General features: G+C 54.6%; 11 protein-coding genes and 1 non-coding gene across 21 annotated transcripts in view; 7 read left to right on the top strand and 5 right to left on the bottom strand.

Annotated features, from left to right (window-relative positions):
* LOC144935932 (collectin-10-like) overlaps positions 1–4,502 on the bottom strand; it is a 10,508-nt gene extending 6,006 nt beyond the window's left edge. For 2 of the 3 annotated variants that reach the window (XM_078862823.1, XM_078862824.1), the window contains exons 1-6: positions 4,367–4,502; positions 2,318–2,459; positions 1,161–1,232; positions 956–1,027; positions 803–856; positions 254–349 (exon numbers count right to left, since the gene is read on the bottom strand). In XM_078862823.1, the coding sequence (XP_078718949.1) occupies positions 254–349; positions 803–856; positions 956–1,027; positions 1,161–1,232; positions 2,318–2,438 (415 nt within the window). In that variant the 5' untranslated portion in view covers positions 2,439–2,459; positions 4,367–4,502. Of the gene's footprint in view, positions 1–253; positions 350–802; positions 857–955; positions 1,028–1,160; positions 1,233–2,317; positions 2,460–3,474; positions 3,553–4,366 lie in introns of all 3 variants that reach the window. The other variant, XM_078862825.1, reaches the window with a different exon arrangement.
* A 4,001-nt stretch (positions 4,503–8,503) lies between these two features.
* LOC144935782 (ALK and LTK ligand 1-like) lies at positions 8,504–10,366 on the bottom strand. The gene is made up of 6 exons (XM_078862524.1): positions 10,333–10,366; positions 9,949–10,055; positions 9,693–9,795; positions 9,545–9,610; positions 9,214–9,294; positions 8,504–8,571 (listed from the first exon to the last, which is right to left on the bottom strand). Exons 1-6 carry the CDS (start codon positions 10,364–10,366, stop codon positions 8,504–8,506), a joined length of 459 nt encoding a protein of 152 aa, XP_078718650.1.
* A 4,698-nt stretch (positions 10,367–15,064) lies between these two features.
* LOC144935929 (RB1-inducible coiled-coil protein 1-like) lies at positions 15,065–30,004 on the bottom strand. Of its 3 annotated transcripts, none has more exons than XM_078862818.1 (22): positions 29,870–30,004; positions 28,518–28,661; positions 27,773–27,899; positions 27,385–27,555; positions 26,802–27,004; positions 25,680–26,214; positions 24,694–24,867; positions 24,027–24,211; positions 23,217–23,403; positions 22,994–23,075; positions 22,810–22,874; positions 22,206–22,309; positions 21,871–21,973; positions 19,651–21,776; positions 19,300–19,456; positions 18,558–18,666; positions 17,811–18,094; positions 17,569–17,598; positions 17,365–17,423; positions 17,111–17,238; positions 16,192–16,262; positions 15,065–15,532 (listed from the first exon to the last, which is right to left on the bottom strand). In XM_078862818.1, exons 2-22 carry the CDS (start codon positions 28,586–28,588, stop codon positions 15,455–15,457), a joined length of 5,049 nt encoding a protein of 1,682 aa, XP_078718944.1. In that variant the 5' UTR covers positions 28,589–28,661; positions 29,870–30,004; the 3' UTR covers positions 15,065–15,454. The 3 variants fall into 3 exon arrangements, with proteins under 3 accessions (XP_078718944.1, XP_078718946.1, XP_078718945.1); XM_078862820.1 differs by having other exon boundaries at positions 24,694–24,864; XM_078862819.1 differs by having other exon boundaries at positions 29,877–29,983.
* Positions 30,005–30,072: 68 nt separating this feature from the next.
* On the top strand, positions 30,073–34,998 carry LOC144935930 (ribonuclease H1-like). 2 transcript variants are annotated; one of them, XM_078862822.1, is made up of 7 exons: positions 30,073–30,441; positions 30,523–30,731; positions 30,854–30,953; positions 31,262–31,316; positions 31,564–31,648; positions 32,212–32,336; positions 32,467–34,998. In XM_078862822.1, the coding sequence occupies exons 1-7, from the start codon at positions 30,341–30,343 to the stop codon at positions 32,761–32,763; spliced, it is 972 nt and encodes a 323-aa protein (XP_078718948.1). In that variant the 5' UTR covers positions 30,073–30,340; the 3' UTR covers positions 32,764–34,998. The 2 variants fall into 2 exon arrangements, with proteins under 2 accessions (XP_078718948.1, XP_078718947.1); XM_078862821.1 differs by having other exon boundaries at positions 31,262–31,337.
* Positions 34,999–38,354: 3,356 nt separating this feature from the next.
* On the top strand, positions 38,355–46,175 carry LOC144935926 (protein-L-isoaspartate O-methyltransferase domain-containing protein 1-like). Of its 3 annotated transcripts, none has more exons than XR_013637370.1 (7): positions 38,355–38,465; positions 40,609–41,157; positions 41,483–41,585; positions 42,492–42,663; positions 43,211–43,338; positions 43,812–43,938; positions 44,431–44,564. XR_013637370.1 is itself a non-coding variant. In XM_078862815.1 (7 exons), the coding sequence occupies exons 2-7, from the start codon at positions 40,851–40,853 to the stop codon at positions 44,912–44,914; spliced, it is 1,311 nt and encodes a 436-aa protein (XP_078718941.1). In that variant the 5' UTR covers positions 38,355–38,465; positions 40,609–40,850; the 3' UTR covers positions 44,915–46,175. The 3 variants fall into 3 exon arrangements, 2 of the variants coding, with proteins under 2 accessions (XP_078718941.1, XP_078718942.1); XM_078862815.1 differs by having other exon boundaries at positions 43,211–43,328; positions 44,431–46,175; XM_078862816.1 differs by having other exon boundaries at positions 38,361–38,516; positions 43,211–43,328; positions 44,431–46,175.
* A 557-nt stretch (positions 46,176–46,732) lies between these two features.
* TRNAE-CUC (transfer RNA glutamic acid (anticodon CUC)) lies at positions 46,733–46,804 on the top strand. The gene has a single exon. It is a non-coding gene; the product is annotated as a tRNA-Glu (tRNA).
* Positions 46,805–48,611: 1,807 nt separating this feature from the next.
* On the top strand, positions 48,612–54,014 carry SLC25A32 (solute carrier family 25 member 32). The gene is made up of 7 exons (XM_078862817.1): positions 48,612–49,209; positions 49,411–49,561; positions 50,202–50,287; positions 51,103–51,263; positions 51,822–51,935; positions 52,400–52,545; positions 52,913–54,014. Exons 1-7 carry the CDS (start codon positions 49,014–49,016, stop codon positions 53,037–53,039), a joined length of 981 nt encoding a protein of 326 aa, XP_078718943.1. The 5' UTR covers positions 48,612–49,013; the 3' UTR covers positions 53,040–54,014.
* A 1,300-nt stretch (positions 54,015–55,314) lies between these two features.
* TRAPPC9 (trafficking protein particle complex subunit 9) lies at positions 55,315–73,266 on the top strand. 2 transcript variants are annotated; one of them, XM_078862811.1, is made up of 23 exons: positions 55,315–55,505; positions 56,070–56,684; positions 58,932–59,077; positions 59,625–59,753; positions 60,201–60,227; positions 60,667–60,788; positions 61,301–61,426; positions 62,609–62,822; positions 63,263–63,406; positions 63,786–63,912; positions 64,081–64,235; positions 64,761–64,846; positions 65,391–65,517; positions 66,331–66,523; positions 67,325–67,491; positions 67,835–67,984; positions 68,172–68,299; positions 68,954–69,096; positions 69,195–69,305; positions 69,811–69,958; positions 70,708–70,798; positions 71,148–71,374; positions 71,706–73,266. In XM_078862811.1, the coding sequence occupies exons 2-23, from the start codon at positions 56,071–56,073 to the stop codon at positions 71,874–71,876; spliced, it is 3,546 nt and encodes a 1,181-aa protein (XP_078718937.1). In that variant the 5' UTR covers positions 55,315–55,505; position 56,070; the 3' UTR covers positions 71,877–73,266. The 2 variants fall into 2 exon arrangements, with proteins under 2 accessions (XP_078718937.1, XP_078718936.1); XM_078862810.1 differs by lacking the exons at positions 71,148–71,374; positions 71,706–73,266 and having other exon boundaries at positions 67,325–67,398; positions 69,811–70,766.
* Positions 73,267–75,296: 2,030 nt separating this feature from the next.
* On the bottom strand, positions 75,297–88,599 carry LOC144935925 (sialin-like). The gene is made up of 12 exons (XM_078862814.1): positions 88,476–88,599; positions 82,983–83,194; positions 82,285–82,362; positions 81,973–82,128; positions 80,360–80,447; positions 80,179–80,265; positions 78,834–78,961; positions 77,455–77,616; positions 77,030–77,162; positions 76,738–76,885; positions 75,795–75,885; positions 75,297–75,707 (listed from the first exon to the last, which is right to left on the bottom strand). The coding sequence occupies exons 1-12, from the start codon at positions 88,579–88,581 to the stop codon at positions 75,501–75,503; spliced, it is 1,596 nt and encodes a 531-aa protein (XP_078718940.1). The 5' UTR covers positions 88,582–88,599; the 3' UTR covers positions 75,297–75,500.
* Positions 88,600–89,165: 566 nt separating this feature from the next.
* LOC144935924 (sialin-like) lies at positions 89,166–99,639 on the bottom strand. The gene is made up of 12 exons (XM_078862812.1): positions 99,440–99,639; positions 95,416–95,621; positions 95,171–95,248; positions 94,746–94,901; positions 94,486–94,573; positions 94,243–94,329; positions 93,526–93,650; positions 92,446–92,604; positions 91,415–91,547; positions 90,669–90,816; positions 89,805–89,895; positions 89,166–89,381 (listed from the first exon to the last, which is right to left on the bottom strand). The coding sequence occupies exons 1-12, from the start codon at positions 99,564–99,566 to the stop codon at positions 89,166–89,168; spliced, it is 1,614 nt and encodes a 537-aa protein (XP_078718938.1). The 5' UTR covers positions 99,567–99,639.
* Positions 99,640–101,005: 1,366 nt separating this feature from the next.
* Positions 101,006–118,813, top strand: ENOSF1 (enolase superfamily member 1). 2 transcript variants are annotated; one of them, XM_078862808.1, is made up of 16 exons: positions 101,006–101,942; positions 103,485–103,593; positions 104,141–104,256; positions 104,608–104,694; positions 105,680–105,706; positions 106,232–106,304; positions 107,107–107,145; positions 108,300–108,382; positions 108,809–108,843; positions 109,338–109,425; positions 109,609–109,743; positions 110,082–110,123; positions 110,673–110,802; positions 111,506–111,605; positions 112,660–112,741; positions 117,379–118,812. In XM_078862808.1, the coding sequence occupies exons 1-16, from the start codon at positions 101,856–101,858 to the stop codon at positions 117,511–117,513; spliced, it is 1,368 nt and encodes a 455-aa protein (XP_078718934.1). In that variant the 5' UTR covers positions 101,006–101,855; the 3' UTR covers positions 117,514–118,812. The 2 variants fall into 2 exon arrangements, with proteins under 2 accessions (XP_078718934.1, XP_078718935.1); XM_078862809.1 differs by having other exon boundaries at positions 101,512–101,942; positions 104,608–104,769; positions 117,379–118,813.
* A 647-nt stretch (positions 118,814–119,460) lies between these two features.
* USP14 (ubiquitin specific peptidase 14) lies at positions 119,461–135,906 on the top strand. Its single transcript, XM_078862807.1, has 16 exons — positions 119,461–119,564; positions 121,468–121,613; positions 122,722–122,754; positions 124,043–124,147; positions 126,179–126,282; positions 127,640–127,698; positions 129,028–129,158; positions 129,545–129,625; positions 129,938–130,011; positions 130,737–130,851; positions 132,652–132,717; positions 132,863–132,955; positions 133,185–133,316; positions 133,534–133,600; positions 134,717–134,824; positions 135,715–135,906. Exons 1-16 carry the CDS (start codon positions 119,549–119,551, stop codon positions 135,867–135,869), a joined length of 1,485 nt encoding a protein of 494 aa, XP_078718933.1. The 5' UTR covers positions 119,461–119,548; the 3' UTR covers positions 135,870–135,906.
* Positions 135,907–136,418: the final 512 nt, after the last annotated feature.

Genomic DNA, 136,418 nt, shown 5'->3' with positions numbered 1-136,418 from the left:
GAGGGATGACACAGAAAGAGAAGTGCTGTAATCTGCAGCGGGGTGAGTGTGTACAGTGTGGATGAGATTAAACAATCTAGAAAACCGATTCTTGAACGTGGATGGAGGAATCATCACGCAAGAGCTGTAGTGCCCTGGGTACAAAGCCACCTAAATCTGGCACCGTCAGCGTAGGAATTGTGAACACGACAGAGGGGAGAAAGGAACAGAGTTCCTGTCCGTGACTCGGGGTCGCATGGGGTCGCGCCCTCACCGGTCTTGAGGAAGGAGACCTCCTCGCGTAGGCGAGTCACCACGATGTCCATCTCTCCGATGAGAACACGCATGCGGCTGCAGTTACACGGTAAGCCTGCAACAACACCAGCGCAGGGAGACACCGGCACGGATGTGAGGACGTACACAACACCAGCATGCAGACATGCGCACAATTGAACAAGAACGCGGACTAGGGAATTCACAAATATATGAGCACACGCAAACAAGCACCGGGAACACAGACATGGCCATGGAGGTGAGCCTGCAGACACGGGTAAACACACAGACGCACGCAAAAGCAGTCTTAGAGTCAAAGGCAGGGACCCACGAAGCCAAGCCGAGGCTAAAAGCCTTCAGCCCTCAGCTGTTTAGGTGGAGACCAGTGTGAAGGCTCGTCATGAAGTGTGACATCACTAGATGATGTCACACATTGTGTAATGAGGCGTGAAGGCGAGCGCATGACATATGACGTCATCAACTTGGTCGATAAGGCATATTATTTATTATTTAAATGTTGTTGGTGGCCTCATCCCACCCACCACCTCACCTTGCTGCCCTTTAGGCCCGGGGGGTCCATTGTCACCCTTGCTGCCCCTCTCGCCTGGCACGACACACGACACACACACACATGCGCGCAATGAGCCTCGTCAGCGCGACCCAAGTGTGCAGCGTGGGTGCGCATGGCGCGAGCACGTGATACCTTTGGTTCCTATGGGCCCAATCTTGCCTGGCCGTCCCTGATCCCCCTTGCATCCCTTATCTCCTGGCAGGCCTGCACAGTGCGGTCAGGGAGTGAGTAGAGACAGAAAATACACTGAAGAGGGATATGGGACGAAATGCCCATCACTCCTTGATGTGGCGCCCTGTGATGAGCTGTGGTGTCCGAGATGTGATGTATCGGCTACCTTTCTCTCCAGGTGGGCCCAGCTTTCCAGGCCTTCCGGGCACACCACGGTCTCCCTGCACACCGACCTCACCTGCACAAGACAGGGCACGAGGCTAGCACTCGCACAGTGCTCCTTGCTACTTAAACAACCATCATTCAATGCAAGGTCGTAGCCATGGAGTCAACATTGGGGGGGACCAAATCTTCCAGGGTGTCTGGGGGTCCCAACCCAGAAAAATATCTACATTTGAAAACTCATTTCCTGCCTAAAATATTAAAAAATTCACTAACACATGGGATGGACCTTTTATTTGATTTTTACAATGTCTCAGTGTATTGTATTACATTGCTCTGTTTTTACTTTTTAACCATTTCTTGTTTCATTGTATGTAATGGCAGAGATTAGGGATTAATAAAGTACAACCATTACCACAATCATATGATTCTAGATTTGAAGCTTTCGTGACTGCAAGGATTCATATTCTTAGGTTTTTTCGGTAAAGTCACGTAGGTAAAAAATTTAAATTAATAAAAGTAAAATAAAATAAAAAAATTTTTTACCTACGTGACTTTACCGAAAAAAACCTAAGAACACAATCATATACACAGCAATCTATGCATTGATTTATATGAAGACAAGTCCAGATATGTGGCCAATGTTTAGCAAATTGTTGTTTTTATTTACGTAACATAGCAATTTTTTATAGCAATATTTTGGGGGATTTATTTAGCATATTTGATATATATTATAATTACGGCCTTGATTCGATGCATTTGCTGTTACACGATCATGGCATGGACACGAGCCGTCAGGCCTGGGGTAGAATTGGAACTATTCAGCACTATTTGTGGAGCATTCAACATCTACAGGAAGGATGCTGCTGCACCTTTCCCTCGACTTCACCATCACTTTGAAATACAATTTGGGATGTGGTGGCCCAAGACAGTGGCATCGCGTGCTTGGCGTGGGCCTTGATGCAAATCCACGAATGAGGCCACCTTGTCCATCTGCCACCCCTCCTTGTAGCCCGTCGCAAAGCCCCATCAGGCCTTGGTGCAGGTGCACCGCCTGCACACTCCGTCGCTATGCCACTGGCCAAAGTGACACTTTGGGTCTCTCACGTTTAACTTGGTGCTCGTCGGTGCCGCGTGCCCCACACGTCACAAGGGCCTTACCTTTCGCGCCGGGAAGGATCACGTGACTGGCGCACGCCTCCATGATTGGCCGATTCAGTGTTGCTGTGCAGCACGTGCTCGAGAGCAACACGAGGAGCGGCGCAAGGAGGCTCCAGGCCATGGCACGTGACGTGAGGAAGCGCTGGTGGGGCGGGGGACAGGTGAGATGGGCGGGGGCGGTGGTCTCCGCGTGGACACGCCCACCACCGCCGACCATCAACCAATCACGAGGCAGACGCCTGTCACTCACGAGCCAGACGCGATCGTCAGTCACGCGCGCGCACACTTGGGCACACGTGTGTAGTAGTGCACATACACGTGTAGTAGTACACACACGTGTAGTAGCACACACGTGTGTAGTAGTGCACACACGTGTAGTAGTACACACACGTGTAGTAGTGCACACACACGTGTAGTAGTACACACACGTGTAGTAGTGCACACACGTGTAGTAGTGCACACACGTGTAGTAGTAGTGACCACGTGTAGGAGTACACACACGTGTAGTAGCACACACACGTGTAGTAGTACACACACGTGTGTAGTAGTACACACGTGTGTGTAGTAGTGCACACACGTGTAGTAGCACACACGTGTGTAGTAGTACACACACGTGTAGTAGTACACATACGTGTGTAGTAGTGCACACACGTGTAGTAGTGCACACACGTGTAGTAGTGCACACACGTGTGTAGTAGCGCACACACGTGTGTAGTAGTACACACGTGTAGTAGTACACACACGTGTGTGTAGTAGTACACACACGTGTGTGTAGTAGCACACACGTGTAGTAGTAGTACACACGTGTGTAGTAGTACACACACGTGTAGTAGTACACACACGTGTAGTAGTGAACACGTGTGTAGTAGTGAACACGTGTGTAGTACACACACGTGTGTAGTAGTGCACACACGTGTGTAGTAGTACACACACGTGTAGTAGTACACACACGTGTAGTAGTGAACACGTGTGTAGTAGTGAACACGTGTGTAGTAGCACACACACGTGTAGTAGTACACACACGTGTGTAGTAGTGCACACGTGTAGTAGTACACACACGTGTAGTAGTGAACACGTGTAGTAGTAGTGCACACGTGTGTAGTACGGATTTGCGTGCTCTTGTGTAGGGTGGACATGTGTGGGGTGCACGTGTGTACCTAGCCTGGCACAGGCGCCTTAGGGACGTCACCGCCACTTGGTTGTTGCTGTGAGAGGCGAGGCGGAGCCGGCAGGACCTGAGAGCAACAATGTGGGCGAGCGAACCTCAAAAGTCGCTTCTCGAGTCAAAAGTGGAACTCGACGACTCACAAAGTCGTGGACTGACCGGGCTCCTGACCGCAGCAGGGGTCGCTAAGAATGTCTCGTGTCGTCGGCCAAGACGCCGCGAGATTCGTCGCTCGTCCATTTGATACAAAAACACGCGTCGTGAGGGGAACCTACAAATTCGATAACCTGCGGCAACAGCTCGGAGTGGAGGATGTTGACCCCCCGGGGTCGTGCCAACCCACGCCGCCGCTCGCCACCGTCTCAGCCTGACGGGAAGCTGCGGGGACCCCACCTCGTGGTGCTTCTCGTGGCGCACCACGTCTCGCTATGGCCGTGGCGAGTATCAGCCACGTGCCGCTTACTCCACTTTCATTGCGAGCGCGAAGTGAAGCCCTGCTCAGCGCAGCAGGCCACGGCACAACTGCAGCGCATCCCACTTGTCAACTCGCATTCCTCCGCTCTCTCGCGACTCACACGGCGCTCGCCTGAACTAGAGCTCATCATTCCTCGTGGCTCCATGCTGTCACCTCAACTACATTTGGCTCTTAAGCCACCTTCATCTCACTCGAAGTCATCTCGCCATACCGTTCTGCAGCTCACCTGAATGTCACCTCGCATGGATTTCATGATTCTTACTTGAACCTCATCTGTAGACATCGCACCATTCGGATCTTCTCAACTTTATCATCGCACATGGAGCTCATCTCACACAGCCGTCATCGTACACGGACTCAACTCGCGTAAACCTCATCCAAGCTGGACTTCATCTCACACGGATCTCACCTCACGTGGCTCTTCTCTCGAGTAGAGCAGCACCGGTGTCGCCTGGTGGTGGCGACACGCGAACTGCAGCTTCTGATCCTCGTGTCTCTCCCCGTGTCTCTCCTCGTGTCTCTCTCGTGTCTCTCTCGTGTCTCTCCTCGTGTCTCTCCTCGTGTCTCTCTCGTGTCTCTCCTCGTGTCTCTCTCGTGTCTCTCTCGTGTCTCTCCCCGCGTCTCTCCTCGTGTCTCTCTCGCGTCTCTCCTCGTGTCTCTCCTCCTCGTGTCTCTCCTCGTGTCTCTCTCGTGTCTCTCCTCGTGTCTCTCTCGTGTCTCTCCCCGCGTCTCTCCTCGTTTCTCTCCCCGCGTCTCTCTCGTGTCTCTCCCCGTGTCTCTCCCCGTGTCTCTCGTGTCTCTCCCCGCGTCTCTCCCCGTGGCTCTCTCCGCGTCTCTCCCTGCGTATCTCTTCGTGTCTCTCCTCGTGTCTCTCCTCCTCGTGTCTCTCCTCGTGTCTCTCCCCGCGTCTCTCCTCCTGTCTCTCCCCGCGTTTTCTCGTGTCTCTCCTCGTGTCTCTCCCCGTGTCTCTCCTCGTGTCTCTCCCCGCGTCTCTCCTCGTGTCTCTCCCCGCGTCTCTCCTCGTGTGTCTCCCCGCGTCTTCTCGTGTCTCTCCTCGTGTCTCTCCCCGCGTCTCCCCGCGTCTCTCCCTGCGTCTTCTCGTGTCTCTCCCCGCGTCTCTCCTCGCGTCTCTCCTCCTCGTGTCTCTCTCCGTGTCTCTTCTCGTGTCTCTCCCCGCGTCTCTCCTCGCGTCTCTCCTCGTGTCTCTCCCCGCGTCTCCCCGCGTCTCTTCACGCGTCTCTCTCAGTGTCTCTCCTCGTGTCTCTCCCCGCGTCTCTCCTCGCGTCTCTCCTCCTCGTGTCTCTCCTCGCGTCTCTCCCCGCGTCTTCTCGCGTCTCTTCACGCGTCTCTCTCCGTGTCTCTTCTCGTGTCTCTCCTCGTGTCTCTCCCCGCGTCTCTCCTCGTGTCTCTCCCCGCGTCTCCCCGCGTCTCTCCCCGCGTCTCTCCTCCTGTCTCTCCACGTGTCTCTCCCCGCGTCTCTCCTCCTGTCTCTCCACGTGTCTCTCCCCGCGTCTCTCCTCCTGTCTCTCCACGTGTCTCTCCTCCTGTCTCTCCACGTGTCTCTCCACGTGTCTCTCCCCGAGTCTCTCCTCCTGTCTCTCCCCGCGTCTCTCCTCCTGTCTCTCCTCCTGTCTCTCCACGTGTCTCTCCCCGCGTCTCTCCTCCTGTCTCTCCACGTGTCTCTCCCCGAGTCTCTTCTCCTGTCTCTCCACGTGTCTCTCCCCGAGTCTCTCCCCGCGTCTCTCCTCCTGTTTCTCCACGTGTCTCTCCCCGAGTCTCTCCCCGCGTCTCTCCTCCTGTCTCTCCACGTGTCTCTCCACGTGTCTCTCCCCGAGTCTCTCCTCCTGTCTCTCCACGTGTCTCTCCCCGCGTCTCTCCTCCTGTCTCTCCACGTGTCTCTCCACGTGTCTCTTCCCGAGTCTCTCCTCCTGTCTCTCCAAGTGTCTCTCCCCGAGTCTCTCCCCGCGTCTCTCCTCCTGTCTCTCCACGTGTCTCTCCCCGCGTCTCTCCTCCTGTCTCTCCAAGTGTCTCTCCCCGAGTCTCTCCCCGCGTCTCTCCTCCTGTCTCTCCACGTGTCTCTCCCCGCGTCTCTCCTCCTGTCTCTCCAAGTGTCTCTCCCCGAGTCTCTCCCCGCGTCTCTCCTCCTGTCTCTCCACGTGTCTCTCCCCGAGTCTCTCCTCCTGTCTCTCCACGTGTCTCTCCCCGCGTCTCTCCTCCTGTCTCTCCACGTGTCTCTCCCCGCGTCTCTCCTCCTGTCTCTCCACGTGTCTCTCCCCGAGTCTCTCCTCCTGTCTCTCCACGTGTCTCTCCCCGCGTCTCTCCTCCTGTCTCTCCAAGTGTCTCTCCCCGAGTCTCTCCCCGCGTCTCTCCTCCTGTCTCTCCACGTGTCTCTCCCCGCGTCTCTCCTCCTGTCTCTCCAAGTGTCTCTCCCCGAGTCTCTCCCCGCGTCTCTCCTCCTGTCTCTCCACGTGTCTCTCCCCGAGTCTCTCCTCCTGTCTCTCCACGTGTCTCTCCCCGCGTCTCTCCTCCTGTCTCTCCACGTGTCTCTCCCCGCGTCTCTCCTCCTGTCTCTCCACGTGTCTCTCCCCGAGTCTCTCCTCCTGTCTCTCCACGTGTCTCTCCCCGCGTCTCTCCTCCTGTCTCTCCAAGTGTCTCTCCCCGAGTCTCTCCCCGCGTCTCTCCTCCTGTCTCTCCACGTGTCTCTCCCCGCGTCTCTCCTCCTGTCTCTCCACGTGTCTCTCCCCGCGTCTCTCCCCGCGTCTTCTCGCCACCCAGGGAGGGCGCCGCGCTTCTTTGCGCTGTTTACACGAGCACGGGGCGCGCCTCGTTTGTCACGATCTGGCGGCGTGGGCGGCGGCCGCACTGCCTCGACCTCCCCCGCCGAGTCCGGGGGTCCGGGCTGGTCTGGCGCGGGGCCCGTGCTGAATTCGCGTTGGTGATGGCAGTAGTGGGGGGAGGCGGCAGCAGCAGCTGGGTCGTGTAAAGCGGCGATGGAGGTCGCGTCTGGCGCTCAGCTTTGTTTATCTCAATAGTCTCTGCGATGCAGCGGCGCTGATGTTCCCAACATGCCGCGTGGGGGTGGCGCGCGCGCGTTCTGCTCCATGTTTACCAATCGCCCCTCCGTTCCCAAGCTAGCACGCACTGTGACACTGCACATCCGGCTGTTTGAGTTCGTGACTCCTTTTCCCTTCTCAGTAGCGATTCGAACCAGAACGAGCCGTGGCTTTGGGGCGAGGCAGCTTCCAAACGAAAGGAGCTACACGGAGAGAGGGAGCCTGGCCGTGGTGGGGGCTGCTCTCCATTGTCGGGATTGCGGGGGTTGGAGGGGTCACGCGGGCCAGCCACGGATCGGTGCAATCCGCCGTGATGGGTCTCGTGCCGCTTTATTGAAGCCGCGGGCACCGCGCCCAGCTCGATCGCCCCTCGACGAAGCGGCGGTGGCGCGGTAGGGGGTCGCCTGGGGTCCACGTGCCCCGAGTGCGAACCACGCGGGGACCCGCGGGCGGTGGGGGCTGTTCCGGGAGTCCCGGGGAAACCGGAGCTCGAGGGCAGCACCGAGGATCCTCAACCGAGAAGTGCGTCCCGAGATCCCCAAATCCGCGGATTACGCGACGCAGCTGTGGCCGAGCAAGGCCGCTCCATCTCCCACTAAAGTATCCCCCCCTACCCCATAACAGAGTCCAGTTTTGTGGGTCCGCGACCCCCCAGTCGGACCAGAGACACAGTGGGACCCGGGGGTTTTAGTGTTAGGTGCGCGTGGCTCCACGTGGGACTTGGCCCAACCGGGATGGGCGAGAGACGAAGGCAGCACAGTAGTCGTCCTGGCCGCACGTTTCGGCTGTAGCCGCGGGGGAGCTCATCCAAAGAAGACCATCGATGACCACCACCACGGACGCCTTCACTGGGCAGAGCGTGCGGCATGAACGTCTCCGCAGTGCGGGGGGCCCTGCTGCTGGCCCCCCACTGGAAGCTGCGTGCTCCCGGATCGTTAAGCCTCCTCCTCCTCGCGAGACAGGCGTAGCGGGGGCGGGCGATGGGGGCGGGGCGGTGGCGCTAAGAGGATTAGCGGGATGCGGGGAGGAGGCGAGGCGCGAGCCAGGGGAAGAGGGGTAGAGTGAGCGCAAGAGACGGGGCGAGAGGGAGAGGGGAGAGGGTCCGGGGGAGGTGGAGGAGATCATTGGGGAGGTGAGATGATGGTGAGGCTTGGGATCACGGGGTCAGAGGTGACGTTAAGTTTTGCTCACGGTTCAGAAGGTCGTGCCGTGGGTCATGTGGTCCGGGTTACAGATTCAGGGTCACGGATTAAAATCTCGCCGCAGCTGCCGCCAGCGCGATAATCTCCGCTCAGGGAGGGATGAACCCCCCAGGTCTGATGCCGCCTCCTTCTCACTCCTCAAAGTCCCACATCTCCTCATCCTCGTGTCCCTGTATCCCCCGCTCTCCCGTGGAGCCGAGGTAGATTCTAACAGCTCAAGTCCGGATACACGGTCCGTGCGGGAATTTCTCCTGGTTCCTGGTTCCGGTCCCAGTCCCGGGTTGCGCTCCGCTAGCCCCGCACCGCGCAGGGCGGGCTGGAGGCCAGGCGCGTGAGAAGACGCGCACAGCGTCTGTAGTCTGCGGGCCGGGGTTAGGGTGGGGGTCACGCATATCAGCGCGACGCAGCTCCACCGCCCAGCTCCACACTCCCAGCTCCACCTCCAAGCTCCACCTCCCTGCTCCACCCTGCAGCTCCACTCTCCCAGCTCCACCTCCAAGCTGCACCTCACAGCTCCACTCTCCCAGCCCCACCTCCAAGCTCCACCTCCCAGCTACACCTCCAAGCTCCACTCTCCCAGCCCCACCTCCAAGCTCCACTCTCCCAGCTCCACCTCCAAGCTCCACCTCACAGCTCCACCTCACAGCTTCACACTTCCAGCTCCACTCTCCCAGCTCCACCTCCCAGCTACACCTCCAAGTTCCACTCTCCCAGCCCCACCTCCAAGCTCCACCTCCCAGCTACACCTCCAAGCTCCACTCTCCCAGCTCGACCTCCAAGCTCCACCTCACAGCTCCACTCTCGCAGCTCCACCTCCAAGCTCCACCCTCCCAACTCCACTTCACAGCTATACGCTTTCAAATCCACCTACCGGCTCCACCCTCCCAGCTCCACCTCTCAGCTCCACCCTCCCAGGGGCATGCCAATCCCGACTGGGTGCATCAGATTGGTGTTGGGTCCCCATGGGATCGCTGTGGGGTCCCTGTAGAGGGGTCACTCACACGCGGGGTCTCCGCACTCCCGGGATCCGTGTAGAATCCTCTGGAAGTAGCGTGCGCACTCGGGCGAGAAGCGAAGGGGACCTTGTGGATGGGGGGGGGGGGGTACGAGGAAGGGGAGCGCAGCAGGGGAGATAGAAGGAGAGATCGGGAGAGGAGGGTATAGGGGATTGAGTGTGGAGATGTGGGCGGGGCGGATGGGGGGAGGGAGGGCATTTTTGGGACAATTAACTCATTGGCAACGTTATGACCCTAACAGGTGCGATTGAAGAGTGTGCTCCCTCTGACAGGTGCGCTCACCTGTAAGGAACAAGGGAAGGTGAGGTGTGCTCACCTGTCAGGTGTTTGAGAAACTTGACCTTTGCTCCACGTCGCGTGCCGGGGTCACGCGCCACCAGCTCTACAAGGGGTCACAACACAACTTTTACCTGTGTGTGCGCGCATGCGTGTGTGTACGTGCGCGTGTGCACGTGCGTGTGTACCTCGCGACCCGTCTCCAAAGCGCGGGCGGTCGTGATCTGCCCCGTGGAGATGGAGCGTGTCCAGGATGAGCTCCAGCAACGCGGTTCCGCCGTGCCCCGCCGCCTGCGCGCGAAAGCCCAACGCGGGGTCCCAGGAGCGGCCCCCCACTCCCGTCGCTCTTCTCGGGCTCCCCTTTATACCCAAACCCCCCATTTTCCCAGGGGCCCCCACTTCCCCCAGACCTCTAACTACAGCCACCCCTCCAGGGACCCCCACTCTCGCCGGGCCCCCCACTCCTCCCACCCCCCCCGGCCCCCCCAGTGTCGCCTGTAGGGTGAAGGCGAGACCCACGAGGAGGTGGAGGCACACAGCCTCCATGAGACCTGTGGGAGACACCGCGAGCTCACAACCGCACACAACCACAGTCACACAACCACACAACCACAGTCACACAACCACAATTGCCACCACAGTGGCAACCACAACCACAGTGACAACCACCCAGCCATCCACACACCCACCACCAACTTCGCTACCATCGCCACTATCTCCCGCACGCACACCCACCATCAACCTCGCACCCACAAACCATTCTTATCCACACCCACCACCACCTCCCTCACCTGCCCCCACTGCCCTGAAATATCTCAAATCCCTCACCGCACGTCACCGCCCGACCCAGAGTCCGGGCCATTAAGTCGCTGGGTCGGAACTGCTGCGGCCAACGACACGACGGATTGAAGCCACGGTCCCATTCACATCAGCAGGTGAGGTCCAGACGTGCACCAGGTGGGATCCCCGCGTGCACCAGGTTAAGGTCCCAGCGCGCACCAGGCAAGTCCCGCGCGTCACGCTCTGCGCTGGGGACGCGTGGGGGATTAACGCTGTGGGGGGGGGGGGCGGTAGAGGGATGATGAGGAGTGGGGGTTGGGGTGGCGGGAGTGAGCGTAGGGGGAGTGAGATGGAGGTCGCGCGCTGAGGGTGAAATTCGAGAGCAGAGGAGGAGACATGAGGTGCGAGGGGCGTGTTTGAGTGCGCGCCATTCCATGTGCAGTGAGTTCAACTGAGTCGCGGACGTACTCTTTCGAGGCAACACATTTATTGATACCAACACAAAGGGGAAACTGCCCCTTTACCAGATAACAACCTATGGTGGTGGACCACCAGGCTGACTACACAGTGGTGGTGGACCACCAGGCTAACTACACTACACTGGGAGTAGCTCTTCTCGGACGTAGAGCGTAGAGCGTCGAGTCTTCAGGATAACTACAGCAGCCGGTCCCTCTCGGGGACCCGGCTTATATCCTCCGCGGCGGGGCTGGCTCCGCCCTTAGCCACGCCCACCTTCGAGAACCCTCGAGCAGGATCTCGGCCCTGACACGTGACCACCCCTAGCCCCCACCTGGGGGCCCTGTGTAGACTTTACTGGTCACGTGTCCTTCGGGGTCAACCAGAGTGCCATGGCCCTTGGTAACCCCATTCCCATGGCCAGCACTCTCACACCCGATCCTGTAGGGGTCGGCACTGCACACAGAGCGTGGTGCCCTCCAGCAGCACTCCGAGTCAGCGCTCACCGAGCCCCTCTAGGGCCGGTACTGCACCCACATCCGAGTGGTGCCCGCGATGTCGCTACGTCGCATGCCGGTGCCTCTCTCGGGCCGGCATTACACAATGACACCCGCGATGTCACTCCACATGTTTGCGAAGCCTGTGTCAGACACGCAACCGAGATGTGAATCCATCTCAAGGGATTTTCCAGGTGAAGTATTTTTCTATTAAAATAGCCGAGACCAGATATTTAACTTGCCGGCACCACTTGACGTCACTTTATGGGTTCCAATTTATTCATGTGGCCAATAACAGTGAATTATACCTTTATATATGTTGAACTTCTTTCGCACCGTATTTAGCTAACAGTGCTAATCGGAGGTGCGATAAGCACTTGTCATGAGTGGGGTAATCGAGCAATTGCCTCTTATCGGCTGTGTGAACAAATCGGTATGGCTCATGTTGCGCTTCCTCACAGTACCGATTTATGTTCTGGTCCGTGACCTATAAGCGGCAAAGCCACCCTGTGGGGTGACCTTACTGACAGGGGGCAGGGGGTGGCAATAACAAACTCAACTGGGGAGGCGGGCTCAGCTCCCCACCATGAAGGAGTCGGGCAAATCAGGGGCCGGGGACTTACGGCACCGTGGGTCAAATATTATCCGCAAAATAATTTAATACGGTCCACGACCACAGGACGTCATGCCACTTTGGACCCGCAAAGGGAATCTATTCATCACTAAATCTTAGCCGCACTTGCTGGGCACTAGAGGCGACTATTTTCCGCCTGGCGAGGATGTGGAACCTCAGTTACCTGCCGCCCTTTAAGTGATTATGAGCGTACGGTTATAGCGTCATCAGTTTCGTGTCAACCAAAGAGAGAGGCCGGGGGTGAGGAGTGTGGGTAAAATGCGGTGGAGCAAATGGGGGAGGGGGTCAGGTGCAGTGGAAGGGATACAGACGTAGCCACCAATTTGACAAGACTGCACTACGGTACTGCACACTTCTCAAAATTGAACAAGTCTCTGTGGGGGCCGTTGGCCCCCGGGGTCCCTCCCGCCTGCATCCCCTATTTCGTTGTCGTTACCCCACCTCCCTATTTCCCGCTACGGTTTCGCCGGCATTCGAACGCGACGCCCCTACTGTTACAGCCTCGCGCCGCGCTCCCACGCTGCAAGCATACGTGCGCACAGCATCATCAATCAAATGCCACACTCCCCCCTCTTTACACCGCTACGTACAGCTCTCGCACACTGCGAGCGTGTGCCCATCTATAGCCCTGTGCGGCACGTTACCAACGCGCATCCGTATCCGACACGTAACGAACGTATGCGCACTCACGCACACAGCTCTGCGCGGCACTCACTCAACACTGACCACTCACGTTACGATCGCGCACCTGTATTATACACGTCGTGAACGTGCGCGCACACGCACATACAGCTCCACACGCGATACCCACTCTTGCGCCGCTCTGCGCCGCGCTGGCCGCTCACGTTATGATCGCGCACCTGGGGTACGCCGATTACGCACGCCGCGAGCTTACGCATACACAGTACCACACGCGTTCACACTTATAACACGAGATCACACGAGGCCACGATCAGCTATTAATGATTTATTATCCGCTACCTGGAACTAGATGTTAAATCAGTGAGTCGACGAGGCTGGCCTACGCTGATACCTCTATACCTATTCCCGATTTATCTGCTATGATTCTAATTCACCTTCTTACTCACTGTTAAGTGTCCACGGCGGTCCGCTGATCCTTGTGCTAACAGCGCACCTCGGTGCGTCGCACGGACGTCCGGGTCGCTGGCTGGAGCTGCGTCTGGTCGCCTGGCGCTGGAGTCCAACCCGATTTCCCCTTTGCGCTCCCCATTTATCCTCCCTACCTCAAAGGGAATGCGGCTCTGGACAATAGGCTCGCGACCCTCTGGCACGCGCACCGCGGTTCCGGGCGCTTTTGATATGCTACTTAATGCTCAACCTGCGCGGCGCAAATTCCAATCAATCCCTTTCTCACGCAGGCCCCCCCATTATCGCAGTTTATGCGGCGGCGTCCGTCACAAAGGTGCGCCGTGGGAATTTGTGCACGGCTCCCCGCGTGACCCCGCTCTCCCGATTACTCATACTAACAGCCTTATCCTTTAACTCCTCTAACAATGGTGCCTGCGTGCCCGAGCGTAATTATGCCGTCCCTCCGCTCCCTGTGCAGGGGGTGCCTGATTATGCAATTCAGATGCGCTGCGTGTTTTCTAATGATGCTCCTCCATCACAATGCTTATTCCCTCTGCCTGCCCCGTCGATACTTGCGTGTGTGGGGTGTGTGGGATGCGTTTCACCCGCAGTGGCCGAGTGGCCCCTCGCTGCGACCTTGCAATCTTAAGGCCGGTCGCAGCGCCGCGGTGCAAGGTAGCGTCGGGGGAGGTCGTCCAATTCCCTGGTCGCCGGAAACCGTGAAAGTTTAATCCCGGTAAGGGCTTCTCAGATAAAAACCGGTCGGCCAGGTGACCTCCCCTCGGAGCTCTATGGGGGGGGGGGGGGGAAATGCGTGCGGGTGTGTTCATGTGAGGTGAGGTGGACGCGGGGTCGGCTCCGTCGCTTGGTGGTGGCGAGGTCGGAGATGGGGCGCCTGCTGAACGGCTTCGTGGCGGCGGCATGACATCTCCGTCATCTCCACGTTCAATATCACCATGTCACAATCACCATGACCTTTTTCGTTATTGCCATCATCACCCTCGTCACCATTCTCGTGACCACCATCGCTACCCCGTTCATCGTGGCAGTGTTGATCTCGCCGTCACGTGACACCAGGGTTCACCCACACGAGCGTCGCTCCACTGTTGCGTCTGGAGATGTTGAGCACCCTCAAAGATTCAACACTTCACACGTACGAGCTCCAGCCCATGCGCTCTATCTCGGAGGCTTAATTTTTATCACATCCCGAACGCGCTATCGGCCTTGCGTCGTCACATTCCTTTTGGAACTCTCGCAGAACAGCGCAACCCTTCATGTTGGAGAATGTCCCACGGAACCGGATATCACAGAGCAACCTTCGAGATCCATTCAAGTGGCCTCCGGTCTACACAGAATAGTGGACAGGACTTAGAACCCACTCTGCGTACTAGTCGGGTTCATTGTTTAACCAGGTGAGAACCCGGGAGACCGGGATAGTCGCAACAGTGACCTGGGTCACCAAAATAGAACAAAACACAGCACTGAAGCAAGAGTGAGGTGTGAATGACATGGCTGTCCTACTGATACTCTTTGGTTGCTTCGGTAAAGCCACGTAGGTAGAAAAATAATAGATCACGACATTTCGATCGCAACACAAGCGACCATGATCAGGTGGAACAAACACAGGAGGAGAACTGCTGACTCCGTGCCATGGGGAACAGGAACCCACCGTCTCCTGCTGTATCTGTCCCAACTGATGACGGTCGCTCGTGTTGCGATCGAAACGTCGTGATCTATGATTTATCTACCTACGTGACTTTACCGAAAGAACCAAAGAGTATGGATTCCTGCAGTCACGAAAGCTTCATATCAAGATTGTCATACTGATATTTCATTCTTAGAGCTGGAACTTAACCAAATTAAGTGCAGACACAAATCATGTAATGCGATGGGTGTATTGAGCAGTCATCGGTGACAAGACTGCTACTATCAATTCACTGCATCTGAGGATCCGGTTTCATCACAGGCAGCCGCCTGGATTCAAACCCAGGCTCTCAGCGGTGCCGGCTCTGTGTTCTAACTCCTGAGCCGTCCAGCCACCTCATCTCAGAAGCTCCTGCCCAGAAGGTTGAAGTACCGCACACAACGCACAGTTGGAGTCGCACACAGCTGCCGAGTGGCGCGTGGACATCGCCGGCAGGCTCCTTTATTGGAATTCATGTACTTACATTGGGGTCGGGTAAAATGGGCATTTACAGGTGATAGGAAAGGGGGGGGGGCGCACGCCTTTAAATCCTAACGGGGCGCCCTTAGCAGCTCGTACTAGGGTCACTATGAGCAATATTAGTATTATCGGTACGATGGTGATATTCAACATCACTGTGGAGGGTGCGAGCTCCACACAGTCTGTGCAAACGTCTACATTGAGCCACGAGGGTATGGGAGGCCTAGGCTCGGAGGCTTGAGGGGGCCCCAACAGCATGGAGGGTTGGGGGGCTCCAGGGAGGAGCCTGCCTCGGAGGCCCGATGGCCCTGGGAGTCGCAGGAAGCTGTGTCACACGGTTGTTCCCCATGGCACGGCCTTCACGCGGTAGAACTTGGTTCCCAGAGGGACCCGGAACCTGTTGTGGGCCTATGAGCACACACAAAAGACAAATTCCCCCCCATATCGCCTCAAGAGAATGTTGGGGCAAGCGCTGTTAGTGAGCACACGAGGCGGTGGGTGGCCAGCACCACGGGGCCGATTTTGTCTCCCGAGTGGCAATGTTTACACATCGCACCAGGTACTCATTTGAGGGTGGGTCAACAAAGGGAAGGCCCAGGACCCAGCTTAGATTATTGTCACTGGTGTTGGCCGCGAACAGGTATCAAACTTGGGTAGTGGGGTTCGAAGCACGGCATGCTAAACACTGCACCACTGCTCCCCACACGTGAACACACAAGCACACGCACGTACACATAGACGCACACAAACAAGCACGCAATCACAAATACCTCCTGTGTCGGGTATACAGGCTGTTGGAGAAAAGCACCATTAGCAAACACCTATGAAGCCGGCATGGCGCAAGAGGGGGTGGTGTGTGTATTATTGATAGACAGTGTGATGGTGTGTCTGTGTGCATAACAGTGTGCGCACGTGATTATGTTTTTGTGATGGTGTGTGTTATGGTGTAATTGCACATGCTGTGACTGTTGACATAATGCTGTGTGATGGCGTGTATGATTGATGGTATGTCTTAGTCTGACGGCGTGTGTGGAGTGGCTGAATGTGGGTTGACATCCACCACACACCTTCTTTGCCTGGCAGTATTCCTTTTCCACCAGCTTTCCCAGAACCCACGGCTTCCTTACCTCGCCCGGAGCTGCACATACACACACACCATGAGGGCAGGGGGTGGTTTGAAGTCACGGCAAGGTTACACCTCCATGGCCCAGGGTGGCGCAGTGGTAACACTCGTGCCTCACAGCAAAAAGAAACTGGATTCGAATCCCGATTTGGGAAGATTTCTGTATGGAGGTTGTATGTTCTCTGTTTTGCGTGGGTTTCCTCAGGGATCGCTGGTTTCCTTCTATCGCTAAAACAACCCAAGATAACTGGAATTGGCCAAACATTTCCACGTAAAAAAATACCTTCAAAATGACTCAATTGGGATTACACGTAGCAACATCATCCCCTACTGCGACAACTTGGCAGGACCCTCCTGAAAAAGAGTCTTGAGACTCAGCGAGGGTTTCCTGGGTAAACAGGCATCATAATAAGAACAACACAAGATTAATGAGACGCAGTCCAGAGAGCCAAACGTTCCCACTTGATTCCCGAACTACTTAGCCACGAGAGCAGCTCGAGCAAGCTCGGGTACACGGGAGTTGGCGGGGACTGGGCCACATGGTCATCGACCACTTGAATGCATTTCCCAAAGTGGAACTTTCGCTAGCTTTCTTAGTTAAGGCAGGAGAAGTGACGGGGGTTAAGGTCGCAGGGACATGAGACAGCGATGGATGGGAAGGCCTACAAATTAAATGGAGAAAAACATTTAACACGATTGTTTTTTTCATGCATTCCTTAGTGCCGAGACCATGGACTCGCAATGCTTGAGAATGCGGATTAATCGCAGGCTATGGAGACCGAATCCAGGATCTCAACGGTGCCGGCTTGATGCTCTGACCCCCGAGTGACCAAGAGAAGCTGGCTGTTTGTGGGTGCATTCACCTGCAGCGAGGCCAAGCAGGTCCAGGCAGTCGGCGTGCAAGAAGCACAGCGTGGGCCCCACAGTGAACAGCACGTAGTTGTCGTAGCGCTCGTCCAATACCACCAGCACCACATCTCCAACCTGGAACCTGCATGTGGACAGCACGCGCCAACTCAGTGCCCGTGTCATGTTGCGAGGTCGCGTCGAACATGGTGCAGCAGTGCGGCGGCGGCGTCTGCCTCGGTGGAGCAGAGCGCCTGAGAGCCATACTCACTCTCGGATTGAAATTTTGTCCGAGTGACGAGGCGAAGCTGCTGACAAACTCTGAGACATCTGTGAGGGCCGGGAAGGGGGGATGATAGGCGACAGAGACAGATGCAACTCAGTGCCAGAGTAAGAAGCACCGTGGAGCACATTCACCCGATTTCACTCCATGAAGAGCACATGGCCCGAGGTTGTTCAGTGCCAGCACACTCACCATTTTCTCCGGGGCGGCACCATCCTCCTCCTGCAAGCAAGAGAGAATGCACCGTTAACCGAGCTCAGCAGTGGTTGTTATTAAGGCACCGCTCAATTAAATGATGGCCTGGAAAAATTAAGGCCGTATATACGTATGTTTAACTTATTTCGCACTTTACGTAGCCAACCATGCTAATCAGAGATACGGGGGAAGGACAAAAAATGAGACGCAAAAACCAGTTCACATTTGCCCCACGTCACCTTCTCGCCGTGAACTCCGGGCGTCACCTCGACTTTCTCCTCCTCCGAGCCGAAGGACTGCACCCGCTCACCCTGCTCGCAAGGCTCCAAGGCCCTGGTCACCGGGATGGGGGGCGCCGTGCCTGTGGCTGCCTCCGGAGCCGGGGGGTGGGCAGGGACCACGGTCGTCTCAGACGAGGTCCCCGGCTGCTCGGCCGGGCCATGCAGCTTTGCCAGCGTCTCCTCCAACAACTTCTTCTCCTCGAGCAACGCGGCACGGTCGGAGGACAGCCTCCGGATGAGGTCTGGGGACACGCACGGCCAACGCACGCACAGATCAACATATGTGTGTGACCCCAGCGGTCGCACGTTCACCGCTTGTTGCAGAGGTTTGTGTTTCGAAACTGGCAGGCTGCCCTGATTAATACTGCAGTGTGTATCAACAATTAAATTCTACGCGCAGCCTGTTTTACGGTGGCCATTAAAGTTCTGTTACGTCAACTGCAGATCAGACCCGGTGTCGGCGTCATGGTCCAAATTTGGCAAAGTTCAGAAACTACTTGCAATTACTTAATTGGGTCATGTTATAAATGTAGCAATGGTCGCCCACCCCACCCCCAAGAAACCCACAACTGCAAAAACTTAGCAGGACCTGCTTGAAATAGGGTCTCGAGACTCAGCAAGACTTTCCTGGGAAAACCAGCAACATAGTGAAAGAATAATGATGTACGTCGCAGAGCAGCGCGTGCGGCGTGTGCACGCGGTTACCCCGGTCGTCCCTCTGCTGGGCCTCCAGCGTTGCGAGCCGACCCTGGAGCTCGGCGAGCGTGTGGTGGTGGCGCCGCTTCTCCTGGGCCAGGACACTGTTGAAGCTCGTCTGCGCAGACACACAAGTACGACCGCGAGGGCCGAGAAGATTAGTTGATTGTTATTATTATTATTACACGGTTTACAAAGAAAACCTTAGAGTCTCAAGACTTTGAAAGTGTACGCAGTAGTGGGCAATGTTTGCCTCTGCAATCCCAAATGAGCGATTTGCATTTAGATGTTTTAGCCAAGAGAGAAAACCGGGGTACCTGGAGGAAACTCGTGCAGAACAGGGGTTGAGCGTACAAACTATACGCAGAAAGGCACCGGAGTCGGAACTTGAACCCAGGCATTCTTGTTGTGAGGCACGAGTGTCACCACTGTGCCACCATGCCGATTAAGTCCATTCACCGACTAAATTTTGGAATGTTTCGGTTTTTCTAGTCCCTTTAAAAATGGTGCCTTCCCCAACAACCTGCTTCCTGAAGGCAGAAAACCCCCTACATGTCATGCCCAGCGAAAAGCAGCTCATGATGCTGGTGAGATCATCGAGCCAAGTGCATCACCTCCTAGCTCTATTCACCAGGGTGTGATGGGCACCGGTCTGAGTGGAGAGCGGGGAGAGGGAGCGCTGTGGAAGTGGGGAGAGTGCGGAGAGCGAGCGCTTTGTGAGTGGGGAGAGAGAGTATTGTGCGAGTAGCACCTGGTGCTGAGCCTCCAGCTGGGCCCTCATTAACCCCAGCGCCTCCTTCATCTCCTGCTCCAGACTTTCCCGCATGGGGTCCAGCGTAGCTGGGGTGCCAGACACTGGAGGGGTCCCAGCAGCAGGGTCTCCAGAAGAACTCGCGAGCTCCACGTCCCTGCCAACCGGGCACACGCAATAAAGTATATTTGGTATTTATGCAATTCAAGTAAGCTCAAGGTGGGCAAGATGGAGGGAGTTGGAGCCAAGGACATGCCATTGGGCACGCACTCAAAGGCACATACGCAAGCACGTAGGGGGTGGCGAATGAGGGGCCGGGTTGGAGAGCATCTGGCCGAGGGCATTGCTCACCCAGCACAGGGAACGGGCAGTTCAGCCGTCGCCATCTTGGGCAACATCTCCGGGTCGTCTGGGAGGCTCTGAGCAGGGGGTGGCACGGGGCCACCATCCTCCTCTTGCCCTGCATCCTCGCTGCCTTCCTCACCCCCCTCCACCTCACACTTGGTGTCTCCCTGCTCACCTCCCCGTTGCCCCTCAAGTGTCCCACACTCCTCGGCCGTCTCGCACTCTCGTTCCGTACCAGCTGCCCCGGGTGCGGCGTCCAGAGAGGGTGGCGACTCTTCCGGGCTGCCTGTCCCTGGGCTCGGTTCTGGAGCATCCGTCAGCGACCGCTGCTGCTGCTGCTCCACGGCCTCCAGCTGCAAGGTGGCGTCCGCCAGCGCGCGCTGCGTGCGCTCCAGCTCCGCCTCCATGATCTGTGCCCTCTCTGCCATCTGCCTCTGCAGCGTCTCCGTCTCACGCAAACTGCGAGCGCTTGCTTCCCGCAACTTCTCGCACAACGCCCGTTCCGTCTCCACGCGTTCTTCCCGGGCCTGCACCAGCGCCGCCTCCAGCTCCTCCTGGCGCCGCTGCCCCTCCTCCTCCAGCTCACGTCGCGTCTCGGCCTCCCGCTCGAGTCGGCCGCGGGTCGCCTCCGCGTCTCGCTGGGCGCCGGCGAGCACCTCCGTGAGCCGCCGCGTCTCCTCCACCAGCGCCTCGCGCCGCTCCTCCTCGCACCGCAGCTGCTCGTAGAGCTGGGTGCGGTCGGCGTCGGCGCGGCGCGCCAGCTCGCGACACCTCTCATCGTACTCGTCGCGCAACGCCTCCAGGGCGCGCCGCTGCTCCTCCGCCTCGCCACTCTGCGATGCCAGCTCTAGCTGCAGGCAGCAGCGCTGGTGCTGTAGCTCCCCCACGTCGGCGCGCAGGCGCTCCGCCTCGTCCGTCAGGCCCTGCTCCCGGGACCTCCCCGCCGCTTCCCCCTCGGCCAGTGTGTCCCTCTCCAGTCGCAGGCCCTCCAGCTCGGCGGCCGAGGAGCGTAGGCGCCGCTCCAGCGAGTCGGCCCTCTCCGACGATTCTCGGAGCCGCTCCTGGGCCTCCTCGTCCGCACGGCGCCGCTCCTCCAGCTCGCGGAGCCGAGCCTCCTCGCAGTCGACACGGGCTCGGCGCGCCTCCTCCTCCTCGGCCTCCGCGCACTCCCTCAGCCGGGCCACGTCGCGGCTCAGGGCAGCCAACGCGGCCGCGCCATCTTCCCTCCCGTGTGCCGCCGCGGCCCTCAGACGGGCCAGGTCGCCGGCGAGCGCGGCCAGGCCGGCACGAGCGGCCAGCAGGCCCTGGCGGTGGGCCTCGACGGTGCGGCGTAGTGCGGCCGCTTCCGAGGCCGAGTCGTGAAGGCGCTTGCTGTCGATGGCGTTGATGACGGAGGCGTAGAGCGACTCCATCATCTCGGGGCTCTGTGGGTCGCTCAGCAGGGCCCCAGGGGAGATGGCGGCGCTGCCCTCCCCCACCACATCCCTCAACTGCCCCACCTCCCTCACGGCCTCCACCTCCCTGGCCCCCCCCAACTCTCTGACCCTTCCAAAAGCTTCACCCGCTTCGGTCAACTCCCCCACCTCTGCCACGCCCCTCACCTCTCCTCCTCTCACCTCCCTCAATTCCCTCGCTTCTACCACCTCCCCCATGGCCGACACGAAATCGGCGCTCCCGCTCGTGAGCAGCGAGTCGAGGGCGGGCGCCGGTGGTGCCGCCGGCGCGATCTCGCGTCGCCCCAGCTCGCTGAGCGGGCAGGGAGGCTCGGCCTGGAGGCTGCCCAGGGATCCCAGCGGCTCGGGTGGCTCGGGGGGGGCCGTCACGGCGGGGTCCGACACGAGGAGGCCCGCGGCGGACGGCACCGACTCGAAGCCGTAATCCTCGAGGGAGGCGGCCTCTGCCTCCTGCAGCAGCGGGGGGGCGCCGGGGGACGGTGGCTCCCCGAGGCCCCCCCCCACCTCCTCCGTCGCCAGCGCCCCTGGTGGGCCGGCACACCCTCTCGGCGCTGCCTCCTCCGCGACCGGAGCCCACGAGTCCGACGCCGGTGCGGCCTTGCGCGCTGAGGGCGCCGGATCTCGATCGTCGCTCGCCAAGCCTGGAAGGACGAGCCCCTCCACAGGACCTGGTGACACCTGCAGCAGCGGCAGCAAAAGACATGCGGTGAGTGACGCCGGAGTGAGTGACGCGGAGTGAATGACGCCGGGGTGAGTGACGCCGGAGTGACACCTGGGCGAGTGAGTGTGCAGGTGAAGGGCGAAGGAGTCCCTCTTCTCCACCCCAAGGCGCGATGGGATGGGACGAAGACACCGCTAACTCCATTCCAGGCAGCCTGCACACATACGCAACAGCATACACACGGGTGTGTCCGCATTAATGCACATTCATGCGCTCACATGCTCAGACACAGGCGTGGACACTCGCACACAACCGCGCACACACGACTGTATTCGCACAGACATGCACGCCACTCAATCTGGCCTTCATAGGTGCTCGCCAACAGCAACTGCCCCAACAGATTACGAATGCCACCCGGGAGACCTTTGTCTGTGCACGCTGTGTACCTGAGATAGGGCTGCACCTCGTCGGGACACCGCGACTGCAGGAGGCGCAGGTCGTCCAGCGAGATGGACGGCAGATCCGAATCGAACGCACGCGGGTCGCTCGTCTGAAACAACCGCGCACAGCCACGCACTACAACGCCGGCGCCGGGTTGCGGTGTAGGGATAGGGGCTGGTGAGGGTGGTACGAGTGTAGGGATTGGTCCTGTGAGGTGGAGCGTTATAATATGGCAGGTTTAGTGCGCGGTTAAGTTTATTGGTATAAGTTGACTTTGTTTAACGAAGAGACCAGGATGAGTCTCATTTGCAAGCATGACATGAGTCAAGTGGTGCACATTGTGGTAGGTATGTATGTTGAACTTCTTTCGTACAGTACGTAGCCAAATGTGCTAATCAGAGGTGCGAGGGACGTGCATAGCTCCAGGGGCTTCCTAATGAGTGTAGTGCGTGTCCATGTGTATAGTGTGGGGAGCGGGAGTTCAACGGTTAGCGTACTGCGCTACAAACCCGGCGACCCGGGTTCGTTTCCCGATCACGTCCAAAACCAGTGACGAATATCTAAACCGGCCCTGGGTCTCCCATAAGTGCGGTAGGCTGCCACACTCACACAGAAGGAGGATGGAGGCCATGACTGGAGGCCACGGAAGAGGCGGTCACGCAGGAAGGAGCTCCCTGAGGACAGAGGCACGGAGGGGGGATCCACGCATCAGCAACAAACATGACCATCAGAGTGCGACGTGGAGCCGTCGCGTGGACGAGTGGCACATGGTGGTACGCGGTGACACTCTTACCAAACACGCGTCCAAAGCTCTCCCGCTTGGCTCGCTCGGCCTCGTACACCTGCCTGCCCTCTGCCACCAGCGCGCTGGCCCACTGCCCGGAGGCACACAGTATACGAAGGGGGTGGGAGGGGGAGAGGCGCAGGTGAGCACACAAGAAAGCCAGCCCACTGCCCTCATCCATCGGCTGTGTGCGGGAGCGAGCTATTCTGCTCGGTGGAAAGCTCCTTCTTACCTGGGAGTAGTGAGCGGCGAAGGTGCGCCTGCGCACCACTTCGGAGATGGCCAGGCAGTAGAGGCGCGGCGCCGCCGAGAGTTGGGCCACCACGCGCATGCGCCCCTCCAGCCCCCGCAGGACGTGCCACAGCACGGCCAGACGCTCGCTGTGCTGGTCCAGGTGGTGCATCATGAGGTAGCACCACCTGGGTAAAGACAGGGGTGAATGAAACCACGCACCTGGCTCGGCTCTTTCACTGGCTTCACCCATGAAGCACGACATCACAACTTTATAACGAGAGGCCCAGCCAACTGCCGACACCACGGCCCAGAGCGCTGGCCGCCAAGGTCGTCGCGCCAATACCACAATACGTTGTACGGAAACACAGCAAACACGCTCGCTAAAATGGTGTAACGTGGCATCAAGAAACATCGCAACAAATCTTTAGATAACAATTAATCATCATCCATGATCAATATACTTTTGGATGAATGCCTCCCCAAGCCAATAATACCTATGGTCCTGACCCAGACAAAGCTGCTGGGGACTGGGGGCCATGGTTTACATGCGTCGGTCATGACGAGGGGGCGGGTTGACCATACTTCACCACGCCTGTCAGTGCGGGTTGGTGAAAGGACCACGTATTTGTCTCACCTCTCATCGCGTATCCGACTGCTATGGGTGCTTCTATCCGGTGCGACTACTCTGAAGTACACGGCACTCAAGCATCTTCGCCCCGCACGGCAGTACTCCGTTGAAGGTAACATTGCACACTGCGATTATTGTTGCTCATTTTATTTAACCCTGGCCCTGCTGCTGGGTGCTCACCGGAAGCGCACGTGCAGGTTGTCGGTCAGCTGCTGCTTGGCCAGCACGCACGTCTGCCTGGTGTCGAGCAGCTTCTTGTGGTTGCCCAGCATGATGAGCAGCTGGTTGGCATGGCTCACACACAGGTCTGGCAGAACCGACGGGTCGTTCAGGTTCTCCGCCCGCTTCTGGTTTGCCAGGAAGCCCTGCCCACCGAACCACACCAGCCACACCGCTCCATGACACGACGCTCTCTGTTCTTGCACCGCCGGATCTTATTCACCCACGCGATGCGCCGTGGTGGCACGAGGCTCCGCAAGGCTCCACATTGTCAGTAGGGAACGGCGCATGGTCACTCGGCTATATCAGATGTTGGGGGCTACTTCGCTAAGATCCCCTAACCCAGTGGTTCCCAACCTGTTGTCTCCAAGCAAGTGGGGGAGTCATCTCACGGAACTGTTGCCGATGCTACGATTTTATTGACAAACCAAATTTTTTTTCTGGATATTTGGCTGTGAAAATGTTTTAAGCATAGCAGTGGTCCACGGGTCCAGAAAGGTTGGGCAACCACTGCACCAATCCATATCCAGATGTGTGCCCTGTGATTATGAGTGCTCTGAAACACGAAGGTGTGTTCTGGAGTGTCTCGGTATACTCGTGAGCGCTCGCGAGCGCTCGGATGCATCACCTGAGCGAGCTCGCCCTGCTCCGACACGAGGGTGCGGCAGGTCGCCAGCACCTGGTCCAGCGCATAGAGCCGCTCCTCCAGCCCCTTGATGGCACGCATCGGGGGGTTGTCAGCCTTGGCCAGCACCTCGCGGCACTCCTGCAGGAACGGCTCAACCACCGCCGGCTCCAGCTGCTGGGGCCCACACACGCTCGATGATCGCTTAGCCAAACCGCTCGCGTGTGTACGCGCACACGCACGGGGTGCACGTGTGAAAGTATACAGTGTGCACTATGCCTCTGCTTTTGTTTTTCAATTTATTTTCTTTCTTCGTGACTTTACCGAAAGAACCAAAGAGTAATTCCTGCAGTCACGAAAGCTTCAAATCAAGTAAGAATCAAAGTGTGTATGCATTAGCTCTCTCTGCTTCTTTTCATCTGTAAATGGGGGACAGCACAATAACTCTAATAAGGATGATGCAATATCAATGACACGTTAATCGAGTTGTGTTGCTATATGGAACTTACTTGAGAGAGAAAAACGCTTACATTGATCGAAGGATTGCTCAAAACCTAGTGACAAAAACCAGTGCTAAGAGAGACCCGCCTAAGCATCCCAGCCCTTCTCAGTGGACCTTCTTAAGAGCCTTGCTACAGAATTACTTGACACACACATTTTAAGTATGACAGGTTTCTTTGCAGTCATTGGGTACTGTGTTGAGACTATGAACTCGCTTTACTTGACAATCCGGCTTAGTCAGGGGTGGCTGAAACCTGCATGCCAACCCAGAATCTCAGGGATGCCGGCTCAAGTGCACTGAAGCGGCCATTCAAAGCCCAGTGAGCACCCAATATATTGCTAGTTCAGCCTGTTTGTGTATGTGTGCGTGCATGCAATTCAATTGATGGCCATAACTGTATCTGTGTCAGTATCCATCTCTGTGTCAGTGCCTTCGTCTCTGCCTGTGCCTCTGTGTCCGTGTCTACAGAGGAGGCCGTGCGGCTCACCCTGTGCACCGAGTCAAGGCACTTCTTCACCAGGGTCTCCACGTCGTTGGGCCGGTCCTGCACGTTCACCCAGTCCAGCAGGGTCACGTTGAACGGCTCCTGGGTGCTGGTGGTGGGCCCCGCCGCACTGTCCTCGCTCGCCGTATCGGGCCCCGCCCTGCCGTCAGCACCGGCGGGCGACTCGATCGCGATGTCCGTCGACGCTCCATCACGGGCGCGAGGAAAGGTCTCGCTCTCGGTGGCACCACTCAACCCGGCGCCGGCCGGATACCCCCCTGCCTCCCCATGGGCGCCGTTGTCCCAGCCGGTCTCCTCTGCTCCGAGCTGCTTCTGCCGGCGTTGAATAGGCGTTGCTTTCCCTGGCATCAGCGCTGGCGCCGCGGGAGCCGAATCCGAGCCGAGGGAGCTGAAGGAAGCGAGCTGGGAGCTGTCGTCGGCGGCAGTGGCTCCCCGCTGGGACCCATCGCGGGACATGCTCACTGTAAGTGACTGCAGCAGCGGGATCTGCGCCATCACTGACACAGCGCTGCCCAGCCTGTGCCACATCACTTCGTCAGGGCACGCCAAGGCACACCACTACAGGTGATGCCAATTCTGACGCACAATTCGCGAACTCGCTCCAGTTCATCATCGAAAAGCCGTGGCTGAATTATTTGTGTTTTTTTATGTACACGTTGGTTTATTAGCTGCTTCTCATGGGTGACTCAAAAAATGGCAGAAAGTAAAATTATTGAATAAAAAATAACATCAGATGACATTCCGCCTGTCTTGATTCCCATTCTACATCTGCAATAAAGAAGGTTCAATATCCATATTTTTTACATTGTCTGTGTTGTTGTATGGGCTACACCTCCCCATTACATCCAACACATTAGTGTTTAATGACATGGCAGGCCCAGCGACTGGAAGGGGGGAGTACGGAGAAAGAGAGCAGGTTGGGGGGTTGAGAGTCAAGGAAGCTGGAAGAGTGGGATCTGAGAGAGGCGTGAGAACTGGGAGAAAGAGGAGCCAAAACAGAGGGGGGGGGGGTTTGATCAGGATAGCAGGGACAGCTGGAAGGCAATGGATCTGGAAGGATGTGGGCAGAAGGAGTTGGGAGTTTGGGGGGAGTTGGGGCCTCACGCGTTGAGCTGCTCTGTGATGGAGTCGCGGGCGGTGGAGAAGGTGGCGTAGGCGCTGGAAAATCCGTGCAGCAGCGTGGCGTATCCGCTCATGCAGTCGTCCAGGTTGGCCATGATGGCCGCCCAGCCCTGGTGCTGCAGATGCTCGTCGTGCACCAGCGTGCGGCAGTACTCACTCAGCCGCTCCGCAAACTCTTGCATCTCCTGTGCGGGTGTGTGCACGTGCGTGTGGAGAAGCGTGTCGGTGAGCATAAATGTTTCCGGATGTGTTCATGCGTGTGTGTTGATGGGTGGGCAGCGGTAATGGAGCGGTGAGCACACTGCGCTATGAACCCGGAGACCAGAGTTCAATTTCCGCTCATGATCAATAAAGTGACAAATATCTGAACCGGTTTCGGGCCCTCCCCTAGGTTGATCCAGCCTCCAAGGAGTACCTAGTGCAATGTGTAAACATCGCTAGGCAGTCGGGCGTGGTGTTGGTCACCCACCACATCATGTGTCGTTCCGGCCTTCAGAGGTGCTGGCTAACAGCACTTGCCCCAACAGTCTGTGTAGATGAGTGCGCATTCACAGATGGCTCTCACCGCCGCAAGCTGTGAGCGCGAGGCCACGGTGTTGAGCACAGGTGGCATCATGAGCGACTCTTCCACACGCAGTGCCATCTCCGTCTCTGCCGGAAACACGCAGCGTGGCACTGCCGGCGCCTTGTCCCGTACGATCATCTCCTTGCTGAACAGGAAGATGGGGTTTGTGTCCTGTACACACGGGGACACGACGAGACACCAATTCAACTTGGCGATTTTGTCGCTAGATCTGATGACCTTTTGGGTGTCCTTGGCAACAATGTTCTAGGGAAGCACATTCTGCGGCTTTGGGAGCGATTCCGGCAAAGCATTGAGAATCCAATTACTCAAGGGATAGGATCTCTTCCCCCACCATGACCGGTGCAGGAGGAGACGTGGCCCCACTCACCGTTCCGGCGCAATAGCTGCAGACGCGGCGCTCCAAGGCCATACACTCGCCGCCATTCACCACGAGCACCTGGTGCTGCACCCCAATGCGGTGCTTTGCAGCAATGGCACTCTTCAGCTCGGCAACGCTGCCGGGAAAACACGTGCCCTGGTAAACATCCTCCACCACGAAAACCACGCACCGCAATGCTGCTCAATCCCAAACTGTGCAAACGCCTTCTTCTTTAACTCTGAACAATTATTGCCACTATACAATGCACAACTTCAGTCTAAGTCGTAATCCTGCTGTAATATCTGTGGTGGAGCACCCAGTTCCTACCTCATTGCACTTCTTAGTATTCAACATAAGGCAGTCACAGTGATTGAAATTCCAGCACTCGCTCACTGGCGGTCAGTCGCCTCCTCATCACCCTTCTATCGCTACTATCATAGTTACTGTTTCCGTGAACTTCACCCGTTAATTCCTACACCCATGTTGGAGACTGTCTCCCAGACTGACTGTTTTGTTTCATCCATACTGTGTTCAACTACCATACTCCCTTATCTTTCTGCTTCTTCCCTCGCACTGCACGAATTAGCAATTTCCTCCCCCCATCCAAGCGGTTATAGTAACCTTGGTCAACAAGAAGCTTAACGTTTTGGCCCTTTTCTCGGCAAACGTGAGAATCAAAACCCCATAAATTTAAAGCAGTGAGGGCGTTGCCGGGCGGCAGTAGCGATATGTCGCAGTTCCGCCTTCTCCTTACCTCTGCACGGCGAGCTCCGTGTCGAATGTGAGCGTGGTGCCCGTGTTCACCAGGAACACGTACAGCTTCATGGCTCTGGGTTCCTCGAGCCGCTCACCACTCACCGTGGCCGCCACTCACCATCGACCACCGAACAGACACCCCCTGCCAGGGAAAGGGTGACACGCACTTGTTTGAGGTGCTGCACAGCTTTGCCCTTGGCGAATGCGCTGCTGCCGCTCACGCGTCACGAGTCTTGGCTGCCCCATGTTGTTGTTTTGGTCGTGAGCCGGCGCTTCCGTCACAGCGTGACGGAAGCCTCGCCTCACCGAGTCTGGCGACCCCGAGCTCCCTGGCGGTAGTTATCTAACTGGGACCGCCCTCTACACCTGGGAGGGAGGAGGGAAATGAGAGAGACGCTGACGCATACCGAGTCACCGAGTCCTGCCGCGTTGCCTGAGGTGGGGGGGGGGGATTCCATTGTTTCCCGAAAATCGAGAGCTGCACCTGGCGGAACACCGAGTGAAATAGCTCAACTCCACAGACCATAGCAAGAGGGAGCTAAAGAGACAGAGAGGATGAGCGGGAGAGAACTAAAGAGAAGAGCGAGATAAAGATACGCGATCGAGGCAGAGCTGTATGTAACACGGCGGGCCGACGCCTGCACCACAACACGCCCGGGGCGCTCGGGTTCGCGGGCATCATGTCGCACGAAACAACAAACAAGTCGCTCCAACAATATCCCCGCGACTGTCCATCCCAGACACCGCCCAACCCTGCCTACCGGGACGAACCCACACCCCAACCCCCGCCGCCCTTGACAACCGACACGGCCCTCACCGTGACACTGGGAACCCCCCCCCCCCAGCTCGCTCACGCCCCGATGCCACCGAATGTCGCGGCCGTGACTCGCACTGCAGCCGCCCGCCGCGTTCTTCTCGCGTCGCGGTGAGCGACACGGGGCCCTGCCCCCCCCCCCCCCGCGCCCCTCGTGCGGCAGCTCAGGGCCGCGGTGTCCTCGCCCCGCGCGGCGAAGGGGGTGAAGAGGGAAGCGGCCGGGACCGGGGCGGACACCGGCTGAAGACCAAGTGGCTGTCGCCTCCTGGAGGAGCTCGGAGAGCGGAGCGGCTACCAGACACCCCATAACCCCATAACCCCATGCCCTTCTCAACCCCTCTCATGCCGAAATCTAACCCCGGCACGCCGAGACCCGTGACGCCGGGGGAACCTCGAGGAGGCCCGGACTACGCCTGGGTCTCGCCTAGCGGCCCCGCCGGGAAGGGGAACCCTCACACGGGGGGCGTCTTCCCGGCGCCCCCCCCCTGCCCGCTAACGGCGCTCGCGCTACGACGGCGAGAGGCGGCGCCACTCACTCAGGGCTCAGGGCTGCTGCTGCTGCGGAGGCGGCCGAGGCGGGACGAGGTCACGGGTCCCCGTGGGCCCCGCGGTGCCCGCGACTCCCGCGGATCCGTGATCCCCGCGCCCGGGGGAGGCGGACGTGGCGGAAGTGACGGAGAGCCGGAAGTGCGTGACCCTTCAACCCCTTCCCAGACTGCAGCGCGCGGCCCCGGGCCGGCAGCGCGTGGAGGAGGAGGGTTCGGGGGTCGTCGTCTGGCTTAGCGCGTGGAGGCGACCGCGTGGGGCATCCCCGGCGGCACCCGGGAAGATATAAACCTCCTCGGGCATCCTGGGCCCGCGCAGTGAGGGGGCTGGGAGTCGTGGGAAGCCCAGGGCGGAGGGCACAGGGGTCACCCGGGACACTCGGGGAATTTGGGACCTCCCGAACAACTCGGGTCACTCGGGGAGGGAGTCCTGAGCCGTGGGTCCTGACCCTGTCCCGGACCATGCTGCGGACGCCACGCGGCCTGCTGCTGCTCGTGAGAGCGGAGAGGCGCGGCTACTACGCGGTACGCATCGGCAGGAGCCCCGGGCTCTACGCGACATGGTGAGGCCCCTCATCGCACCGCGGACGCCGGCCACTGGGACCTGTACCACACCCGCTAAGGAGCCTCTCGTGTCCTGTCAGGGACGAATGCAGGACCCAAGTGGAGGGGTTCCCGGGAGCCGACTTCCGCAAGTTTCTGTGCGAGGGAACCGCCCACGCCTACCTCGCCCAGGGGCGCGGGGACGACGGCGCAGCCGCCGAGAGGCCGCCGCGGTCGCGACGGCGGCGGTGTGAAGACGAGGAGCAGCCCGCGGGGCGCGGGGATCAACCACCGCGCTACACTTACGTGGGTGCGTCCTTCATCCTGACATTAGGGCGATGAAGACGACAGCGACGAACGGGTGTTGACAGCGACGAGGATGGGCGCACAGCGACGGAGCTGACAGCGCGGGGTTTGTGTGCTCGCCCGCAGGCGGCGTCCCGGTCGTCTTCACCGATGGATGCTGCATCTCCAATGGGCGCCAGGCGGCGCGCGCGGGACTGGGAGTCTTTTGGGGCACCAACAACTCCCTGTGAGTTCGCTGTCTCAGAGACCCCCCCTCCCTGAGACCATTCTCTATCCTGAAGACCCCAATTCATGAGACCCCTTCCCTATGGCTGAAACCCGTCCCCTCTGCCTGTTGAGGAAGTTGCTTTTCATCGCATTTCCCCAGTTTTACACCGCCCTGTTACAACAGGAGTGTGATGAGGAAACCCCATTGTGGTTGCATTGAGCTTGCGCATTAACATGTACGGTCCGTTCGACAATACCACTACACTTTTCAAGTGGACATGTTTTCACAGGTGCGTCTCTGTGTGTGTTTGGTATCCGTATGTGTAGAAACCTGAGTGAGCGACTGGTTGGCCGACAAACAAACCAGCGCGCCGAGATCATGGTAAATAAAAAACAGAATATGGTAAATACCTGACATGACTTCTCCCTCTGTCATGACTCGATATTTTACTTTAGAGCAGTTTTTTTAAACGATATTTTCCATTGATACACGCAAATTGAGCCGCAACGTATTGTTGTATGCACGGAACATCCAGAGAAACGGAGCTGAGGTTGTTTTTATCAAGTTGATTGTTTTTTGGCTTACGTTCTTTAATGTTCATGTCACCTGTGCTGATTGGTGATCATAGGCAGCGTGCCGTGCAGTGCAGCAGGCGAGCGAGCAGGGGCTCCGAAAGCTGATTGTGTGCACGGACAGCATGTTCATCGTCAACGGTGATTGAACAGCAATAGACATGAGCGGACAGATGTGGACACGAGTGTACAGGGCAACATGCTGTCCGTTTCGTCTCATCCACGCCACGTTCAGCCACCGCACTGCGAGTCACAATACTGCTGCACTTTGGAATTCCTTCCCATCGTCTCTTTCCCCAAGCTCGTATAATTTTGCTCAATTCAAGAAACGTGTTAACTCTTATCTTTTACAACTTTAATAATGCTATTTGGTGTTGGCTATTGGACATTTTGTGGTTTTCGGCCTGAGCTCAGAAATTGCAAAATAAAAGCCGGTTCTGGTGTCACACGCAATGGACGTGTCATTAGCCATACCCCTGGCCTTGCTTAGCTCGGATGTCTTGTGAGACCAGCATATTGTGGTTCGGTTCCAGCTTGGCACAGCAAATATCCGGTGGAAACCAGCCCATACTGTGGAGTTCCTGAACTGGCTCGGATTTAGCAGTGGCAAAGGGGTATGATTGACTGCAGCACTATTTTTCGGAGCGGCTGTATTCTGCCGCTTCTCTGTCGTGACGCTGCCTCCTCCATGTGTCTGTGCACAGGGATGGGTTCCTGGGTGCACACGTGGAAGCGCAGTGGCTGGCGCCAAGGCTCGGGCTCGCTGGTGGTTAACAGGGCCGACTTCGCCCTGCTCGACGACTTGTGCAGCGACATGGACATCACATGGGTGAGGCCGCCACGCGCTTCTCCCCCACACCACTATGCTTCCGCAAAACCAAGAGTCGGTCCGGAATTCCCCCGTTCAGCGAGGTGACGCTGATACGGGCTGATGTGATGTGTTACTTCTGCGCCTGCAGGTGCATGTGCAGGGCCACTCTGGAAACCTGGGAAATGAGCACGCAGACCAACTGGCCAAGGAGGGAGCAGACAAGGTCCCCCTCCCCGGAGCCAAGCCACCCCCAGATCCGGTCGCGACCGCCGTGGAGCCTCCAGACCTGGGCCAGCCCAGCGCCGTGGGTCAGAGGGTCGACCCAGAAGATGTGGACTGTGCCTCACAAGCAGACCTGGCTGCCAAGGTGGACTCTTCAGAGCCAGAGGAAATTCGCCAAACGAACCTCAAAAAGTCAATAGATGTCGCCAGCTGGACCTTATAAAATCATAAAATACGTCACTTGAAATTGTACCAATTCTTGTGTATAATAAATGTATCCAGGATGTTTAATGCTGACCTGGAATGCTCCAACAACCACAGCAAGCGGTATATTGCATGTGGTGTGCCATTGCGGACAGAATATTTTCTAGGCCACTGACCTGTACAGACCCAGCATAAAGTAAGCTCTGGTTTAAGGGGTGTGGTAATTGGTGTGATAATTGACATGCCATATTCATGTATGTGAGCAAGAGTTCAGAGCAAGGGCTCTGCCTTAGAGAGGAGCAGGTATTTTACGCTGCACCCCACACCTGTTGTGCAACACTATGCAGCCAAGGGCTATTGTGGCACAGATTTATAAAAATTAATTCTAGATTTGAAGTTTTCGTGACTGCAAGGATTCATACTCTTTGGTTTTTTAGGTAAAGTCACGTAGGTGAAAAATTAAAATAAATAACTTAGCGGTGTGCTTTCGCTAAGTTGTCCCCACCTGAAGAAGGACACTTGTGTTGCACCCGAAACGTCGTGATTTAATTTATTTAACTTCCCAAACCTACCAGGCTGGGAGGTGGCAAGTAAAACGCAGTACAGCAAATGGGTTTGTGAACCCATCTTGGTGGACATTTGATCATTATCCCCTCATCAGCGAGGAGTTTTGTCAGGTACGCTGGTTTTCTCCCACATGCAAGACATTTAAAAAAAAATTGCTAAATGTCTCAAAGCATGAACCTCCTGGAAAAGTATTGACGCTTTTCAGATTAATTGGGAGCTGTTGTTATATTTGACGAATTGTGTACTTTGGTGGATTGTCAAAGCGGACAATTGTTCTTGCGATGACAAAGCATAGTTATGTATAATTGTACTGAAATTTATATGCTTTGTGGAGAAGTCTTGCCTGTACCATGAGCCAACCCATCATCTTTGTTTAACAGGCCGCATTCTGTTGATGACACTTAAAAAGTCTAAACTGTTACCATCTGCTTGAACAAATGCTGCTGGAAAACACTGGTCCACAAATCCTATAGGCTGGTGTTGTCACGTGTTATTTTGTTGTTGTGGTAAAGGAGAGTATTACTCTTTTACTGCACATTTTCTCAAGTTGCACATACTAAATTATGTTCATGGTCAACATCAAAAAGCTTAACACGTAGGCTTTTGCGACCATTATTATTCATAATAATGGTTTTTGGGTTAGATCGTGTTATTTATAAATGTGTCGCAACCCTCCACCACCCGACATTGCCAATCAGTAAAAAAGTAGTCACGTTGACAAATGACAAATAGTTCACCTGCTCATGATTGGGTTAAATAATGACGTCACGCTGCTGCTTCACTATTCTGGCAAATTGCCCTTGGCTGCATAGTGTTGCACAAATTGTAAATGTTGTGGATTCACTCTTCAGCACACCGGTGGGCTATAGTCGTGAACGATTTGTCTTTTGTCAACGTGACACATTTTTTACTCATTGGCCGTGTCGGGTGGTGGAGGGTTGCGACACATAAATGACGCAATATAACCAAAAACCTTTATTATTAACCAAAAACCTTTATTATTAATCAAAAAGCTTGCAGAAAGTTCCTGGGGATGTGACGCTGGGACCCTTTGGACATCAACGCAAGCCCAGGTCCATTCTACCGTAGAATATTGCGCTACGCCCATCTCTCACGCCGCGTTTGTTGACGCGCATCAACGCTGCACTGCGTGTGGTGAGTGGCTCTCTAAAGCTACACTGCTGCAGTGGCTGCCAGTACTTGCGATCATCCCACCAACAAACGTCTCACATGATGATTTAACACTTAGCATTAGATATTGTAACATCCAGATCTCCCTCTGTATGTTGACATTTGATCTCCACCACTGTCCCATCTGAAATTGAAACACCTATTTTCGACACGCCTCAACAACAACATATGGAAGAAGGTGTGGGGATATTTCCTCCATAATTGAAAGATCAAGGACTCGCCAAACTGCGAATGTGGTGAGGTGCAAACCATCGGGTGTATATATATCACTGACGACTGCCCAATTCAACACCTGTACTATGGTGGAACAAGAAATTCCTCAGCTATCACGGATGCCGTGGAACGGCTTATTAAAAATGCAAACGCATTTCATATCGTGTCAGTTGCCGTGGTTTGGCTGGTAAAGCACATCTCTGATTCCTGTTTCTTTTCAACTCGCCTTTTGCCCGTCTAAGGACGGGTGTATTGCAGTAAATCTGAAACTTGCAAGCGAAAAGCAGACTGCGACGTGATATTCATTGCATTAATGCGTGTGAAATTTGTAAGGGCGCGGTGACACAGACCTATTTCATTTTAAGGTTAATATCCCTTGTTCATCAAGACGTCCTTTTGCTTTGATGTCTCAACAGCGTCACGGAGACCGTGTGACGTGAGGGTTCTGCCTTTGTCGTGAGGGCTGTGAGTTGACGCCGAGGAGGGGGGAGGAGGTGCCTCGCCCCCCATGTGGAGTGACGTCAGCCACTAATTATTATGAATGTGGGGGGGGGGTGTCCATTTGGAGGACGTCATTTTATGATTATTATTCATGAGGGGGGCTGTTCGATGTGGAGTGACGTCACGAGCGTTATCGACAGACATTCCTGGGTGATTATCTTCGGTATATCACTCACCCTTGTCTGGAAGAGTAAAAGGGTCTTTATTACTCGAGTCTATATTAACGCAATACGTCCTGTAATGCTGCTGAAGGTAAATACCGTGGTGGTCTGATGTGTTCAAACCATCATTCTCTGTTGCCCCCAGAGTCTGACAGAACTCACTTCCCCCAGCTCTGCGGGCAGTCGACTTCCTGCCCCTGTTCAATCCCAGGTTCAAGACGTTTTTATTCAGCGTTTCGAGCTGTAGTCACATATATGTGTTTTATAAATCCACGTGTTTTGTAGAGGTGATATGATAGTCATGGTGTAGTAGGAATACTAGACTTGCAATGTGATTATCTTCTGTTGGTAAAAAAACGTGGGGATGTTAATGATGGTGTTGGTAATAGTGTGAGTAGTGATGTTAGTGATGGTGTTGGTAATAGTGCGAGTGGTGATGTTAGTGATGGTGTTGGTAATGGTGCGAGTGGTGATGTTGGTGATGTTAGTGATTGGTGTTGGTGGTGATGAAAGTGGTGGAGGCAATGATGTAAGTGACAGTGATGTGCACGATGTCGTGGGTGGTGGTATCGGTAACTGGTGATGTGGGTGGTGGTATCGGTAACTGGTGATGTGGGTGGTTGTATCGGTAACTGGTGATGTGGGTGGTGGTATCGGTAACTGGTGATGTTGGTGGTGGTATCGGTAACTGGTGATGTGGGTGGTGGTATCGGTAACTGGTGATGTGGGTGGTTGTATCGGTAACTGGTGATGTGGGTGGTTGTATCGGTAACTGGTGATGTGGGTGGTGGTATCGGTAACTGGTGATGTTGGTGGTGGTATCGGTAACTGGTGATGTGGGTGGTGGTATCGGTAACTGGTGATGTGGGTGGTTGTATCGGTAACTGGTGATGTGGGTGGTGGTATCGGTAACTGGTGATGTGGGTGGTGGTATCGGTAACTGGTGATGTGGGTGGTGATATCGGTAAGTGGTGATGTTGGTGGTGGTATCGGTAACTGGTGATGTGGGTGGTGGTATCGGTAAGTGGTGATGTGGGTGGTTGTATCGGTAACTGGTGATGTGGGTGGTGGTATCGGTAACTGGTGATGTGGGTGGTGGTATCGGTAAGTGGTGATGTTGGTGGTGGTATCGGTAACTGGTGATGTGGGTGGTGGTATCGGTAAGTGGTGATGTTGGTGGTGATATCGGTAAGTGGTGATGTTGGTGGTGGTATCGGTAACTGGTGATGTGGGTGGTGGTATCGGTAAGTGGTGATGTTGGTGGTGGTATCGGTAAGTGGTGATGTGGGTGGTGGTATCGGTAAGTGGTGATGTTGGTGGTGGTATCGGTAACTGGTGATGTGGGTGGTGGTATCGGTAAGTGGTGATGTTGGTGGTGGTATCGGTAACTGGTGATGTGGGTGGTGGTGTCGGTAACTGGTGATGTTGGTGGTGGTATCGGTAAGTGGTGATGTTGGTGGTGGTATCGGTAACTGGTGATGTGGGTGGTGGTATCGGTAAGTGGTGATGTTGGTGGTGGTATCGGTAACTGGTGATGTGGGTGGTGGTATCGGTAACTGGTGATGTGGGTGGTGATGTTGTGGGTGATGTTGGTGGTGGTATCGGTAAGTGGTGATGTTGTGGGTGATGGTGGTGATGTTGTGGGTGATGCTGGTGATGTTGGTGGTGGTATCGGTAAGTGGTGATGTGGGTGGTGGTATCGGTAAGTGGTGATGTTGGTGGTGGTATCGGTAACTGGTGATGTGGGTGGTGGTATCGGTAAGTGGTGATGTTGGTGGTGGTATCGGTAAGTGGTGATGTTGGTGGTGGTATCGGTAACTGGTGATGTGGGTGGTGGTATCGGTAAGTGGTGATGTTGGTGGTGGTATCGGTAACTGGTGATGTGGGTGGTGGTATCAGTAAGTGGTGATGTTGGTGGTGGTATCGGTAACTGGTGATGTGGGTGGTGGTATCGGTAAGTGGTGATGTTGGTGGTGGTATCGGTAACTGGTGATGTGGGTGGTGGTATCGGTAAGTGGTGATGTTGGTGGTGGTATCGGTAACTGGTGATGTGGGTGGTTGTATCGGTAAGTGGTGATGTTGGTGGTGGTATCGGTAAGTGGTGATGTTGGTGGTGGTATCGGTAACTGGTGATGTGGGTGGTGGTATCGGTAAGTGGTGATGTTGGTGGTGGTATCGGTAACTGGTGATGTGGGTGGTGGTATCGGTAAGTGGTGATGTTGTGGGTGATGCTGGTGATGTTGGTAGTGGTATCGGTAAGTGGTGATGTTGTGGGTGATGGTGGTGATGTTGTGGGTGATGCTGGTGATGTTGGTGGTGGTATCGGTAAGTGGTGATGTTGTGGGTGATGCTGGTGGTGATTGAGTGTTGGTGCTAACAGTGATGTCGTGGTGGTGTGAATGATGGTGTTAGTGATGACAGTAATGCGAGCGGTGATGTCGTGTGATACTAGAAGTGATTCTGAGCGTTGATGTTGGTATGAGTTGTGTTGGTGGCGTGACTGATGTTAGTGATGTCTGTGATTTTGAAAGTGATGGTGTTATTGATTATAGTGATTAAGGATATGTGAGTGGTGGTGGTGCTGATAATGGTCATGTGAGTGATGATGAAAGTGGTTGCGAGTGGTGGTGTTGATGAGAGTGGTGGTGTTGTGAGTGATGGTGAGAGTGGTGGTGTGAGTGAGTGGTGGTGTTGATAGTGGTGGTGGTGTTGTAAGTGAGAGTGGTGGTGGTGTGAGTGAGTGGTGGTGGTGTTATGAGTGGTGGTGGTGGTGAGTGTGGTGGTGGTGGTGGTGTTGGTGAGTGTGGTGGTGGTGAGAGTGGTGGTGGTGTTGTTGATGGTGGTGGTGGTGTTGTTGATGGTGGTGGTGGTGGTGTTGATGGTGGTGGTGTGAATGAGTGGTGGTGGTGTGAATGAGTGGTGGTGGTGTTGTTGATGGTGGTGGTGAGAGTGGTGGTGTTGTTGATGGTGGTGACACGCCGTGACGTGGTGGTGACGTCACGGCGTCCCGTGTTCGTGTTGACACGAGAGCCGGGCCCGAGCTGCGCGTCCTTCCTCGCCGCCTCCGCCGCCGCGTGCGACACCCACGGTGAGTGGGGGGCGAGGAGTGGTGAGGAGTGCTGGTGGTGAGGTGTCGGTGGTGAGTGCTTTCATCGGGGTGACATGAGCACTGGGGGGGAATAGAGATAGCGAATGTGAGGGATCTGGGTTAATGAGATGAAAGTGAGGGAATGGTGAGGGGTGAGTGGTGAGGGCGAGTTATGGGCGAGGGTACAAGAAGCGAGGGGGTTGCGGGTGATGGACGAAATGGCGGAGCGGCCCGAGATTTGCGCCCTTTGCGAGAGGGACACGGGGACCCCGTGAGCCCAGGACGGGGACCCTGGCGATTCCAGCGAGCTCGGGGTCGCAGCCTCTGCTTGAGTTTAGACAAACTGCAGCAACTCACGATGCCTGTGATTAAGAGCTTCCAACAATAAGATGAACAACACTACTGTACAGAGTACCTGCTGTAACGACACCCTTGTAACAATAGCAGGTTGTGACGTTACTACAACTGCAGCTTTATACACCTGGCGAAAGCGTAACGCAAACAAGCACACGGACATCGCTTTAGAAAGCGATGCATTCGCAACGATGACAATAGCAACACGGGGCCAGCTCGTGATGTCCCAGCTGGGATGTTCTTGAGGGGTTCGTGGGAGACGGGGACGAGGGTTGTGGCTCAGCTCTGAGGGTTCGGGAATTGTGGATATCGCTAGGACTGGGCTGGGGAAGGGGTAGGAGTGGGACAGGGTTATGGTTCGGCCACAGTGTTCGTGTACGGAGGTGAGGGTTGTCGTGTTGATGTCTCGGACGGCCAGAGCTCCACCAGGGCGACATGGCTGGGAGTTGTTGTTCGGGCTCCATTGTGGTGTCGCTTGGGGTAGCCAGTTCGACGGGCTCGGCCTGCGTCTCACCACCAGCTGCGACGCTGCTGTAATTATTATTGTTATATCTACGTAGTTTATTCCAGTAGTGCCATTGTTATGTTGCAGGAGGCGCTCCGGCCGCATTGTTTCTGTGGTGGTGGTGGTGGTGGCGGTGTTGTTGTTGTTGTGGGGGAGGGGATGTTGGGCTCATTGCTGCCTCGCGCTTCTATTGGCTGCGTGCCCCCCAACGTCGATGATGACGTCACCAGTTGCCAGCTGATCGGTGCGCGCGCTGCATCATTCCCTGCCCCCCAAGGGGGCAGTTTAACGAGGGGCATTCCTAAAGGGGCATTGCTAACCAAGGGACATTGTTAACCAGGGGGCAATACTAATGAAGGGGCATTGCTAGCCAGGGGGCATTACCAATGAAGGGGTATTGCAAGCTAGCGGGGATTACTAATTAAGGGTATTTGCAAGCCAGAGGGCATTACGAATGAAGGGGCATTGTTAGCCATGGGGCATCACTAATGAAGGGGCATTGCTAGTCAAGGTGTATTACTTATGAAGGGGCATTACTAACCGTGGGGCATTACTAACAAGGGCGCATTTCGAATGAGAGAGCAGCACCACACATCCAGGGCATTGCAATTTTGGGGCATTGCTCGGAACATAAAATTTATTTTGGAGCCTTACCATGCCCCAGGGGGCATTACCTATGAAGGGACCTTTTCGTGGCCTTTTCTGCCCACCCCCCACCCAGAGGTGGCGTCCCTGTGCAGGGTTAGGCTCTCCGCGGGGGGTGGAGAGGGTGGGGGGCCTCGATGGAGGCCGTGCTGTATTTGTTATTGTCTGGGCCGCGCTGTCGCGGGCTAAATATAGATGCAGCAGCAGCAGCTCCATGTCGGCACTGGGAAGTGGGGCAAGTGGTAGTGACCGGCGCTGCTCGCGGTGTGGTGTTAACCTCATCCCTCACATCAGATACCATCGTCACAACGGGTAGCAGCTACTCCTGTGTGTGCACACTTGGCCGGCCGGGTTTTAGAAAATGGATTCGCCTGGAGTCTGGCTCCATCTCGGGCTCCATCTCGGGCTCTGGCTGGCAGTTTCTGAACTGCGGTGCCGTGCGGCGACACGTGGACCATGGAGCTTCCGTGTGAACAGCTGTGCGCCTCTGCCGTCCGGCTCTATCTGCCGCCACACCCGCGTTGCCATTTTGCGTCTCTGTGCTGTCACTGCCGGCAGCGGACCTCGCTGAGTGCTGTTCCCCATGGGTGCTGCTGAAACCGGCTCGGACTAACCCACCGCCTAATCCTCTTTTCTCAGATCAACGTCCGGTTAAGATCAATTCCATTACCAGGTCGGCGGACCCCCGCGCCAGCCATCATCGTCATCGTTGGGGCAGCCCGGTTGGACATGAGCGCCGGTTAAGAGGTGCAGCTGGTGTCTGTGGCTGCGTCGTTGAGGGCCCCCTCACCAGTCTACACGCACAGCTCGCGCCAGCCTCAAGTTTAAGCCAACGAATTCGGGTCGGCTCCGCTAATCTTGAAAACATCAGAGCGGTCGCGATGGGTGGAGCGGTGAGCGCGGGCGAGGACAACGACGACCTGATCGACAACCTGAAGGAGGCATCGTACATCCGCTCCGAGGAGGTGGAGAGGGCCTTCCGTGCCGTGGACCGCGCCCAGTACTACCTGGAGGAGTTCCGCGACAGTGCATATCGTGACCTCGCCTGGAAGCACGGCAACATCCACCTGTCGGCCCCATGCATCTATTCTGAGGTCATGGAGGCACTGAAGCTGCGGCGTGGGCTATCCTTCCTTAACCTGGGCAGCGGCACAGGCTACCTGAGCACCATGGTTGGGCTCATGTTGGGTGCGTGTCCCCTCTGCCATTTCTTACACCTGTATGCAAACACACCAAACCAGAGATTCATTTCAGGCGGTTCTGTGCAGGTCTGTGGCCCAGAAAATTATGCATCTATCACGCCACATCCAGTATACATCTCACTATGGCTTCAGCTACTACTCGTCATGTGCCACCTATTCCAGTCTCCTGGCGACAACGAGAAATTAAGCCGAGGGTATATGTATGTATGCGTATACACGTTGCTTCACAAACACTATATTTTTCATTTCCAGTGTAATTTAATCATTGATTGTGTGCATTGTTGGGTATGTCTGCATCTGCGTCTGGGCAGGTCCATTTGGTGTGAACCACGGCGTGGAGCTGCACGGGGACGTGGTGGAGTACGCACGTGAGAAACTCGATGCCTTCATCAAGACAAGCGACGCCTTTGACAGGCGAGGGTCTCCTGTCCCGCCTCTGACACATGGGGCATAGGGCAGCTCCCACTCTCACTTGGGGACACGGCATTGGGGGGCGGGGGTGCTGGAAGGTGGCGATACCTCATGCCGAGTCAATTGCAGTCAAAGAAATTTAAAATATCTTTAATCGTAGAAGTACATCAATCCACAAAAACACTACAATAAAAATGCCAAATCAAATGGCAAAGTTACGGCAAACTTATATTGCTATTCTCGTGAAATTGATATTGTAATGTGAAAAACTTGTTTCTAACAACATTAGATGGGGACAGTTAGCAGCGGTGTCCTGTCTACACATGTGTCCATAACTGTGTGTGCGAGTATTCGTGCATTTATGTGTAATTGTTTATGCGTGTGTATGTGTGTTCGTGTGAGTGTTGTGTTTTGTGTTGTGCCAGCTTTGGATTGTGTGAGGAGCTCACAGATCCTTGAAAGATCTTGACAAAGTCCTCATCGGTGAGCTCCTCCGGTAGGCGAGGGTTATGTATCCCGCTTGCTCAGCCACCGTGTGCTCAAGCAGCTTCTGTTGGGTCTAATGGAGAGCACCAAACGGACACAGCATGTGCTAGACAACAGATGGTCTGATGTGGTACAGGAGGATGTGGAGCTGAGTGAATTTGCCTATGACCAGTAACAGTGCAGTCAACATTGGCCTCTGTGAAGGAGGCACGTGAAGGATGCTACTCGGCAGTTGGAGGCAGTCGCTCTCCAACCACAATGGAGGGCAAGGAGTGTAGCACCAGGCGACTAAAACACAGCAAGATGGCACAGTGGGGGGTGCAGGTTGTGCATCTGCCAATCATCTCAGTCAGTCAACTTATATAACACCTGGGTCTGTCGATGTGTTCGTGTCTGCGCGTGCATGTTTCTCTGCATATGTAGGTTTGAGCTGTGTGAGCCACGCTTCGTGGTCGGGAACTGCCTGGAGATGCGCGTGGAGAGCGTGCAGTACGACCGTGTGTATTGCGGCGCTGGCGTGCAGAAGGACCACGAAAACTTCATGAAGAACCTGGTGCGCGTTGGGGGCATCCTCGTCATGCCCATGGAGGACCAGGTGCCACGCTAACGCTCGCAAAGACGGATATCCCCCGGATAGCACACACAGGCCCTTGGGACAAGTGCTGTTAGCAAGCACCTTAGAAAGCCGGCACGGCGCATAAGAGGGTGGTGTGGCCACCACCACGTCTGGCTGCTTTTGTCTCCCCAGTACTGAAGTTAGCACACTGCACCAGGTACTCGTTTATGCCGAATCGATGTAGGGGAGGCCCATGGCCGGTATCAATCACCACTGATGTTAATCGTGGTAAGGAATTGAACCCAGTTTTCAAAGTTCGCAACAGAGTATGTTAACCACTGTACCCCAGCTCCACACACAAATAACAACAGCTGCCATTTGTCACTAAGTTCCAGCCCAGGTGTACATTAAGGCTACACGATGTGTCACTGGACTGGTCCAGGTGTTATGGGTTGACTGACTGAGATGATTGGCCAGTGTACTACCTGTGCCGCCCACTCTGCCAACTATCACAAATTCACTGACAAGCGACTGCACGGTGTACTCAAGCTGTGCATGGCACCTGCGTACCCACCTGCGCATGCAGCTGACACAGATCACACGGACAGGACAGAACGCGTGGGACGTGAAGAACATTCTGGCCGTGTCCTTCGCTTCGCTGGTGCTGCCCGGAACAACGCGCACGGACGGCGGCATCTGCCTGCGTGAGGATGTGTATGCATACACCTAATCCGCCCAGGTGGCTCTGCGGGAGAGTGCGCGGATCGCAACAGGATGGTTGGGGTGTTGACCCCTCAGCTCTCCAAGGTCGATAAAAAAGCACCACCGAGTGGAAGTCAACAGTGGTTCTCCAATCGATATACTTGCCCCTGCCATAGCAATGTGGAATTTACACCACTGGTGGCTGGAAACAGAAGATGAGTACCCCCTCATTGCTAATTTGAGCAGGAAATCACTTTGACTTGTGTGTTCACACCTGTGTGTACACTCTTACCATTGACGATTATCTAAACTGGTCCTAGGCCTCCCCTAGGTCGACTCAGGCTTAAATGAGTACCTGGCGTGGTGTGTAAACATCGCACTGGAGAGAATGTGGTGCTGGCCACCCACCCCCTTGTCGTTAACAGCACTTGCCCAAATGGGCTGTAAAGGCTATATGGGGGATCTTGTTGTTGTCTTGTGTGCAGCTCTCCTGGAGGTGCGCTCTCTGCAAGATCTGGCCCGTCTCGCTATCCGGCACACGCTGCGAGAGCTCATTAATGCCGAGACGGGAGGTCAGGGCTTCTACTCGAGCCCTCGGCCCCCCAAGCCAAGGTGCCCTCGCTCACTCACATGCACAGACACGTTTGGCCAACACCAGTGATGCTTATCTGAAGCAGTTCTGGGCCTCTATTAGGTCGACTCGGCCTCAAATACCTGGTGTGATGTGTAAACATTGCTGCTAGGGAGACAAAATCGGCCAGGCATGATGCTGGCCACCGACCCCTCACGTGCCGTGATGGCTTTCATAAGTGCTCACTAATAGCACTTGCCCCAACAGTCCACTTACGGCTATGCGGGGGATCTTTGCCTTTGCTTTGTTCAAGGGGTTCAGATGATGCATTTGCTCGGCCGCAACGCATCTGATGATCTAGGTTCAATTCTCGACCTTAAACAACGTCACGACGACGTGTGATCGCTCGTATCTCCCAGGGCTTAGCAGCACGTGCCCCTAACAGCCTCCAAGAGTGTGCAGGGGACCTGTATCTCTGCTCTGTGGTGCGTGCGTCCTGCGTGCGTGCGCTTCGTGTGCGCTGTCGTGTACAGACGTAAGCGCCGTCGTCCCCGTGGCCGTCGCATCAACACGTTTGTGTTCGTGGGGAACCAGCTGCTGCCGCACCACTTCGACTCGGACTATGAGAGCGACGAAGCCCGTGCGGAGGAGGGGGGGGGCGGCGGGGGCACCGGCGACGGCGCCAGGGATGCGTGCGAGGGCGCCGACCCCGACGCGGATGACGCGGATCCTGATGCCGTTGACCGCGACGCGGTCCCGGTGCTCGCGGAAGACGGCGCCGCCGCGTCGGCCGTGGTGGCCACGCCCAAGGGATGCGGCGGCGGCAACAGCACGGGCACCAACTGCGTGGGTGGCGCACACAGCACCAGCTCCAGCAGCTGCAGCAGCGCTAGCGGCGCTGCGGGTGGGCGGCCGACGGGGGAGGAGCCCGAGCGCAACTTCCTGCGCGAGCGTGTGCTGGCGCTGCCCCTGCCTGAGGCCCTCAAGGCGTTCCTGCTCTACTTCCGTGATAAGTGACGGCCTCCTGAAGGAGGAGGCGTGAAGCGTCGCAAAGCGCTCTCGATTTGACGACCGCGAAGATAACATTTCACCGAACTGCCGGCCCCGCACGGCGCTTGGCGCTTGTCACAGGACACGCGCTCAGGGAATTCTTAAAAATGCCCCTCGAGACGAGCGTCTGAGTCTGCTGCTGCTGCTGCCGCCGGGACCCTCGGCTTCCTCCAGGGAGCGACCCCCTCCTCCCTCGCGCCGCAGGCCTGGGCTCCACTCTTCCTCGGTGTTGCTTGTGGAGCACCGGACCGCTTGTAGGGTTTTAGGGCAACATCTAGCCTCTACTAAATCGCTGACCTGTACTTCATGGAGCAAGTAGTCTGTTCTGACCGCTTAGAGTGTGTAGAGAGTCACTTTTTCCACCCAAGTGTTTATGTGATGACTTAAGCAGAGTGGGTCCGGTAGCATTGCCTCTGTCAAACGAGGAGAAAACCCCGTGGGCTTGCACCGATCCACTTTTGACGCTGTACATGAGTTGTAAATAGTGTTTAAGATAAAACGTAAGAAAAAAAGTCTAAAATAAATCATGTTAGCCTTGTATCGCAATATTATACCGTTTTGAAAGGCTGAGCTGTGCGTCTCGTGTCCCTGGGCTGTGTGACTCCCACAGGGCTGCGAGGGGGTTGAGGGTCAGGGTGAGGTGACTGCTGCTCGCCACTCTTTGCTCGCTCCGAGCGGGGAGGTGTGCGGGCAGCCACTGCGGTCGGTGAGCACTTTAGCACACGCGACGGCGGGTCCACTCGAAATCGACGAGGCCGCGAGGACCCAGCGGTGCCACAGCCCCTCTGCTCGGGAACGCTGCTGGGGATGGCAGGGGGGGGCACGGTGGCGCCGTGGACGCGGGGCCCTGCGCAGCGAGCGCCACTCCCTCCCTGTAGGCAATTAGAGCAGCGCACGTCGTCATTGTTCGTTTTTTTATTATTAATGTAGGGATGCATGTGTTTTTAACTTTTCATGAAACACAATGTCAGCCGATTTGTAGCCGATTTTCAGTGGAGAGCAGTGGTAAGGGTCACAGAGTTTGGTGATGTGGGAGCTGAGGTTTTTGCAGAAAAAATTTCAATGGAATGGAATTTCGTTGAATCCCGGATGCGGAGAGAAGTCTGAGTCTTAGCGCTGGCGCGAGGGTGCCAGGACAGATGGGTGGCGGCGCGTGTAGAGATGTTCCTCGATGTGCGTCACGGAGTCATGTAGATAAACGCAATCATCAATAAAAATGAGAATCAAAGTTGTGTCGAGTCTACTGATGCTTGGCACGACGCGGGGGAGGGGCGGGGGACCTGGTTGTGTGCGCTCTCGCCTCCACGCTTTGGAACAAGCGTCTGCTCTGGGTAGCAGTGCACTGCTACGAGAGTGAGGTCCTTTCTTTCCCCACGTTCACTTAACACAACGATTGGTGCTGGGATGGGCCTTGCAACACCAAATGCCCCTACGCCCCACCAAAGTGTTCTCCAAGGCGATGGATCGCAGAACAACTTGACTGCCCTCCCTGAATCCGAGAGAGTCTGAAGCCAGTCCTGACCAGGCTGAGACCATGTGTCATTCTAAGCAGCTGCCTAAATTCAAACCCAGCTCGGAGCTCACATGGCGTGAGTCAATCACTCACCTCAGAAACCGTTGTGCTATAAACAAGGACCTTTTGCAAAATGTATCTCATTTAAAATCCGCGTTATTGGCAAATGTATGACGTTCTTTGTTCCAAAATTTGCTTAATCGCCACAATTTGCAATGTTTGTACCCTTTTCTGATATGTCAATAATTCATGCAGTGGCGTTCACATCGCGCTCCCTGGTGGTCTAGTGGTTAGGATTCGGCGCTCTCACCGCCGCGGCCCGGGTTCGATTCCCGGTCAGGGAACATGTTTTTATTTTTTATTATTATTTTAAGTTTCATTGAAAGATGAATGGCTATTTCATATCTGAAATGCATAGTGAATTATCGCATCATTCGTGGCGATTTGTATCAAGTAATATGCGTCGTTTGTTGCCACGGTCACTTGCGCTGCCCTTCGAATGAAACGCGGACTCCGTCATGGGGGTAGCGGCGTGCGGTCGCGCAGGTCCCCGAGTGCCCGGCAGAGGGCGCGGGTGGCACAGAGGGGCACGGCACAGAGGGCCACACAGAGGGCCTCGCCACAGAGGGCCTCACAGAGGGGCACGGCACAGAGGGGCACACAGAGGGGCACGGCACAGAGGGCCACACAGAGGGGCAAGGCACAGAGGGCCTCACAGAGGGCCTCACAGAGGGGCAAGGCACAGAGGGCCACACAGAGGGGCACACAGAGGGTCACACAGAGGGCAGTGCCGGCCCGAGCCTCTTGGGGGCCCTAAGCAGAATTTGATTTGGGGGCCCCCCTCCCACCACGCAGACTCATCTGTGCTAGAAGATTATTGACACAAATGTCACACTATAATGTTATAGCGAATATTATAAACGAATACAGTGAGGTTATGTATTAATAAAAAATAAAAACAACACTTAAAATACTTCACTCTTTTATTAAAAAAAAACGATTCGGGGGCCCCCTGGTGGCCAGGGGGCCCCAAGCAGCCGCTTAGTTCGCTTATGCCTCGGGCCGGCCCTGACAGAGGGCCTCACAGAGGGCCACACAGAGGGCCTCACAGAGGGCCTCACAGAGGGCCACACAGAGGGCCTCACAGAGGGCCTCACAGAGGGCCACACAGAGGGCCTCACAGAGGGCCTCACAGAGGGCCACACAGAGGGCCACACAGAGGGCCTCACAGAGGGGCAACGGGCGGAAGATTCGGCGCTCTCACCGCCGCGTCCTGGATGCTGTTCCCGGTAAGGGAACACTTTCTTTTACTCTTCATCTTTAGTGTGCTACGTGATAACAAAGTGTCACCGCTTTTGAAATTATAAACCAAAAGACTCGTGCCCTGACCGGGGATTGAACCCGGGACGTGGCGGTGAGAGCGCCGAATCCTCCCCACGAGGCCGGCAGCAGCAGCAGGCAGCGGGGTGGTGGTGGGGGGTGGTGGTGGGTGGTGGTGTTGGTGGGGGGGGTGGTGTTGGTGGGGGGGGTGGTGTTGGTGGGGGGGGGGTGGTGTTGGTGGGGGGGGTGGTGTTGGTGGGGGGGGGGGTGGTGTTGGTGGGGGGGGTGGTGTTGGTGGGGGGGGTGGTGTTGGTGGGGGGGGTGGTGTTGGTGGGGGGGGTGGTGGTGGTGGTCCCCTCCACGTGTCCGGCCGACCCGCATCACCACCAGACTTCACCATCTACTGCTGGGTGAAGGCTCCACGGGCTGTCGCCCTCTCTCTGGGTCCCCCCGCGATGATTCCACAGTCTCTGCCTCGAGATGATGCCACTGCTCCATCTCCACGTCGGGCTGCCTCTCGATCGGCGCTCTCACCGCCGCGCCCCGGGTTCGATTCCCGGTCAGGAAACACTTTTTTGTTTGACTAAACCTGTTAAATATTTACTTTGAGAAGAAATGTAAACGTTCCTATTATTAACAAAAACCCCGTATTCACTGTGTTCATGTAAAGTTATAGACTTCGTTTATAATTTATAGCGATACATTGACGATTGCTACCGCTCATAGCTCAAGGTTTCCTCTTGTACCGTACGGTATTCAAATGTTGCCATTCGATTAATTATTGATCACTTGGGGGGAGGGGGCGGGGGGTCATTGGAGCCCCGGAACTATTTCTCTGCTGCGCGTTTCCTGGGGCCGCGGTCCGAGGGATCCGGGTAGGACGCGTGGTCGAGATTCCTCGTGACAGCAGCGACAGCGCGGGTCGAGATTCGGCTCCTGCGACTCTCTCTCTGATCGCGACTCTCTCTATCGCGACTCTCTCTCTGATCGCGACTCTCTCTCTCTGATCGCGACTCTCTCTCTCTGATCGCGACTCTCTCTGATCAGCTGCCGAATCCCGCATCTCGGGCGTTGCTTTGCGCGTCTTCCCCCCCCGCCTCTCCCATCGTCGCCTATGTCCCCACTCGCTCAGCCGCTGCGCTGTCCTCCGGGCTGGCCCTGGTCTCCTCTCGGCGTTCTCTGAGCTGACGCTCTCGCAGCGCTCCGCTCGCACTTCGCTCTCCAGCAGACCCCATGGCTCCCGTGGATCCCGTGGCTCCCGTGGCTCCGCCGCGGGGCGCGGGGCCCGAGGGGCTCCTGGAGGCCCCGGGCGCGCTGCGCCGCGTGCTGGAGCTCGTCCGCCTGGAGAACCTGGTGGCCGGGGTGAGCGGCGGGGTCCTCTCCACCGTGGCCCTGCACCCTCTCGACCTCGCCAAGATTCGCCTCGCTGGTGCGCTGCGGCGGGGCACGGACCGGGAGCGCGTCAGGGACGGGGTCGGACTGGGGGTGCCCGCACACGCTGCGCCGTCCGCGGTGGTGGAAGCTGATTTGAGGTCGCGGGTCCGGAGCTCGCGACCTCGCTCTCCTCCCCGGCGCGTTTGATGTCCCCGTGTATCCGTGCCTCCCGATCTCTCCCCCCCCCCCCCCCCAGTGAGCGATGGGCTGGCGGGGCGGCCTCGCTACACGGGGCTGGCGCACTGCCTGCGCAGCGTGTGGACGCGGGAGGGGGTCCGAGGCCTCTACCAGGGGGTCACCCCCAACATGTGGGGCGCCGGCGCCTCGTGGGGTCTCTACTTCTTCTTGTGAGCGGCAGGCAGCGCGCCCCTGGCTCGTCTGCCCCACGCCAGTGCAAGCCAGGGCCTAGAGAGTTTCGACATTATAGTCCGGGGTGGTAGTAGTAGTAATAATGATGATGATGACATTACCCAGGAAAACCTCGCGAAAAACAATGAATATTTTTGGAGAGAATCTTGCATTGGGGTTTGTCATGAATTTACAAGTAGTTTTACATGTGAGAGAAAACCCCGCCCCACTGATTAGCACCGTCGACTACGTACGGTGCGAAATAAGTTCCACATACAATCCCCCACGCACATGAGAGGGTAACGCTCAATGCTCCAAAGCGCTGGGTTAAATCCACTCTTGTGACCACTTCCGGTGGTGGCGGGTTTTAACAACACATTTACGCGATCTAACCCAAAAAAACCTATTATGGATGATATTGGTTGCAAAAGCCTACGTCTTAAACTCACTTCGAAGTGTTAGGGCCTCTGCTAAGATAATCAACCACAGAACTGGCACACTGAGACGTGGTGAATGCGTCGTGCCCTCGGCTGTAGTCGATGTTGCGAATGTGCAGTCGTGTAACTGGAAGAAGCCTTCCAGACGGTAGCGGTGTTCGCCATATCTATTTGTGTGACTGCCGCATTGCTTTATCCACAGCTACAACGCCATCAAGGCGCACAAGCAGGAGGGCACGGAGGGGCCGCTCAGCGCCGGGCAGCACCTCGTCTCTGCTGCACAAGCAGGTACCATCCCACTGTACCAGCAGGTACCATCCCACTGTACCAGCAGGTACCATCCCACTGTACCAGCAGGTACCATCCCACTGTACCAGCAGGTACCATCCCTCTGTACCAGCAGGTACCATCCCACTGTACCAGCAGGTACCATCCCACTATACCAGCAGGTACCATCCCACTGTACCAGCAGGTACCATCCCACTATACCAGCAGGTACCATCCCACTGTACCAGCAGGTACCATCCCACTGTACCAGCAGGTACCATCCCACTGTACCAGCAGGTACCATCCCACTATACCAGCAGGTACCATCCCACTATACCAGCAGGTACCATCCCACTGTACCAGCAGGTACCATCCCTCTGTACCAGCAGGTACCATCCCACTGTACCAGCAGGTACCATCCCACTATACGAGCAGGTACCATCCCTCTGTACCAGCAGGTACCATCCCACTGTACCAGCAGGTACCATCCCACTGTACCAGCAGGTACCATCCCACTGTACCAGCAGGTACCATGCCACTGTACCAGCAGGTACCATCCCTCTGTACCAGCAGGTACCATCCCACTGTACCAGCAGGTACCATCCCACTGTACAAGCAGGTACCATCCCACTGCATGTTCCACTACCTGCCGAATGCAGTCATCCTGTCGGAGATTGAACCTAGACCTAGGGTCATTTACAATTATAATATTCAACTGACAATACCGTACAGTTTTAGATCTAATTATAATTGACCTGAGCTAGGTGTGATCTGAGGCGTGTGAGCGTCTGGTGTCTCGATGTCTGTGTCCTCGTGCGCTTGTGCGGTGTGGGTAGGTGCCATGACGCTGTGCGTGACGAACCCCGTGTGGGTGGTGAAGACGCGACTGGTGCTGCAGTACGAAGCGGGCGGTGGCACGGTGCCCCGGCGCTATCGCGGCATGGTGCATGCGCTCGTGCTCATCGCACGTGAGGAGGGAGTACGAGGCCTCTACCGGGTGAGGGGAGCGCTGGCAGACACTACCAAGTGAAGGGGGTGCCACCATTACAGGGTGATCTACCAGAGGGCATTACCAAGTGATTTGAGTGATAGTAGCCACGACTAAGTTGATGATGTATCAGTGGAAGCTGAATTAAACCACTAGAGCAGGATGATCTTTGAGGGGGCTCAACCAGGAGTTACAGGGCTGTAGGGCGACCATTGTGCAGTATTGCCAACTCAACGATTTTATCGCTAGAGATACACTTTTTTAGGATTCCCGTGTGACAAAGCGTTGTCAAAACGATTCACGACAAATATAGCGACCTTCACTGCACACAAAATGATGCATATGTAGGAGTGATTCCAAGTTTATAATAAAGTTCCTGTCTCGGTTAACTAGTGACATTTTGAGGTTAGTTTTGGTGACTGCTTTAAGGAGTAGACAACACTGCTGTGGTTATGTTAGCAGGCACGTTATTGCTGGACTCCAATATTTAGAGGTCAATTAACAACAGCTCAGACCATTGTAAATGTGCGGCCATGGCTGTCTCGTGTCTGTTGTCACGTGGAGCAGGGATTTGTGCCGGGCCTAATTGGCACGTCTCACGGAGCGCTGCAGTTCATGGCGTATGAAGAGCTCAAGTCTGGCTACAACGTTCGCCGGGGACGGCCTCCCGCCGCCAAGCTGGTGACGCTGGCTAGCAACACTATTCTGCACGCACACATTCTCTTCTCCCACATCACCGACACTCCAAACTTTTGTGTGCAATATATCGACCTACCATGTAGTTGTAATCGTAATTTGGTCTATTTGATAAAAAAAAAACAATACAGTATGTATTCAAAAAGAACATGAAGTGGTGCACAAATACATAAAAATGTTGCCTTTAAAAAGTGCGTGGTTGTCTTCTTAATTTGGGCCATTGACTGAAGTGTTAGCCAACAAACATGTGTTTTGTTATAAGGCAGGGTTAATTATGAAGTGAAGAGAATTTATCCGTGTGTCTCGACACCGCTTAAGTGAAACCCCGCAACATTGGGCCATAGCTCCATCTTCCCCTTTGCGCACAGGGATAGTCCGTGTCAGGGGTCGCTTCCTGAACCTGAACGGGTGTCCCCCTCTCTCTCACCCCCCCCCGCCCCTACCGCTAGGAGACGATGGAGTACCTAGGCATGGCGGCACTCTCCAAGCTGTTTGCCGTATCGGCCACGTACCCATACCAGGTGGTCCGGGCACGCCTGCAGGACCAGCACACGCACTACCGTGGCGTGTGGGATGTTGTGAGTCGGGCGTACAGGTGCGTGGGCCACGGAACACGAAAAACGGGTGGGCACAGCCACCTCCAGAGACACTTAACAGTGTTGTGGGAAAGCATGGTGTGCATTGTGGTATGGTACTGTGTGGTAATGTGTCCAGTGTCGTATGTATGGTATTGTATGTATGTTGAACTTCTTTGTATGTTGGGGTATTTTTTAAAGCGTTGTATCATGCCGTGTATTATGGCTTGTGGCATTGGACTGCGTGGCATGGTATGGTATGTTGTGGGATGGTCTCGTTTTGGTTGTTTTGTGTTACTTTGTAACTTGGTGTAAAATGTGTGCAATGGTGGGTGTTTAAAATTGGTATTGTATGCTCTGTGGTACATATGGTGTGGTGCTTTATAGAAACGAGGGGATGCTGGGATTCTACAAAGGGATTGTGCCCAACCTCCTGCGTGTCACCCCCGCGTGCTGCATCACCTTTGTTGTCTTCGAAAACGTCTCCAGCTTCCTGTCGACAATGCGGCACTGAGACCTCACCACCGGCCTCGGGGCCTTTGAGCCGTGGGCGGCTGGTACTGGACCGCCCACGAGACTGCAGCGTCGTCACTGGCCAGAGTGGGTGCCACACGAGGTCTCGGGAATGTGTGGCAGCCACAAGACCGGCACGAGACCGACGTGAACAGAGAGTTGAGCGGCGCTGCCTACTTCTAGCTTGCGCTGCTGGTGGGGGACGCTCGCTGTAGGGCGCAATGCCTTTTGAGGCTAGTCGAGCAAGGTGGAAATTATCGCTGAAACGCACAACTCAAGATTGTCTGGGGTTGATATTTTTTGTATCCTTTACCTCCCTACGCCTGTGATGAACCCAATCAACTCGCCAAACTAAGGCACTTTTCAGCTGTAATTTTTGGCAGTGGTGTGTTGGCTGCTATTTTCGTGTATGTTGTGATGTAGCAATTGGTGGCTGATGGTTGCGGCCTTGTGTGGTGCAAGGGTACTTCAAAGTGAGTCCTGATAGCACAACCTCGAGAGAGAGAGAGAGCACATGCCCATTGTGTGACTGAGTGCAAAGGGCTGTGCAGCTATCCTGCGACACATGCTGCTGCACCCCAGCCACTGAGCTGACAGCCATCGACTCAGTACAATTCTATTTAACCTATTTTGTAATTATAATTGAACATTTTAGCGCACTTGGCTTCCATCAATAAGTATATTTTAAATATCTTTGTAAATCACCCTTAATTTATCTTTGACTTAAGAATGTGTGCGGACTCGTAACTGCCCGTATTAATTTCAGGGCGATGTGAAAGTGATCGAAAAAGCCCTTTCACGTATCGGCGGTGGAGGGGAATGATTCTAAACACTAAAGCTGGACACTCTTGGTCCTGAAGATTGCTGTTGTCATACACAAAGGATGTATGCAGAAGCGTCTGATCTGTAGACGCGCCTTCTACGTCAATGCCGAGTTGTGTGCTCGCGTGTTTTGGTAATAAACGTGGAATTGCCGACCCGGCACACGCGGTGTTTGTTCATCGTTGACCCCTGACCCTGCGTGCTTGGCTCCTGGTAAACGGGGGTTTGTGAACTGGCACGGAGCGTGGAGAGAGCGTGGCGTGCGTACTGAGAGTGCGAACATTTTTCCCAGGAGGGCATCTTTGATGAAGTTGCTCAGTATGAGAAGCAAATTGAGGGGAGTGTTTGGATTTCCAAGACAGGTCGAGGGTGGAGAGCGCAGTAGGAGCCACCGGAGTCCTGGGGTCTCTGAACGCCGCTGAGAGAGTGCGAGCGGAGACGTTCTCTGAGTATGGGGAGAATGACGTAAAGAAGAGTGAAGTGGCCTTGGCCAGCACATTACTAGAAGGGATGAGGATAGCCGGTGACGGAACTAAAACGTCGTTCATAATCGAGGTTTTTGGGTGAGATCGCGTTAATGTGTTGTTAAAACCCGCCACCACCCGACACAGCCAACTAGTAAGGGTTGTCACGTAAACAACGTGGCCAATTCGTCACTAGTACAGCACAGCGGTGTGTTGGAGAGCCAAGCCACAACATTTACAATCTGAGTACGACGTTTCACCAGTAATTACAACTAGCTTCATCAGGCGACAGACGGATTTGTGAAGAAGTCTTAACTGTTTCGTTCCTTAGAGGCGTAGATGTGTTGATCACCCTTCTGCGCTCTTGCACAATGATGGGGGGGGGGTAAAATTACTGAGGCAACGTGCAATATGCATGTGCATTATGCTGTCGCCTGATGAAGCTAGTTGTAATTACTGGCGAAACGTAGTCTGTAAATGTTGTGGCTTGGCTCTCCAACACACCGGTGGTGCTGTACTCGTGACGAATTGGTCACGTGCTGTTTACGTGACAACCCTTACTAGTTGGCTGTGTCGGGTGGTGGCGGGTTTTAACGACACATTTATATACTTACGCGATCTAACCCAAAAAACATCTTATGGATGAAATTGGTCGCGAAAGCGAACGTGTTAAACTAAAACGTCGTTGTAGCCATAGAACGAAACGCGCCCAGGAGGTCCTTTCTTTGCAGAGTTAGAGCGACGACTCCAGCTCTGTATATCGTTACAGCGCATGAGTGTGCAGGGTGGAGGAACCCCTCTAGCAGTGGACAGAGCACGACTGCTGGCGATGACCGGCACGTGACGTGCACGTGGAGCTCGTCGCGTTTCCTGCATCCGCTAGGCCACGCCCACCGCTCCCGCAGCAGCCAATCGGAACCGCGCGAGCGCGAGTCACGTGCGGCGCGGAGGACCAATGGTTGCGGCGCGCGCGGGCTGCGGGACCGTGGGGTGGCGTCGTCGGTGACGTCACTTGCCATGGCGGCCTGAGCGAGGAGCGACGCTCGGAGACGCCGCGGGAGCCGAGCCGGGGGGGACCGCGAGCCGAGCGAGAGCGCCTCCACCTCTCGCAGCCCTCGCAGCCCTCGGCGGCCGCAGTCGCCTCCTCGGCGCAACGCCGCCGCCCCGCGCTTCTCTCCTCGGTGCGAGAGCGGCTCGCGAGGCCCCGCGCACGTCACCGCCGTGGTGCTAGTGTTGTTGCCCGGGGAGGCGGCGCCTAACCCGGGGAGGCGAGCACGCCAAGGGGGGTGGCCGAGCGGGGCGTGGGGGTAACGGCGAGCGCGGTGCGAGGAGTGAGCAGGGGGAGCGAGGAGGAGGAGGGAGGGGAGAGGCGTCGGGGTTGAGGATAACGGGGAGGGCAGGTTGGGAAGAGCGGGAATGGACTGGGGCGGTGGGGAGACCGGGGAACCGGGCGACATCACCGCGTCTGACGTCGGGAGCGAGTGGCTGTGAGGAGGTCGCGAGTCGCCTTTGGGGTTGGAGGCTCTTTGCCGTCGTTGGGGCTCCGCCTCTGCGGCGCGGAGTGTCTCCGTTACCCCCCCACCCCTCCACCAAGGCCCGGCTTGCCAGCCTCGAGCAATGGAGCCCGTCAGGCCACGGGGCTTTCAGCCGCGTTCCCCTCTCTGCGCCCTCTCCATGTGTCACCCCCCGCGCCCTCGCCCTGTGTAACCCCCCGCCCTGTTCCCGTCGCCCTGTGTGGTTGCAAGGATGGTGCGGCGCGGCGCGCGGGCGGCAGGCATGAGCGTGCCCGACTACACGCAGGCGGCCGAGGAGCACCAGAGCCTGCTGGTGCTGGTGCAGCCCGTGGGAGTGCTGTCCGAGGACGCGTTCCAGCGCGTCTTCGACCGCGTGGCCGCGCTCACCCAGGTGGGCGCGCGCGACTCGAGCCGCGCGGTGTGCGTGCGCTACCGCCGGCACTACCCGCCCGACAACAACCACTGGGGGGACTTCCAGACGCACCGCAAGGTGGTGGGGCTCATCGGGGTGGCGGAGTGCGCGTCCGCGCAGCGATGGCCGCACACCTTCGAGAGCTTCGAGCAGCTGCGCGCCGTGCACGCGCACTCGCTCTTCGACTCGCGCCTGCTGGTGCTCGGCATCAGCGGAGATGCGGCCGAGCAGCCGCGCTCCGACGTGGTGTTCTACCGTGACGCGGACTCGTGCGACGGCCTGGAGGCCCGCGTGGAGGAGTTCGTGGGGTCCCTCTTCATCGTGCTCGAGTCCAAGCGGCTCGACCGCGCCAGCGAGAAGTCCGGTGACAAGATCCCGCTGCTGTGCGTGCCCTTTGAGAAGAAGGACTTCGTGGGGCTGGACACGGAGAGCAGGTGGGCGGTGATGCGAGAGTGGCCACGACTCGTGCGCATTGTGCGGCGCAGCCCTGGCTGCTCTTGGGTGTGTCGGTCAACTGGGCTCTTTGGAATGCTTGTGGGCAGACTTGCCCCATTACTATCCAACTTTGGTCACGAGGGAGGTCTTGTTGAACCAGTGCATCAGCCAGCTCTGGCATGTTGAAACAATGATTGTTGACTATCGTGGCTCTTCTCAAGTTCACTACAGCCGGTCTGGATGAATACAGATTGTGTACTGCGTAAAAAAGTTGTGTCATGAGAGCGTTTAATTAAAATTGTAGCCCAAGCACAGCCCACTGAACTCTGCGTGTGGAGTCATGTCAAGTTACTGGCCACTAATTGCGAGTCATTATTGAAAAACTTGTTCAAGTCTCTTGTTTAATTATTCACCTCCGTGTGTTTATAGAGCATCACATTGCACGTATATTGGTACTGGCTGTGCGTCTCGTGGCTGGTCTGGCATATGTTAACTTTTGAACCCGCTTTGGGTTCCAACATTAAGTCTCGTGTGACTGATGTGTAGGTGAGGTCGCGCTGTTAGCCAGGATCACGGCGTATCTGTTCTACTCTGCTCTTGGTTGGGCACTAACTATTTGAGCCAAGGGATGCAGTGACTGTTGACATTTCCAGAGCAGTGTTGCCAAGTCCTTCAATTGGAAAGTCGCCAAACAAACCTCATTAGTCGCTAGATAGATCTCTAAGGTAATAATATATTTTTTTATAGAAAACTAAACAAGTATGAATCATACGTTAACTGATACAGGATCTCAAATACCACCTGGAATCGCTTTTAAATTTGTTTCTTGTCCTCATGTCGGAAAGTCGCTGTTTGTTGCACGTCGCTTTGACAATTTTTTGCTACTAAGGATATCCAAAAAGTCAGGAGATCTCTTGAAAAAATTTCTAAGATGGCAACACTTGTTTAACCACAAAGCTCGATAGCAATCAGTGACCACATCGCCTGTCCCCCCCACCCCGCTCATCAGCAAGCACTCGCGTGTGCGAGCGTCACTGTCAATGGCGTGGGTTAAAGGGTGCACTCATCAGCCACCCGATTACATTTTAATCGGCTCCGTCAGCGTGAGCGGCTTTGCCAGTAACTGGTGACTGATTGCAGCGCGACGTCGTGCATCGTGCCATGAAGGTGTACTTTGGCACAGACTTGACCACGCGTCTTCACAAGTAAGGTTGGGTAGCTTCTGGAGGTTATTGGTTCCATGCGGTGGCCTCATTTGCATTCTTTGACAACAGTTCCCTGTTATGGCTGTGCACAATGCCCCTGTGTTTATAAACGTGTTGGAGTGTAAATAGTGTGTGTTTATATGTCCCCGGTATCGGGAGCGGTGGCTCAGTGATCAGTGCACTGCGCTACAAACTTGACGACTTGGGTTTGATTCCCGCTCACGGCCAACACCAGTGACGATTATTTGAATCATCCCTGGACCTCCACTAGATCGACTCAGCCTCAAATGAATACCTGGTTCAGTGTGTAAACATCGCTAGTAGGGAGACAAAGACGGCCGGACGTGTTGCTGGCCACCCACTTCCTCGTGTGCCGTGCCAGCCTTCATAGGCGCTCAATAACAGCACTTGCTCCAACAGTCTGTTAAGGCTACACGGGGGATCTTTGTCTGACGTGAAGCTCACGGTGCTCACCTGGGTCAATGAGCAGCTGCTGTGGAAGGTTTGTCGTGAAGCTTACGACCTAATTTCCCTGAAGACACCAAATGTGTCAGATCTCGATAGCCTCGCAGGCTTTGAGCCTGGTTTGTTTTTGGATGGGAGACTATTTTGAGCTGCAAAATGCCAGGAAGATGACAATACAAGTTAAGTATTATTTAATCTATTTGTGCAGAGTTTTTGGTTTTATCCTCGAGTGGCGTTTCTCCAATTATCCTTGTTTTCTTCCACAAACCAAACACTCGTTAATGTAATTATTAAATAATTCGTTTGTGGCTAGATTAATAATTTTCTGAAGAACTGAAGGGAATGATTTTAAGCCAATGTGTATTCTGTTAAGCTTTCAGTCATAGGGATATGTAGACCGAGTAACATTCATCGCAATCTTTGCCCGTCAGAGCAAAGGGTCTGGTTTCATGACGCGGCACAGTGTGTGGCACGACCTTCGTGCCGGCCAGCAAAACGCAGGAGCATTCATCTCCAACGCGTTGGCGGTAAGAGCGTCTTGGCTGTACCATTTCACTGCGTGGTGCTCACTTTCAGGAATTACCGCAAGCGCTGTCAGGGCCGCATGCGCAAGCATGTGGGTGACCTGAGCTTGCAAGCCGGTATGCTGCAGGACGCCCTCGTCAACTACCACATCGCCGTGGAGACGCTGCGCTCCATCAACGACTTCCTCTGGCTCGGGGGTGAGACTGCTCCCCGCCACGGGCACAGCACCCGCCGCACCCTGGCCACACCGCACCCTCCCCCGTGCCTCACAGCGTGCGGCTTGCAATACGCGTGGCATATACCGCGTGTGGCCACGTTGCATGTGGCAGGGTTTAAAAGTTGGCGGTGTGTGGACCATCTGTGGCCTATGAAGCCTCTTGGAAAGATTCGGCTAGCCAAAACATAAAGACAGGTAGAGATGAGAGAGTTGGAGAGAAGAGACACAGATTAGTGTTCACATATACAGGTGTAGCAATGTCAGGTGGCCTGCCACCACACGCTACTTTCATTACGTGACTTGGAAAATAGAATTGAACCCTGGTGATTGACATTTACCATTTCCATCCTGTATCATGTGCAGCCTGTGTTCTGTATCACATGTACGGTGTGCCATCTATGGGCTGTATCACTAACAATGTGTGTAATATGTAGCCCACGAGTGTCCTGCATGTAATCGCGCTGCGCGCGCTCGATAATTAATGTGCCGTCTGCATTCCGTTCTGCCCCCGTTTGCGCCGCACGCAGCGGCCCTGGAGGGCCTGTGCGCCGCCTCTGTCATCTACCACTACCCCAACGGCACGGGGCCCAAGCCGGCCCCTCGCAAAACCTCGGGGGCTCTGGCTCCACCAGACGGAGACCGCAAGCAGCGGTCAGGTATGTGCTAAGCTGTGAGAGCCCAAGGGTCACATGGGCGGTTGGTCAGATGCGGTTTCTGAGGGTTGTCAATGTCCAGGAGTTGTTGGCCGATTTGATCTGGACACCAGCTCTGTGTCTTTAGTGTTTGGACTTGGTTCAGCTCGAGCTATGGGTGTCTGTATTTCTGTCATGTGGAGGTTGCAGGTGTGTGTGCGCTGTGGCTGTATTATGGTTGTGCTGTGTGTGTGCTATGTATGTGTGTGTGTGATGCGTCTTTGTGCTGTACTTTGTCAGTATGGCCTGTGTATCTATGCTGTCTTTTGTCTGTACTATATAACTGTCTGTGTCAATGCTATCTATTTGTTGTGTGTGTGCCGTTTCTCAATGCTGTGTCTGCTCCCCCTTGCGTCTCCACTGCCTCTTTCCCTTTCCATTAATGCCGCCACTGCTCTGCGTGTGTCATAGGTGCTCAAGAGCTGCTCATTGACCCAGGTGAGCACCGTCGGCGCTGTATTGCACCGAGCTGGAAACCGTTTGTTGATTTTCACGCGAGGTTCCTGCTGCACGTGTTGTTCTGGATGTTTCCCTCCGGCTTCGCTGGTGCCACTGTTTCCCCGTGTCTCCCCGCTCCAGTTTCTCCATGTTTAACTCACCACGGCCTGCACCCTCCCTGCATGTATGTGCGTGTGGATTTGTGCTGTGTGTACGTGCGCATGGCCGTGCGTGCTTGCAACCAATGCCATGTAACCCACCTGCCTGCACAACCCCGCTTGGCCTAGCACGACTGCTGGCCCGTCCACCCTTACCCCCACCACTCCCCCCCTTACCCCCACCACTCCCCCCCCCTTACCCCCACCACTCACCACTGTAACTTCCCCCACCGGCCGCACCTCCTTCGCGTAACTCGCGCTTGTTTGTTGCTGTGGAACAGGAACACTGACGAGTAACGGGTTGAGCGCTGATCCCAGCACGGAGATTGGCCGAACAAAGAACTGCCTGAGCCCGGACGAGATTGTGGAGCGATACCGCGAGGCCATCAGCTTCTACGGGAAGGTGCGAGCGCTGTACCACGCAAGGGCGCGTTGCGAACACCGTGTGGGTGTGGACATCAGCACTGAGTTGTGCGGTCACTTGTGAGGACCAGAGCTTGCACCATTTGTCGATGAAGTTTATTCATCAAGAAAAGTTTGTAATCAACTACTTCCTTAAGTAGTTGATTACTTGGACCTCTTTAAGAATGATGACCACCCCGAACATTCTGCCTCCGGAAGGCGGGAACCCCCTACAAGTCGGGTCCAGTGTGACGCGTTTAATGATGCTGATGACGTTTCCCAGCCCCGCCCATCACTTCTTGTCCAATGGCACACTTGAGAGCAGAGACGAATCTTTATTTGACCTTTTGCCTGTCACTCGATTAGCCGAGTAATTAACCGATAAACAGTACATTGATATCCTAATTAAGCCGATAGTATAGTTGCGTTGTCAAGCATATGCACATCCCGGCCCTGCTGCTCCACCGCCAGCCCTGCGAACCGCCAAGTCGCCTCTCGTGTGCTCGTGTGTAGTTCAAGTTGGCGAGCGTGGTGGAGCTGGAGGCGTGCATCAAGGTGGTGCGCGTTCTTGCACTGCAAAAGAAGCGCATCGAGGCCTCGGACTTCCTGCAGAACGCGGTGTACATCCACACCGGGGTGGTGAGCCTTGCCGCTCGCGCCGGCCAAGAACTCGGTGCACCCACAACCCCAGCGCAGCAGCGACAGCTGGAGTGCGGCCTCGGCCGTACCCGCACTCTCTCTTGCACATCATACGCGCGTCCAATTGTGTTTGTGTTACATGCAAATGATAGGCGAATGCAGAGTTCTTCAGCTATGTTTTCTGACGGACCGAATTATAACACTTTAACCCCTGAAATTGATTCTGGGGTCTGTATACTACATATTATTTAAACCCCTCTATGAATAGTTTAACTCCCAGCCAGTTTGGATCATATTTTTTTCTTATACCCTGAATTATATTGGGAGTCAACAAATGAGTCTTGTGATTTAATGTTGCCAAAAGCCAATGGCAAACAACGTTGTAAAATCCTTGGGCAGGTGCCTCTATATAGTAAGAAGTTCATATTCTTTGATTTTTTCGGTAAAGTCACATAGACAGAAAAATAATAATAAAGTGGATACAAATAAAAACCATAAAATAGAAATGAAGTCAAGACTTGGACTCTACCTAGTCTACTTGTGGAGGGGAGAGTATTGCCCCCTGGCATGCGTGGGCTGTTCCAGGTGCTCCCGATTTCGTCTCTCATGTAATCACTAATTGGCTGATAACTTCTTACGATATTTTGACGTAAAACTTTCGTGACTGCAGGAATTAATATTCTTTGGTTCTTTCGATAAAGTCACGTAGATAGAAAAATAATAATAGAGTGAATAAAAATAATACATTTTAAATCACGACGTTTCGATCGCAACACAAACGGTCGTCATCAGGAAAAGGGGGTTATAGCCTCTAAAGGCAAACTGTTTATAAAGTTTTAAAATATTTAGATAATTTTGGTGTTATAAATGTCGAAGTGATGGGCCACTTTGTTGAGCTATCATTAGTGGCCAGGTCGCTTCTGAAAAACAAGTTAATACCTCAGTCAGCTTTGCCTGGTAGAATGGGGATGGTTTCGTTTTATTTGTAAGTTTTTGAGTGATTTGTTTACCTTTCTTGTACTTTGCTCTATCATCAAGTTGTTGTACTGTTTGTTGTTGTAACGTTCTTACCCGCCCCCCTACTGGACATCTGTAAAAAAAAAGAGCTTTATAGCTCATCGGATTCCTCCAGAATGAATAATAATTCTAATTCTGAAAATACTCTTGTCTCACACTGAGCAGTCGGAGGAGGAGCGGATCCAGCGGTTTGCGGCGCTCGCTGACCTCTACGACCTCATCGGCTTCCGCCGTAAGGCGTCGTTCTTCAAACGCGTGGCGGCCATGCAGTGCGTTGGGCCGCACGTGGCCGAGCCGGGCTGGAAGGCGTGCTACCGCCTGCTGCTGGACACTCTGCCTGGATACAGCCTCTCGCTCGACCCCAGCCACTACAACCAGGGTCAGCGAGCACGCAGGGGTAGCCGCGCTGCCACCGCCGCGTCAGCACCTGGCCGCGCGGCCTCATGGTGCAGTTGTGCCAACGTGCGATCCGCCTACGGTGCGATGTGTAAACGCCGTTCACTGGGAAGACCGAGGCAGCTAGACGTGTTACTGGCCACACCACCTGCTCGTGAGCTGTGGTGACCGATTGGCGCTCACTAACGGCACTTGCTTCAACAGTTTGTTTAAGACATTATGGGGAATCCTTGTCTTTGTTCCAGTGTGCACATGCACCAATTTTGGTGTGCGTTTGTACATTCGGTTTCGTAATTGTTCTCGCGTACATGATTGTGCACGTGTTAAAATGTATACCAGCGTGTAGGTGCGTTCCTACGTGTCTGTGTGTATTGGAGTGCGTGTCTGTACCAATGTTTACGCGCATTACTACGTTTGTTGTAGGTCTGCACCAGGGGTGGCCGGCCGTGCAGCTGCGTGTCCTGCACGAGTTGGTGTACGCGTCCCGCCGCATGGGAAACCCAGCGCTGGGCGTGCGGCACATGTCCTTCCTGCTGCACACCATGCTGGACTTCTTGTCTGAGCAGGGTACATCCACACACCCTGCCAACACTGAACCCTCATCCCAACCTCCACACACCCCTCCAATACCTTACCATCATTGTACCCTCCCTATACCCCACAACATCCATGTCTTAACACCTCACCCAGTGCAGCCCTAACCCGAAAACCAACACTTCTCCTCCCTCACATTCAGGTGTCAACGTTCAGTGCGACCACTAATCCCACCTCACACACCTTACTCTGCCTCTCTCTCACACACACACACACACGCACTCGAGCATGAATTACGAATCTACCCCTCGCACACACGGACGACATGCACCCCTAACCCCACCTCGTCCCCATGCGTGAAGGTTGCCCCTCATCTGTGACTGCGCTGCTCTGCCCGTGTGTGCGAGTGTAGAGAAAAAGGAGGTGAGCCAGGTGCTGGAGACGTATACAGCGCGTTGCCCTGGCCACACCGCCACCATCGATGTGTGGGAGGGTCTCGCCATCCCCGCCGTGCCGTTCACACGGCTGCCCATTGTCCGGTAGCGTCCAAATGCGCCACACACGGACACGCGCACAAAGACTGACACACGCACGCACTGGCTGTCATATGGAGACGTGCAAACAGCACTTAGACTTCCAAGCTGTGATGGCTACAGGGAATGTGTGTGTACACGTGTGTGTACACGTGTGTGTACGTGTCCGTACAGATCCCTGAAGCCTCTGAACCTGCCTCTGACCCTGCGCCCAGAGAGGCTGAAGGGGCGCGAGGGGCACGGCACCCCCGTCAAGAGCAGCCCCTTCATCTACTCCCCCATCGTGAGCCACACGCGGCGCGACCCCAACGACAACCCCAACAAGATTGGTACAGGCACACACACACACACATGTATACACACACATCTACATACATACACACCTGCATAAATATGCACATACAAGACATTGATCCAATTATAGCCTTACCAGACTTTTGAGGCAAGTGCTGTTAGCGAGCACCTATGAAGGTCGGCACGAAACATGAGAGGGGGTGGGTCGGTAGCACCACTCCTGTCCGCCTTTTTTCCCCAAGTGCCAATGTTTACACACCGCACTAGGTACTCATTTAATGCTGAGTAGACCTGGGAGAGGCCCAGGACCAGTTCAGACAATCACAACTGGTGTTGGCCGTGAGTGGGAAGGGAACTTGCTGAGCTGGGTTCATAGCACAGTACGTTAACCGCTGCAATACCACTCCCCATTATACACGCACGTACATATGCACACACTCGGACGCACAACAAAGATGCAAGAATACGTACACACGCACATCGTATGGAGAATCAGTTGTAGACATTTGGATGCTGACGGCTACCTTCATGCCCCACTTGTTGCATGTTGTGCGCGACAGATTTCCAGTGGGTGCAGGGGGACGTGTGTGAGGTGCAGCTCAAGGTCTACAACCCCATGCCATTCGAGCTGCGCGTGGAGAATGTGGTGCGGAAGCCTCCCCCCACGCACCCCCAGCCTCTACCGTGGCTCGGCTCCCCACCCCACAGCCAGCACCCACCAGCCCCGGACTCGTACTCCTCCACAGCCCTCCCACCGTGCTCCTGCACTCCCAACCACCTCCATTCAATCCCATCCCTCCACAGCCACCCACAGGAGTGCTGGCGTGTTCAGTTCTCCGCTGAGCTTCGTAGCGTTGATACTAAGGAGCACGGCGTACACGTGTGTGTGTGGGCAGTGTATTGCACTAAGAACTTGGCTAGCAGAGTTCGATTCCTGCTCTATACCAATGATGGTGACGAATATCTGAACTGATCCTGGGCCTCCTCTAGGTCAACTCAGTCTTTAATGAGTACCTAGTGCAGTGTGTAGCATTGGAGAGACGAATGTGGCCAAGTGTGCTGCTGGCCACTCACCCCCTCGTGCACACACACGAGAGTGCGTGTGCAACATAAGCCCACACACAGTCTAAATAGGGGATCTTTGTATACGAGTGTGTATGTATACAAGCACGTGTGTGTGTTTGCTGTAGGCCCTGCTAACGTCTGGAGTTGAGTTCGAGTCCCTCCCTGCAGCTCTGTCTCTGCCAGCAGAGTCCGGCCTCTACCCCGTCACCCTGGTCGGGGTGCCGAAGGCAACCGGCCAGATCACCATCCAGGGTGACCCAACCACAACACACGCTTAACTCAACGCTCCTCAGTACACGCTCAACGCACATGCTTACCGTAATACACACACATCACATGCTTACCACAACACACTCCACTACACACACCTCAATGCACAACATAGCAACACATGCTCATCACAATACACTGCAGTACACAAAGCGCAACGTGCACAACAACACGTACATCATAATATGCATTCCTTAACACACATGCTGCTATGGATTCATATCAGCAGATTTTAAGATGTAATTTTTGATTTGTTAGCCACTCAATTGTCTGTTCAGATGCAGAGTGGATCTCGCCCGTTCCTCCTTTAAAGGTGTGAAGACAGCAGCAGCTGCTTAGAATGTGGTCGATCGTTTGGAATTCGTGGCCTGACTCGCAGACCGCCGAATCTTCGATGCGACATTTGCGCATCAGGTGGCCGCCGCATCGGCCATGCCCGGTCCCGATTTGGTTGATGGTCGACCGTTGGCGGCGTGAAAGGTTGAAACCTGCGGGAGGGTGGACGGTAGTAGGGTCCTGTACGAGATGTTTGTTTTTGACGTCGGCCGCAGTCCAGACTCGCTTCCATCTCTCGCCTTCATCTGCATCTGTGGCGCGGAGTGAGGCTGCTGCTGCGATCCAGAAAGGGTGGCGTGATGTTGGGCGAACAGGCGGCGCTGTCCATTTCCCTAGAGGAGATGCAGCTCTAGATGGAGGAGGTATCACCCAGAAAAACTGTGGAGTAAAACGCAGTGCGGAGTGAACTCTGGTGAAGCGCGGTTCTCTGCCTCATCGTTGCTGCGTGGTACTGCGCAGGCTACGAGACTACGGTGTTCGGGGTGCGGTCGCGCTGCGAGGTGGCTGACCTGGCGCTGGGCGCCGCCGCCTCGCCAGGAGATGGCGTCGGGGCAGAGGAGCCGGCGACGAAGGGGCAATCCACCGCGGGCGCCTACGAGGTTGTGGTGGTGCCAGCTCTGCCGCTCCTACAGATCTCCACGTCGTTGTCACGGTAAGAAGCCGCTCGTGACCCCGCGGTGACCCCACACCCACCTTCGGGGTTCTCTCCTTTCAGACTTCCTAGAGAAGGCACAGTCCCACCGTGTTGGGCTTCATTTCTCACTGGTTATTTTCTGAGTCATTGGTAGACTGGAGTAGGTGGAACGGAATTAGTAACCACAGCTTTAGCGACAAGTATATTGGATGTGGTGTGCTCGATCCAGTCGTGTTGCATGTTTATATGATCACAGATACTTGAACAGGAAACGGTCAGGACGGTGTGTGAGAGTGAGCATGGTCTTCTCTGTGTGGCCGTGTGTGATTGTGTGTATGGTTGAAAGTCGAGCTGAATGCTTTGGACTTGTGGTTACAAGAGAGGAGAACCACACGGGAAGAATAAAGGTGATGAACTTGGGAGCGCCAGGGCGGAGACCTGAGAAACCGGCATAGAAAGAGGTGGATTGAAGAGGTGACCTGGGATATAAAGAAATGGAGTGAATGTGGAGATGATAGCCTAGGACACACTTTCGTCGAGAAAGGAGGACCAGGAAGGCAGAGCCCACATGAGTGACGGTAATGCCAGGAAAGAACCAAGAATATGAATCCCTGCAGTCACGAAAGCTTTAAATCGAAATTTAAGACTAAGTAGTTCAGTTTATGAGTTTGGCTGTGTGTGTGGTGCCGTTTGTGTACGTACGAGTGATTGTGACAGCCACGCGTGTGGTTGTCTTCGCGAGTGTGGCTTTGTGAATCTTTGCGTGCGATTTCGTGACCGTGATTTTGCCGTTGCGATTTTCGTGGCCGCGCGCTACAGGTCGGCCAGCTCCCTGAGCCCGACGGCAGGGGAGGAGGCGGCCGCGGGCAGCGTGTGCGTGCGCGCGTACAATGGTGAGCCGCTCTCCGTCACCGTGCGCATTCGCAACATCGGCAAGGTCGCCGCTGAGACCCTGGAGCTGCAGCTCACGCCGGCGCAAAGCAGAGGCACGTCCGGCACACGATCCCCACCGATCCACAATGCCCCCCCCGATCCACAATGCCCCCCCCGATCCCTGGCCTCCAATGCAGGGATTGATGGGGAAACACGAGAGACCCGTAGTCGCGTGTATTTGTGCCTGGTCGCTGTTGTGTGCTCTGCTTGTGGTGGGCATGGTGTTGCGGTTGTGTGTAGTCCTGTGGTTGTTTTTGTGTGTGTGCTTGCTGCGGTTGTTTGTGTGAGCATGTGTTTATTGTTCTGTGGTTGCGTGCGCATGCTCTAGTTATATGCTGTGTTTGTGTGTCCAGTGCTTTGGTTTGATACTGTGGTGCTGTGATTGTGCGTGTACAGGTGACAGTGTCTGCGACCTGCTCACCTGGGAGCCTCAGGAGGTGCTCTCCCAGCTACCTCTCGCCCCTGGCGCTGTGGCAACGCTCACCCTGCACCTGCACTCCCAGCTCGACTTCCCCTCCGAGGGCTTCCTGATGGAGCTCCACGACGGTGAGCGAGCACCCTTTTGGAGCTCCGTCTGTCGGTACATGGGAGTGGGCGCGAGGCGCAGGGCAGGGAAGCTACGTGCTCTCGCTCGAGTCCATCAAGCCTCCCCACGTCTCCGTACTGTTGCGTGTCGCTGCGTCCGCGTTTGCCCGTGTGAACGCGTTTCCCCGTGCCGGCTGCGCATGTGTAGACACGGTGACAGTGACGGGGACCCCATTCGCTAGCCCCGCGCGGCAACTGATGAAACCGCGTCTGGAAATGCGAACACCAGGAGGGACACCGCCCGACCACAAGCACAGCGGTGCCGGCAGGCTCAGGGTACGTGCGGATGTGTGCATTTGTTTGCATTTGTGTGCATGTGTGTGCGTGTGCGTCCGTGTGCGTGTGCCTGTGCATCTCCGCATGCACTGCTGCAGTGTTGCCAGCTGCTTAAAACAGAAAGTCCCTGAAACTTTTATACAGCATCACTCGTAAGTTTGCTCGATAGACTTTGGAAGGTCATCGAAAACGTAATTTGACAATTTACTTTGTGGTACACATATTGACCTGATCGAGGAGTCTTAATACACACACCTAGAAAATCGCTCTTCAGTCTGCATCATGTCTTCTTCTCAAAGTGGCTAGATTTGTCACGAGTCCCTTGACAAGATGTTGTCACCAATGAAACCAAAAAAGTTGCAAAGTTTGCAAAACCGGAGCTTCAATACTCGCTGATTGGATCGCATGACAATCGTTGCCAGACGTCATCAGCATTATCAGCCGCATCACGCTGGGTGGGGCTTCTATGGGGTTTTCCCACGTTCGGGAGGCAACATGTCGTGTGGCTCCTGATATTAAAAGGAGCCCGAGTCATGGGCCGCATGCAAAGTAGTCGATCGCAGCGACGCCGCGCTGCCGGTCCTTCCGGCAGCAAGTGAGCAGCGCCATGCCGGGTAGAGGAGTGACGCGGGTGGCGGTGCGCTTGACCCGCAGACGCTGGAGGGGACGCTGGCAGTGCGCTACACCGGCGGGGCGGGCGGCGTGGCCGGGTACTACCGCCGGGTGACGCTAGGTGTGCGCGTGGAGGTGGAGCCCTCGGTGGTGTTTGCAAGGATCGGCTCCCTGCCCGCCACCAGGTAAGCGATTGGTCACGGCGCGGCGGCCTTGGTGGCGTTATTTTGATGACGGTGGTGCATGCGGTGGCGGCGGCCCTGACGCACGACTGTTGCTGCAGCTCGCGGCGGTGCCACCTCCTGCTGGACGTGCTCAACACCACGGACATGGAGATGCTCCTCAGTTCCCGCGGCAACCAAGACCTGGTGCTGCACTCGCACGAACTGAAGCGGTACACCCCGTGTTGGGTCGTGTGTGCTCCGTGCTCCACCCTGCGTGTAATGTGTGCTCCATATGGCACACTCCACCCCGCACCCTGCCTGCTCTGTGCCGCACATAGCACGCGAGGTCACGCTTCTCTGATTCGTAGCTTATTATCAATTCTTATGCTCCACATGCGTGCATAAAATTCTGCATGTGGGAATCGATTATTATTCAGCATGCAATTGATTCATGGAAACCCTGCAGGTACTACAGATTCTCATACTCTACAAGGGAAAAACAGAGGAACAGTTCTTGAATTGTGATCCTGAATCATGTCAGTTATTTTCATTGTGGGGTAGCTTTTTACCGCACGCTCCGAACCCCGCGTGCACTCTGATGCCCACGCTTGCCCGTGAGCAGGAGCTCCGTATAAACATCGGCACTGGAGCGACGGAGGCCGCGGGTGCAGTGCCTGGGCAGTGCGTGTACGGGTTCCAAGGGGGATCTGTATCGTTGCCGTGTCTATATTGCAGCGTGGCCGTGCAGGTGGATAAGCTTCAGTGGGAGGAGCCTCCAGACCCGAGGGACTCCCCGGTCTGCATCCTGGGTCCTGAGCGACCGGCACAGTCCCCGGTTGAGTGCCAAGAGATCAACCAAAAACTTGACATCCGGTGGAAACTCATATCCTTCCCTTTTACCGGCAGGGTGGGGCCGGGAGAGGCTAGGCCAGGCCGGGTGAGGCCAGGCCGGCTTGGCTCGTGTGGCATTGAGCGCTGGGTTAGGGCTTAATTTCTCACCGAATATTTAACGGGTTGCCGGTAGACTGAGTCGGTGGCAGTTCACCATTAGCCACAGCTTTTGTGAGAAGTATACTCGATGTGGTGTGCAGGCTGCAGAAATATTTTCGGGCTAACAAATTAACTTGCTTATTCACTTAAATTCACTCTTTTATTCCATCATATTCATTCATAACAATGCACAGACATTTACTGACATTTACTCATTCCCACACTACAGTACGTCACGACAGCCCCTGTGCCAGATTAGATGCACTTTAAAGTCGTTGAATGAAATGTGGAAGGCTTGGGAGTAGTTCACAGGGTTGAATAGCTGACTTGCACCATCTATGCTCCCGACATCGTCATCCTCCACCATTCGTTGTTGCTCCCCAATAGCGCACTTCACGAGCCTTATCTGCAGAGGCCGATTGTACATTTGCACACACAAAGACAAAGCCTATTAACAGACTGTTGGGGCAATTGCTTTTAGCGAGCACCTATGAAGGCTGGCACGAGACACAAGGGGGTGGGAGGCCAGCACCAGGTCCGGCCGACAGTACACGCGCATTGTGTGTACACGCGCATTGTACTGTACGCACGGCCGTGGCCTCCTTGAGCGCGGAGTTTCCTCCTTGACTCAGCGGCGCTCACCTGTCTAGCGGGCGCGAGGGCGAGGCAAGCGTGGAGACGGTGCTGAGCACGGCCGTGCTGGAGCACCTGCGCCTTGCTCCACTGCAGTGGGGTGGGTGGCACCAGTACACACACGGGTCTATACACAGGTGGACACACACACAGGTTAAGACATCAACTTTGGTGAACATGCACAGGTGTATGCGCACGCACACATGCAGGTGGATACAAACGCACAGGACTAGACATGGTACACACGCACACGGGTGTACGCATAGACACAGAGGCACACAAACAGGTGTATAGAAACACACAAGAGTGAGCGTATACACTTCATTGTTGTGATGGGGCTGCGATGATAGCAGTGGTGGAAACGTGTGAGCATGCGCTGGCGGGGAGGTGGTGCGTTTACGGTAGTTGTGATGGAAATGGGTGTTGTGGTGGTGGTGCGATGATGGCAGTGGTGGAGATGTGCGAGCAAGTGTGCGTGGGCGGAGAGATCGTGCACTGCCTCGTGGGAGAGCCGGCTCCATTCACCGTGATGCTCACCAACCACTCGTGCTGCGACGTGGGCCTCTTCACCATGAGCGTGGAGCCGTGCCGGGACCTTCACAATGGCGAGACGGAGACGGCCGGCATAGCTCACGAGGTCGCCTTCGTGGGCTCCACCTCGACCCTCGTTGGCACGGTGAGATCACTCGCTGGATCACTCGCTGGATCACTCGCTTCCTCGCCCACCCATGTATCCACGCACTCGTTCGCCAGTTCTCCCTTAGACTTGCTGTCCTGCTCACTCTCTCTCTCATTCACTCAGAGCTGCTCAATCCCTCGTTCACTTTTTCGCTCCTTCACCCATATGCTCCCGACTCGCTTGCGCCTTCTCTCGCCCACTCACTCAATAAGCCACTCGCTCACCCACTTGCTTTGTCGCTCGCTCAAGTCTGTACCACTCGCAGATCTGCTACCTTTCGCGCTGCGTGTCACGGGGCGTTTATTTCAGCATCGTCTCGCACCCGCAGGTGAGCCCCGGTGGGAGCTACTCCTTCTCCTGCTCGCCGCTCTTCCTCTTCCCCGGAGACTATTTCCTTGAAATCAAACTCCAAGAGAGCGGGGGCAGCACCCTGCCGCCGGCGTGGCTCTGCCCCCCGCGAGTGCACGTCAGCGCCACCGTGCCGTGCTCCCTGCCCTGAATCTCACGCCCCGCCACCCGGCCGGCGGGTTGACGCCGGCAGGCGGCGCCGCCGCGGTTACGTCTCGTCCACGACACCGAGACCGCGCCAGGACCCAGCCACTCTCGCCGGCGTCCTTGAGCACCGAGGGTGACGCGGACAACGTGGGGGTCGGGGGGGAGGGCTTCAGCAAGCGCCGGGCCGGCCTGGCACGAGGAAGCCACGAGCCGCCGTGTCCGCCGCTGCAGCGGCTGCGAGACGAGACGAGGGGTGAAGAGGGAGGCCGCTCGGTGTCGCTGTCCCCCACCTGCCCTCCGACCCCCACGCCTTGCCCACTCCATCCCGCCCACCCCATCGTCTGCCCCATCACCCACCCCCCCTGCATAATGAGTCGAGTCAGGGCCTGACCGTGCCCCTCCTCGTCGCGTTGCTTTTATTCCCGAGTCTCCGTGTCGGCCGATCCGTGCGGTGGCCAGGACTGCCGGACTCCCGGCGTGAAATCGCACTGCTGGGACGTTGGGGGCGTCGGTGGTAACCACGTGTCGGTTTCTGATCGGCACCAGTGCACCAGTGCTGGCCGGCGCCGATATGCCGCCAACGTGACCCGTGTCAGTATGCGCACGGGCGTCCTCATCGGTACCCTATGCCAGCGTCTGGCCCTGCCGGGGTGTCGGTGTGGCCGGCGGCGAGGCGGCTGGCCTTGGAGTGACGGCAGGACCTCCTGCCCGACTGCTGCGCCCGCCTTCGTCGCAAGCTTGAAGCTGCTCATTATATCCCGGTCGTCATCATCATCGTCCTCATCATCGTAAATACCTTCGTCTCGCTTCACACATGGTTGTATATTTTGGCGAGGCTGTGAGAGGCGGTCTCTGTGTGTCTGGGCCAGGTGGCTCTGTGCCCCACTCACGCACACCGAGAAACAGACACTGGGACACAGCGACTTACGCTGACACTGCTTGACTCGCAGACACAGCCATCTGTAGACGCCACGACAGACCAGACACAGCGACAGATACCGTGATGCAGATCACGCAAAGACAGTGGCATACACATCATCACTGGGTTGACAATTAAAAGCAGCAGTTACTCCATGCGGAAAATTAATTAATTAAGTCTTGAATGTGGTCTAATTTTAAGTGTCCTATCAACGTTTCAAACGCACAGACACGAGACTACACACAGGCACGAGACTACACACAGACATGAGGCTACACACAGACACAACACCACACAGACATGACACGACAGAGACATTACGATACAGGCACCTGGACACGGCTTCAGGTCCCGTGGGGAGATGGGGGAAGTCTGGTGGGTCTCATCCTGGATCAGGAATGCGCGCTCCTGTAAATAATAAAAACTACAACGAAGCAAAATAAACTGCCTCCTTTTGCGGCATGAAAGTCCTCGGAGGGCAGCCAAAATCCGCAGGAGTTTTCCGTCTCGTGTTGTGCAGCAAAGAAAGAGAAACGAGACACAGCGTTTGCGAGGACGGGGGTTTAATTTCTGCATTCGCGATTCTGACTCGGTTGGATTCGGAACGTGTTCACAGCTCAAGACATTTTTGTTTTAGCCTTGCAAACCCTACTGGCGGAGAAGGAGACCAGGATAATTGATCTCCATGGGTACACAACGCACACCGTATACACGGGGAGTACACGCATGCACACAGTATACACGGGGAGTACACGCATGCACACAGTATACAAGGGGAGTACACGCATGCACACCGTATACACGGGGAGTACACGCATGCACACAGTATACACGGGGAGTACACGCACGCACACAGTATACACGGGGAGTACACGCACGCATACCGTATACAAGGGGAGTACACGCATGCACACAGTATACACGGGGAGTACACGCATGCACACAGTATACACGGGGAGTACACGCATGCACACAGTATACACGGGGAGTACACGCACGCACACAGTATACACGGAGTACACGCACACATACCGTATACAAGGGGAGTACACGCATGCACACAGTATACACGGGGAGTACACGCATGCACACAGTATACGGGGAGTACACGCACGCACACAGTATACACGGGGAGTACACGCATGCACACTGTATACACGGGGAGTACACGCATGCACACAGTATACACGGGGAGTACACGCACGCACACAGTATACACGGAGTACACGCACACATACCGTATACACGGGGAGTACACGCACGCACACAGTATACACGGGGAGTACACGCACGCACACAGTATATACGGGGAGTACACGCACGCACACAGTATACACGGGGAGTACACGCACGCACACCGTATACACGGGGAGTACACGCACGCACACAGTATACACGGGGAGTACACGCACGCACACAGTATATACGGGGAGTACACGCACGCACACAGTATACACGGGGAGTACACGCACGCACACCGTATACACGGGGAGTACACGCACGCACACAGTATACACGGGGAGTACACGCACGCACACAGTATACACGGGGAGTACACACATACACCATATACACGGGGAGTACACAGTGCGTATTGCCATGCGAGTTTGTTGAGCTTTCTGTTGTATGTTCATTCGTATGCTTTGTCTTGTTCAGATCTATGCTATGGATGCAGTCATGACAAGGACTGGGGTAGTGTTAAGGTTAAAAAATAGTGCATCAGGATTTGGGTCCGCGGTCAGTAGAGTCTACTGACCGCAGACCCAAATCCTGATGCACTTGTTTAACCTTAACACTACCCCAGTCCTTGTCATGACTGCATCCATAGCATAGATCTGAACAATGAACGTTACCCATACACAGCCATCAACTAGACGGTGATCAAACCATAATACAATCACCTAAAACCCATAACCTTTAACACTGACCATCGTTCTTGCTGTAATGCTAGCCATCGCCATAACCAAATAATTTCATATGCTCAGTCTAATCATAGTCCCCATCTTCCCCGACTTACAACCCTACCAATATCCCTTCGTCGAGCCCTATCCTTTGACAATACCACGAACCCCAGTCCTGGCCCGTGGCCCGAGCCCCAACTCTGCCACATGAAAGTCCTGGGAGGGTTGTGAGCAGTGCAGTTAAGGAGGGATCGAGTGAATTCTGAGTGGATAATAAATCAATAATGTGAGTTTCTGCTCGAGGCTGCTCGCTGAGCCCCTGGCGAGCAGTAGCTCGCACGGGGATGGGGCTCCGTTCCATCCCCGTGTCGCACGAATCCCACATCAGACGAGGCTGGAGAAGCCTCGGGGACAGCTGCTCGTGATTTAAACTCGCACGTTTGCTGCCAATGCGGAGGCCATCAGGTTAGCGGCAGCACTGTCCACCGCTGAGAGATGGCCGTGGGCGATGATGGATTGATGCTGGTTGGTCGTGGTTTTGGTGGATGTATGTAATGGTTGATGGCCACAGAAGCTGCTTGATTCTGATTGATAGTGGGTGTTGTCTGGTGGCTGTGGTTGCTGGTTGATGGTGGTTGTGCATGTTGTGGATACTGGCTGTGGATGGTGGTTGGGGCCGAACCGCGCGTGTGCAGTGGGGAAATAATATACCGCAAGCGGGTGAGAGTAACTCTGCCGTCCATCCCGGAGAGACCGGTGGAACCCGGGGGGAAGGGGGGGGGGGTCTCTCCGGCAGCCCCTGGGCCCATTACGACGTGACTGGAGGGTCCAGCCCCTTGATGGTCAGACTGGTCTCGGTGAGAAAGGAGACCCCTGGGGAGGCCCCCACCTCGGGCTCCGCTTCCCAAGCCCAGCTCTGCTGCTCCCCTGATCCAAATGCCACGTAGAAGAGCGCTCCGAACAAGCTGATTGCGGCCGAGAGGTAGAACACCACCTGCCACTCCATCAGCGTGTTCTGCACACCACGAGCACGCGACGTTACCGTGTGTCCGTAACGGAAGAACGTTACCGTGACGGGGCTGTGTTGGTCTGTGGTTCCTACGTGTTCGGTCAGGTAGCCGGTGGCCACGGGCGCCAGGAAGCCCGGGAGGTTGCTGATGGTGTTGGAGATTCCCAGCAGCACCGCGGCGTACCTGCGATGGCATCCGACAATTATCTCTTGGTGATTCATCACAAAGATCCCCCGTGTAGCCTGAGCAGACTTTTGAGGCAAGTCCTCTTAGCGAGCACCTATGAAGGGCGGAGCTACACTCGTTGGCCAGCACCACACCCAAGCCGGCTGTGGTGGTGGACGTGGTATCTATCGGTAGTTGTGGTCCGATGAGGATAGATAAACTTGCCAAGGTGGAGGAAGCAATCCCAAAATGTAGAGGCTTTTAAACAGGGCCCTACTTTAATAATAATACAAGCTTTCAATGCATTTCCTCTGGTAATATTAATAAGATAAACACATTCTAGGTACCAATGTGGGGGGCAATTTATCACCACCACCTTCCCCCCTCGAGATCAGCCACAGTTGTGGCTGTGTGGTTGGGATTGTCGTGGTAGCTGTAGTTGAAGTGTTGGCTTGGTTGTGGTGCAGGCCTGCAGCCAGGCACTGTGGAGGCGAGGATTGGTGGATCGCGTAAATTTCGCTAACCTCCCTTCCCGTGCGTGTTGACGAGCCGTGCCCTGGTTCGCCAAGAAACGGCAGTACAGCAAATGTGGACTCCACCTCTCCCGTCTGCACGGGATGCAGTTTCCCTCTCGCACACGTGGGGTTTTTTCTAGATTCTCCGTTTTCTTCCGATAAATAAACGTTAATTAATTGACCGAAACCCCCTTAATACCGCACTGTATATGGAGGGCAAATTGCTGGCGCCGGCTCACTGCGTGGCTGCCTTCCCGCTCGCCTGTGGTTCCTCCTCGCGCCTCTGAGTCGCCGCTCTTTCATCCCACACTGTGTGTTGACAATGCTGCTGTTGGAGGTCGTGGCTGTGTCTCACTGGGGCGCGATGTCCAGCTGGTTGACCCAGCAGCCAGCCGTGGCGAAGGAGCTGGTGCCCACGGCGAACGTGAGGAAGCACACGGCCAGGACGTGGTCACAGCCCACGAACGCGGCGCCCACCAGGAAGGCGCCGGGGGCTGCGAGACCTGGACGCAAACGTCACCGCGACATGCAACGCCACGTCGCGACGCAGAATGTGGATGGTTCCATGTGGCCAATGAAGAGCAGCGAGTTTGGTGAACGAATGGATGAAGGAGCGAGTTGGGCCACTGAGTGAACGTGGGTCGCACCTAGGAAAGTCAGGGACTTTCGAGTGGCCGTGGTGGAGAGCAGCTTCCGCCGCAGGATGGCGTCCGCGGCCCAACCGCCGAGCAGCGTGCACAGCCAGCCCGCGAGGTAGGGCAGCGCGCTCAGCTGGCCGTTCTGCCACCACGCGCACCACACACTCCAGGGTCAGCAGGACATATTTCTGAGTCGAACTGGGTCTAGTACAACCGAGCAGTTTACTGCAATAAAGTTCACCGCAAGACCAGTGTCAAATCTCTGTCTAAATCGATTCCTGCCACGAGAACACGGATGCTGACTTTCGGACAAGTGGCAAGGACACGCAGGCGACACGCACACTGCGGCAGTCTGCCGGGTGGCCCCCTGACCCAGCCACCCTAGCCGTGCCCCCGGGGGGCCCTGTCCACGCCTTCCGACCCTGCCGCCTCACCTCCTGGAGATCGAAATGCAGCACGGTGCTCATGAAGGTGGGCATGGAGGTAAAGATGGTGTAGAAGGCCCAGCTGCTGCAGAACATGGCCACGCTGAGCGCCCACACGGGGGCACTCAGGGCGATGCGCAGCCAGGGCACGGACGAAACGCTCTTCTCAACCTGAGCCCCGCGGACACGGAGGGCGAAATATCGGGAGTGACGGGGTAGGCGAGGAAGGGGATGTGGTTTTAGAGAAGCAGGTCGTAGGCAGAGCAGACTTAAAGGGACGGAAGTCCAGGGGACTGAAAGATCGTCATCGTACTGATTTTGGTATTTTCTTAATGTGCGCACAGGTTCACTCGCGCTGCAGAACTTACGCTGATCCAGCCCTCATTTCTAGTCACTCCCTTACCCACTCAACGACTCACCCACCCGTTCACTGCCTTACCCACTCAACGACCCACCCACCCGTTCACTCCAGCCACCCGTTCACTCCACCCACCCGCTCACCGGCGATCAGTCACCTTATCATCACTCTTCTATCGCTACGTCCATGATCGCTGTTGCCGTGAACTTCGCTCGTTGATTCCTTCACCAGTGTTGAGGACTCGGTCTATCAGACACTTTCGTTTCCTCCACACTGTTCAACCGCCACATCTCAGGTCACAACACCCCCACCCACCCACCCACTCACAACACCCCCACCCACCCACTCGGTCACACCACCACCCACCCACCCACTCACAACACCCCCACCCACCCACTCACAACACCCCCACCCACCCACTCACAACACCCCCACCCACCCACTCACAACACCACCCACCCACTCACAACACCTCCCACCCACCCACTCACAACACCTCCCACCCACTCACAACACCCCCACCCACCCACTCGGTCACAACACCCCCACCCACCCACTCGGTCACACCACCACCCACCCACCCACTCACAACACCCCCACCCACCCACCCACTCACACCACCACCCACCCACTCACAACACCTCCACCCACCCACCCACTCGGTCACACCACCACCCACCCACTCGGTCACACCCCCACCCACCCACTCGGTCACACAACATCTCTCTCTGCTGTTTCCCTCGCACTTGTCCACCTTGGAATTCCCTCCCATCATCTCTTTCCCCGAGTTCTTGCAAAAATAACCTCGCCCACTTCAAGACTCGTGTTAACGCATCGCAATCTTAACGTTGCTGTTGGTTGTTGTTTACACGGCATGTTGGAGCCTTGAGCAGCCTGTGCTCGGCAACCATTTACAACCGAAGGTGCTCGACTCACAGGGAGAAGGCACGAATACAGGAGTCAGAATGGGAGTCGGGCAAAGGTTGAAATCCAGCCCCGTTGAGACCGAGCCGCGTCCTCCATCACTCACGGCCTGGCGCTCCGCCCGCAGCGTGGTCTGGATGTACTCTCGCTCGGCCAGGGAGATGCGCGGGTGGCTGTCCGGGGAGCTGAAGGCGAAGAAGTACCAAAAGAAGGACCACAGCAGGCCCATGCCCCCTGCCGCCACGAGAAGGACCGCGTTAGGCCCACGCCGACACCGCTGGGTCAGCGCGGGGCCCGAACACCCGACGGGGAGGAACGTCCCCGCGCTCGTGTCTCCCCCCGGACCTCCGTCTCCCACGTGGGGTCATGTTTATCAAGTCGCCGTTCGTTCATGAACTTTTGAGAAGTCCGCTTCTCTGAGGCTGACGTGGCCAGTGAATTTCCTGGGGAGTTCCCACTTGTGAGTCAACACCCCTCTGCTGGCTGTACTGCCGTCTCGACCTGGGGGGGCCGTGACGCGTCCCAGGGGCCCCGTGAGCCCCGCGGCGCGTATCGAGCGTGGCCGCGCCACGCGCCCGTCGGCTTCACGGGGGGCAGTCAAGGACACTGTGACGTCACTGGCAAGAGTTGGCCGTTGTGTGCTGGCGTCAGGGTCCACATTTGCCAAATGACACCGCAAATTACTGAACTGAGATCACAGCACCCATCATCGCCCTGTGCTGGCAGACTCATACACAGGGACAGCAGCCGCTGGGGGTGCCCCTAGGCAAGGTCAAACAGCAACAATCATCGCCCCCCTACAGGCAGACGACTACCCCAGGTCACTTGCTGTGCTCGTGACGAACTGGCACGTGCTGTTTACGTGACAACCCTGACGAGTTGCCTGTGTCGGGTGGTGGCGGGTTTTGACGACGCATTTATATATTTACGCGATCTAACCCAAAACACCTCTTATGGATGATATTGGTCGCGAAAGCATACGTGTTAAAATGTTTTATCCTCTTTAAAACTTCCCATCTGCTGTCAGAGTGTGGTAATGTTTGTACTTTTTAGAATGCAAAGTACCACGGGATGGATTTTTGTAAAAGGGGCCACATCGGTTTGGCCGGTGTGCGTCCCCTGTGTCTGTGTGCCCCCCTCTGCCCTGTGCCCCCCTCTGCGCTGTGCCCCCCTCTGCCCTGTGCCCCATTGCACCCCTCACCGCTCTCTCAACACCGGAGATCGCGCTGCAAACCCATTGCGAGCTTCGGTGATTCAACGGAAGCGCAGCAGCCGCTCATTCAGCCTCGGCGGAGGTAATTGGGCGGCTTTCACACCTGAACGGAGATGTTTGAGTGGCTCTTCATTCAGCCGTACTTTGAGTGCCACTGCCTCCCCACCGAACAGCCGCGATGTCTCCCCCCGTGCCCCCCGTGCCCCCCGTGCCCCCCGTGCACCGCGACTCTTCGTACCGAAGATGTAGAAGATTGCAGGCCACCCGAGCGTCTCAGCGATCATCCCCGACAGCGGCATGGTCACCACGGTGCCGAAGTGTCCACCTGGACGTGGCACACGGGGGAGGGGGGGTGGAGTGCGGTGGTGGTAGTGGTGCTAATGGTGGTGGTGGTGGTGGAGGCGGCTGTATGTTCTTACCGGAGTAACAGATGCTGATGAGGGTGCTCCTCTCATACGGAGGCGCCCAGAGCGCCCACATGGCGTGCATGGTGGGGTAGGTGACGCCCTGCGGACCACACGAGTGCTCACCACCACCACCATTACCAGCTCAACCACGTCAGACCCCCACCGTGGCAACAGCACCCCAACACCCCACTACCTTCACCACCAAAACAGGACACCAGACCCTACCGATGGTACAAGTGTCTGAACCACACCCACACTTTGCCCTTACCACGCACTCATCCGCAGCAGAATGTCACGACCACGTTAACCACGACTCCCAAGTCACTACGAGAACCACCTCAACCACGAAAGTGAACCACCAGTCCCCGCCAGCATGCACCACCAGTCACCACCAGCATGCACCACCAGTCACCACCAGCATGCACCACCAGTCACCACCAGCATGCACCACCTCAACCACCAGCATGCACCACCTCAACCACCAGCATGCACCACCTCAACCACCAGCATGCACTACCAGTCCCCACCAGCATGCACCACCTCAACCCAGCATGCACCACCAGTCACCACCAGCATGCACCACAAGTCACCACCAGCATGCACCACCTCAACCACCAGCATGCACCACCTCAACCACCAGCATGCACCACCTCAACCACCAGCATGCACCCGCCACGCTCCACCACTGACGCCGGAGTCGCCGTCTCTGGGGAGGCACGGACGGGTGGCCCCCCCACGCGGCTCCAGGCCGGACCCCGTCGCTCCCCGCGCGGCGCGTCTCGCTGCTCCCTGGCGGTCGTCGGGACGAGGTGGGGGACCCCCCCTGGCTGAGCTGCTGCAGCCTCAACGTGGAGCAGCGCCCCGGGGACTCGGGAGGGGCGGCGGGGGTCGCGCGCCTCCACTGACACCGCGCACCACGGAGTGGATCAATGGCAGCTCAGACCCCATGGCTGACAAGTTGACTATTTGGCCGCTATTTCAAACGACAATTCCCTGGAGCGACTCGTTGTTCCACACGAGGGGGCGTCGATAGGCGAGTACAAGTTCATGAATGAGGGGCGTTTGGTGGTGCAGGGCCGACCCTGGCAGGCCCTGAGCGCCTTGTGGGTGGCACGCGTGATGGACGAGTGTAGAGCGAGGAGACGCTGCACGGAGCATTGTCGGCGAGACGGCTGCGCTATCATCGCCATGCCTGCGCCTCTTTGCCCAGGAAGGCGACGCTTTTTTATATGTTGCGTCATCGCTGCCGATGAAACTCGGATCCGTCATCATGAACCGGGGAGTGGAGACGTCCAGATTATCGGCATGGAGGGTGCAACGACAGTCGTCTGCACTGGCCAGAGTGGTGAAGTATGGTCAAGTCACTTTGGTGACCTTCATCCAGAAGTGGATTGCCAAAGGGACGTGCTGCTGCTACAGAAAGTGCGGCCTGGATACGAGAGGATGTGGCTCGAAGTTCTCGCTAGAGGTCTCGCTAGGGGGTCTCTCTAGGGGGTCTCGCTAGGGGGTCTCGCTAGGGGGTCTCGCTAGGGGGTCTCGCTAGGGGGTCTCGCTAGGGGGTCTGGTGAGGGTGATCGACCCCCCGGGGAGCGGGTGGAGCCGCCTGGAGCCGTGTGGGAGCGCACCTCTCCGACGCCCTCCAGCACGCGCACGAGGATGATCCAGGGCACCCCGAGGTCGGCGGCCAGCGGCGTGAGCAGCGTGAGCACCGTGGTGACCATCACGCCCACCCCGAACAGCAGCTTGCCTCCGTACCTGGCAGCCAGGTAACCCCCGGGCACCTGTGGGGGAGGTGTGCGGAGGCGGGGGGGGGGAGATTTTTGGAGGCCCAACCCCCTTCTAGGATCCTGAGATGGGGTGGAGCGGCGAGGTGGAGTGGGGCGGGGGGTGGGGGAACAGGTGGAGCGGATGGAGCGGGTAGAGCGAGCGGAGCGCACCTGGGTGATGATGTAGCCGTAGAAGAAGGAGCTGAGGATCCATCCCTGGATTTTCGAATCCCAGTTGTAAACGGCGACCTGAGGGGGGCGGGGTATATGGTGGGGTCATGGGTCAAGGTCATCACATCCCGACTTGCAACTTTCTCCTTTAGAGTCTCCACACATCCCTCACCTCAACATTCAAAGTCGACCAACATGCCGCTGACTCCTCACTCACCCCGTCAATCACTCCACTGGCGCCCAATCCCATCTGGGATTGTTTTAAATCATTATATCGCACTCAGTGTCTCCAAGACTCTCCATTGAATCGCCTCTGTCTACCTCTCAGCTCACTCTCCACTTCAGCAACAGTCGACCTCCGTTGGGTCATCGGTCGGTCATTTTGCTCTGACCCTCACACTGTGGAACACCCTTCCACCCGTACCAGGTTCAATACCTTTGGGGTTCCCCGCTGATCTAAGACATCCTTATCTCTGTAAAGGAAGTATGCCCGCCGTGTTTGTGTAGCATCTTGAGATAGCCACATTTGACTGGCGCTGTGAGGCTGTGCTGCTCTTCGTGAGACGCGGTCGGGCTCAGGGTTGGGCTCAGTGATGGGTGAGAGGAAGGGTCAGGGTCTGACTCCTGGTTGGGGCTCCTGGTCGGGCTCAGGGTGAGGCTCGTGGTCGTGGCGCTGAGTGCGCGTGTCTGTGACGCACAGAGGGCAGCTGGGCGGGGCGGCTGCCGTTGCTGGGCACGGGCAGCGGGCAGTAGGCGCTGCTGTTGCTGTTGTCCCGGTGCGCAGCCCCGGTGCTGTTCACCATGGCCACCATGGCCACGCTGAGGTTCACGCGCAGCGCGTACACCAGGGCCAGCCCCACGAAGCCCAGCGCGGCGAGCACGTGACGAGACCGGCAGCTGCACCTGCGGCCTGGGGCCAGGAACACGCGCATAGCACCCATCCAGTACTCACCACTCACCACTCACTCACCACTCACTCACCACTCACCACTCACTCACCACTCACCACTCACCCACCACTCACCCACCACTCACTCACCACTCACCACTCACCCACCACTCACTCACCACTCACTCACCACTCACTCACCACTCACCTGCACTTATCGCACTCTCGGCACTTTCTCCACCCTCTCACGCAGCAGCAACCCGACTCGGCCGACAGCAGCACGCGTAGCCCCCCCCCCCCTCACGCGTAGCCCCCCCCCCTCACGTAACCCCCCTCACACGCGCGTATGCAGGCACGGGACGCATCAATGGATAACGAGAAGCTCGTTCTCTTGCTCGTTCTCTTCTCGTTCTCTTGCTCGTTCTCTTCTCGTTCTCTTCTCATTCTCTTCTCGTTCTCTTCTCATTCTCTTCTCGTTCTCTTGCTCGTTCTCTTCTCGTTCTATTCTCATTCTCTTCTCATTCTCTTCTCATTCTCTTCTCGTTCTCTTCTCATTCTCTTCTCGTTCTCTTCTCATTCTCTTCTCATTCTCTTCTCGCGCGTGATGGCAACATGGATGTGTTGGTGAGCTCGATGCCGATGTCGGGATCTCTGCGTGTACGTATATCTCAGTGTCGATGGGTCGCTTTGCATCGCTCGGAGTTCGTCTCGCTCTGTGTCTCCGTGTCTCCGTGTGTCTCTGTGTCTCTGTCTCTCTGTGTTTGTCTCTCTCTGTCTGTGTCTCTGTGTATGTGTGTCTCTCTGTCTCTGTGTCTCTATCTCTGTGTCTCTGTCTCTGTGTCTCCGTTGTGGTCCATCGTTTGGGTTGCGTCGCCACAATCGCGCCGTTGTTACTGATCTTAAATGTTCCATTTATGAACGAGAAATGAGCGGCGTGTCCGCGGAGGAATGTCAAAGCCAGGAGGTGCGATGTTTGGGGGGTTTCGAATGCGGAGTTCGTTCTGGACGTGCACGTTGTTGCACTCTGCTCGCCAGCGCGAGAATTCTTCCGGGTCGGGGTGAGACTCAACGGCGACAGTGGTGCGATCCGAGAAGGGGATTCGGTGGCGAGGTGACATTGTTTAGGTCTGGGTCCATGGTGGGTAGGTGGTTGTCGTGGGTCCATGGTGGGTAGGTGGTTGTCGTGGGTCCATGGTGGGTAGGTGGTTGTCGTGGGTCCATGGTGGGTAGGTGGTTGTCGTGGGTCCATGGTGGGTAGGTGGTTGTCGTGGGTTCATGGTGGGTAGGTGGTTGTCGTGGGTCCATGGTGGGTAGGTGGTTGTCGTGGGTCCATGGTGGGTAGGTGGTTGTCGTGGGTCCATGGTGGGTAGGTGGTTGTCGTGGGTCCATGGTGGGTAGGTGGTTGTCGTGGGTTCATGGTGGGTAGGTGGTTGTCGTGGGTTCATGGTGGGTAGGTGGTTGTCGTGGGTCCATGGTGGGTAGGTGGTTGTCGTGGGTTCATGGTGGGTAGGTGGTTGTCGTGGGTTCATGGTGGGTAGGTGGTTGTCGTGGGTTCATGGTGGGTAGGTGGTTGTCGTGGGTTCATGGTCAGTAGGTGGTTGTCGTGGGTTCATGGTGGGTAAGTGGTTGTCGTGGGTTGATGGTGGGTAAGTGGTTGTCGTGGGTCCATAGTCAGTAGGTGGTTGTCGTGGGTTGATGGTGGGTAAGTGGTTGTCGTGGGTTTATGGTGGGTAGGTGGTTGTCGTGGGTTCATGGTGGGTAGGTGGTTGTGGTGGGTAGGTGGTTGTTGTGGGTTTATGGTGGGTAGGTGGTTGTCGTGGGTTCATGGTGGGTAGGTGGTTGTCACTGGTTCATGGTGGGTAGGTGGTTGTCACTGGTTTATGGTGGGTAGGTGGTTGTCGTGGGTTCATGGTGGGTAGGTGGTTGTCGTGGGTTCATGGTGGGTAGGTGGTTGTCACTGGTTCATGGTGGGTAGGTGGTTGTCGTGGGTTCATGGTGGGTAGGTGGTTGTCACTGGTTCATGGTGGGTAGGTGGTTGTCACTGGTTCATGGTGGGTAGGTGGTTATCGTGGGTCCATGGTGGGTAGGTGATTGTCGTGGGTCCATGGTGGGTAGGTGGTTGTCGTGGGTTCATGGTGGGTAGGTGGTTGTCGTGGGTCCATGGTGGGTAGGTGGTTGTCGTGGGTTCATGGTGGGTAGGTGGTTGTCGTGGGTCCATGGTCAGTAGGTGGTTGTCGTGGGTCCATGGTCAGTAGGTGGTTGTCGTGGGTTCATGGTGGGTAGGTGGTTGTCGTGGGTCCATGGTGGGTAGGTGGTTGTCGTGGGTTCATGGTGGGTAGGTGGTTGTCGTGGGTCCATGGTGGGTAGGTGGTTGTCGTGGGTCCATGGTCAGTAGGTGGTTGTCGTGGGTTCATGGTGGGTAGGTGGTTGTCGTGGGTCCATGGTGGGTAGGTGGTTGTCGTGGGTTCATGGTGGGTAGGTGGTTGTCGTGGGTCCATGGTGGGTAGGTGGTTGTCGTGGGTTCATGGTGGGTAGGTGGTTGTCGTGGGTTGTTGGTGGGTAAGTGGTTGTCGTGGGTTTATGGTGGGTAGGTGGTTGTCGTGGGTTCATGGTGGGTAAGTGGTTGTCGTGGGTCCATGGTCAGTAGGTGGTTGTCGTGGGTTCATGGTGGGTAGGTGGTTGTGGTGGGTAGGTGGTTGTCGTGGGTTTATGGTGGGTAGGTGGTTGTCGTGGGTTCATGGTGGGTAGGTGGTTGTCACTGGTTCATGGTGGGTAGGTGGTTGTCACTGGTTCATGGCGGGTAGGTGGTTGTCGTGGGTTCATGGTGGGTAGGTGGTTGTCGTGGGTTCATGGTGGGTAGGTGGTTGTCACTGGTTCATGGTGGGTAGGTGGTTGTCGTGGGTTCATGGTGGGTAGGTGGTTGTCACTGGTTCATGGTGGGTAGGTGGTTGTCACTGGTTCATGGTGGGTAGGTAGTTGTCGTGGGTTCATGGTGGGTAGGTGGTTGTCACTGGTTCATGGTGGGTAGGTGGTTGTCACTGGTTCATGGTGGGTAGGTGGTTATCGTGGGTCCATGGTGGGTAGGTGATTGTCGTGGGTCCATGGTGGGTAGGTGGTTGTCGTGGGTTCATGGTGGGTAGGTGGTTGTCGTGGGTCCATGGTGGGTAGGTGGTTGTCGTGGGTTCATGGTGGGTAGGTGGTTGTCGCTGGTTCATGGTGGGTAGGTGGTTGTCGTGGGTTCATGGTGGGTAGGTGGTTGTCACTGGTTCATGGTGGGTAGGTGGTTGTCGTGGGTCCATGGTGGGTAGGTGGTTGTCGTGGGTTCATGGTGGGTAGGTGGTTGTCGTGGGTCCATGGTGGGTAGGTGGTTGTCGTGGGTCCATGGTGGGTAGGTGGTTGTCGTGGGTTCATGGTGGGTAGGTGGTTGTCGTGGGTCCATGGTGGGTAGGTGGTTGTCGTGGGTTCATGGTGGGTAGGTGGTTGTCGTGGGTTCATGGTGGGTAGGTGGTTGTCGTGGGTCCATGGTGGGTAGGTGGTTGTCGTGGGTTGATGGTGGGTAGGTGGTTGTCGTGGGTCCATGGTGGGTAGGTGGTTGTCGTGGGTTGATGGTGGGTAGGTGGTTGTCGTGGGTCCATGGTGGGTAGGTGGTTGTCACTGGTTGATGGTGGGTAGGTGGTTGTCGTGGGAAACCACCTAGCCACCATGAGCAGCAGCAGCAGCGCGTGTGCCTGGTTTGTGTTTTCACGGTGGAGCCGAGTTGACGATGCTTTGCATCAACACGGCGAGCGCATACCCACCATGATCGGTTGTGCAGTTGTAGTAGGGCGAGGATTTATTTCGTAAGGACGTACACACATCATCATCATCATCCACAGTCGCCCGCGACGTCACATACCACTCAATCAACTCACTCGCACTTAACCCAACAGAGAGGTGGGGTTCATCCAAGACAGCAGCGGCCGTGATGGGGAGGGGTTGAGGGTGAGCAGTTGACAGTCGGGGATCTGAACGACCCCCATTGTGCTCTGAACACCCAGCCGTGGACACTGCGTCCCAGGAAACCCAGGGGCCGAGAGCGGAACGGAGAAGCCGTAGACCCGACCTGACCTCAATGCTTATTAAAACCCTCACCCGAATCTGGGCTCATAACTGGCCCTGACCGTCGTCATCGTCAATCCGGATGAAGGTCTCCTAAAGTCGTCACCATCATTCACGGTCTCGTGATGCAACGATCCACCCAGCACCTGCACCCGATCCGATCTCATCGTCCCATCCCCGCCACGGCGGACGCTCTCTCCTGTCGCTAAGCAGTCACTCTGCGCTCATCAGCCATCGCCGTTGCTCGCGACCTGCGCCAGCCTTGACCTTCGACGTCACGCGGAGAGGCCGTGGCCTTGACTCGACCGATGAGGCCGCGCACAGCCGGTGATCGCACGGAGGAGGACGGGCAGGTGGAGAGACAGGCGCTGAAGGGAGTGAATTAATCACCTGTGCAGGTGAGAGGCAGAAGCGATGACACGCCGATGGTTCTGTAACCCGCGCGCGCGGAGTCGTTCAGCGAGGCAGAGTTGGCGCGCACAGACCCCCCTCACAGGCGCACGATCCACTTCGTGCTTTATCCGCCGTGCCGGGTATTTATTTAGGAATGAGCCGACGAGGAGAGGCCCAGAATGGGTGAATCTAGAACTACTCGTCATTGATGATATCTGCGGCGAGGAATCCAACTCGTGTTAACCAGTGCAACTCACCCACCCGCACACACCGCCCACACGACAGTGTCAAGACTATTGGTGTTCGCACGGGACTCTCACACACACAACATCAAGGATACCCCGAACGCAGGGGCAACTACGTTTGCGAGATCTATTCAGGCTCGTATGGCCCACAAGGGGGTGGTGTGGTCAGTACCACGCCCGGCTGCCTGTCTCCCCGCTGTTGAAGCTTACAAACCACATCATGTATTTATTTAAGGATGAGTCAACTTAGGGGAGGCGCAGCACCGTTCAAATACAACTCGCGACTGATGTTAGCCGTGACCGGGAATCAAACTCAGGGAGCCGGGTTCGAAGCACAGCGTGCCATCCAATGTGCCACCGCTTCTCCACTCACACAAACTTACACGCACACTACAAAGACAAACACACTCATACATACACCCACTCATACATAGACACACTCATATACAAAGACCCATTCATATCCGCACGCAGCACACTTATCACATGACTATCGCAGCATAAGTATCAGCAAAACAATTGCGCCACGATGATGCTCGAAATGATCGCGCACAGCCAGAGCTCACCCGCCCACTCGTGGCTCCACGAGAGCTCTTTCTCCACGTGACATGTGCCCGCCAAGTCCTCTCGATCCAACGTCCCCGCTCGCTCCGCACGCCTCGTCCCAGACATCGCGGCGTCCCCGTGTGCTGTGCGCGCGGCTCTGAGCGGCGTCACGCGGCGATCGCGGAGCTAGAGTCGCGCGGGGTTAAGGGTACTCGGGTTCCACGGAGCCGGGAGTAGCGCATTTATGCGCGAGATGTGAGGCCGTGACTCTGACCTTGACTCTGACCTTGATCCATCGCGCTGGCAAACCCACTGCCGGGCGCGGCTCGGCTGCACATGTCTCACGGAGTGCGTGCCACGGTCAGGGTTCGAGGTAATGATTGTGGCTATTGATGTGAATGTTTGGTAGGGTTAGGGGTAAGGCTTTTGATCAGGATTATGGTTATGATAGAGGAATGTGACAGCGTGATAGATTAGACCCATTAGGGTTAGTATAGGTAGGGGAAGGGTCAGGCCTAAGGCAAGGGTCCAGATTTGAGTTAGAGACACATTTAGGTTTATTGAAGCAGACACCTGTCAGGGTGCCGTTCAATTGTCATGGCTATGCCTGGCAGGGCCGTGGTTCGAGGCGTGTCTTACATGGCGTGGGTCAGTATTGGGGGCTGTGTCCCGTAGGGTCGAGAGTTAGGATTAGTGTCAATCCCCGACCTCTACTTGAGCCGTGTCCAACGCTGCTCCGTCGCAGACCCGTCCGTCCCGTCGGCCTCTTCGACGGAGGAGACTTCCGGAGAGGCTCCCTCCTCGAGACCCCCTTCCCGAGCCCAGCTCTGCTGCTTCCCCGATCCAAACACCAGGTAGAAGAGAGCCCCGAACATGTTGATGCCAGCCGAGATGAAGAACACCATATGCCACTCATTCAGCGTATCCTGCACGGGCATGCAAGCATGCGGGCACGTTAAGATGAGTAATGTTCTTGCTAGATCGAGAGGAGTTTGGGTTTTACGCGCAAGAGAATGTTGCCCAAGTGGCGAGCGATGCCTCGAGCGAATTGCACGGCAGGAGACTTGAACCGGCTGCGGTAGCTGGAGTCGAGGAGGCAACTTAACGAGCCGCTGCACACAAAGCGAGCACGTGGGATTGGAACATTGAGCAGAAATAGAGACTCCAGGTGTGTTTTCACCGTCCTGCATCAGTTTACGAAAGCGGAATACTCGGTAAATCGTCTGGTCACATATTTCTGTCTAGACACTTGTAGGGACTTGTCGAAGCCCGTGTGGCACCTGCGCCCTTTGAGGGATCTTCAGCGCTCCGCGCGGCGTTACCGTGGCGGCTCGGGTTGTGGTTCTCACGTGTTCAGTCAGGTAGCCGGTGAGCGTGGGCGCCAGGAAGCCCGGCAGGTTGTTGAAGGTGTTGGAGATGCCCAGCAGCACGCCGGCGTACCTGAGCAGGCACGCGCCACAATCGCCGCCAAGGGTGAGGACCAACACCGCTAACGTCACAATTTGTTTCGTGGGTGAAGCCGACTTAGTGGCCGAATCCAACAACTAAAATGAGCCACGGTATTAAGTGTTACATTAGCTTCTTGTCTAATGTGTGTACCTGTGTGTGCTCTACAGGCGTTACATAATTCCGTCCGCTGAGTGATGTAATATTGTGGCTTGCGTGTTATTGAGTTGCTAGCACATAATAACCGAGCCCGTGTGGTAAATCATTGATCAGAAGCCGGCCTTGGGGCTCAGCAGTAGAGCGAGCAGCTCGCTATCAGAATGTTGCGAGTTCGAATCCTGGTTGGGGTTTAACTCAGCCCATCATCCCTTCCTCGGGGGTAAATAAAATGTATGGAACTTTGTGGAGAAGTCAATAGTAGTGGTTGTCCTACGAGACTCGCCCCCGCCATCGGAATGTCGAGTTTCCACCACTGGCTCAGGGATGTAAACGGGCGACGAGTGCCAGCTCAATGTTAATGTGTGCAGGAGACCGCCCTGAACTCATGAGAGGCTGGCAAGGCCCAAAGCCCACCCCGTGTGCGTGGTTCCTGCTCGCGTCTCTGAGTCGTCCTCTCTCTGCGAGTCGCAAGTCCAAGTATACAAGTTGAACTTCTTTTGCACCGTACGCAGCCAACCGTGCGTGGTCACCACTCTGCATTTGACGTGGCTGCCGTTGAGGCCGTGGCGGTGGAGGCCGTGGCGGTGGAGGCTGTGGCTATGTCTCACTGGGGCGCGATGTCCAGCTGGTTGATGCCACAGCCCGCTGTGGTGAAGGCCCCGAAGGCCACGGACAAGGTGAGGAAGGACACGGCGAGGAGGTGGTTGCAGCCCACAAAGCCCGAGGCCACGAGGCACAGGGAGGGGCCCGCAAGGCCTGGAGGAGTCCGTGACACAACAACAACATAGGACTCAACAAAGAATGTCACGCCCAGCCTAATACACACACGGGGACAGCAGTTCTACAACAGTCAAACCAATACTCACAACCCAGCCCAACACAGACGCGAGACTCCTCAACACAAGTGATCGACCAAGCTACTCAACAACACGGAACACACCCAAACAAAACCACACAGACACAACAACAACAACACAACAACGCTCAACACAAAGGACACGACTCATTCTTGCGACAGGAAACGACTTTACATAACGCCACGAGGATGGCGATGATCGATGATCGTGATTGATTGATGACAACTGATTGATGATTTAATTGCTGACGCTGATGGTAATTGGTTCGTGATGTTTTGATGGTAATTTGTGAATGATGGTAATGATGGTAGATTGTTGCTGACGATGTTGATGGTAATTGGTGGATGATGATGATAATTGATGGATGATGATAGAAATATGTTGCTGCTGCTGCTGATATTTGGTGGATGATGATGGCGATGGTAATTAATGGTAATGATGATTGGTGACTGGTGGATGCTGATGGTTCGTAGTGAAGGGAGGGAGGAGGCTGGCACCGAGCGTGGTCGCCACTTTGCGGATGGCGGTGATGGAGAGGAGGCCGCGGATGCGGAGCGCGTCGGCGGCGACGCCCCCGGCGACAGTGAAGAGCCAGCCCGCCAGGTAGGGCAGCGCCGACAGGAGGCCGTTCTGCCGGGGTCAGGCGCGCCACGCGGACACGCCGAGGGTTAGACACGCGGGGATTCGTACAACACACCCTGCTGCCACACACCATAGACAAGTATCGTCTTGACAGGCTGTTCGGGCGAGCGCTGTTAGCGAGCACCTAGCAAGTCCGGCACGGCACACGAGGGGGTGGGTGGCCAACACCACGCTCGGCCGCCTTTGTCTCCTCAGTGGTGATGTTTATACATCGCACCGGGTACTCATTTGAGGCTGAGTCGACCTACACACCACACACTCGCACACAAAGATCCACCTCATAGCTTTATCAGACTGTTGCGACAAGTGCCGTTAGCCAGCACCGATGAAGGCCGGTACGGCACACGAGCGAGTGGGTGGCCAGCATCACGCCCGGCCTCCTTTGTCTCCCTCGTGGCGATATTTACACATCGCACCAGGTACTCATTTGAGGCTGAGTCGACCTAGGTGAGGTCCAGGAGCGGTCCAGGTAATTGCAACTGATGTTTGCCATGAACAGAAATGCATCTTGGATCGCCGGGTTCGTGGCGCAGTGCACCAACCGCGTGCCCCACGACCCTGCCCCGTGCCCCACGACCCCGCCCCGTGCCCCACGACCCTGCCCCGTGCCCCACGACCCCGCCCCGTGCCCCACGACTCTGCCCCGTGCCCCACGACCCTGCCCCGTGCCCCACGACCCTGCCCCGTGCCCCACGACCCCGCCCCGTGCCCCACGACCCTGCCCCGTGCCCCACGACCCTGCCCCGTGCCCCACGACCCTGCCCCGTGCCCCACGACCCCGCCCCGTGCCCCACGACCCTGCCCCGTGCCCCACGACCCTGCCCCGTGCCCCACGACCCTGCCCCGTGCTCCACGACCCTGCAACACGACCCTGGCCTCACGTCACCTGTTGCATGTCATAGTGCAGCACGGTGCTCATGTAGGTGGGCAGCGAGGTGAGCAGCACGTAGAAGCCCCAGCCTCCGCAAAACATGGCCACGTTGATGGCCCAGAGAGGCATGCAGGTCCACACGTGGCGCCACGGTATGGACGCGCCGTGATTCGCCTGCCACGGGGGCCCGGGGGTCGGTGAGTGGGGAGAGGGGCAACGTTTACTCACTCACCCGGTGAGCGCGCACTCACCACCCACCACCGCCGTAACCCAGCTCTACGTGGAGGCAACAGCGAGGGTCGATGGATTACACTCGGGAGTTGAGAAACCCCCTTCCTGTGGGCGTCGAGGACGTGGCGTACCTTGGCTCGCCAGGAGAATGCACTCTAGCAAAAAAGTTGACTCATATCATCCGACCTATCTCTGTGGGATAGAGTGTTGCTCCCTCGCATACGTGGGGTTGCGCCGGGTGCTCCGGTTTCATCCTACGTGTGTAAACGATCATTAAGTGGCGACAAACATCGTGATTCATGCGCTCCTCCGTGTTTGCCGATGTGCGATCTAGTTGCATAAATGACGCTGCTTATAGACACACTCAATATTGGAATGAAAAAAAATACAATAGCATTATTGCACACCTCCATCACCACCACGCGGGAGTGAGGAGCGTCGCTCAGGTGAGTAACAATCATCCTGGTGATGTGACCACGCCGATGGAAGCAGGGACAGAGGTTCGGGTGCAGCACGAGACGACGATGGTGATGGTGGCGATCATGATGATGGTCAAGTTAATGAAGATAGTGATGATGATTATGATGGTGTTGATAAATATGTTGATTATCCTGATGATGATATGCGAGATGACGGCGGTGATGATTATGATGATGTTCATGCTAATGGTGAATACAACTATTTATATGAGAATGAGGATAATTTGATTTTGTTATTGATGATGATGAATATTATGATAGTGATAAGCAAGATAATGTTGATGATGACGAAATCAATATCAATGATTATTATCTTGATAATGCTGGTTCTGCTGCTGCTGATGATGATAATGATGGCGATGGTGACGATGGCGATCATCACGACCTGCCGCTCCGCCTGCAGCGACTTGAGGATGAACTCCCGCTCGGCGGCGGAGATGCGCGGGTGCCTCTCCGGGGAATCGAACGCGAAGAGGAACCAGACGATGGACCACAGCAGCCCGGTACCTCCTGCAGGGCAGACGACACCAGCAGGGGCCAAGCCTCGGGCCACACTCCAGGCCAAACCTCACTCGAGGTCAAACCTCGCTCCAGGTCAAACCTCACTCCAGGTCAAACCTCGCTCCAGGCCAAACCTTGCTCCAGGCGAAACCTCACTCGAGGCCAAACCTCGCTCCAGGCGAAACCTCACTCGAGGCCAAACCTCGCTCCAGGTCAACTTTCAGGTGCAACCCTGGTCAATCGACCGATGGAAGAGGGCCTCCCCATGCCATACGGCTCATGGTTGGTGTTGGCGCAGAGCATGGAAGTACGGTACAGTAAAACAATTGTTCTGCTCTCTGCTGTTCAGCATACTTCCCCGCAGTTTGTATTTAATAACGCCTGCCATGTGGGTTATTCGCCCATTCAAGTACGTTGCCAGGCTCAAGTCTGCTTAGCTTCTCAGATCGGATGAGATCGGTTGCGTTCTGGGTGAGGTTTGAACGTTAGAAAAAGGTCAAGTCTCACTTGAGCTCAAATCTAATCTCAGGTGAAATCTGTCCGTGGGAGGCACCACGATGCCAAGTGCCCCCGTGCCCCCGTGCCCTGCGACTCCTCGTACCGAAGATGTAGAAGATCCAAGGCCACCCGAGTTTGTCTGCGATGATCCCTGACAGCGGCATGGCCACCACGGTGCCGAAGTGTCCACCTGGACGTGGCACACGAGGGGAGTGGCGAGGAGCAGCTCTGAGGGTGGAGCGCGGTAGTGGTAGTGCTGATGGCGGTGGTGGTGGTGCTGATGGTGGTGGTGGTGGTGGCGGCGGCGATGCAGATGGTGGTGGTGGAGGCGGCTGTGTGTTCTTACCGGAGTAACAGATGCTCATGAGGGTGCTCCTCTCATGCGGAGGCGCCCAGAGCGCCCACATGGCGTGCATGGTGGGGTAGGTGACGCCCTGCGGACGACACGAGGTCCCCGCAGTTCTACCAACAACTCAATCCGATAGCTCAACTCTACATCTCAACCCCACAGTTCGACCCTACATCCATAATCATCTCAACCACCATCTCAGCCACCTCCATCTCAACTACCATTTCACCGACCACCACCGTCGCAAGAGTCCTCACTTCTCCAAGCCCTTCCAGGACGCGCACGACCAGGAGCCACGGGACCCCGAAGTGTGCGGCAATCGGCGTGAGCAGCGTGAGCACCGTGGTGCAGGTGACGCCGACCCCAAACAGCAGCTTGCCCCCGTACCTGCCTGCCAGGTAACCCCCAGGAACCTGTGGGGAGGAGTGGGAGGGGGCGACTGGAGTTAAGTGGGGTGGAAGAGGCAAGGCCTTCGAAAGGTTATTGGAGGCCCGAATCAATATGCCAGATGATGCCCGCACAGTATGTTGAAGCACGCACCCGATTTGAGGCACGGGGCAAACATACAAAACAGACGATGCTTGAGAGATGGGGTTTAGCGGTGAGGTGGAGTGCAGCGGTGAGGTGGGGTGGAGGTGGACCAAATGGAGCAGGTGGAGTGGGAGGAGCGAGCGGAGCGCACCTGGGTGATGATGTAGCCGTAGAAGAAGGAGCTGAGGATCCACCCCTGGATTCGCGAATCCCAGTTGTAAACGTTGACCTGGGCGGGGAAAGGGGGAGTCAGATGCAGGAATGGTTGGGCAGAGGTGAAGGTCAGAGATAATGTGGTGTACATGAGGTGTAGTCAAGCTCAGGGTGGGATGCGTAAAGTGAGGGTCGGGCTCAGGGTGAGGCTCGTGGCGCTGAGTGCGCGTGTCTGTGACGCACAGAGGGCAGCTGGGCGGGGCGGCTGCCGTTGCTGGGCACGGGCAGTGGGCAGTAGGCGCTGCTGTTGTCCCGGTGCGCAGCCCCGGTGCTGTTCACCATGGCCACCATGGCCACGCTGAGGTTCACGCGCAGCGCGTACACCAGAGCCAGCCCCACGAAGCCCAGCGCGGCGAGCACGTGACGAGACCGGCAGCTGCACCTGCGGCCTGGGGCCAGGAACACGCGCATAGCACGCATCCAACCCATAGCACCCCGCATCCTACACATAGCACCCCGCACTCACCACTCACTCAGCATTCACCTTGGACTCGTCACACCCATCGCACTCTCGCCACACACCCAGCACTCTACAACTCATCCCGCACCCGGCAACCAGTCCGCAGTTGTCGCCTACAGACAGTCCGCATTCAGCAGCAGACAGCGCTATGCAGTGTGCACTCGTGCGGCGTCCGGAGCGACCACGTGTGTCTCGAGCCCGCGCGGACACAGTGGACGTGTTCATCCGAGAGAGAGGGGGGGAGGGAGGCGGCCGAGAGGGACGTCTTGAGACTGGACTTGAACAGGGCCAGGGACGTCTTAGGGGGGAGTTCAAAAGTCAGGGGGAAGCAGAGGAGAATCACCGATCTTCCACCCAGCACTCGCCGCTCACCCAGTACTCACCGCTCACCCAGCACTCACCACTCAACCAGCACTCACCACTGCACACGCAGCTCACACACTGAGCACACACACGCAGCGCACACACGCAGCACACACGCAGCTCACACACTGAGCACACACACTGAGCACACACACGCAGCGCACACACGCAGCTCACACACTGAGCACACACACACGCAGCGCACACACGGAGTGTCCTGGCGGGGGATTTCCTGGCACGACGGGTTTTCACCCGAAGGGTCCCTAGGAGGAGAGTCCCCCGCGATTTCCCGGTGCCAGGAGACTGGCCGATCCTCGCAGGACAGGTCACACTGCGGTGCCACTGAGTTGGATTAAAGTTGTCTGGGTGCAAAAAGGTTCACTGGGCCAGCCGCAATGAGTCATTCATGACATCGGGAGGGGCTGAGGGTGGAATGTTAGGCATGAAGAGCAGACCCTGAGGTTAGAATGAGTGAGCACGGGAGAGCAATGGGGACGCGGAGCAGCAGTGCTCCGCGTGGCACGAGGTCCAAGTGCGCGATACTGAGAGGCAGGCGCACCATTGGTCGCGCGGCACGACGTCACCCCGGGCCTTTTGAGTTAGGGGAGTAAAACGTGGAGTCCGGGACTATTCAGGTCTCTTGTCTTCAACCTCTTGGCCGCCAAGACCGACTCCCCGCCGTCTTGCCTTCTCGAGCCGCTCGCAGCATCCGTGTGATGCCAGCGAGTGCTGCTACGATGGAGTGATAGATCAAGTTTTCTCTCGTTCTCCTCCCTCCGAATCTCACAGCGGTCGTGCGACGCCGTGAGTACAGCTGCGAGGTACGTGAAAGAGCGTCTGAGTATCGGGGGATTTGGGGAACAGTAGGCGAGGCTCTTCTCGCCAAATATTCCCTCCGGGCAGTGCGTGCGGGATTTGCACCACGAATAAAAGTTAGCACAGAACATCGGTGTGGTGTCTGTGAGTCCTGTGCGGAGCGGCTGCGTGGGGGAATGCGCGGCGAGGGTGAACGCGGGGCCGCAGCGTGCGCGCTTTCGTACCCCCCCCCCCCCCAGGTTAGCTGTGGTGTGCACGGGTGAGTGGTTTAACTCCGTGTGGCGCGGGGGGCCCGATCACTCGGTCGGTGGGGGCCCGACGGCGGGACCTGACCGACGAGGTGGAGGAGGGAGCGGAACGGGTGGACGTCGCGCCCGACCTGCCTCGCGAGGGCGGTGGGGTGGACGTCGACCCCCACAAAAGCAACATCGCCATGACGTGGATCAGACACGGATCAAAGCATGCACACGAAGAATGCAAAGCTGCGTGGAGGAGCGCAAAGCAGCGTGGGGAAGTCCACGCTTGGAATGACACCGAGTCAGTCAGGAGGAGGAGGCACCCGCGGGACAGGATTTCGAGGGAGGCTGCAGCGAGGAGACCTCAAAGCGCAGACACCAAAGTGACGATCACGAGCTGCGCGTGCCCGTCTACAAGTGTCCACAACAACTGGCACTGCCGCATCTGGCCGGTACGTGGCGGTACAGTACCAGGCTCCACCGATCCCAGCTGTCAGCAGTTGCGGTTGGCAACGCGCGATCAACTCACCGCACCAGGGCAACATCGGGGTGACGCCTCCCACAGTTTTACGGCGTCCAACCATCGACTCACCTTCCCACTAACTCACCCACTCAACATAATCACTCACCCACTCAATAAATCACGCATCCACCCACCTAACCACTCGTATACGCACCCACCAATCCACTCACTCAATAACTCACCCACCCACCAACCCACTCACTCACCTACTCTATAACTCACTCACCTACCCACCCATTCACCCAGTCACTCACCCACCCACTCACTCACCCACCCAATCACTCACCCACTCACTCACCCACCCACTCACTCACCCACCCAATCACTCACCCACTCACTCACCCACCCAATCACTCACTCACCCACTCACTCACCCAATCACTCACCCACTCACTCACCCACCCAATCACTCACCCACTCACTCATCCACCCAATCACTCATCCACTCACTCACCCACTCACCCACCCAATCACCCACCCACTCACTCACCCACTCACTCACTCACCCACCCACTCACTCACCCACCCACTCACTCACCCACTAAATCATCAACCCACTCGCACACTTCTCGGGCGTCTGACCCATCCATTTAGGTGGAACACGCAGCCGCCCACTGTCCGAGATGTCACTGTCATACAGTTTTGCAGGAGACAAGACGGAAACGTTCTATAAAGTTTAAAAGGCATGACCATAGCTATAAACCCCCCATATAATTGGTATTGCCCAAACATCCAATGCAAGACCTTCCTGAAACATACCCTTTGGGCTCATTGTAGCTTTCCTGGGTAAATAAGTAGCTTTTTTATTATAATGATGCAATCATCAAATGTACATGATTATTATCATCAACATTAGCAACATCATACCCTCACCCTTGAGACTCAAAAACTCCCCCACGCTCATCGCGGAGCGGGTATCTGACATCGCATCGCGGTGGCAAACAGCGGAGACCCCGTCACGAGTCTCCGTGTCTCGGTTCGTGTTCCGCGGTTTCACTTCTCATTTCCGCGGCGAACTCGCTGCTCCATCACCGCAGCTCCACCAAGACCCCACGCTGTGATGCTCAACCCCCCTGGGTCGAAGAGACGCAGGTGAGAGACGCAGGGGAGAGACGCAGAGGTCACGGGGAACTCGGCGTCAGCGAGCGGGTGCCTGAAGGCGCCGATGCTGCTGGTGCCGAGTCCCGTGGGAGATCAGGGGTCCCGTGGGAGATCACGGGTTCCGTGAGAGATCACGGGTCCCGTGGGAGATCACGCGCTTCGGGGTGGCGCTCGAGTCCGCGACCGTAAACTGCGATTACGAGGCCGTAAACGCGGCGAGAAGAGCCGCGCTCAGCGATCGCCACAGCCTCTCACGGGACGCTGGTCAACACACGGACCCTCCGCGCCCCCTCCCTCTACTGTCCAAGTCTGCGCTCTCGCTTTGCTTCCCTCTCTCCTCTATCACTCACAGTCGAAACCTCTATTTCCCTACCACATCCCCCCTCTGCAATTCTGCCCCCTCGTCCCCCCCTTTCCTAGAATGTCCTCTCGCCAAACTCTCGCCAAACTCTCCCCCTGCTGATGTGCGCGCCGTCTCCCACAGACGTCGTGCGGTGAGGGGGGGGGCAGCACGAGCAGCCGTGCCCCCAGCCCTGGAGCTGCCCCCAGCCCTGCAAATAGAAATAATCCTGCCCCGGTGGATGACAAGGACAGAGGTCAAACAGGGGATGACTGAGATGATGATGATTGGATCATGATGACGATCGGATGATAGTAATGATAATTGGATGATGAAGCGAATGAGTGACGCGACGGGGATGACCTCACCGTTTGTTATGGGCTCAATGACCGGGATATCATCTCGGCACCCAGAATCTCCCGGGTCCTCCTCGTCTCCCGACTCCTCCCGGCCCCCCGTCTCCGTCGCTCGCTCCCCGCGCCTCCTCCCGGACATCGCGCGGCGTCTCCTCGTGCGCCGCTCGCGACTCTGAGCGGCGACTGCGGCGATCGGCACCGTGACCCTTCCTCCCCCGCCCCCGCCTGACCTCCCCCCGCCCCCGCATCCCTCCAGGTGGTCACGCCTGGACTTGAACTCGACTGCATTCACCTGTAGCCGACTGCGCTGGTGCCTCTCTCACCTACAGTGAGCACCTCCGATTAGCACGGTTGGCTGCGCACGGTGCGAAACAAGTCCAACGCACGTATCTACATCCAGGTCCACTGAGCACGCCACTCACGTGCACCTGCCCGCACTCGGCTGCCGTACATTTTCAAATCTAGAATGAATGCGGCACATGTATTCACCGCTGCTCAATCACTCGGATGACGTTTGAGGCGGTGCCGCAGTTTGATCAGAAGTGCAGACTCTCACGGACCCCTGTCGCCGCTGGGTGTGCAAGATGATGTGTTGGGGAAGTGTGGATGGTCATTATGATAATGATAATAATACATTAGCCAAGGGACTGTTTCGCCACCAACAGATACAATGATTATCTACCCTCAGTTGGCTGAGCCCAGGCCACCGGGGGTTTTAATGTGGGAGAGACGTGGTAAACCCACACGCGCTCTGTCCGCACAGCGGGTTGTGTTGTGAGCGGGCGGATTGAGTATGTTCTGTTCTTGCGCATGGCAGTACATGATGCTCAGGAGACAAATGCCAATGTCGAGGTGAGCTCGCAACGAGAGGGTTGAGCAGAGAGAGTTCGTGTGGTCTTCCGGTGATGAAATTTGACAAAATTGCCAACATGAGCGACGCGGCGTGGCCAGGCGTTCATCCAGCAGTGGATTGGCAGTAGCCGTGGCGTTCCAGCTTCCTCGCCCTTCTGCAATATCGCTCGAGTCGACATCATCGTGACTTGGGGCCGTCGCCTGCGAGCGGGACTCTCTTCACGGCAGCGGCCCGAGTCCACGAGAGGGCAGCCCCGGCTCACTCCGCTCGCACTGTCCGAAACCATACAGCACGCGACGTTTCGGGCAATGGCCCATCTTCATCGCACATAAGACCCTGGGAGACCCTGAGATTCACATAAGACCCGTAGACGAGACGTAACATCGCACCCATAGCCACATGTTTCAGTTTCATTTGGAGACTTCACCCAGGGAGGGCTTCTCACGCTCAAGCTTCCGTGACTGCAGGAATTCACATTCTCGGGTCTTTCGGTAAAGTGACGTAGATAGGTTCGAAGAAAAATGACAAAAGACGACTAAAAACCACTTTCTTATTTTTGTTGTTTTCTTGGAACCTATCTCCGTGACTTTACCGAAAGACCCGAGAATCCGCGTATCGCGCTCGCAATGCCCACGGGAGGCCACAGCGGAAGTGCTGCCGCTAGGCGGCGATGCTGCTACATTCTCGACAGACGGGGGGGGGGGTGATGCTTGCCCCACACCAGTTGCATTGCGCGGAAACCGCAGGAACCCCATTTTGGTGCAGCAGGGGAGAGAACACAAACACACACACAGAGAGCCCGCGTCTCGGCGTATCCCCGTGTCTCAGTAGCTCTCAGCGCCCCCCGTGCCTGTCTCCCCGTGTCCCCCGTGTCTGTCTCTTCGTGTCTGTCTCCCCGTGTCCCCCGTGTCTGTCTCTTCGTGTCTTTCTCATCGTGTCTGTCTCCTCGTGTCTGTCTCCTCGTGTCTGTCTGTCCGTGTCTGTCTCCCCGTGTCCCCCGTGTTTGTCTCCCCGTGTTTGTGTCTCCGTGAGTTCCGCTTCAAGCTGCAGGCTTCGCGCTCGGCCCGGATCTGATACGGGACCCCCGACCCCGTCCCCTCCCTCTGACCCCCACGAACCCCTCCCTCTGACCCCCACGAACCCCTCTCTTCGTCGCCGCCCGCGCTGCCTCCGTGTGCTCGGCATCGCTCAGGGCAGCAGCAGCGGGGAGGCTGAGGGTCGCTGTCGCTGTGCCCCCTGCTCCTGGGACCCCTGTCCCCAGAACCCCTGTCCCCAGAACCCCTGTCCCCAGAACCCCTGTCCCCAGAACCCCTGTCCCCAGAACCCCTGTCCCCAGAACCCCTGTCCCCAGAACCCTGCTCCCCGGGACCCCTGTCCCCAGAACCCCTGTCCCCAGAACCCCTGTCCCCAGAACCCCTGTCCCCAGAACCCTGCTCCTGGGACCCCTGTCCCCAGAACCCCTGTCCCCAGAACCCCGCTCCTGGGACCCCTGGGACCGTTGTTCTCGTCTTGCCGGGACCCCTCCTGGGACCTCCTGGGACCTCTCCTGGGACCCCTGCACCCCCCCGATTCGCGATGGGACCCCAGGGCCGGGTGACGGGGATCACTGTGCGAGACGTGAGGTTCCCCACGTCCCTGGAGCAGCACGGCTCTGACGCCATGGTACGTGAGAGACACGTGACACCACAAACCACAAACCCCGCGTCTTGGTGACACCACGACCCCCGCGTGCGTCCTAGCGGCACGAGTCGGGTGCTAGAGGGCGCCGCTTTCTGCAGGGCCACGCCGCCCCTCGTCGTCATCGTCGTCATCGCCGCCGTCGTCGTTGTTGTTGTTGCGAGTTCAAGAAAGTCGAGACATCGTTTTCGCGCGATTCTTGTATTTGCATTGCATCACGCCAAGGTGCGTGACAATGTGGGTGTAAGTCATATTTAGGTGACGGTAAGGGAACTTCCCCCATCGTTGGTTTAGATGGAGTGAGTGTGAATTCAGCGTGCAGTAGATAGAGTCTGTTAACTGTGTGTGTGTGCAGCTGAGAGCAGTGCAGAAAATACTTCATATGTATTATATTACACGCTGCCGCTCCTGCTGCTACTGCTGCTGTGTTGGCAGTGGCACACAGATGCAATACAATCATAACACTGTGGTCTTAAAAGAAAACAATTGGCACCGTTTGGGACAGTAGCCCTTCTGCATTGCATGCGACGATATGTTTCCACACCATGCTGCGCGTCTTCATCAACCGGCACTAACCAGCATAGTGAAGTATGGTCAAATAACCCACACGACCTATCACGGCGTGGAGAAGCCCTCATCCAGTAGTGGATTCACGAATGGCATGTACACGTAGCAGAATATGTGTGCAGCGTGGGCATTGGTTTGTATACACCTAGATTGTGGATAACTGTGGATGCTTGTTTGCGTGTGTGCTTTGGCAAGGCGTTTCACTCGGAGACCTGGGTGGGAGCAGTGGCACAGTGATCGCGCACCATTCCATCAACCAAGAATATGAATACCATCAACCTTGTCGCCCGAGTTGGATTCCCGGCAATGGCTGTAGCGTTCTAGCATCGCTCCTGGGACGCCCTTTCCTCAGCGAGTAAGGCCACAGGCCCGGCCTGGGATGGGCCTTCTTCATCTAAGTAGTAGGCTGTTCATTATGATTAGCATCGTTACGTTAACTTCATTGAGATTTCGGAGACATGATCTCTCCAGATTTTGGCTCGAGGTGGTGGATGTTATCATGCGATCAAATATGGTGGCGCCCTTGCGCGAATGCACATGAGAAGCTCAGTGACACATTGATGTTTTCTGCTGAGGATGTAAAGACAAGTAAAAGGTTTTGCTGTGCGAAGTTACAGTGTGGTGACAACTGCACGTAATGTTCGCAAACATTGCTGCAATGAGTATTTGAGATGTGTGGCCAGTTTATACATACGTGCTTGTAAGTGTATTTGCGTGTTGTATGTGGGGACTGGTATGTTAGTGACAATTATCTGACTCGGCCTTAAATAAATACATCAGCACTATGGAGACAAACGCGGTGATGTTAGCCACACCACCCTCTCGTGCGCCGTGACGGCCTCATAGGTGCATGCTGGATGCACTCATAGGTACATGCTGGATGCACTCATAGGTGCATGCTGGATGCACTGCACTGGTCTGAATCGGCTACACGGAGGAGCTTTGTCTCTGTGTGTGCAGCACCGTGACCCCGACTATTCGGCTGCTTACGTGGAGGTCCGCACGGACGCATGCGGAGGCCTCTCCGGGTTTGGCCTCACCTTCACCCTGGGCAGGGGCAACGAGATCGGTACGGGAAGAGGGTGAGGGGGCACGCCACCAACACCAAACCTAGGGGGCCACACTGAGCCCAGACACAGGCACGCCTGGGGCTCGCTTGACATGCACATGGTTATACATGCAGAACTGCTTTTTGTGTTTAGTTTGTTGTCCTTCCCCGCACTTCCGATAAACACGGTTGGCTACGTACGGCGTGAAAGAAGTTCAACATACATAAGTGTATTTGCGTGCCTCTGTGGGGCCTGTATGTTAGGGGTTAGCACACTGTAGTACGAGCCCAGTGACCCGGGCTCTATTTCCGCTCATGGTCACCAACACCGGTGGTGATTATCCGAACCGGTCCTGGGCCTCCCCTAGGTTAACTCGGCCTCAAATGAGTACCCAGAGCGATTGTGTAAACATTGCCACGTGGGAGACAAAGGCAGTCGGCTGGGCAGCTTGCCACCCACCCCCTTGTGTGCCTTGCCGGCCTTCATAGGTCCTCACTAACAGCACTTTCCCAAACAATTCATGAAGGCTGTACGGGTGATCTTTGTCTTTGTATGCGTGCATGGCAGTCGTGTGCGCCGTGCGTGCCGTATCAGACCTCGTCGTGGGCGAGCAACTTGAGCGAATCTTCGAAGACTTTGGCTCCTTCTACCATCGCCTCGCCAACGACGGGCAGCTGCGCTGGGTGAGCAGGGAGGGAGGTGAGGGAGCTGAGGGGACACGGGAAAGGTGAGGGGGAGGGGGGTCTTGAGGGGGTCTGTTGGGGTGAGATTACACGGGACCAAGAGAAGAGGAGAGATCAAAGTATACATTTTCTGATACTTGCCGATAACGTGAAATTAATTCCAGGATGTGACTGAAGAACTTATCAAAGAAGGATACAGCCGGAAAATGGGAGAACGTGTATATCCAGGGCAATCGATGAAGGTGTCTGTCCATGCGTGTGTCGTGTATATGTGTGCATCTGTGTGCATCTGTGTGGGCACGTATCTCTGTTCGACTACGTGTACGCGTGTGTACAAATGGGCGCGATCAGGTGGGCCCGGAGAAAGGCGTCATCCACCTGGCGATGGCGGCCGTGCTCAACGCACTCTGGGACCTGTGGGCCCGGCTCGAGGGCAAGGTAGGACCGGGGGCAGCCACGGGGCCACAGCGAGATGGGTGTGGGTGGTGCACGTGTGCTGGAGGAGGTGGTGGGGTGAGTGATGCTCTTGGGGTGTGTGGTACAGGTGGGATGAGCGGCATAGGTGAGTTGAGTGACACAGGTGGGGTGAGTGGTACAGGTAGGGAATGTTGCACAGGTTTTGCTCGAGGGGTGAGTGGTAGAGGTAGCACAGGTGATGCATGCTGGTGATTCCGGGTTGCACCCTCATCATGCGACGAACCGGCTTCAACAGTCTGTGTAGGCTGTACGGGGGGGGGGATCTTTGTCTGTGTGTGTTTGGGTCATGTAGCCCGCATGCCCAACCACCGCATGCTCAAGCAGCTTCTATTCGGCTGGATAGATCGGGCTGAATGGGCGCGGCACGGGCTAGAGAATAGATGGACTGATGTGGTACAGAAGGATGTGCAGCTAATCTGATGTTCTAATGACTGGTACCAGCAGTGTCAAGATAGACCTCTGTGGAGGAGGTTTATAAAGGAGGCTGCTGGGGAGTTGGAGGCAGTTGCCTTCCAGCAACAATGGAGGTTAGAGGAACGATGCTCACAACAACGAGCGGAGTACAGTTGGTGCATCTGCCAGTCATCTCAGTCGGTCAACCCATGGCACCTGGGTCTGTTCCATGACCTCCTGCCAGCGGGTCTTTGACACTTCATGTGGCCTCACAGTTCACCTAGCATGGCACAAAGCGTCATGGTGACTTCAGAGTGAACGGCGGCGGTTGTTGTTGTTGAATGACAAGTCACGCGCTCCATCCCCCATAGCCTCTCTTGGGGGGGGTGGGGGTATAATCCGCTCTTGGGCAATCGTGCATTAATGTTTGACGGTGTTACAATGGCCAGCTGCTGATGGGTGAGTGCTTTAGCTCCCCAAGAGGGACCTGGGGGAGTTGGAGCTGTGGTGTCGCGCCTGGCTGACTGCCTCTGTCCCCTCCCCCCTCTTGCAGCCGCTGTGGAAGCTGCTGAGTGACATGGTAAGTGGGGGGCCCTGCCCCCTCCCACCACAGCCAAAATAAAATAATGTCAAAAATCTGTTCTAGGAAAGCAGTGATGCTTTAGTGCATTGTTAGAAAGACAGTTTTATGCTCGCGATACACGCATCAAATCCCGTACGTGACTTTCAAGAACCGGCGATGTTCGCAAATGATATGTTATTTTTAAGTACTTAATATTAACATGTTAAACGTATGCTAATTGTATGGATGAGGCTAAACAAACAGCAAATTGGGTGTCGGCACAAAAGAGGTTGTGATAAAACCAAACAAAAATGAATTGGACGGCAGCCCCCAGCTGGGAGGGTTAATTGAGTGGCGGGGCGGTGGTGGGGGTGATCGAGTGGCAGGGGGTTCGTCTCTCTCTGCATCCGGCACACCACCTCCAGTATACCTCTGGCTGTGGCTGCGAATCATGTGCCCTCGACTACAAACATGTAAAATATTCAGTGAAAGATTTATCCTTGTTTTTCCCCTGCCCCCCCCCGCACCTTCCGTGCCCCCCAGGAGCCCGAACAGCTGGTGTCCTGCATCGACTTCGGCTACATCACGGACGCGCTGACACGCGCCGAGGCGCTAGGTGACGCGCCCCGCTTAAAAGCTTTAATGCGTTAGCTCTGTCAGCCTGTCCATCCGTCCATACCAGATGGTGGATAACTTTCATGAAGATGATCCAACACGAACACAACTTTAGTATAACATCGTGTTGCTATTAGTCAGTGGGATTTCCCAAAACGTGGAGACAAAGTCCAGCGCTAAATGGACCATTTCGGCTCATAGGGTTCGTCATGGGCACGTCGGAGAACTGAGCTCGCGCCAGTGAGATGCTGAGGTTTGAATCTGGGATCCAGCTATTCTTGACTGAGCTGGGTTGTCAAGTTGATTGAATTGATGCTCTCAAACCAATCGCCAATGACAGCACAGGAAACCATCGTAACACATTTGTTTTTTTAAATTAATTTGGGGATAAATTCCACCCCTGAGAATGAAAAATATCGGATTGTCATGCGATGGATGCTACTGTCTGCAGCAGTGTGGGTGGGGAAATGTTACCTCCAAGTATTCACCTGAAAGATTTCAGAAGTAGTTCTGCGGTAGCAACACCTGTGAACCTTTCCCTTACACGGGGTGGTGTACTGCTGTGTGAGGGCTCCACATGGGTTCCTCGTCTGTTTTCGTTAATAACACAATTGGCGTAAAATTGGAGAAAATGTTTGCAATTGTCACATTCCTAGCACGGGCTGCTCACTAACACTTGGTGGTGCAAGCTAATCCCAAATTAATATGCATTCTCACAGTGTCATCAGCAGCAAGAGTAGAATCTTATTTGGATGAAAATAAATCTCTCTCCTTTCTGAAACAAGCTCTCTGGTGTTTTACAGAAATCCTGCGCAAGGGAAGGGTCGGCAGGGAGGCGCGGGGTGAGTGTGCAAGGCCCCCTCCCTTCCCCTCACACCCCCCCCCCCCCTTTATATTCTCATTGGGAGTTTCACACCCCCCACGGACACGTTTCTACAGCTTCATCTCTTTATTAAACTCAGGAAGCCAGAAGTTCTTGTCCCGCACGTGTCCTGTTTGGACGTTTGTCCGATTTCCTACGGGAGTTTGTGGTGGATTTGAGAGGGAAAACTGTAGAGTCTGGAGAAACCCGACTCTGCGGAGGAGAGAACACTTGATCACCGTACACGCCGGTGCGACGCCTACTTGCTGTACTGCGAGTATCCATCATGAATGTGTTGGATTGGTGAGCAGGCATCCCATGAATGCGGTAAATGCACACCCTCGTGTGTAATGCTAAGTGTGCGTTAACATGTGTTTGCTCGCCGGACTTATTTTAAACTCGTATTCTTCGCTCGGTGGTAAAAAGAAAGGTTCCTCACCCCTGATATAGCCCACGGGGCCCTCACTGAGCCGAGTCCCGATTCAGCTGCTCCGGCAGAGCAGCTCAAGTTGATTTTGTTGAACCTGGTGGGAACTGGAGACCAGGATAGAGTCTCATTAGCATGAGTGACCTGGAGCGGTGAGGGGTGAGCATAGATGCGGGAATACAGCAATACAATCGTGGATTTTGTTGGGCTGCCCTCTTTGCTGCCCACCATGCAGCCCCCGTGGGGCACTAACGGGGGGTGCCCTGCGTCCACGCGGAGGATGGGAATCTGGCTCTGGCTCCGGCTCCATCCCATGCGCCTGCTGAGACGCCTGTTGCCTACCATTTTAATTGAAAGCCGTAGGGGAAAGGTCGCGACCCAGCGCAAAATTAATCTCCGTCCGCAAGACCGAGCGACTTGCGGTGGTGAGCGGTCTGCACTGGACTTGGTGTAAATTGCACTCAGGTGGGCAGATGGAGAATAATTAGTTATGAAGCTACTGGAACAATTTGCATTTAAATCTAAATTGAAAACTCTATCTTTAGAACCGCTTTTTGTGTTTACTTTGTTATCCTCCCGCACTTCCTATTAGCACGGTTGGCTACGTACGGTGCGAAAGAAGTTCAACACACCACCTCTGAGCGTCTTTATCCTCCCTACTTCCCGCCCTCCCCCGTCCCCTCACCCCATCTCACTGTGACCTCCAGAAAGCCAGCTGATGGAATCAGGATTCCCGGCATACACCACGTCCTGTGCGTGGCTTGGCTACCCAGACGCCGAACTCAGACAGGTGTGGCCCCAATTCACCTGTGCCTCGTTCGCTCACCTGTGTCACCTGGACCTCACACCTGTGTCACCTGAACCTCACACCTGTGCCTCGTTCACTCACCTGTGTCACCTGAACCTCACACCTGTGCCTCGTTCACTCACCTGTGTCACCTGGACCTCACACCTGTGCCTCGTTCACTCACCTGTGTCACCTGGACCTCACACCTGTGTCACCTGAACCTCACACCTGTGCCTCGTTCACTCACCTGTGTCACCTGGACCTCACACCTGTGCCTCGTTCACTCACCTGTGTCACCTGAACCTCACACCTGTAATGGAACGCTGGTCCCGTAAGGATCCTGACGATGGTCACGTGTGTCCCTCTGTCACTCCTTGACTTCCCCTCCCATCTCCCACTGTCTCACACTTCTCCCCACCCTTTTCCCAGCGGTGCACTGAGGCCCTGCAGGATGGCTGGACAAGGTGAGACAACGGTTTTCGGGTGAGGGGTTGGTAGTGAATGGTGAGCAGTGAGGGGAGAGGAGAGAGCAGTGAGGATTGAGGGGTCAGGATTGAGGGGTGAGTGGTGAGGGGTAAGTATAGACGCGGAGCGTAGAAGAGCAGTACAACGATGGATTTTGTGCACTGTTCTCTGCTGCCTACCCCCGTGGGATGCGAACAAACCAGGGCAGCATAGGCCGACAGGCAGTCCGACGAGCGGAGGCTATTGAGCGCAGACGTGCGTGCGACTGCAACAAACTCCCTACCCGTGAGCACGTGGACGCCACGCACGCTGCCTCCTCCTCATTAATGCCGTTGATTACCTGCGTTGTGCCGAGCGCAAACACAATTAGCGCGATTATCTGAGGAGTTGTTTTGCTAGCGCGCGGCTCGACGCTGATTTGCATGAGAGGCGGCGCGGGGGTCGTGTTTACGCTGATCGCGCCGCGCTCCGTGTTTGCCGAGCGCTGGCGCAGGTTCAAGGTGAAGGTGGGGAGCTCGTTGGAGGACGACGAGCGGCGCTGCCGCATCATCCGTGACGTCATTGGGCCCGACTGTACCCTGGTACGGGTGGCATGCAGCAGCCCACGCACTACCCACACACGAGCCACACGCCGTCCACACGCTGCCCGCGCACTACCCACGCACTGCCCTCCCGCGCTGTCCCAATATCTCCATGCTGGCCAAGTGGTGATGATCACCCCGTGCCCTCCACTTGAAATGCATTTTGGTTTTGGGGGGGCATAGATGCTGGACGCGAACCAGCGCTGGGACGTGCTGGAGGCCGTGGAGTGGACGCAGAAGCTCGCGAGGTTCCGGCCCCTCTGGATCGAGGAGCCCACATCTCCCGACGACGTGCTGGGTCACAAACACATCTCGCAGGTGCCACCCCGCGGGGTCACGTGACATGTGGGAACACAAACTTGATTTGAAGCTTTCGTGACTATAGGAATTACTCTTCGGTACAAGGGGACACGTTATTAAATGGGGTCATGTGACACGCGGAGTAACGTGACAGATGGAGCTGTAGGCGGCACCACCATTCTACAACTGGGTGGTGCGGGGGGTGGGGGGAGTGTATAGCAAAGTCACGCATCTCTCTTCACGTTAAACACCACGTCTCTTGGCGAGGAGACGCTGTAGCCGGGGGGCTCCTCGGCTGTCTTGGTGTGACGCTGTCTTGGTGTGACGCTGTCTCCCGCTGTCTCCCGCTGTCTCAGGCGCTGTCTGCGCTGGGGATTGGCGTGGCGACGGGTGAGCAGGTGAGTTCCTGATACCGGCGCTGAGGTTTGAATTCAATGATTTTGGCCGATTTTTTTTATATTCCTTTTTCTACTGCGAAGTTTGTTGATTTCGTAGGGAAATGGTTACATGCAGGGAGTACAAATGCTGATGGGTGGGCTCGGGCGTGGGTGTGCGTTGTGTTGCTCTGTTGTGTCCCTGGTGTGAGGTTGTGTCTGAGTTGCAGTCATGATAGTTTGTGGCCAATTATGTTTGGTTTATTTTTGTTATTTAATTTCCTCATGGCTCATTTAATTTTAGTATCAGTGTTAATTGGTTTGTCAGCATCGATTTCACTTGGGTTTTTTAATTAACTGTACAACACGTCCGCGCTGTTTACAATCACGACACCAACCAACCACCGAATGAGTGAGCAACTGACCCAACCAACTCCCTAACGACGAACGACTGAGCAAGCTAACCCACTCGCCCCCCCAACGGACACACGGACGTTCAGACAGTCACAACGGAGCCAGCTGGCATCGATCTAACGAGCGGCACCGTCGCGGTGGCGTGACCTGCGCCCCCAGTGCCAGAACCGCGTCGTCTTCAAGCAGCTTCTGCAGGCGAAGGCGCTGCAGTTCTGCCAGGTGGATACGTGTCGCCTGGGCGGCATTCCGGAGATCCTCGCCGTGCTGCTCATGGCCTGCAAGTTCCAAGGTGCGGCCGGGGGTGGTCGGGGGTGGCCAGGGGTAGCCGTGGAGGCCAGATGCAGCCATTGGTGGGCACGGGGGAGCACAGGTCCAGAAGCTCGGGGGCAATGGGACAGGAATTGATGGTGGCTATGGGTGGCCCTGTGTATGGGCGGCATCAACTTTGAGCACACCACGTGTATTTATGCATGTTGTTGAACTTTCGCACCGTATGTAGCCAACCGTGCTAATCAGAGCTGTGGCCTAGACGAGTTGTGATGGGTTGTGGGCCTGACTTCTGTGTGTGCCTACGTTCGTATGTTAATGAATTGTGTGCGCATGCGTGTTTGTGTCTTTATGTGAATGTTTATATGCGTGTGTGTGTGCGTCCATGTGTGTATGCACCTGTGAATGATTACTTACATTGTGTGTGTGGAGTTCCCATGTAGGGAGCTGTAGTGTAGTGATTGGCGCACTGCGTTATGAACCCTTGGACCCAAGTTCGGTTATCGCTCAATTCCCGGCCAACACTCGTGACAGGTATCTGAACCAGTGTTGGGCTTCCCCTAGATTGACTGAGCCTTAAATGAGAACCTATAACGGTGTCTAAATATCAGCATTGGGGATACAAAGACGGCCACCCCTTATGTGTCGGCCTGCATAGCTGCTCGCTAACAGCACTTTTCCCAACAGTCACGTAAAAGCTATACGGGGGATCTTTGTCTTTGCAGTGCCCGTGTGTCCGCATGCGGGAGGCGTGGGGCTGTGTGAGCTTGCGCAGCACATCAGCATGTTCGACTTCCTCTCCGTGTCCACGTCGCTGGAGAACAGGTGACATCACGCTTAGCGTCACGCGTGTCGCGTGGCAGCGGGGTCAGATTTGGGGAGGGAAGAGGCAGGTGGGGGGCGATCGAGATGCGTGTCCCGGGCCCACGACTCTCGACGGACTCACGACAAACATTGACGTGACGGAGTTAGTGAGAAAAGTCAGATTGTTTATTCGTGTCGTTGCGTTGCTGTGAATGTTAAAGAGGAGGAGAAGTGGAGCGATGGTTCTTGCCTGGTGACCCGGGATCAGGAACACCCACATCCGGCTCTGGCCGGTTGTGTTGATTGTTTGGCGGTTGTGTTTATTGTTTGGCGGTTGTGTTGATTGGTGTGTGTGTTCATTTGACAGTTGAGTTGGGTGTCCGTTGTGTTGTGTGTACCGAGTGTGCGTGTGTGTGCTGGTTGTGTTCTGTTTCCGCTTGCAGCAATCAACGCCAGTGATGATTATCTGAATCGGTCCTAGGCTTCCTCTAGGTCGACTTGGCCTAAAATGAGTACCTGGTGCAAACGTGTAAATGTTGCCACTGGGGAGACAAAGGCGGTCGAGCATGGTGCTGGCTACCCACCCCCTCGTTTAACGTGATGGCTTTCATAGGTGCTTGCTCGCAGCACTTGCCCCAACAGTCTATTGAGGCTATACAGGGGATCTGTGTTGTGTGAGTTTTGTTTTTGCGTGTGGCAGGTGTGACTTTTATTGCGTGTGTTTGGGGTGTGCGGGGTTTGAGTTTGATTGTTCTTTGTGGTTGTGTTTGGCGGCGCGTTGGTAAATGGTTGTTGGTACTTGTGGTGCGGTTGTGCAAGGTGGAATACGGTGGTGGGGTGGGGTGTGATGCCGTGGTGTTGCGGTGGTTGTGTGGTTGTGTATGGTGGTGTGTGGTTTCGCACTCTGGTGTTGTGTTAAGTGGTGGTGTGCTGTGGGGTGTTAATAGTTGTGTGGTGGTTTGCGGTAGTGTGTGGTGGTGTGCCGTGGTTTGCGGTGGTGTGTGGTGTTAATCGGTGTGCCGTGGGATGCGGTGGTGTGTGGTGGTGTGCCGTGGTGTGTGGTGGTGTCCCGCAGGGTGTGCGAGTACGTGGATCACCTGCACGAGCACTTTGTGTTTCCTGTGCGCATCCACAAGGCCGCCTACATGCCCCCCATGGTGAGGAAGCACTCACTCATCAACGTCATCATCGCTATCATCATCATCATCATAGCTATCATCATCATCATCATAGCTATTATCATCATCATCATCATAGCTATCATCATCATCATAGCTATCATCATCATCATCATAGCTATCATCATCATCATCATCATAGCTATCATCATCATCATAGCTGTCATCATCATCATCATAGCTATCATCATCATCATCATCATAGCTATCATCATCATCATCATAGCTATCATCATCATCATCATAGCTATCATCATCATCATCATCATAGCTGTCATCATCATCATCATAGCTATCATTATCATCATCATCATAGCTATCATCATCATCATAGCTATCATCATCATCATAGCTATCATCATCATCATCATCATAGCTATTATCATCATCATCATCATAGCTATCATCATCATCATCATCATCGCTATCATCATCATCATCATCATAGCTATCATCATCATCATAGCTATCATCATCATCATCATAGCTATCATCATCATCATCATCATAGCTGTCATCATCATCATCATAGCTATCATCATCATCATCATCATAGCTATTATCATTATCATCATCATCATCATAGCTATCATCATCATCATCATAGCTAACATCATCATCATCATAGCTGTCATCATCATCATCATCATAGCTATCATCATCATCATCATCATAGCTATCATCATCATCATCATAGCTATCATCATCGTCATAGCTCTCATCATCATCATCATAGCTCTCATCATCATCATCATCATCATAGCTCTCATCATCATCATCGCTATCATTGTCACCACACTCATCATCATCATCATCTGGGCTGAAAGCCTGAAGGTGTCTAATGCAATTTGTGTCACTTGTTTCCACTGCTCTCTATCCTGTGCCAACATGCTGAGGCGATGTGCATCTCTCTGGCACCAATCTCTTATGTCATCCAGCCATTCCCTACAGGGTCTTGCTCTTCTTCCAGCTCCCCCCATTATTCTTATCATTACAGTTTATATCTTCCTGTTGTTCTCCATCCTGCATATGTGCCCAAACAAGCTTCGTGTCCTTCTCAGTGCAGCTTACATCAAGTCTTCTGTTATGTTCAGCCTTTTCTCACTTCTACGTTTGTCACTCTCTGCGTCCAACTAAGATGTAGTGTCCTACAGCAGTAGCATGTCAAATGCAACTATTTTGTCCCTGTCAGTCTTTCTTAGTGTCTAAGTTTCACAGGCATGCAGAGCTGTGCTGAAAACGCATTTCTTTAGGATGCTCAGCTTGATTTTGTAGCTATTTTGCTTGCTTCTGTATATGTTGTTAAATCCTGCCGTTACTCCTTTTGCCTTCTCGACCGTTGCTCTTATTATGTCCTTTGTAGAGTCATTGTCCCAGGTCGACATGCTTCCCAAGTAGACCATTTGCTTGTACATGCTCTATCTTTCGGTTTCCTATCATTCTGTCATTCTCACTTCCAAACACCATCGTCTTTGTCTTTTCCACATTGACCCTCAGTCCTGCATTCTTTGCTGAATTATTCGGTGTATGAACACTTTCTTGCAACACTTTGAAAATCCACAAAACAGTTGTATACAGTTCTATGTTTTCTTTTTGCTCTCTGTGCTCTCAGCCTTAACATAAAGAAGAGCTGTACGGTGCTTTTATCCCTCCAAAAACCTGCCTTTTAATCAGCAAGATATTCTTCTATCTGCTGTTTAAGCCTATTCAAAGGTACTATCATTAACACCGTTCCCATGTGACTCATCAATGCTATGGTCCTATTATTGCAGTCTGTCAAATCTCCTTTCTTAGGTATCGTAACCGTCACAGATGTTGTCCATTCATCTGGTATTTTTCATTATCTCCATATGGCCATGCATAGCTCATGAGTTATTTTCCTCCAGATATTTTTTTTTATAATTTTCCCTCTTAATCCATCCATATCTGGGCTCTTATTTTTCTTGAAAATTGTATTGCATTCTCTACCTTTTTGTATAATATTGTATCATTTTCCTCATCCCGATCCGTTTCCCTATATAATTCACTACAATACTCTGTCCATCTATTGTTATATTATTCTTTGTCCATTAAAATATTACCATCCTTGTCTATTATAGCTGCTTGTCTTGGTTGCCACTTCTATTTGTACTCTTGACAAGTTTGTCAACCTCCCTGGTTTTATACTCTCCTGCGTACTGTCCCACGTCACTACATCGTTTTTCAAGCCATTCCTGCTTGTCTCTTCTTGCTGATCTTCTGACTTCATTGCACGGCTTTTTGTACTTTTTCTGCATCTCTTCTGAATATTTTATTTTTAGGCTTGCTTTTCTCCATTCCTGTGCCAGTTGTAAGGTTCTATCTGTTATCAAATTTCTTTTAGGTGTTTCTGCTCAGGGTATTGTTGCTTCTACTGTCTGCTCCACTATCTTGTTTAGGGTGGTTCCTTCATGTCAATATACTTTTTTCTGTTTCTGCCTCCATCATCCTTTTTCTTATTTCCTCTTCGAGTTTCCTGTTTCCTCATTGTCACGTGCCTCGATATTCTGCTCATAAAGCGTCCTGGGCATGCATTCTAACTTCAATTGTAAGTTACATAATACTCAGCTATGGTCAGATGCTATGTCGGCTCCTTGAAATGTCCTGCACAGTTTCACTGATGCTCTCCATCGCCTGTCAATCGTTACCAAGTCTATCATATTTGTATGTTTTTCATCTGGTGTCTTGCATTTATATTTTTCAAAGTCTTTTTGTTGGAACTTAGTATTACAAATCAACATATCATATGTTGCAGCAAATTTTAGTAATTTATCTCCTCTTAAATGTCTTTCTCCATACCCATGCCTTCGCATAATATGCTCCCATTCGGAGTTATCCTTTCCAATCTTCACATTCCAGTCTCCTACAATTATTTTAATATCTTTTATGGATACTTCCTTCAAGGTGTCCTCTATTTAATCAGGCAACTCTTCAAGAGCCTCCTCTGTGCTGTCCGATGTTGGTACATATACGGTACATATACCTGGATAACATAAATATTTAAAGGTTGTCCCTTGAATCTTGCAACAATAATGTTTCAGTCTCCTGGTTTGTATCCTAATGGAGCTGCTTTTGCACTGGCACTTATTGTGAATTATACTCCTCTAATCTGCTCCTTTTCTTCTCCGCACCAAATTACTTCACCTCCGCCTATCTCCCCTGCACCTGTCCATCTCAATTCTGATAGTACTAAAATGTTATACCTTTCCATTTCTTTCTTAAGTAACTCTAACTGAACTGTTGCACGTAACGTTCTAACATCCCATGTCCCTACTGTGATTTCTTCTGTTGTTATTTTGAGCTTGTGCTAGTTGTGCTGGTTACCGGTAGTACATTTTGTGATCCAATCCCGGTTGCGCAATTGAAAACGCAGACCTATGTTTGTCATTGCGTAGGAATTCTTCTGTATTTGTTCGTTATGGGCCGAAGTATCAGCACCCATTTGCCCGACCCTCCTCCTTTATCCCGGCTTGGAGCTGGCTCAAGTACCCACTGGCTTGTGGAGCCCCGAGGCGGAGATCCACCCTCGTCACGATAATCAATCTCATGGCTCTAGCCATGGCTACTCATCACATGACACCTACGCCAGTCGACCAGCAACCTGAAAATGTTGACCAAGAGATTAAACACATCGTTTCACGTAGATACTCAATGCCTCGTATAGACACCAATCGCTTACATTGAGATGCAAAGACTCCTATAAACGCCCATAGATTTATATCGAGATTCATAGACATGCATAGAGACTAAGACTCCCATTCACATTCATGGGTAGCATGGGTTTACATCGGGTTTAATATCAGCCGACCTGGAAATTACACAACTGGCACACCAAATAGAGCATGATTCCTCGCTATGGCAGTGGCTGCTTGCAACGTGCCACCTACTCCAATCCACCAGTGACCTGGAAAATATCGAGTTATATTTTAATTCCTGTGTGAGGAGACGCTCTCCGCTTGTTTAAGCCGTAATGAGATGCGTGGAGAGATGCAGGCGACGGCGCTATTTTAGACTGCCTCGCTCTCAGCCCTTTGATCCCGGGTCTTGCGCTGAATTAATGACATGATCTCTGACAGTTGGTGTCCAAATGGAACCAATTAAGGTTGCGGTGCAAGATGAGCTTTTGTAAAACAAAATGTCATTTATTATTCAGAGGTGCGCAGAGAGGGCACGGCGGGTGGGGCGGGGGGGGGATAATGAACACAATGCTTGTGAAACGTGTGTTGGCTGTGTGTGCGGCGGTGTGTGGGTGTGTTGGTCTGCATGTCTCGGCCTGTGTGTTCGTTGTGTGCGACCGCATGCTCGTGCGTCAGTGTGTGTGCGCTCGTGTGCCCATTTGTCTGTACGCTCTTGTATTAGTGTGTGTCTTTGTGCCCATGCGCCCATGTGTCTCTTAGTCCACGTGTATCTGTGTCACACTTGTTGTTGGGGAGACCTTTATGCATCAGTAGATAGATCATGTTTGCTGTTTCATCACAGCCCTGTATCCATATGTCCGTGTGTCAGCCTATCTCCATGTTCTTGTGCCTGTGTATCCAATTTGTATGCGTGTGTCCGCGCGTGTCCGCGCGTGTCCGCGCGTGTCCGCGTGTTTGCAGGAGCCAGGCTACTCGACGGAGATGCGGGAAGACTCTCTTCAAGATTTTGAGTTCCCGGGCGGACGCGTGTGGCGGGAGCTCGCCAGCTCAGGGAAACATGCGGTGGCAGTGGCGGTGACGGAGAGAGGCTCGTAGAGACGACATCGCGGACATCACCAACATCGCAGAGCCAAACCAAAGCAACTACCCCTTCTGTGTGGTGCTTCTGCAAACAAATATTTCTGCTACCGGCACTCCACACCCAGTCTACCACTCACTATGGCTGTGGCTTCTAATCATGTGCCTGCTCCAATATGACAGCAACCCACAAAAATATTCAGGAAAAATGTATCTGTGATTCTAACCATTTAATCAGCGGTGTCATTGGGTAGCCCAGCACGAGTCTGCTTCGGAGCCGGTATTCGGTCTCTGGTTTTCAATCCCAGTCTTGATATTTGGTCTGTGGTCTTATTTGGTATCTGACGTTTGGGGAGACCTTCATCCAGCCGTGGATAGATCATGTTTGCTGCTGATGACGATGATCATGATGATTTAATCTATGCTCACAATATTCAGTTTGCGGTATTTGGAATTCTGTCTCCGCTATTCGGCCTCTGTGAATTGACTGACCAATTCACTTTGTGTATAACGTCCATGGGTAGTTTGTGTTAGGGTTGCCAGGTTCTAGAGACTGAGGAGGGAAGGACGAGATGGTGGGTTGAGTGCAGGGAGCAGGATGGTCCTGTTATGAAGTTGTCTAGGATCTAACTTCGTCATTATCATCACTGTCATCAAATCATTATCGAGTTTCTTCCTGTGCATCGCAGCCATGCTACTGGTCAGAGTTAAACTTAGAGCGATGAGGTGTGCTGGAGAGCCGCTTGTGATGGGAGAGCATCGTTGAGTTGACGCCGTTTCCGAGGGGCATGAGAATACCGCCCACCGCGAGGCATAGAGAGGAGAGCAGATCGCTGGGTTGGGAATGAGGTTTAGGCAAGAAGAGAGGGTTCTGCTGTCCTTGGGGACTCTGGCCCTGGGAAGCAATGATGATATTATTTTTAGATCGCATGAAGAACAATGAAAATATAAATTGTAGAAGATGAATAATTCAATTTTCCAGCCGTAGCTGGGGTTGCAATGTTCCACGTCCCCCTCCTAAGGTTTATTAATTTACGCGATTCCTCTTGAATAAATGCGCTGAGTGGGGGCCGCACTTTCTCATTACGCCGCCACAATGGCTCCCGGACGTGGCATTTATCGAGCAGAGTAGGCGCGCAAAACGCCGCTCCGCTCCACTCCACCGACGGTGACAATCACTGCACCCGGTGATTAATGGATGGATGCCGTTCTGAATTGACGGTCACTATCTGGCAAGTAGCCGCCACTTTGTGGCCTATACCACCGAATCGGACAGGAACCTGTGATCATTCGCTTGAGTTGGTAATTTTCGTTTAGGTCTCGTTTGAAAAAAGATGTATTTTTGCACTCTGACCTGGTTTTGATTAAAATATATTGATTGTTGCAATTTGTGGATTTGGTTTATTGCCCTGTGGTGCCTCGGAGTGTTATTCCCCTTGTGGTTTCTCCATGGATCATGAGCTGCCTTGTGTTGTCTGAGGCACAGTGCAGGCGGTATGGTGTTCTCCACTTGTTGCAGAAGTTTGTGGTTCGAATCTGGCAGGCTGTGCTGATTACTCGAGTGTGTTTTAATTAATCGTGGAAATACACGCCGTGTGCTTCACAGTGAATGCTAATGATCCTCTGATATTCTAAACGAGTAGGCCATTGAGTGCCGGCGTCATGTTCCAAATTTGGTAAGAATAAAAAAACACCACAAAGTACACAATTGGGATTACACAGCAATCGTGGCAGTCGAACGCCTGGCTCCTAGGTCCGACGCCTCAGCCATTCTCTGCCCCACGTCTCCCCTGTGAGCCATTCTCTGCCCACGTCTCCCCTGTGAGCCATTCTCTGCCCCACGTCTCCCCTGTGAGCCATTCTCTGCCCACGTCTCCTCTGTGAGCCATTCTCTGCCCACGTCTCCTCTGAGCCATTCTCCGGCCACGCCTCCTCTGAGCCCGTTAGCCCAGGCTGAGTAGTCGATCTCCGAGGCATCGACACGGATCTGCCAATCAGCCCTCGCTGCCGAGCGCCGATTCGCGGCGAGTGTCGATCTCCGTCTCGCGTGGCGATGCCGTCTTATTCAGGTGCGCGCCCCGCGGGGCTCTCAGACGGGGTCCCCGGGGCGTTTGCGGGGTCTCCGAGACCCCTCTAGGGTCCCACGTGGCGATACGATATTCATAGAGACGATCCGGGGTGGCCCGTGGTTCCAGAGCCTCGGAGCAGTGGGATCTTAGAGGGTGTCCGGTCTTGACTAGAAGCCCCGCCGGGATCTGGGCTGGGTTACAGGCAACCGTTTTAGGCAAGGCCGGGGTCGGCGGCACTAGGCCGTTGGGCTTTTAACATTAAAATTATTGCTGTGAATTGTCTGCAATTTTATTAAATGTGCTCATATGAACAAGTTGTATATTTGGCTAAACCAGTGGTCGATTGTAATTACATTTGCAGCAGCATTATTAAAGTTATAATTGCACTCTGTTTACGAATGACTGAGTAAAAATTGTAATGGCTCCACGTTTGGATTCGTGGCGGTTGCCTCCGAACAAGTTTCCGTTTCATGTATTTGGTGAAGCGCTGTGAGCCATTGGGCTCTTGAGTCAGAGGACAGGGGGGTCATTTCGAGACGTTTTATGAGAATCTCGATGTGGGGAGGTTTGTGCGAGGACGTTGTGGACGAGGGACGTTCCATGGGGGAGATATTTGATGTGGGACATGTTCACGCGACAGGTTCACCGTATGAATGGTTAAACATGGGACGTTGGAGATGTTAGAGATGGGAGATGGTTGATGTGGGAGTTACACGGGAGGTACGAGTTTTGGGAGATCTTTGCAGACGGGGAGATGTTGATGCGTGAGATATTGGGGATGAGAAATAGTTAGGTGGGAGATGCGAACAAGTTCAAAGCAAGAGAGCTTGAAATTGTAAATGTTCCGGGAGAGAGATACGCATGAGGTGGTTGCTAAAGTGGGATATAGTTGTTGCGGAAGATGTGATAATTCAGGGGGAGATGTCCAAGTGAGAGAAGTTCTCTATCGCCGTAAGCGGTGGGCGCGCGGCCTCGCGGCGCCGTTTGCTGAGTCACAGGCCGGGAGGGGTCGCGCTGCGGCTGTGGAGAGAGGCCCAGAGAACTGCACCCGCAGATCCGTGGTGAAAGCAGTGCCATGTGCTGCTGTCCCACACCGCAGGCCATCATCGTCAGTGTGATTCCCTGCGCAAATGGTCATTGAGGAGGTGCTCCTCTTCTGTTTACACCGCTGAGCCAGTGGTGGAAACCATGCATTGCTGTGACGGGAGCGAGTACAGCTATAGGACAAACAAGTGGTACTCGTTGTATTGAGCCCTGGGGGATGATGAGCTGAGTTATCCACAACTTGGATATGATCTCGCAGTCTTCGTCTTCCGATTGTGAATCACTCTCCACCGCTGAGCCACCTGAGGCACCTAATCTTAAACCATGATCCCTGTCTAATCCATAACCCTAAACCCCAACCCTGAACCCTTAATCCCTGAGTTTAGGTATTAACCTAAACTCAAACTCCAAACCATAACCTGTAACTTGGAGAGCGCCATGCCTTAATGTTCCATCAGCTGGCTCCCAAGGATGGCCTGTGTAACTAAATTGGTCTGAGTTTGGATTTAAACAAATTTGCGGCGACAGTCGTCGCCACTTTCGTGATAACATCAGACTGGAGAGAACTTGGTTCACATGCTGTTAGCAAGTTTTAAAAGCTTTTTTTGGCCAATAAGCCATTGTCTCTGTCACGAACAAAGCGATAATTTGCGAGAGTCAGAGGTTTCCTATGAAGAGAATCTGGCTCAGAGTTTTCGAGATTTCTACGTGTGAAGTGTTGTGCGACTGTGTGCTTCATGATTTGCGGTTCATGACGTGCGGCGACGTAACGTGCTCGTACGTGTGGTGCGTGGTGCGCGGGATGTGATGTGATGTGTGGTTGTGTGGTTGTTTGGTTGTTTGGTTGCGACACGAGTAGTGAAGGTGAAGTGGGGCAAGGAGAAGTACGACGATGTGGAGTTGAACACGGACGAGGTTCCCATCGTCTTTAAGGCGCAGCTCTTTGCGCTAACGGGTGTGCACCCAGATCGCCAGAAGGTGATGCTCAAGGGCGCCACACTGAAGGTGAGAGGGTAGCCAGGAGCAGCTTGGGGTGGTAGCTCGGTGGCACTGGGAAGAGAAAGCACTGGATGTGTGTAAAAGAAAGATGGAATCAATGGTGGAGCCAAGATTTTCAGGTCGGGGGGATAACCCCTCCAGAAATGAAAAATGATAGGAGTTGTTAATAATTAAGGACTTGTCCCTTGCTTTTTATTTGACGCGTGTGCGGCGATGGCGCAGCCATCAATCGAGGATCGAATTCGAACCGCGTTGTGTGATCGGCATCGCGCTCGCTGAAGGTATGCCTTCAGGGAAGTCGTGTACTGTATACGCAACTATGCACAATTCTGAGTCACTTATAACTGCTTTGCCATTACTTATTGCCAATCATGTACTCAGACTATTGTCCTATAATCTCATAGAGTCCCAGGCACATAATAATATGCTACACAGTGGCAGTGGGGGTCGCAAAATGACGATTTATTACTAATAAACCCTGACGATCCGATCGAAATTAGGGATTTCGATCGGATCATTGGGGGGGCACGTGCCAATCCCCCCCCCACTGGCTCTGCCAGTGGATGTAATGATCTGTTAATTCATCCATTAAAATCGATTATGTTGGTCATGATGCATGTATTGGATGATCCGTGTGAGAATCAAGTCCTTAGGATTTCTGCAATTCCATGTAAATAATATGCTGATGGATTGGATACAACTGTACAATTGACACAAAAATAATAACGTGTTTGAGACTGTAGAAACAAATAAAATGGAGTTGAATAGAATCATGTCCCTTATTTTTTACATTTTATTTAAGCACCTCGATGAAACTGAATCATTACATGGGCAGTAGCAAATGGCTTACTGCTTAAAAAACCAACACTGCACAGGCAAGAGACCATGACGACGGTATATTGCAATAGACACCTGAAATGGACACAAAGCATGGTGCAGAATATCTCGGTCTGTTCATAAAAACAATCATAAAAGTCAACAGATAAAATAAAACTACGTTTCTCCACAGTACAGCGCTTTCACATAACACCAACCTGGCGCACATACTGGGTACATCTGTGTTAGCACATGTGAATTTTAACGGTCTAATTCCACTGCACGGTCTCTATTGCAGGATGACGACTGGGGAAACTTCAAATTAAAAGATGTGAGTATGCACACCTTGTTGTATGTTGGTTTTTATTACTATTTGTCGCTCTACTCATTACAGTTTCCGTAACCCTAGTGACGAAAGAAACTCCACTGCGTGATTTTGAACTTTGCTAGAACACTGCTGTGCTGTCCTCTTGGTTACAATCACGATACCCTCCATCCATCTTAGTCTCTACCTCTTCCGTTTTCCTTCCACTTTACAAAACAAGAAACGTTTCTCCAAATGTTTTATATCACACTGATAGCTACGTGTCCAATATGCTAGTTTCCATCTTAATTTTACCATGTATTGTGATTCCAAAGAACACAGGATGAGATGTTACTATCCTTTGTGCAAGCACTTCCAAGAGTTCATGAACAGTGAGCCTGGTGAAATTTGGGGAGCGCATCGTCAGTAGTGACCCTTTGGTTCCTAGGGTGTTTCGGCCTTTCATACTATACACCCTCCCCAAAGGCGGCCAGCGACAGGGTGATCAATCCTACGCTTGCGTCCCATTCCCAATTAGTCATAGGAGTTGCCTTGTTGTTGGTAGCCAACATCCCATGGGACTATGCATGGCAGGGGCGTCCTCCTCCCTGAGTCAAGCATTGTTGACTGCATACCTCCTGGCCCTCTCACTTTGGGGCCCAGCTGGGGTCTTTCCTCTTCATCCAGAGCCACTGACTGCTGCCTTCTGCCGCCTCCGATACAGCTTTGATTGCCGAACGCTGGCTCTGGCCCTTAATTCCCAGGTCTCTAAGCAGTCTGGTTGTAGATGTTGCCACAAAACCTCTGCAGCCCACCTCCACTGGTCGGACTTCTGTGTTCCAGCCATGATTTCATCAATCTCTCGTTGTGACACTCTCAAAATATTTTCTTGCTGTTCACAGGATGTGCAATAGCACATTTCCATCTCTGATCATCATTGTCCTGCAGGAATTCTTCGTATGTCAGGGTTGAATACAACAGAGGGTCGCGTATGTGTCTCGTGTGTGTGTTGTACGTGTGGAGCTATGTTACAATGGTTAGTACACTGCTAAGAACCCTGTAATCTGAGTTCGATTCCTGGCAGTGGACAACATCAGTAGCGATTATCTGAACCATTTCTGGACCACCCCTAGGTAAACTCAGCCTGTGCATAAACATGAGCACTAGGATGGGTGTGGTTCTGGCCACACCATCCCCGTGCCAGTCTAAATATGTTCTTGTTCTGTATTTTAAAGGCTACAAGGGGGCTCTTTTGCACGTGTAATTGTGCCTGTGCCGTGTTTGCCATGTGTATTGCACGCGCCGCGCCTGGCAGGGCATCACACTGCTGCTGATGGGCACAGCCGAGGCGCTGCCCACGGAGCCGATTGAAAAGCCCGTGTTCATGGAGGACATGTCCGAGGAACAGCTTGCCTCAGCTGTGAGTGTCCAGGGCGCTGCTGCCCTTCCCCCTACCTTGAGCTGGCAAAAATGTTGACGTGTGGAATTATAGATGTATATATATTTTTTTATATATGCCAACAATTGTATCCCGATTGTGTGATTGGTATAATGTCATGGGACAAATAATTATCCAGATATGTCGTAGAGCAATGCATCCCTCCGTGTTAGAGAATGACCCCCAGAAGAGGACATCACAGAGCTACTTAATTTATTTCAGACTAACTCTGGTCCACAGAGTATAAGGTCTAATTTTGTACGATGCATCCCTTGAGTGGATCTCCCAGGCTACAGACGTGTCATCGACTTGGCCCTGTTTATATTGCACATGCAGGATTGGGGGGTGGGGGTGGTTAGGGTAAATATGGTCCAATTTTTTACACGTTTTTAGTGTAAAGTGTTGTTGCTATTAGTGATTTACCTCATATAAAACCAGCCAGATTGATGAAAGCGTTGCATAAACTTTAATGATTAAAGCCAGTGCTACAAGGTTAAGCCTTGTTGACCTAGGTAATGATGTCATACATCATACCTTCATCGTCCCTCCCGATGACATGTGACATATTTCATCACGTGGCTTGGATCCTATCGTTATTATTGATAATTATTTTTCCGAGGACAAACGCATGTTGGAAATCGCTGCAGACTTTGTGCATATGCGTGGTTCTTCTTCCTTGTCCACTCGCGTGACACCGTTCCCTCGGAACACTCCACAGGATTCCACACTCCCGAGCCGTATGCATTGACACATATGCGCGCGTGACATTTGAAACATTTTGGTCGCCTTGTCGGGGCAGGCTGTTTTATCGTAGTCGTGTCCAGACGTGGCTGGGCCATAGCAGCCTGGGCTTGAGTCAGGTGGGAAGGTAGCTGCTGGGATTATTTTCTGTGCACCAGGGTGTTCCGTGGAAGATTTGAACCCAGGTCAGAGTGTAGTATAACATGTCATTTCTTCGCACACGCAATCAATTTATAATGGAGCAGAATATATATTTTCCTTAAACCAGTGCAACTTGGGTCATTGCTTATGGAATCTACGCAGCCATTTACCCAACCTCTTATTGTGTTGGTAGAAAATAAAATAGCAGATCTTGCTGGGTATTTTAGTACACACAAACACAATCTGAGTGCCTTAGGTCTTACAGTTCTTGAAACATTAACTTATGAACACTAACATGCTTGTTACTCATGTAATGCGTAATCTGTTGTACCGAGAGAAGTGGTGTCAGTTGATTTCTCTATGAATGTACTTTTTGTTGATATAAAGTTTATTTTTTATTCTCAAAATTGCACTAAATTGGTAGCGTTGCATTGGGTTGTGTGGGGGTTGTGGTGGGTAAGACGGCGTGTATTTGGTGCTTCCGTTTGTATGGTTATGCAGCAGAGCACGTAGAGACATGTCAAGCGCGTCCAACCACAGTAGATACATCTGTACATGTGTTCATGGTACACTACATGCCTATTTCTCCCTGTGATGCACACGCCCATGGTTTCCAATAGGCGCTGCAATAAACGAATGCGTTTAAACACAGTTTAAACACCGTATCAATATAAACTGCACGGTACACCGAGCATTGTTGTGAAATGATAATAGAGTTTTGGATAATTGTTTATGGAATTAATAATTGACTCCGAAAGTCACGGAAACAATGATGGAATCAGGTTGAAGTTTGGTAGCTATTTGAACCGATTGGCATACGTTGCCGTTCAAACCGCATGGTGCGTTCCAGTGAAGATATGGAATACGTGTTGAAAAATGCAGTCCTCTTTTGTCAGTCAAATTTGGAATGAAGGCCTCACCACAGATGGCTTATAGCTTGGCTCGTTGTACCATATTTCACCACATTGAAAGTTGGAGGTTGGTGAAGGTTGATAAACAAATTGTCAATGTATTTTTTGGTAATATTTTTTTTCTGAACGCCATTATGGACAACGCTCTGATAAAATTCAATTACCAACCCCAGTTGTGGTCACGCGTGCGTGTGGTGCACATCGGCGTGTGCGATTGCAGCTGGAGCTGCCACCTGGCCTCACGAACCTGGGGAACACGTGCTACATGAACGCCACGGTGCAGTGCTTGCGCAGCGTTCCAGAGCTGCGTGACGCCCTGCTACGGTAGCGCCACCGCCAGCTGCTCTTGCTGGGCCAACTTGTCTCAATACACACACATACACACACACACATACACACACATACACACACACATACACACACACACCCACACACATATAAATACAGTTATACATGTACTCATTCTCCACACACAAATGCCACCTGCCCACCAGTCACAATATACCTGCACATATGCATAGATACAGATACACACATACACACGTACAATGAGAAAGATCCCTTGTATAGCTTTAACAGACTGTGAGGACAAGCGCTGTTAGAGAGCACCTGTGAACGCCAACATGGCACACGAGGGGGTGGGTGGCCAGCACCACGCTCGGCCACTTTTTTCTCCCTGGGCCATGTTTACACATCACCCCAAGTACTCATTTCAGGCTGAGACGACCTAGGGGAGGCCCAGGACTGGTTCAAATATTCGTCACCAATGTTGGCTGAGCAAGAATTGAACTCGGGTCACTGGGTTCATAGCATAGTACGCTTACCACTACACCACCACATCCCATTATACACACATACGCACATCATACACTCAGATCAAGATCCTCTATATAGCCTCCACAGGACCCTTGGGGCAAGTGCTATTAGCAAGCGACTATTAAGTTCAGAATGGCACTGGAGTGGGTGGGGTGCCTAGTCCCAAGTCTGGCTGCTTCTATCTCCCCAGAATTGATGTATACACACCACTCCAGGTACCCGAGTTAATGCTGAGTTAACCTAGTCAATGTCAAAGACTGGTTCAGATATTCGTCACTGATATTAACCGCATACACACACATACAAATTATTTGTATGCATGTACGGACATGAACACTTTACACATAAACATGACCCATATACACAACCAATACTCTGTCCTTGCACGCAGATATGACACACAACATATATGCACATATAAATATAATGACACATCCAAACACCAACACTACACGCGCTCAAATACCTTATGAACAGAACATTCTGTAAAAGTTGCTGTGGCATGATGTAAGGCTTATATTCTTATCCCTCTAACCAAACAGTGATGGCTGTAGCTGCATTAACGCATGAGGTGTGAGTGTGCACGCATTCATTCATTCTCTCGTGAGATGTCAGAGTGTTGGACACCGCTGAGCTTTTCTCAAATTTGCTCCAACGTCTAATCTCCCATTACAAGTCTGGACGTGCGCTTGTGTGTCTGGTTTGAAGTCTGCAATTCAAAACAGCATTCGTAGACTTAGATAGGATCCATGGACTTAATAAATAGGATGCATAGAGACAAGCGATGAGACGAGTGGAATGGTAGGGGTTTGTCGCTGCCGGTTTGCGAGTGGAGGGCTGACTGACGATGTCGTGTGCCCCACAGGTACTCGGACAACATGCACTCAGGGGGCATTGTCATGCTAGCTCAGTCCATCACAGCAGGTACCCGCCACAGCCCCCCGCAACATCATGTACCCGCGTCACCTGCCGTTACGGTTTTTAATTGTTGTGTATAATTGCGTGTCATGCATAATCATATGCAAAACAATCTATAAGAAATCTGTTGTCGGTTTACCACACTTATCAAGAGGCCTAAGAATAGTCCAGCCCTGTGCGTGTGTAGGAAAGTGTTCTCACACTCACACATGCTCTTACATACTCCCACACAATGCAACAACAGCAACAGCAGTCGCCATTTGCCACTAAGTGACGGCGATGTTATCACAGCGCATGTGTAGAGGAGTGAAATACGCAGTGCGTACAGTTAATCGAGGGCAACTGAGGACAAACAGGTGCGCGTGTGCAACACGAGGGTTGCACGGACAAACCGCTAGTTGTTAAGGGGCTTGAAGCAGGTGCAAACGGGGTCGACCGGTTGTGCACGTTGAGAACGGAGGTGTTGCCAGGGAGACGGGAGATGAGGGTTGATTGATGGGCCAACAGGCCCCGGCCTGGCGAGAGCTTAGAGACGCACGAGAGGTCTCGGATAATTAGCGGAGCGATATAAGGGCGTGTGCGGGAGCGGAGGGGGAGTTGTTGCCGGGGACCGAGTGTGAAGACATCTCGGCGCTGCCGCTCCAGCCGTCAACGCAAACTCAACCCTCCCGCCGTCGCCAGGTGGGTGGTGGCTGATCTCTCCGCCCGGGACAGACGGCTGAGCGGGTCTGAGGGAGCGTAGGTGAGGGCAGCGGTAGAGTTGTAGAGACGCTGTGTGCGGAGACGCTGTGTGTGGAGTCGCTGAGAGCAGAGCTGCGGAGTGCAGGATAAGTGAGGTGGAAGGTAGATAAGAGTGGGGAGAAGTTAAACACAAGTGACCGTATAGATAGTTATAGGAGTACCTACAACTGGTGCAAGAATAGCTGAATAAAGTGTGAGCAGGTGACTTGTTACAACGTGTCGGTGTGAGTAATTTTTGAAGACACTACACATGTGCCAGGCGAGTTGCACATCGAGGCCACATGAAGTGGCTCAGGCTCGCTGACAAGAGGTCACAGGACATACTCAGGTGTTATATGGGTTAACTGCCTGAGATGACTTGACAGATGCACCAATCGGTCCACTCGTTACTAAAATCAGACCGGATTTGTTTGATCAATTCCATGACTTTTGTAATCGATTATCAATTCCAGCATCGTTTGTGACGAGACACAGCGGTGCGGCGCTGCTGCTGCTGCGATGTCACTCGTGAGTCCGGCAAAGCCCCACCCAGTCTCAAGACTCTTGTTCAGGAGGCACTTGCTTGTGACCTGACGGAGTGCTGCTGGCTTGCAGGAATCCGCGACCTGTTTGTGGCGATGGACCGCACTTCCGCGAGCATCCCCCCTGTCATCTTGCTGCAGCTGCTGCACATGGCCTTCCCACAGTTCGCCGAGAAAGGAGAACACGGGCAGTACCTACAGCAGGTGCGGGCTGGCAGCCACGACGCACTTGGGCCGTAACAACGTGTCACTACGTGTCAATTTTCAAGGGCCATGGCATGAAATATTGAAATATTAGCCTACTACGTATGTTTATGGTTGAAGGCAGTAACTTATTCTTTTGTTGAGTCACAGGGGAGCGGTGGTGCAGTGGTTCACACACTGCGCTGTGAACACATCCACCTGACTTATATGTATATTAAACTTGTTTGGTACAGTACATAGCCAGCTGTACTAATCGGAGGTGCGGAATCTTAATCGGTGCTGACAATCGAATCACTAGCAGGAAGGTGGGGTCGTTCCATAAATTCACGTAGCGCTTGTGCGCCCGCGTCTCCCGTCATCGTGCCCCATCGCATGTTCCTGGGCAGGACGCCAACGAGTGCTGGGTGCAGATCATGCGCATGCTGCAGCAAAAGCTACCGCCGCTGCAGAACTCGCCGAGTGCTGAGGTACGTGCAGTGCAGCACCTCCATCTCCACCGCTCTCGCGTGTGCTGACGGATGGAGTGACAGAACGATGGACGGAGTGACAGACTGACAGATGGATGGGACTTTCCAGTGGATTGATGGACAGACTGACTTTTTGACAGACGGGATGGGGATGGACCAGATTCCAGTCCGACTATCAGATGAACGTATCAACTGATAGACGGACCGAAGGATGGGGCTGTGCCCGCTTGTGTGTTCACGCGCGAGTTTACGGTGGACACATGTGGCGTGGGCGTCTCGTAGACCTTGCGTGCATGCTGCTCTGTGTTGCAGGAGGAAGGAGCGGAGGGCGCGGCCTCCAGGAAGAACTTCATCGACGAGTACTTTGGAATCGAGTTTGAGACCGAGTATCCTGACCGAGCGGAGGCGTCGTGCTCACAGGGGGGGCTCCCTGTGAGCGTCTTTCACCTCGCCGGGGGGTTCCCAGGACCCCGTGAGACAAATACAAGGAGCCTGCGTTAGCAGTGGCGCACAAGCACGAAGTGAAAACAATACCGTGCTTAAGCCTTCAATGAACACTATGCATAGTGGGGGCATGTTTGGGACTTTGGCCCTTTGGAATAGAGGACAGGAAGTTTGGGATGTCCCAGGCATATAAATGAGTAGCGAGTAGGTCACATGTTACTACATATCTCCTCAACCAATCGCTTTGGAACTCACCGATATCGGTGTCCCAGATCTTTGTACATTTTTTTTCAGGTAGGACCAGCACCAAATATTGGGAAAAAAGCGTGATTGTACACCATGAAACGTAACGTTGTGTAAGAGCGTGATTCACGCTTGAACTCGCAAGTGCATAGGCATGGCTGATGCGCGTGTCTGTCTGCACTAGTGCGCCAGCGTGTTTACATGGGCACGGCTTTTTAGTGGAGCTTCTCTGAATAGATCGGCTTGTGTGCTTATTTAAAACGTGCCCGTCGGAAAACCAGGTGTGGTTTTGGTTTGGGTCATGTTGACTGTGCAGTACTTTCTGATTAGCATGCTGGTGGTGGAGGCTCTTGGGGGTGGATGTGTACGAGCGGAAACGCCAGATACCAGCGGTGTACTCCTTAACACGCGCCGCGCCGACCAGGATGAAGTGCGCCGAGTCGGAGGAGGAGGAGGTCACCAAGGGACGGGAGACGCAGATGCAGCTCAGCTGCTTCATCAACCAGGACGTGAAATACCTGAGCACAGGGCTCCGGGGGGTACGTCTTGCACACGCACCGGCGCACACGTGTAAGCGTGCAGACACGAGCCGAGACAGACTGCTGAGGGGACTGATACCCTGTCAGACACCCTTGCCAGCACCCGCTAAGATCCAAGGTTCCAGTCCGGGATCCAGCCGCCTATTATTAGACCACGTTCTAAAGTTAAGTGAGTTTATGATATTCTTGGTTCTTTCGGGAAGATGAATCCCTGCAGTCACGAAAGCTTGAAATCGAAATCTTTCAGGAAAGTCACGTAGAAGGGTAAAAAAAAAGCAATATTGTTTTATTTGTATTATTTTATTATTTCCCTTCTACGTGACTTTACCGAAAGAACCAAGAATATGAATCCCTGCAGTCACGAAAGCTTTAAATTGCGTTTATGATCTCAACAGTGTGCAGATATCGTTGCAGTGATCTACCCACTGCTGGATGAAGGACTCCCCAATCGGTCGGCATCTCTCGCGGTGTCACGGTGCCACAATCGTTCTAATAATAATAGTTCAATTTGTAACGCGCGCAAATTTGCAGACGTAGTGGCGCAACTCAGAGGCGCGGAGCCAAGCTCAGAGTCGCTCGAAAGCATGATTGTAGAGGTGAGTTTTTAAGTTTCTCTTGAAGGAGGCGATTGAGGTGATGCTGCGAATGTGCAGAGGGATATCGTTCCAGACTGTTGGGGCTGCCACCGAGAAGCGGCGCATAGACATGACCATCCAATCAACATCAAATTCTAGCTCTGTGCACGTCATGATTTCACCGCTCTATTGCCATGCGATGAATGCTCTTCCCAAGGTCAGCACTAAATGTGAATAACAGCCATTCATGTGACTTGAGAGCAGTTCCGTGACATCATTTTCTGAAATTTCCTTTTTTCCCCTCGCCAAGCTCCTCCGCGGGTCGTTCTTGTGAACAGCTCACACCTGAATGTTTCTCGCCTGCGTCAACAAATAAAAACAACAAACAATATCTGCCATCATGACAGCCACTTTTGACTTTAAACTTGCCTGACTGAACGAAGTCATATTCTTTGGTTCTTTCGGTAAAGTCATGTAGATAGAATAATATGAAAGTGATTAAAAATAAAACAAATATTTTAAAAAATACACTAATGTAGGACTGTAGCTTGGTTCTTAATTGGAGTGAGTGTACTGGCAATCTATAATGTAGAATGTAGCCTGGTTATTAAGTTTGGTGAGTGTACTAGTCGTCTATATAGTCTATAATGTTTTCCTGATGACGACCGCTTGTGTTGCGATGGAAAAGTCGTGTTTTTTTTAAATGAAAGAACCAACAATAAGTCTACATTATAGACTGCCAGTACGGCCACCCAGATTAATAACCAGGCTACAGTCTACATTATAGACTGCCAGTACGCTCACCCAGATTAATAACCAGGCTACAGTCTACATTATAGACTGCCAGTACACTCCGATTAAGAACCAGGCTACAGTCTACATTATAGACTGCCAGTACACTCCGTTTAAGAACCAGGCTACAGTCTACATTATAGACTGCCAGTACACTCCGATTAAGAACCAGGCTACAGTCTACATTATAGACTGCCAGTACACTCACTCCGATTAAGAACCAAGCTACAGTCTACATTAGTGTTTTTATTATTTTTATTTTATTTGTAGAACTTTTAATTAACTTTATTTTTCATTATTGTTTTTCTTTACCGAAAGAACCAAAGAATATGACAGCCACTGTTAGGTGGTGTGGGGAGAGTCCTCCATCAGGAGCACTTGCCCACGCTGCTTAGAGCCGCCTGCTTGACTTATGCTTTTGTCTTTGTTTTAGCGTCTCCAAGAAGAAATTACGAAGCGGTCGGCCACGCTGAACAGAGACGCACTGTACATTAAATCTGTGGGTACCATCGCACAATTTGCCGACAAGGCGCTTGAATGCAGTGGCGCACACGTGACTTGGGATTAAAACTGTTTCTGTCACTTTCTCATGGCAGTCAGACCATCCACGTGTCGTGTGTGTGTGCGTGTGTGCGACGTCGCAGTCAAAAGTCAACCGCCTTCCAGCCTACCTCACCGTGCAGATGGTCCGCTTTTTCTACAAGGAGAAGGAGTCCGTCAATGCCAAAATCCTGAAGGCAAGTCTTGTTCACACCTGAACACACCTGATCATACCTGGGTATGCCTGATCACAACAGAAATAAATCTCGCGCATCTGTGTCCACGCTCAAGTGTGTACGTCTGTGGTGTGTGCACGTCTGCCTGTGTTGTGCATGCGTCTGCCTGCGCGTATATGTGTGCGCGCGCGCATACGTAAGTGTGTGCGAGTGTACGTGCGTGCGTGTGTGAGCATACGTGCATGTGCAGGACGTGAAGTTCCCGCTGATATTGGACGTATTTGAGCTCTGCACGGCGTCGCTGCAGGAGAAGATGATGCCTGTGCGGGTCCTCTTCAAGGAGATGGAGGACCGCAAGGTAGAGCAGCAGCAACAGCAGCAGGTGAGCACTGGGATTCAGAGTACTCTATCTTACTTGAACTCCCCAAACAACATTTGAACCCCTGGACCTAACCGTAAAGATAACCCTCGTATTTATATCCTGGAGTCCAAATAATATCAAGTTTTCTGACCCCGGGGTTCAAAACAATATCTCACCGATGGATGCTCCAACCACCGATGGGTGGCAAATGACCTTTTGTGTGACCTCTCCCGGGCAGGCCAAGGGCGCCGTGTCCAAGGAAACGGACAACAAAGTGAAACTGGAGCCCTACTCATTCCCTGACGGTGAGAGATCACTCGGCTCTTCATTCATGCCATTGGTTGGTTACGCCACAAGGGAGGCTTAGCACCAGGGGAGTAACGCTGCATTGATTACAGTGAGGCATAGCGTGCAGAAGGGCCATTGCTCGACATGTCGCCTGTCATCCATTTCCTGTAAAGGCACTGTCATTGATGAATGTGTTGAGTTATTGCTATTTGTGCTTATTCACCATTACCACAAATAAACGTGTTTATATTAATTACAGTGGATGTTTATGCTCACACGGCATGCTCTGAATTGTGCGCTAAACAGTATTTTGCGTATTAATTTGTGTGGGTTGTATGTAAATGAGATTGCAAATTATTCATCCTCCCAACACATTTGTGAGAGTGATCGTGATTTGGGGGTCACAATTCTCTACGAGAATATCCTTTGTCTGGTATGCCTGGCGTGCTTCCTTTGGCCCAGTTTCATCCGTCTCGGTTTTCTCAAGTAGCTGGAAGATAACATTTGCATGTAATGTATAATGTTTTGTTGCATACGCTGTAATGAATTCACCTCCACGTATGCTTTTACACTTGCATCATAGAGCTTATGAATCAATTTTAATCAACAAATTGTTTGATTGCTTTGCAATTGAAACTCTGCAGCTTCACGGAAACCCCGCATCCACGAAAGGGTCTGTGCGCCACAACGGATAAAAAAAGATTTGAATGTGAAATCAAATCATGACCCTGAATTGTGCCGACTCATTGATTCGTGGGATGCAGGATCAATCATTGAGAGTCTACTCAGGTGCCCGGTGACATTTCCCGCTCGGGCTGCTGATAGACTTGACGCCTGATGTAGCCCACCCTTTGAGCGCAGTGAAGGCAGCAGCAGCAGCAATCCTATCGCTGTCCCTGTCACATGTTCCCCTCGGCCCGGGCGAAAGCACCTTCGAATCGCGATTGTTGACCCAGCTAATTGCCGGCCCACGCAGACATTAATGAGTTCACTTTCACCGCTGATCCGTCTCGTCGGTAAGTTGTAATTAAAATTGGTTCAGACACCCGGTACCACTGGGAGTTGATGACCTTTTCATGTTCACCCCCACCCCTCTCGCCCGCTGCCACCTTACCCTTTCCCTGCCCAAACAGACGTGGGCTCCAACAACTCTGGGTACTACGAGCTGTCGGCCGTGCTCACCCACCAGGGTCGCTCGAGCTCCTCGGGGCACTACGTGGCCTGGGTCCGCCGGAAAGAGGGTACACATTTGCACACGCATGTATACATACATGAACTGTGTGCAGACACGCACCAATGTATACACACAAAGACAAAGATCCCTCGCACTGTTGGGCCAAGTGCTGTTACCGAGCACCTACGAAGGCCAACGTGGCATGCGCCGGGGGTGGTGTGGCCAGCACCCTGCCTGGCCGCCTTTATCTCCCCATTGTTGATGTTTTTACACTGCACTGGGTACTCATTTACGGCTGAATCGACCTAGGGAGGCATTGGACCAGTTTAGATAATAGCACTGGCGCTAGCCATAAGCGGGAATTGAATTCGGCTCGACGAGTTTGCAGCTCAGTGCGCGAATGACTGCACCACCGCTCCCCCACTCGATACACGCACATGCACACGCATATGCACATGCACATGCATCACTATTGTGTGGGCATGCATGGTACTGGACATCTGTGAAAAAAAGCTTTGGAGCTAATTGGATTCCTCCAGGATAAATATTCTGTTTCTGGTTAGTAGTGCAATGCGCTAACCACCAAGCTACCACCCCCTACTGCATATGCACACGTACGGTGTATACACCCACATCTGGCAACCCGTTGTCAATGCACTGTTGGTTGGGGCCTCTCTGTGCCGTGTCAGTCATGGGGGGCTGACTACACCTCACGCAGCAAGGGGCAGCCTTCATCTAGCAGTGACTTGACAGAGGGGCTGAAATCATTACCTAATTATCATAAACGGATAATCTGCACGAGCAGAGTTTGATCACAGAACTTCTCGGCCGCTCTACCAACTTCACTGGATAAGACGTCATTTGAAAGTTTACGATGTGTAGATTACGTGACAATGAGGTTGAAATTAAAGATGTTGACCTTTTGACTTGTTCTGTGCTCTCTGTGCCGCCCGGCAGATGAGTGGGTGAAGTGTGACGATGACAGGGTGAGCGTGGTGCACTCGGAGGAGATCCTCAAGCTGTCGGGCGGCGGGGACTGGCACATCGCCTACGTGCTGCTCTACAGCCCCCGACGCCTCGAGGCGCTCACCTTGTCCCCCCAGCCCCAGTGAGACCTCTACGGAAGGGAGGGAAGTGGGTGGGCACGGGGGCGGGAGGGGGGGCTCGGATTGGCGATGTGAACGCCACGAGCTGCCGTCGACGTTGATTCTGAGGTTGAGTAAATACGAGCGTATCGAGGGGGGCACCACAAAATTTGGGGGGGTGGGGGGGGGCACCTTGCACCCTCTGTGTAAAACTGCCCGAGTGGGAGCAGAGATTTGATATTGCGAGGGTTCGACCGTGCAACAAGTGACTGTGGAGTCTGGCAAAAGGCAGAAAGTGATGGCAAGGTCGGCGACCTTTTCGGCTTGACCCCGAGTGCCTCCCCAGCCACTCCGTGGAGCTGCCTCTCGATAGGGGAGGGGGGCACAAAGGGAGGGGTCATCTGCTTTTTTATTTCTGGGGGGCGGGAGCACAGACCCCACATTCCAGATGGGAGGGGGAACGTGGGAGTTTAAAACCGCGGGTTCACCCGGGGAGTGGTAGCGGCAACAGCAGCAGCATCTCGTGTGTTGAGATTGGCTCGGTCGTGACTCCGAGTTGCTGCTGCTGCCGCTGCT

This window comes from Lampetra fluviatilis, chromosome 14 (genome assembly GCF_964198595.1).
Source record: "Lampetra fluviatilis chromosome 14, kcLamFluv1.1, whole genome shotgun sequence".
NCBI lineage: Eukaryota > Metazoa > Chordata > Hyperoartia > Petromyzontiformes > Petromyzontidae > Lampetra > Lampetra fluviatilis.
Note: the sequence above shows the minus strand (reverse complement) of the source record. Positions and strands in the feature narration are given on the sequence as shown.

Bases quoted from the DNA above. Each gene is read 5' to 3' on its own strand.
- LOC144935929 (XM_078862818.1), bottom strand. From the start codon at position 28,588: ATGAAGCTGTACGTGTTCCTGGTGAACACGGGCACCACGCTCACATTC. The intron at 23,076-23,216 runs GTAAGAAGGAGC...GCCTCCGGGCAG, and splicing joins TCGCCGCTCACTACTCCCAG to TGGGCCAGCGCGCTGGTGGC. The intron at 17,239-17,364 runs GTGAGTATGGCT...GTCCACATGCAG, and splicing joins GACAAAATTTCAATCCGAGA to GTTCCAGGTTGGAGATGTGG.
- LOC144935930 (XM_078862821.1), top strand. From the start codon at position 30,341: ATGCTGCGGACGCCACGCGGCCTGCTGCTGCTCGTGAGAGCGGAGAGG. The intron at 31,338-31,563 runs GTAAATACCTGA...TGGTGATCATAG, and splicing joins TAAATAAAAAACAGAATATG to GCAGCGTGCCGTGCAGTGCA. The intron at 31,649-32,211 runs GTGATTGAACAG...GTCTGTGCACAG, and splicing joins CAGCATGTTCATCGTCAACG to GGATGGGTTCCTGGGTGCAC.
- LOC144935782 (XM_078862524.1), bottom strand. From the start codon at position 10,366: ATGGCCCGGACTCTGGGTCGGGCGGTGACGTGCG. The intron at 9,796-9,948 runs GTGGGGGTCCCT...TTTCGCGCGCAG, and splicing joins GAGTGGGGGGCCCGGCGAGA to GCGGCGGGGCACGGCGGAAC. The intron at 9,611-9,692 runs GTACACACGCAC...GACCCCTTGTAG, and splicing joins CTTTGGAGACGGGTCGCGAG to AGCTGGTGGCGCGTGACCCC.
- SLC25A32 (XM_078862817.1), top strand. From the start codon at position 49,014: ATGGCTCCCGTGGATCCCGTGGCTCCCGTGGCTCCGCCGCGGGGCGCG. The intron at 49,562-50,201 runs GTGAGCGGCAGG...CTTTATCCACAG, and splicing joins TGGGGTCTCTACTTCTTCTT to CTACAACGCCATCAAGGCGC. The intron at 50,288-51,102 runs GTACCATCCCAC...CGGTGTGGGTAG, and splicing joins CGTCTCTGCTGCACAAGCAG to GTGCCATGACGCTGTGCGTG.
- LOC144935925 (XM_078862814.1), bottom strand. From the start codon at position 88,581: ATGTCTGGGACGAGGCGTGCGGAGCGAGCGGGGACGTTGGATCGAGAG. The intron at 80,448-81,972 runs GTGCGCTCCCAC...TGTGGTCCGCAG, and splicing joins TGCTGGAGGGCGTCGGAGAG to GGCGTCACCTACCCCACCAT. The intron at 80,266-80,359 runs GTAAGAACATAC...TGCCACGTCCAG, and splicing joins CATCAGCATCTGTTACTCCG to GTGGACACTTCGGCACCGTG.
- LOC144935926 (XM_078862815.1), top strand. From the start codon at position 40,851: ATGGGTGGAGCGGTGAGCGCGGGCGAGGACAACGACGACCTGATCGAC. The intron at 41,586-42,491 runs GCGAGGGTCTCC...CTGCATATGTAG, and splicing joins ACAAGCGACGCCTTTGACAG to GTTTGAGCTGTGTGAGCCAC. The intron at 42,664-43,210 runs GTGCCACGCTAA...CTGCGCATGCAG, and splicing joins TCATGCCCATGGAGGACCAG to CTGACACAGATCACACGGAC.
- ENOSF1 (XM_078862809.1), top strand. From the start codon at position 101,856: ATGGGACCCCAGGGCCGGGTGACGGGGATCACTGTGCGAGACGTGAGG. The intron at 101,943-103,484 runs GTACGTGAGAGA...CTGTGTGTGCAG, and splicing joins AGCACGGCTCTGACGCCATG to CACCGTGACCCCGACTATTC. The intron at 110,803-111,505 runs GTGCGGCCGGGG...TTGTCTTTGCAG, and splicing joins CATGGCCTGCAAGTTCCAAG to TGCCCGTGTGTCCGCATGCG.
- LOC144935924 (XM_078862812.1), bottom strand. From the start codon at position 99,566: ATGTCCGGGAGGAGGCGCGGGGAGCGAGCGACGGAGACGGGGGGCCGG. The intron at 91,548-92,445 runs GTGACGTGAGGC...TGACCCCGGCAG, and splicing joins TGCACTATGACATGCAACAG to AACGGCCTCCTGTCGGCGCT. The intron at 89,896-90,668 runs GTGAGACATAGC...GTGCCTGCTCAG, and splicing joins CAGCTGGACATCGCGCCCCA to GTACGCCGGCGTGCTGCTGG.
- TRAPPC9 (XM_078862811.1), top strand. From the start codon at position 56,071: ATGGTGCGGCGCGGCGCGCGGGCGGCAGGCATGAGCGTGCCCGACTAC. The intron at 65,518-66,330 runs GTGACCCAACCA...GGTACTGCGCAG, and splicing joins CGGCCAGATCACCATCCAGG to GCTACGAGACTACGGTGTTC. The intron at 67,492-67,834 runs GCACGTCCGGCA...GTGCGTGTACAG, and splicing joins CACGCCGGCGCAAAGCAGAG to GTGACAGTGTCTGCGACCTG.
- USP14 (XM_078862807.1), top strand. The intron at 127,699-129,027 runs GTACCCGCCACA...GCTGGCTTGCAG, and splicing joins AGCTCAGTCCATCACAGCAG to GAATCCGCGACCTGTTTGTG. The intron at 130,852-132,651 runs GTACGTCTTGCA...TCTTTGTTTTAG, and splicing joins TGAGCACAGGGCTCCGGGGG to CGTCTCCAAGAAGAAATTAC.